The sequence below is a fragment of the Aphis gossypii genome, chromosome 1 (assembly GCF_020184175.1).
Source record: "Aphis gossypii isolate Hap1 chromosome 1, ASM2018417v2, whole genome shotgun sequence".
Lineage (NCBI taxonomy): Eukaryota > Metazoa > Arthropoda > Insecta > Hemiptera > Aphididae > Aphis > Aphis gossypii.
This window is the reverse complement of record NC_065530.1, coordinates 42,711,465-42,829,408: the sequence shown is the minus strand read 5'-3', so window position 1 is coordinate 42,829,408 and position 117,944 is coordinate 42,711,465. Positions and strand designations below refer to the sequence as shown.

General features: G+C 25.8%; 5 protein-coding genes and 1 pseudogene across 11 annotated transcripts; 4 read left to right on the top strand and 2 right to left on the bottom strand.

Annotated features, from left to right (window-relative positions):
* The first annotated feature begins 7,131 nt into the window (after positions 1–7,131).
* LOC114124248 (uncharacterized) lies at positions 7,132–19,025 on the top strand (annotated as a pseudogene).
* Positions 19,026–21,736: 2,711 nt separating this feature from the next.
* On the bottom strand, positions 21,737–27,192 carry LOC114124491 (tetratricopeptide repeat protein 5-like). Its single transcript, XM_050201493.1, has 10 exons — positions 26,975–27,192; positions 26,736–26,891; positions 26,528–26,657; positions 26,249–26,466; positions 24,190–24,429; positions 24,069–24,122; positions 23,821–24,006; positions 23,466–23,635; positions 23,246–23,390; positions 21,737–23,175 (listed from the first exon to the last, which is right to left on the bottom strand). Exons 2-10 carry the CDS (start codon positions 26,877–26,879, stop codon positions 23,062–23,064), a joined length of 1,401 nt encoding a protein of 466 aa, XP_050057450.1. The 5' UTR covers positions 26,880–26,891; positions 26,975–27,192; the 3' UTR covers positions 21,737–23,061.
* Positions 27,193–27,333: 141 nt separating this feature from the next.
* Positions 27,334–30,978, top strand: LOC126550286 (uncharacterized). 3 transcript variants are annotated; one of them, XM_050201499.1, is made up of 5 exons: positions 27,334–28,341; positions 28,456–28,612; positions 28,911–28,988; positions 29,170–29,247; positions 29,613–30,978. In XM_050201499.1, the coding sequence occupies exons 1-5, from the start codon at positions 28,120–28,122 to the stop codon at positions 29,924–29,926; spliced, it is 849 nt and encodes a 282-aa protein (XP_050057456.1). In that variant the 5' UTR covers positions 27,334–28,119; the 3' UTR covers positions 29,927–30,978. The 3 variants fall into 3 exon arrangements, with proteins under 3 accessions (XP_050057456.1, XP_050057459.1, XP_050057461.1); XM_050201502.1 differs by lacking the exon at positions 28,911–28,988 and having other exon boundaries at positions 27,986–28,341; XM_050201504.1 differs by lacking the exons at positions 28,911–28,988; positions 29,170–29,247 and having other exon boundaries at positions 27,986–28,341.
* A 196-nt stretch (positions 30,979–31,174) lies between these two features.
* Positions 31,175–32,224, bottom strand: LOC126551400 (putative nuclease HARBI1). The gene has a single exon (XM_050204582.1). The coding sequence runs from the start codon at positions 32,222–32,224 to the stop codon at positions 31,175–31,177; it is 1,050 nt and encodes a 349-aa protein (XP_050060539.1).
* Positions 32,225–32,582: 358 nt separating this feature from the next.
* LOC114124237 (phosphatidylinositol 4-phosphate 3-kinase C2 domain-containing subunit beta) lies at positions 32,583–51,066 on the top strand. 4 transcript variants are annotated; one of them, XM_050201475.1, is made up of 30 exons: positions 32,583–32,831; positions 37,565–37,775; positions 38,447–38,509; positions 38,587–38,746; positions 39,242–39,753; positions 39,820–39,989; positions 40,061–40,166; positions 40,242–40,388; positions 40,469–40,698; positions 40,765–40,864; positions 40,938–41,143; positions 41,218–41,425; positions 41,508–41,709; positions 41,778–41,939; positions 41,998–42,113; positions 42,186–42,339; positions 42,402–42,590; positions 42,652–42,877; positions 43,017–43,163; positions 43,228–43,476; positions 44,128–44,257; positions 44,340–44,495; positions 44,558–44,708; positions 44,774–44,930; positions 45,010–45,245; positions 45,325–45,525; positions 45,602–45,801; positions 45,929–46,014; positions 46,779–46,934; positions 48,472–51,066. In XM_050201475.1, the coding sequence occupies exons 1-30, from the start codon at positions 32,601–32,603 to the stop codon at positions 48,646–48,648; spliced, it is 5,439 nt and encodes a 1,812-aa protein (XP_050057432.1). In that variant the 5' UTR covers positions 32,583–32,600; the 3' UTR covers positions 48,649–51,066. The 4 variants fall into 4 exon arrangements, with proteins under 4 accessions (XP_050057432.1, XP_027843226.2, XP_050057436.1 ...); XM_027987425.2 differs by lacking the exon at positions 32,583–32,831 and adding an exon at positions 34,775–35,017; XM_050201479.1 differs by lacking the exon at positions 32,583–32,831 and adding an exon at positions 35,056–35,179.
* Positions 51,067–57,567: 6,501 nt separating this feature from the next.
* On the top strand, positions 57,568–111,932 carry LOC114124245 (calcium release-activated calcium channel protein 1-like). 2 transcript variants are annotated; one of them, XM_027987434.2, is made up of 6 exons: positions 57,568–57,893; positions 96,857–97,516; positions 103,014–103,161; positions 104,972–105,117; positions 106,424–106,564; positions 109,706–111,932. In XM_027987434.2, the coding sequence occupies exons 2-6, from the start codon at positions 97,004–97,006 to the stop codon at positions 110,192–110,194; spliced, it is 1,437 nt and encodes a 478-aa protein (XP_027843235.2). In that variant the 5' UTR covers positions 57,568–57,893; positions 96,857–97,003; the 3' UTR covers positions 110,195–111,932. The 2 variants fall into 2 exon arrangements, with proteins under 2 accessions (XP_027843235.2, XP_027843234.2); XM_027987433.2 differs by lacking the exon at positions 57,568–57,893 and adding an exon at positions 66,727–67,134.
* The last annotated feature ends 6,012 nt before the right edge of the window (positions 111,933–117,944 follow it).

Sequence of the window (117,944 nt, the reverse complement as noted above, 5' to 3'; positions counted from 1 at the left end):
TTTTATTTATATAAATTTCACAAATTAAACTACGCACAATCATTAATTACTTAAATAAATGAAGTAAATAAAAAATTTTCTTTTGCAATTTATTTTGAATTTTGTAATAATATTATACAAATAAAATTTTACCATTAGATTCAAATTGTTATGATTCGTGAAGATAACTGACAAAAATCCAATAAAGGTAAAAAGGAAAAAAATCTGCAATTGAATAGTTATCCGCGCTCTAATTATAGTATATAATATATAGATTCTATATCTTAGTCAGTTCTGTAGTCGTACTGATAGCAATCATTTACTCTGCTTCAGTTGTTGATCAAAATGCATTTTCGCAAATAATGGTGTTTAATATTCAATGTGACGAAATTCTATAGTGAAACGAGTTTATTGTGTTCATATTATTTGGAGCCTCGTCACTTCCGGTCCGGCAAAACTGCGAAACGTGTTCTCTGTTAACCGATGAGGATTACGCGCCACTGCGCTAGGGTGGCGCGTGAGGGAATGGTAGCTCATACAAAAGCAGTTATATGTATATTATTTCCCATATAGGCGTTATGTTTACTCCTATACACAGACTTTTATTAAATAAAAGAAACTTTGACAAAAAATGTACAAAAGACAAAAGTGTATTCTTTATTAAAAATAGTTTTATAATCCTAGAATCTTTAATTTATATGATACAACATTATATATTTTTCAAAAAACTATTTAGTTATATAAATAAAAATTATGGAAGACATATGTGCCTTAATGAGGTATAAAAAAAAAGTTGGATTACAAAAAACTAATATAAAAATATATTATATAAAACTAATTTATTAATATTATATTATATGTTTATTTTCATTTATTTTTATGTATATTTTATTTTAACAACTATTAACAATTTTAAATATTTTTAAATAGCTATTTATATAAAATGAATAAAATATTAATTTTGGCACAAAAGAATGATATGTCATTTTTGCATATTTGGCTCTTATATAATATCATACAATCAAATATAAAATAATAATCACTTAGAAAAACCATTGAATACAAATTGTGAAAACGGATTTTTGATGTATTATTTCAAGAACAAGTTGTGAAGATATTTATTTGAATTTAAAGTTATTTACTTGCTAAGAAAATAACATAAACTAAGAAAATTGTTGAAAATTTTAAATGTCTATGAAAAACGTGTACACATAAAAATTGCTGAGTAAAAACTTTAAATTTCAATTCTTTTACTCATACCTATTATTTTTTATAAAATGGACGATCAAATTATAATGTTTATATCAAATATTAATGAAAAATTGACAAAACAAATATTTAATGTGTTTAAAACATCTTCAAAAGTAAATACATATCAAATCTAAGATTTAACTAATAAGAATTATATTTTTTCACTACAGTATGCCAATCATTTTGAGACATATTCTATACTATTATAGTATTATGCTATTGTGTAGTCAAATAGGTATATAGAGGTCAGTGTAGTAGATAACACTATCTTTTATTTTCAGGTAAAAATGTTATTCAAGCATAGGAGATTATATTTAAGGTATATGGCACCTATATAAATTATTTACTGGATCCTTTTGTACAGGAATCGACATTTTTATTGTACGTCCGTTCGATGACCATTGTATTTTAGACTTTATTGTAAGTATACATACTTGGATAATATAATGCGTGTGTACACATTATAATAAAAGGTTTATGAATTTCGAGTAAAATAGGTAGGTGGTACCTATATTGTTAAATTTATCGCATTGCCCATAAATCGGTGTGGTGGACATTTTATTTTTAAATAACTTGGACATTTTCCTCGACAGGTATAGGTACAGTTATTCACATTGAAGATTTTATAACAATCATCGTTTTTAATGATAATATATATTGAATACACCGTGACGGATATAAAGCGTCATGTCACATGGGGTGGTTGAAAAAAATCGAAATTTTTTTTCAGTCTTGTGATAGGTAGGTATATGATATACTTGTGTGTTTTTATGTACTTGTACCATGAGATCGCACCCCCCCCCCCGCTTCCCCTAAAATAAAAATGATCTCTGCAGTCAATAACTGTACGCACGACGCCACAGGTTATACCTACTTGCCGTGATTCAAGGCGACGTTATATCGGTTATGTACGAATATAATACGTATATTATACCTGTAATTTACCAACTACCTGTAGATCAATGCAAAGCCCAACTCATAGTATATTTTTTTGGTGCAGTAAAACTTAAAATCATTGATCATTGTATGTCTACAACCATCCAACAACCCCCCCTGTAGAGATCACTGGACTCAGGAGATCCTCTATTATAAATATTATACTTTCTTGTGATCGTTAAATTTATCTTTCATTGTATGACCCATCATCACTTCATCCATAACATAGTTCTCACATCCGGTACACATCAAAACCACCCACACTTTATAATCTTGTGTGGCAATTGCTATTACTTTCATGAAGTGTACTTTGAGCACTGCAGTTCTATATGCACACGTACACATAATAACAATATAATAATGCATTACAATGTAAGAATACATTGTTATACTATTATTTATTACATCTTGATCAGATATGCCAAACATTAATTATATTTATAGGGACGATTTTTGTTATTGTATATAATATATTCATAGAGATGCAACTCAGACCAAATTTTTGTAATTTTTGTGGGGAAGGGAGGCTGTACCCATCATAATATACATTATTTTCTTTATTAATCTATATTTAAAAATAAAAATTTCCTCCATAATCCTATGTACAAGTTTAAATATTTTTTAAATATACTTTTAAAGCTGAAGTGTTGGTATATGTTTATTTAAACGCACTAATCACAGAAACTACTTAATTGGTTGAAAATATAAGTCAGATATAACCTGACTTATGTATCAATAGTTTTTTTGAGGCGTGGACGGTGTTTTTTAACTTCTTTGTTTTCAACCTCTATAAGGTGGTTTACATATAAATTTCATTTGAATAAGGAAAATCAAATATTATTATAAATCCCGTTGGTTAATAATTACACTATCCGAACCGCAATGCGTTGCTATTTTGCTAATACTTGCTATATGGAATATTTTTATAAATTAAATAAAATAATATTTATTATTTAAGTGTAAGTGTATTAAAAGTTTTAATGACTATTAAGGTATCAGAAAAGTTTAAAGGGCTATAACACGATTCTGCATAATTTTAAATACAACGTTGCTATACAATTAATAACTCTTGTTATTATAAATGGTAATTTTTGAAAAATTTATAATTTTTTCTTGGTTGGCTAGTAAAACGTGCGAGTACTTTCATCTAGACTCTTGAGTCTACTTAATCAATTGCTCAATATAAAGCTTAATGCCATGATATTATGATGCTATATTCAATATTGTATACAATTATATTAAACAGGTAATGAGTAGTAATAAAATTCACAAAAAAATGATCAAACTATTAATCATACAATTTAAAACATTTCATATTATAAAACATATAAAAATATAATTACGACAGTTTTATTCTTTATAATATCGTTAACCTAACCTATGCATATAGAGCGATTTTAACGCTCCGTGAAAATGCACGAGTATCGCCCGAGTACCGCGCGTTACCGGGTGCCCCGTTATATGCTTACCGCGCGCCCAAATCATTCGTGTGACTATCGACTCTTACAATAATATATATTTTGTTTTCGGAATGGCAACGTTGCATTTAAAATTATAGGCGGAATCGTGTATATATATATATGAATTTGCGGAATCGTATATGTATATCAGTGGCTATTAAAATCAACACGATTCCGCAAATTTTTTAGAAAAAATCCATTTGATAATATTCCTATTTATTTTTATTTGTAATTTTTTTATCTTTGTATTCGAAATGTTTCGAACATCTATGGGGTTTTCAGTCTAGTTTCTTATTTACCAGATATTTTTTCTGCCAGTTTATTTTCCAGCTAAAATGTCGACCATGTATTTTTTTTTCACATTCATTACCATGGGCATAGATTTGGGTGTTCAAACACCCCACGAAATTAAAGACAATTAATATATTGTGAATTAAACTTAATGTATATCTAGACCAAAACCCCCTCCAAAAATATTTCCTACCTACGCCCATGGTCACTACACATATTTGGTATAGGTCTTAGTATCCCATCAAGTCACTCAATAATCTGTGCCTACTTGTATACTTACTATGGATCAGGTTTACTATTGCGTTAACGTAAACCAAACTATAAATATATACATTACTCTGCTTAAAATCTAAAATATACACCAAAATGTCTTTTCATGGTTTTCGCCGATTCGATGTAAACAATAGGCCATGATGTCTCAATTAATGTGCTGTAAATAGAAACTCCATAGCCGCTAGACGAGAAATACGTAGTCCTACATGTTATAGGTACCTGACAACACCGTGTCAATAATTATTATAATATTATGGGAGTTAATTATAACGTAGGTATTTATTTGTATTGGGCGGTGTGTCGCGCGGAAGACCGGAGAAACTATTATAATAATATTAAATATAATATACTAATACCATATACCTCCATACAGAGGTTACTGCATACATAGAACCATGTGAACCGGATGCATGTTATATGGTTGTGTATAGAGGTACCTGCTACCACGTTTAACGCAGTAATATCGTGTGTGTGTGTGTGTGTGTGTGTGTGTGTGTGTGTGTGTGTGTGTGTGTGTATTGTATATACATTCCGGTACGCGAGGGCTGAGTTCCGATATATCTATAAATATATATTTATGTTATTTACTGTATAACAATAAACTGCCTTTTGTCGTCGTGTAGTGTGTACAATGTTCATACTGGAAAGAGTGTGTGTAGGCACAGTAATGATAGGTTATGACAATATTCGGCGGTGGACGAAAAAAATATTGTCCCCCCGAAAAATACGAATTTTATGTCATTATCGTTAGATGATCGGATAACGTGTATATTTTGGTGAGTATATATATTTTAATAATACATATAGGTATTGGATAATAATAGAAACACATAATACCATATTATATTACTTAATCGTACCTACATTACGATTGCCCGCGTAGCTGCAATGTATATTTTGTTTATACATAATGGTTCGTAAAAGTGGAGTTTACTCGTGTGAAAATCGATGTGACAACGAATTAATAACCACGGTAGGTATATACGCGTATGTACGTATTTATACTAAATTATATATAGGAACATAGGTACGTGTATCGCGGAGCCCTCTTAAAACTCAATTAAATTATGGGTTTCCGAAAAACAACGTCACGATTCGATGAGTTTAGTTTTTGTAACCTTTTCTTGTGTTTTTTTCCGGGGGGAGTTGAAAATATTTAATATTGTTTTAGGAAAGTACCTCTACATTCGTGCCGAAATTTTACGCGTGACATCCGAATTTTTAGCACAAACATATTGTCATCCCTCAACGACTAAAACTGTATAATGCGGAATTAAAAAGTGTGTGCAGGTAACCGAATCATGTGAATTTGGTATATTTATTACTGCAGTTGATTCACAGCAGTTAATTACCTACTATTGATTATACATTTTTGATTTCTACTATTATTATACTGTATATACTGCATGTTATTCAAACATTCAGTTAATATTTTTATTATGTATAATTTTCTGATATTATTCATTGATTAAATTTACATGTAGAGTTCGTGCTTAATAGATTTCATGAAATATTGAACTGTACCAAAAAAATATGTCACCACAAGTGCCATAAGAAGTTTGTAGAAATGAGGTAAAAATGTAAAAAGATTTAGAACATATGAAGCACGGACTAATACATGTAGTAGCATGTACATGTATGTTTGAAATCAACTATCAAAATAAATAAAAATAAAATCGTAGCACAAAAAAGCGTGCATATAATAGGAGGAAAAAATGTGATAAATTGCAAAAGATAGAAAGAACATGTCATTTTTGCAGACGTACCAAGATCCAAACACCAGCTTATAGTTGTAATGATATTGCAGGTACACTCATGATCTATACAAAATACAAATTATAATAATATGAGAATAATTAAACTAACTCATATTTAAAAATAGAATAATCGTACAAATAATTAGATTTGAATACCATGCAGTAATGTACAGGTACATTGTCTAATACAGAGGTTCTCAAATTTTTGGTCGCAATTACATTAATTTTGGTGAGTCGCACTATATTTTTAAATAATACATAAAGATATAATTATCTTTTACTTTTCATTAATGATCAAAGTTCAAATTCACAGTTGTATCGTCAATCGTTATCTGTGAGGGTGACGATACGAGTTTACAGCGACCGTGTTAAAACAACGCAACCAGATATATCGATAAAGTCTATCTTTTTATAATTTTTCGTAAGCAACAACTGATTCATTAAAAATTTTTTTTAAAAATCCCCAAAATGGATCGTACAATAAAAAGTTTGGGAACCTCTGCACTATAGGTACTATTTAAAAATATCAATACTCCTATTTATGTATTTAAAGTAATAAAAATATTTTATTTTAAATGCACAGTTAATATTGTTACTAGGTAGATACCTATACCTATTATAGTTTATATCCGCAGTCTGCTTGTAGGAATTTTTACAATTTTGAAAATTATTTGTCTTTATTGTATGCGTATGGCGTATCGGGTAAACATAAATAAACATTTTGCTATGTATCTACCTATTAATATTTTTTAAATAGTGTATTGGATTATTGTTAAAAAGACAACACATCTCTATAATATTTTATATGGAATTTTCTTTATGTAACAAGATAAGATTAACCCAATCGTGTTACAACCCCAAAAACATGATCTCAGTAATAGTATAGGTAGGTCGTAGGTATACGCATATCTATTAATTAATAAACTAATATCCGGTTAAATAGTTGTCATTGTTGTCATCTATATTATGTTGATTTTCATAAATATTTAACCAATAAATAACTTGGTTATTATAGTCTATAGATAGGTATAACTGTACTAGGTTGTAAGTACTTAATATTTATAGTTTATACGGGTATAAATACTATAAACAGTAAAAACCATAAACCCGCGGTTAATATACATAATATTATATGAAATTATTTAACACATTCCGGGAAATGATGACAAATGGAAATGATTAGAAGTTTAATGTTGATATAGAAAAATTATTTATTAAATCACCGGGCCGAATTTGAAGCCCAGGGATTAAAAAATTATTACAAGTGTAATAGGTACTTACTTATAGAAAGTTAAGACTAATAATTATTTTGAAACATCACATTTTAACAACCATTAATATCGAACGGAAACGATGAATCATTGGTTACAGGCTACAATAATGAAACTTTGACGACATTGACCGATAATATAATAATATAACTGTTTGTTAGAAAGCGTATGTGTACTGTATAGATGAATAGGTAGTTAACTCTTGTATGGCGAAGGTTTATTCCGTAATTTGAGCTATACTATAACTAGCGATCGTATGATCAGGCATAGCAACAGAACTAAAGAAAAAACGCATATTTCATAATATGACAAATCAATATATTTAAAGTAGCTAAACATTTATATACATTTTATCATCAATTTTAATTATTATACCTATTATTCTCTGTTTTCTTAAATAATTGGACAACAATTTTTCAACTATGTTATGAAAATTCAAAACTACCAATATAATCAACGATCAATCGCGGGGATATTTCAATAGTGGTACCCGCCGGCCACCGATACCGTTTATACCAAGTATCGGCTGTCAGATATCGTATGTTGTATTATTGTGTAAATGATGTTCAGATGTTCTATGAACATTCTAAGTCTAAGTTAGTAAGTACAAGTATAACTGTATAAGTAAAAATATTGGTTTAAACATCAAACTACTACCTATAGTAAAATATAATATAAATTTATATAAATTATATGTAATAGATATTGTAATATACCACATTGTAAGTGTAATGTTATTAATAAATTACCTCAATCATGTCTAACAATATTTATTTTCATCCAAAAAGAGATAGATGATACTGTAATGGACAATTCAACATGTGAATCAAATGATTAGGAGGAAGTTATGGCATTTAAAAGGTGTGAACAAAAAACATATTAAAATAGCTCACATATGGTTGGAGTATTTGAAGTCCTTCAATTTTTAAGCAAGTATGTTGTGAGGAATATTATTTTTAGTTGCTTGTGAAATAACCTTAAGCAACAAATTTTTCTTTTTAGAGATAAAGTTTTGTGCGATATTAGAATAGAAATGGATGATGGTACTGTAATATTTGGACATAAAGTTGTTTTGATATAAGTTAGTGCATATTTCCATGAAATTTTCACTGGTTTTAATGAAAGTAATATAAATCATATTCATATAAGATAATTAGATTCAACTGTTTTACAACTTGATAAATTATACTTATACTGGCGAAATCATAATCACTGAATGCAGTGTAAAGGTATAAAATAAATAAATATTTGATTTTTATGCTCAGTTATAATGATTTAAATGCATTATTGTTGCTTTCTCTAGGTCTTGTTAACAGCTGCCAATCTTTTACAGTTAGACTATGTAAGAAATGTTTGTGCTGAGTTCTTACAAACATAACTAGATGCTTCAAATTGTCTTGAAATCAAAGCATTTGCTGACTTATATGACTGTATTGAATTGTCGAAAAGTTCTCAAACATATATTAAAAATCGGTTTTCGTATGTATACTACTATATTCGATTAAATTTTTAGTAACTTCAATAAATTGTATGAACTAAAAAATAATTAATTTCAGAGAAGTAGTTAACTATGATGAGTTTCTATCTTTATCTTCTGTAGAAGTAATTATACTAATTTTCTGTAATGACATTTTTGTTCAACTAGAAGAAAAAGTAAGCAAACAAAATGAATAATAATAGTATATTAGTGTTTTATACACTTACATAAAATATGTATTAAGTATAAATATAATTTTGTACTATGGTAGTTCAAAAGGATTATAATTCTACATTATAATATCACATTTACTAGTTTACCACAAACAAATAGATATAATAGATGTAGTATTGTTCAAGATTTGAAAAGGAGATTTAGCTAAATATATTTTGTATTTAAAAAAATAAAAAATATTCAATGACAAATTAATTTAGATGCCTGTATTTTTAATGTATACATTGTCCTATTTTAAATAATATTTTATTTAACATTTAATGCCCTTGGCTATTTTTATTTAAAATCGAAGAGACCATGAGGTATATAATGACAATAACTATAAACCATTTAAAAAATATTCTTAAATAGCATCTAACCTTTGGTGAGTGGTTTAACAAATATGTATATGATATGCTAATATTATATGCGGACATATTGAAAATTCATTACACATATATTATGTAATAATAAGCAATAACATTATATTGATTTTTTGTAGATATTTAAATGTGTAATTAATTGGCTAAAATATGGATTGGATAGTAGAAAAGGGATAGGTTAGCTCCAAGGGGGAAGGCACTATGGCCATGCCCCCCTCAGGCTTTCAATAATGTTAAATTTCTTAATACATTTTATTAAATGTGGTAAATGTGGTATAGTAATATGGTTATCAAAGACAATAAAGTAAACAATTCAATTAAATTAAATATATTTTTCATAAATTATAATATCAAGTTAATTGCCTATTTGTTTTTTTCTCCAAAAAAAAAGCATCTGGGAGGATATATCCCCATATCCCTCCTATAATTACGCCACTGCTAACCACATGTATTTTCTATCTCTCCCCAAAAACCGCATATAAATTCAATGTCACTGGACAGAATTATTTAGTGTGACCTTTAAAAGGAAACACATTGTATACTATTATTATATGTATTTAGTGTTTTATTTTGTATTAAGTAAAAAATTTAATTTTGTACCATAGAAGTTCGAAAGGATTATAATTGAATCACATTTACCACAAACAAGTAGGTAGGTATAATAGCTGTTGTGTTGTCCAGGATTTTGAAAGGAGATTTAACTAAATATATTTTGTGTTTAAAAAATTAAAAATATTCAGTGGAATATTAACTTAGAAGCCTGTTATTTTAATGTATACATTGTCCTATTTTAACTAATTTTTGACTTAACATTTAACACCTTTGCCTATTTAAATTTAAAATATAAGAGACCATGTGATATACAATGACAATCAATATAAAGTCCTTTGAAATTTTTCTTAAATTGAATCTAACATTTGGTAAGTAGTTTAACAAATAGTTGTATGATATGCTAATCTTATATGAGTACCTACATATTGAAAATTCATTATATATTATTATGTAATAATAAGCAATATTATTGTATTAATTTTTTTGTAGATATTTGAATGTGTAATTAATTGGTTAAAATATGGATTGGATAGAAGAAAAGATTTTTTGCCTGAATTAATGGAACATGTACGTTTGCCATTAATCTCAAAACAGTATTTATTAGAAAAAGTAGTTGATGAACCTCTCCTTAAAATTAGTCCTAAGTGTATGTTTTTCTAAACTTTAATGTGGCTTTTATTTTAAATGTATAAGTGATATTTCTATAATAAATTTAGGTAAAGACTATATAAACGAAGCATTACAATTTCATCTATTAAAGTATTTACAACCCTTCACAGTCTCACAATCTATTCGCAGTACACCTAGACAGTCTATTGGTTTTCAAAAAGTATAATTCTGTTTTGATTAATAATATATCTCTTTAAACAATTATTTTATTTATTTATTTATTTATTTATTTATTTCAGGTTATTCTAATGTTCTGTAATTCTCAAAAAAAGGCTAGTGTAATATACTGGTATGACAACATTTGGTATCCTGCCCCAACAACGAGTAAATGTTATTCAGAATGTTGCCTAACTGTAATCAAAGATCAATTTGTATTAGCTATGGGTGGTGTTCAATTTGGATCAAATTGTCAATTTGTTGAAATGCTTGATGTTTCTTCACAATCACCTTGTTGGATACCTATGATGGACTTGTTAGTTAATAGGAAAAATTTTGGTGTTGGTACATTAGATAATTGTGTACCTATATGCCGTAAGTCACACTAATACATTAAATATTTTATGTTATAAATATATATGTTAAAATAATTGATAGATTGGTGGACATGATGGAAAAAATCGTTTAAATAGTGTAGAATTTTTTGACATCAATACCAATAAATGGCAAATGGCTACAAGTATGTCTATTAAGAGGAGTCATCATGGTGTTGGAGTACTCAATAACCTCTTGTATGCGGTAAGTAAATGTTTTGTATTTTTCATTTTTTATATATAGTTTAATTAATTTGTATAGGTAGGAGGTTCTGATGATCACAAGAATTTAAAATCTGTTGAATGTTATAATCCCTGCCTTGATACATGGACACCAGTAGCCAAAATGTCTGAATATCGCTATGGGTGTGGTATAGGAGTCATGGAAGGTGTTTTATATGCTATTGGTGGTAAAAATAATTCAAATTGTCTCAAAAGTGTTGAAGCCTTTACACCAAGTTCTGGAGTTTGGACTAAAATTGCTGACATGCATTTCTGCAGAATGTTTTTTGGTGATTTATTTTTGAAGAAATTTATGATTATAATGTTTTTAAATTATTCTTTTTATTATAGGAGTAGTTGTATTAGATGGTTTATTACATGTTATTGGAGGAATGAACAATGAAGATCTTCATTTGAATTCTACTGAGATTTACAATCCCAAAACCAATACCTGGTCATTGAAAACATTGTTAAAGGATGTTGATTGGGTTTATAGTGGAGTTGTTGTTAATAGGCCTCCACATTTTAAAACTTATGATGATTAATTGTTTACTTATCTTTTATATTATATTTGTATTTATGTTTAATTTTTGACAGTGAATAATTTAGTATTTTATATATTTTACATTTCCTGTGTATAAAATTTATGATAAAAATGTTTTCATAAAGTTTAAATATTCTATTGTGAAGTTAAATAAACAATAATAGGTAATAATATATTTAATTTTTTTAGACAGTCTTTATATTAACTTTATATTGTACAAGCGTAAAGTGATTATTTTTACTGGATTGCTGTTTTTTGATAATGTTTTAATTTTCATAATACTTTTATTTTTATTAATATTATTTTTTTGTAGTTTATTTTATTTAGTTGAGTTAGAATAATATAAGTAGATTGTATTGTATTGTGTTGACACACTTAATTAATTTTTAATTGCAAATTCCTATTATTATTATTCTTATTCTTAACATAAATGTTATTGTTAAATTTCACATAGACTTCCTCGTTATACCATACTTTAATTGATTTATGTATATTGTTCTAGTTAAAAAAAAAAAGATTCACTCATTTATGTTTTATTTAATAATATAGTAGTATTAATAAGTCATTGAATAATAACTATCTAAAATAAGTAAAATATAAAAGTAGATTGTAGATTATAATTTATTGTATAAATACTTTTAGTAATAAACTAATAAAGGTTATTTAACATTTTATATATTTTTATATTTATTCTGAAATGTATTCTGCCAGTTTCCATGCTTTACTAACCACATAATTCTATTGTAACTTAAAGTATAAATTCTTTATTTCAAAGAAAGAAAAAAAATATATTCCTTTATGTACAATGTACATTAACTATACCTACCAGACCTAAACTATTAGATTTTCCTTTGCATAGAAACGTAAAATTAATGTACAATCTACAATTACTATCGTAGAGCCGTATTTTTTATTATTTGTGTTCGCAGAGAAATGTTTAGTAATTAAAATGAGAAGATATATAAAGGGAGTGAAAAATATATATTTATAGACTAACATACATTACTGACCACTGCTTGGATATTATGATTATTATTTTTATTCGTTTCTTTAATCTGTACGACTACATTATTAGGTGCTTCGATAGCCTGTATATTTTGTGTTGATTGCAATAGCTACAGTGGATATAATCGGTTTATGGGTAACTAAAATACGATATTATGCGTTCTTGATTCGATTGTGTTGAGATACCGAGAAAATACAGCATCTATCGATGTAACAAAATTCTATTAATTTTATGGAAGTGTCTGATGCAAAATTTATTGAAATCTCAACTACAAAATGATAAATAAACAATATTTTTCAATTGTCATTCAATACAATAATATAACTATTATAAAATTACATTTACAAATATTTACATAAGTAACATCAAGTCAAGTTTAGATTTTGGATTAAGTAAAATAAAAAATGTGTGGCACTCAGGGACTGTCGCGGTAAAGCTATTGCATATTTGCATAGCAATTATGTAGCTATGTATCGTGTATTTATAGCTACCTATTTATTTTTGTAAGATATTAATTCGTTACACGTTTGAAGCGAGGCGATCGAAAAGAAAAAAAACCGGGTAGGTCTTGCTACCTACAGAATAGCTGTGTGTAGATTTTGTAGAACACTGAGTGTTTGGTACTGGGCCGTGAACCATATAATATTAAATATTATATATTTATATATAAATATATATTATACATTACATTACATGCATATGAATTTTGGTGTGATATTAGTGGGCCACACAACTAAAAAGGTTGGGAACCGCTGCCCTATCACATACCTCATACCTACTTCTCTTTTTAATTTTATTTAATTTCTAAGTTATAACAATACAACACAATGGATAAAATCGTCAACTTGCTGAAATGCTTGATGTTTCTTCACTATCACCCTGTTAGATACCTATGATGAACATGATAGTTAGTAGGGGAGATTTGAGTGTTGGTACATTAGATAGTTGTGTATATGGCATATGCTACAAGCACGATATAGAGAAGATATCTTCTCTATATCGTGGCTATAAGCCCTATAAGTCACACTAATACGTTACATATTTTATGTTATAAAATATATATGTGATAATAATTGATAGATTGGTGGATGTAATGGATCAAAATATCAAATCGTTTAATACCTAGTGTTGGAGTTTTTGAATTATTTATATTTTATATTTATATTATTTGATGACAACCAATTATATAAATATTTATATATAGCCGAGGGAAAGTACAGATTTTTTGGTAAAACTGATGTCTATTGTATTTAAGATACATAACACGGCTCGTTCTGACCACACTGATTAGGTTGGTATTGGATATTTTCTACTTTAATATTTTTATTTTTGTATTTTCGTATTTCGTTATTAATTCCGAATTCGTGTGATTTTCATTAGAATTTACTATTTAGTATACGCCATTCGGTTTTATTCTTTATTTTTTTGTATTAGCACTAAACGGAAGTGCGGAAATTCGGAATGACGTATGCGATAAAAAAATATTTCATGTGGTCAATGTTTATTTACACTATTTGATTATTATAATTATTAATTTGTATACGAGCTAACGTCAGTTATACACTTCTAGTTTCTAAAATAATATTTAAGAATCAGATAATTTTAAAACTTTGCCACCTTGGTCTATAGTCTATACTAACAAAAACTGGTAAAGTGGTAAAACAAGTACAACAATAATTGGTAAGAAAATATTCTTCTAAACACAATAATATTTTACTTATTTTATTTAATATTCTTATTTTGATTGTACGTCTATCATGATAAATCTTTAGTTAGTATGTTAATTTTAAAGTGTAGTAAAGTTAATAAATATCAATTTAAAATCCTTGGAAAAAAAATTATTATAATTAAGAAACAAAATTTATAAAATAGATACATGTTAAGAAGTATGTAATCAACAATAAATTAAACAACTAATTTATTTGTTGAGTTGTTCAACTAGGTGTATTTTTATATGCTTAATAATCTGTTATTTATCTAATAATTATTTTTTTTCTGTCTAAAATTGAGAAATTTGAAACAATAATTTATCAATAACATTACACGTATAATGATGTACATTAAAAGTTACCTATATTATATATTGGTTAAAATAATATTAATTATATTATAATGTAGTAATTTCAACCAATATACTAATTATTAGTTATTCTTACTAACTTGTCACATATTCTTGAAAAGTATTTTCATCTAAAAAAAAAGATGGGTGACACAGTAATGGAAAATTCAACATGTGAATCAAATGTTATGACATTTAAAAGGTGTGAACCAAAAACGTATAATAATAGCTCACATATGGTTGGAGTATTTGAAGTTCTTCAATCTTTACGCAAGTATGTTGTGAAGAGTTTAATTTTTAGTTGCTAGTGAAATAACAACAAATTTCCGTTTTTAGAGATAAAGTTTTGTGTGATATCAGAATAGAAACAGACGATGGTACGATAATATTTGGACATAAAGTGGTTTTGATATCAGCTAGTACATATTTCTGTGAAAATTTCACTGGTTTTAATGAAAGCAATATAGATCATATTCATATAAGAGAATTGGATTCAACTGTTTTACAACTATTGATAAATTATATTTATACTGGCGAAATCATAATCACTGAAGGCAATGTAAAGGTAAAAAATAAATAAATATTTGATTTTTATGCACAGCCATAATTAATTTATACCTATGCATTATGGTTTATTTTTCAAGGTCTTGTTAGCAGCTGCAAATTGTTTACAGTTAGACTATGTAAAAAATGTTTGTGCTGAGTTCTTACAAACACGACTAGATGCTTCAAACTGTCTTGGTATCAAAGCATTTGGAGACTTATATGGCTGTATGAAATTATCAACAAGTTCTCAAACTTTTATTAAAAATCGGTTTTTGTATGTATATTTGATTAAAATTTTTAGTTACTTCAATAAGTTGTATAAATTAAAATAACTATTTACAGAGAAGTGGTTAACACTGATGAATTTCTATCTTTATCTTCTGTAGAAGTAATTAAACTTATTTCAAGTAATGACATTTTTGTTCCACTAGAAGAAAGAGTAAGCAAACAAATTTAATAATATATAGTGTGTTTCCTTTTAAAGGTAACACTAAAAATTCTGTCCAGTGACATCGGATTGATATGTGGTTTTTGGAAGGAGACAGGGAATACATAATAGGTACACATTTCTTGATGATTTTTATAATTGTAGAACGTTCTGTGTGCACACTGCACATGCACAATGCAATTTGCATTTTTTAAAATTGCAACTGGTGTTTTGATTACCAAATTCAGATAGACTGAATTTTTCTAAGTAATTTGGTCCTCTGAACCATAACTCTTAAATCAAAATTGACTAAATGACAACAATGTAAAGTTTTGATTAAAATTATTGAATTTTTCAACAATTATGCTAGGATTTTATAAACTTTCATGCAATTTTAAGTATTTTTTTTTGTATTTTTAGGTTTTTAGATATTATCAAATCATTTATATTTAAAAATTTAATAAAAAAAAAAAAAAAAAAAATACTGATGATGGTTGAAAAATTGAATAGTTTTAATCAAAACTTTATCTCATTGTCATTTAGTCAATTTTGGTTTTAGAGCTATGGTTAAGATGACATTTAAAATCATCAAGAAATGTGTATTTATGTATTTTCTATCTCTTCCCAAAAACCGCATATAAATTCAATGTCACTGGACAGAATTATTTAGTGTGATCTTTAAAAGGAAACACATTGTATACTATTATTATATGTATTTAGTGTTTTATTTTGTATTAAGTATAAATATAATTTTGTACCATAGAAGTTCGAAAGGTTTATAGTTGAATCACATTTACAACAAACTAGTAGGTAGGTATAATAGATGTTGTGTTGTCCAGAATTTTGAAAGGAGATTTAACTAAATATATTTTGTGTTTAAAAAATGAAAAATATTCAATGACAAATTAATTTAGATGCCTGTATTTTTAATGTATACATTGTCCTATTTTAAATAATATTTTATTTAACATTTAATGCCCTTGGCTATTTTTATTTAAAATCGAAGAGACCATGTGATATACAATGACAATAACTATAAACCCTTTAAAAAATATTCTTAAATAGCATCTAACCTTTGGTGAGTGGTTTAACAAATAGTTATATGAATTGCTAATCTTATATGAGTACATATTAAAAATGTATTATATATTATGTAATAATAAGCAATATTATTGTATTAATTTTTTTGTAGGTATTTGAATGTGTAATTAATTGGTTAAAATATGGATTGCATAGTAGAAAAGATTTTTTGCCTGAATTAATGGAACATGTACGTTTGCCATTAATTTCAAAACAGTATTTATTAGAAAAAGTAGTTGATGAACCTCTCCTTAAAATTAGTCCTAAGTGTATGTTTTTCTAAACTTTAATGTGGCTTTTATTTTAAATGTATAAGTGATATTTCTATAATAAATTTAGGTAAAGACTATATAAACGAAGCATTACAATTTCATCTATTAAAGTATTTACAACCCTTCACAGTCTCACGATCTATTCGCAGTACACCTAGACAGTCTATTGGTTTTCAAAAAGTATAATTCTGTTTTGATTAATAATATCTCTTTAAACAATTATTTTATTTATTTATTTATTTATTTCAGGTTATTCTAATGTTATGTAATTCTCAAAAAAAGGCTAGTGTTATATACTGGTATGACAACATTTGGTATCCTGCCCCAACAACGAGTAAATGTTATTCAGAAGGTTGCCTAACTGTAATCAAAGATCAATTTGTATTAGCTATGGGTGGTTTTCAATTTGGATCAAATTGTCAATTTGTTGAAATGCTTGATGTTTCTTCACAATCACCTTGTTGGATACCTATGATGGACTTGTTAGTTAATAGGAAAAATTTTGGTGTTGGTACATTAGATAATTGTGTATATGCCGTAAGTCACACTAATACATTACATATTTTATGTTATAAATATATATGTTAAAATAATTGATAGATTGGTGGACGTGATGGAAAAAATTGTTTAAATAGTGTAGAATTTTTTGACACCAATACCAATAAATGGAAAATGGCTGCAAGTATGTCTATTAAGAGGAGTCATCATGGTGTTGGAGTACTCAATAACCTCTTGTATGCGGTAAGTATATGTTGTATTTTTTAGTTTATATGTGTACTTAAATTAATTTGTGTAGGTAGGAGGTTCTGATGGTCACAATAATTTAAAATCTGTTGAATGTTATAATCCCTGCCTTGATACATGGACACCAGTAGCAAAAATGTCTGAATATCGCCGTGGGTGTGGTATAGGAGTCATGGAAGGTGTTTTATATGCTATTGGTGGTAGATTTAAATCAAATTGTCACAAAAGTGTTGAAGCCTTTACACCAAGTTCTGGAGTTTGGACTAAAATTGCTGACATGCATTTCTGCAGAAAGTATTTTGGTGATTTATTTTTGAAGAAATTTATGATTATAATGTTTTTAAATTACTCTTTTTATTATAGGAGTAGTTGTATTAGATGGTTTATTACATGTTATTGGAGGATTGAACAATGAAGGTGTTGTTTTGAATTCTATTGAGATTTACAATCCCAAAACCAATACTTGGTCATTGAAAACATTGTCAAAGGATGTTGGTTTGGTTTATAGTGGAGTTGTTGTTAATAGGCCTCCACATTTTAAAACTTATGATGATTAATTGTTTACTTATCTTTTATATTATATTTGTATTTATGTTTAATTTTTGACAGTAAATAATTTAGTATTTTATATATTTTACATTTCCTGTGTATAAAATTTATGATAAAAATGTTTTCATAAAGTTTAAATATTCTATTGTGAAGTTAAATAAACAATAATAATAATATATTTAATTTTTTTAGACAGTCTTTATATTAACTTTATATTGTACAAGTGTAAAATGATTATTTTTACTGGATTGCTGTTGTTTGATAATGTTTTAATTTACATAATACATACTTTTATTATTATTAATATTATTTTTTTGTAGTTTATTTTATTTAGTTGAGTTAGAATATAAGTATATTGTATTGTATTGTGTTGATACACTTAATTAATTTTTAATAGCAAATTCCTATTATTATTATTCTTATTCTTAACATAAATGTTATTGTTAAATTTCACATAGACTTCCTCGTTATACCATACTTTTATTGATTTATGTATATTGTGCTAGTTAAAAAAAAAAGATTCACTCATTTATGTTTTATTTAATAATATAGTAGTATTAATAAGTCATTGAATAATAACTATCTAAAATAAGTAAAATATAAAAGTAGATTGTAGATTATAATTTATTGTATAAATACTTTTTGTAATAAACTAATAAAGGTTATTTAACATTTTATATTTTTTTATACTTATACTCAAATGTATTCTGCCAGTCACCATGCTTTACTAACCACATAATTCTATTGTAACTTAAAGTATAAATGCTTTATTTCAAAGAAAGAAAAAAGAAGTGGGCATGTGGGTACCGCTCTGCTGTACATTAGGAGGTGGGGTGGACCTCGGACTAGGGTAGGTTACATATGAATGCAATGATAGGTATCATTGTATACGAAAAACGATTCTGAACGGAGATGATTTGTCAGCCTAGGATATAATTTCCAGTGGTTAGTGAAAAAGGTGGTTTATGTTTTAATGGCCTGAATACACCAAAATTTTATAATTATTGTAAGTTAAACTTATGAAAAATCTTGTATTAAATTTTCAACTCTTAGCTACCTATACAAATATTTTTATGAATTATACCTACAAAATAATTTGCAAATATTCATAATTTTGACGAATTTTCGTCAAAATTTGAACTTCAAATGCTAATAAAAAAAATTGTCCCTATGTATTCTTATAATTTTTTAATCACTATAAGAATAACATATGAGGAACTTTGTATAAAATTTTCAAGTATTTTGATAGGGCCAAAAAAATTTTATCGACACTTCAAAAAAAAATTTTCAGCATAATTGAAAATTTCAGTTGTCTATAAATAGCTCAAAAAAACTCAAAATATTTTGAAAATTAAATCATGTAAGGAAAATGCCAATCTAAATAACTGGTAAAATTTTCAAGTATTTACGACATACTATTTGAATAACAACAAATATCAAAAATCGTTTGAGGATAAATCGTTATTTAGCGCGGTTTTGTAAAAATTTAAATTTCAAACACTCATAAAAATTTTTTGTCTGAATCCGGTAGAGTTTTTTTTACAGATATTTGAAGAAAAATGTACGGAGAACCTTGTACCAAATATTCAAAACTTAGTTATAAAAGAAAAAATTTTTACGATTTTCCAACCATAAAATTACTTGCAAATTTTCACGTTTTCGACAGATTTCGTAAAAATTTGAACTATAAACGCTTATAAAAAAAAAATTGTGACTAACGATTTTTAATTTTTTTTAGCTACAATAAAATCAACTCATAAGGAACCTTGTATTAAATTTTCAAAACTTTTTGGTCATCCAAAAATTTTTTATCGACACTTCAAAAAAAAATTTCTCAAAAAAATCGAAAATTTTTGAAAATTTAACTGTATATAGATAACACTGACATTAACATTTGGTGAAAATTTAAAGTATTTTCAGTGATTAGTTTTTGAATTACAACCATAAAAAAAAATCGATTTGGTCGAAAACTGGTTTTGCGTAAAAATTGCCGTTTTTCCGTCATTTTTTTTTTTGTTTTTCTCGATTTTTTGAAAACTGTTGGAAAATGTTAACTTTTTACCTCTATAATGCACCAAGGATATTCACTTTTACATCGGAAACCACCCCCATAGTTTGAAATTGGAGCATTATTTCGACTAGTTATGCTGTACACAGACACAAAAAAAAAAAAAAAAACACACATCATTGTAAAATCAATACATTCATCACTTCGTTCAGAATCTAAAACATACATCATTGTAAAATCAATACATTCATCACTTCGTTCAGAATCTAAAATTTGGGTGTCAAAAAAACTTGAAAATTGAATTTCAAGTTTCTTATGAATTTTTTTCTTATTGTAGTTAAAAAGAATCAAAAATCGTTAGTCACTTTTTATTTTATATAAGCGTTTATAGTTTACATTTTTACAATATATGTCAAAATCGTGAAAATATGCAAGTAATTTTGTCGTTGAAAAATCATAAAAAATTTTAAAGATTAAAAAATTCAACACTAAGTTTTCCTTCAAATAGTTTTAGAGAAAACTCGAAGCATCATCGTAGGAAAAATTTTAGTGTGTTTGAATTTTAAATTTATACGACAACGATATATCCTGCTCAAACGATTTTAAATATTTGTAATTACTTATTATTCTATAAGTATAAGTATTAAATCGTTGGTTCTTGAAAATTTTACTAGTTATTTTTATAGGAATTTTCTTTACATAATTTAATTTTCAAAACATTTCGCTTATTGTAACGCCATTTATAGGCATTTGAAATATTCGTTTTTCTTTTTTTTTTTTTTTAAATATTATATATTTTTTTTATAATATTTTATTATATATTTTTGCCTGAGTCAAAATACTTGAAAATTTAATACTAAGTTCCTCATAAATTAGTCTTATAGTGATTCAAAAATTATAAGAATACATAGGCACAATTTTGGAATTATATCTTATTAAGACTCTAATAGTCAAATACAATTATACATAATATAGAATAAATTGTGAAAAAAAAACTTATTAAATTTAACTTAACCTTCCCAACTTAAATATCAGTTATTAGTTAAACAATTGTTGTAATAAATTTTATAATAACAACTTTAAGGATAATTTATTAAGAAAAAAAGTGGGTACACATTTTAAATCTAGATGTGCCTTTAATGAGTAACCAGTAAATATACTTTTTTTAATTCAATTTAAATTCACAGAAAATATAAACTGTATTTTATTTAAAATCAACAAATATAAATATGTAAAATATTTGCCAAGATATAGTAGTTTTTATTTTTATAAATTGTATTGGTATAAATACATAATTTTATCTTATTTCTCCTATCTAGGTATAAGTCTTAAATATTATCACATAAGTACAATAGTATTTAAATACATTTTGGTGTAACTTTGCTAATTACCATTAAGTTTTATGCATTATATATATAAAAAAAATAATTGTACAGTAGCTATCAGTGGGACCAATCTACTAAAATAATCAGCATAATAGTATATACAGTGACTGACAGGAATCTGAAATTATTCAGGTTTTAACTATGTTCAGGAGAAGGAACATCACCCACCCCATGAAATATTTCAAATGTCATATAATTACCAACAACTTTGAATATTAAATTTCAATTTTACAGTAAAATTTAACTAGATTGTTCATTTCAAAAGTGTCTGGTTCTAGTCTATCACCTTACAGATACATTTTTATCATATATCATAAATGTGTTACATTAAATAAAAAACAAAAAATAATAATAAAAAATTGTATTTTAATTATTGATTATCATATTTTTACAACTAATAATCAATAATAATTAATAAGTAACTACATTTTTACTTTATTTGTTTGGAGTCTAAGCCCATTTTCAATAAATATAAAATGTATATTATACACTATACTATCAATTATTTCAATTGGTGATAGTTAAATATTATTAGACATATTAATTTAAGATTAAAATTGAATCCACAAACACGTGAAATAACAATAACGTTATGGTGGGTTTGTTAGTAAATTGGTAAATATAGCTTTATAAATTTTAAATTTAAATGGCCAGTTTCTAAGTAATTTATAAAAAGTTTATTTATATATTTTTAATCAGCATTTCAATACAACAAATACTAATTTCTTCTGAAATAAAATCTAAGTATATTTTAAATAAACATTGTACATAAGGTATAAAATTTAACGGCTTAAAAAGCTCTAAATGGAAATCTTGATATCACTCATTTGTCAAATTAGCATTTTAGTTGACAAATTAAAAAATGTTTTACCATTGATAATATGTATATATATATTTTTTTTTGTATTAATCACAATTTTTTTTTTTTTTTTAGTGTAAAAAAGTATAAATAAAATATAAAAAAGAAATATTTAAAACTAATAGTACAAAATTAGTGATGGAAGGTCTTCTATAAAATTTAAGTAGTTCACTAATAATTTAAAGTATTTACAACTGTTGTTGACAATGTTAAATTAAGCTTACAAAATTACATTTTATAATAATGAATATTATGATAAAATAACTGATGGACTATACAAAATGTATGGTGTAAAAAAAAAAAAAATAGAAACAACTGTTAAAACTGTTTGGATAAAAACTGTGGTTGAGACACACATTCTGCACTTACATTTTTCTTGTTCACAACCATGGTTAAAGGAAGGTTTACTCTGATACTAGGGTACTGGAACGTCTGAAAATAGAACAAGAAATGAATGAGATTTTTTTTTTATTATTTATTAAATTTGATAAAAAAAATAAACCTGTTTTATATATTTTGCATCAATATTAGTTAAATAAGGTTCGGGAATGGCCACAGCATCTCCTATGATTGGTCCTCTACCTTGAGCTAGGTTGTATACTGATACAACAATACATGATAAATCTTTATCCACCAGACAAAATGTACTAATAAAAATATTTTGACTGTCTTAATACAAAATTGAAAATTACATGAATGGTAATTTTATTAATTGTACTTACTAAGGGACAGGCTCCTGATTGTATACAACACATACTACTCGACCACATACTACTTTGTTAGCATTAAAGCCCGTTTGGAGTTTAGATAATGGAATATGTTCCAACATTACATGGCCTTTCATTGTTTTTATTTTATTGTTGTATAATCCCAAAAAACTAGAGTTTAAAGACTAATTATGGGGATAAAAAAAATAAATTAATTAATTAACACATAATATAATAATATTGTTTAATTAATAGCAAAGTTTTAGGTTGAGTGCTTAGATTAGTTTCAATATTGATTAATATTGATATGGTGCGATTAAATACAATAATAAATATAATTATGCACATTAAATTTATTGTATAATAGTACCTCTGTCATCTGTTGCAGTCGTTTACTTTTTACCTGACCCTTACGTTGATATAATGTTTGTGTTGAGGTCAAATATTTAATGAGATCTTCTAAAGTTTCTTTAGCTGTAGTCCACATTGGATCCAATATTGATGCTTGTTCAAAGCTCAATAAAGCATCTGTATAAATTTCCCCATATTTTAAAGCCTACATAACAAATTATAATCTAACTATTAATTAATCACATTTTATCAACAAGCTTAACTTACAACGCCTCTATTAAAATGAAGATCAGCATTCTTGGAAGCTATAGGGTCTTTAAGCTAAGAACAAATTTCAAAATTTTAAATAATTAATTTAAGTAAAAACACAATTAATGCATTGACTTACAGCTTTCTCAAAAGAGTTGATGGATTGTCTAAGGAGTTTATCTTCTTGTCTCCTAAAAAATAAGGATAGATAAGCATTTCCAAGTATTGCCCAAGATTCTCCATCATTAGTGTCCAATTCAACAGCTTCTTTAGCATACTCAATGCCTGCATTAAGATTTTCCTTAACATTTTCACTAGTTAACAACTGAGCCTCACGCATAATAATCGATAGATTTCTCAAAATGACTTTACATTTACCCTGGAACAGAAAAACAGACATAAAAGTACATTTAAAAAAAGTGTTATCTTATAACAACTATGACATGGATTTAAATACAAATTTTCCTTTTTTCCGAACACTCTGATTTAGCTTTTCAAGTATACAATTTGCTTTATAAATTAAAAAACATAATAATCATTTTTTAATAATTGAGTAAACTGTTTGTATATTTTATAAGAATGGATAAAATTTGCTTAAGATATTATTTTAATTATTTAAGATATTAGCTATACTCTGTTCAGGTAAAGAGTGCCCAAACTTGCACATGCATACTTAGCTACCGACAACTATCGGACCCCACAAGCGAGATCAGATGCTCTGTGATTGATCGGAATTGTACAATATATGCGATACATGCGCAAACAGAACTAGTTTTCGTCTGAGCGACTGAGCACTCTTAACCTTAACAGAGTATACAAACAAAACAAGAAATAATTTTCTTAATAGAGTTTCATTTGATTATGTTTATTACTATTAAATTTTTACCTATGTAATAAACAAGTGATAGTGACTACAATGATCTGACAAACATAACTTTTATCACACGTAGGTACATGGGCTCCAACTATTGGGGTCAGCGGCGGATTGGCCCACCGGGATACTGGGAAAGTTCCCGGTGGGCCAGTGTCGTATTATAACTCTGGGTCGATGTATTTAGATTAAAAATTATTTCATAATAATAATGTATTAAAGTATTCTGTATTTAGAACACTAGAACGCTTGCCTAATGTCTTATTACAGTGGCGTCGTTTTGGGAGTGGCAAAGTGGGTATTTGCTCCTATCCATGGGCTGGTGTCGGTATGTTGCTGTTTAACCATTATTATTATACCAATAAATACAACATTCAGTGTTTAAAAATATAAAAAATTATAAAATAAATGAAGTGGGAATGGAAATTCGATAAAATGTAAGTAAATATTTTTTTGAAGCAATCAGTTTTTTACGTATTTGAGCCGGGTAAAACTTTTGTCCTCCTCTATTGAAAACCGAAATGACACCACTGTTCTATTAGTTATTTGTCCAAAAAATTAATAAATTGCCATGTCTGATAATAAACGAAAAGGAGAGCTCAAAAATTTAGGGGAAAAAAACAACCTATTAGAGGATGGGTCACTATTATTGATTGAGGAAGAGAAATGTATTTAGAAATTACAAAATAGTGATTTATTAAGAAAAGAATTTTTTACTAATTTAATTATTTTATTTATAAAAATTAAGGCTTTTATAGTAATTTTGGCCACAATAGTAAAAGAAGTTAATAGATTAATATATGAGTTAATTTATAATTTACTTTTAACCATCTAATCTAAATTTTTATAAAATTTGTTTTAATATTTATTTATTTTAATTATTAATATTGTTTTATACATGCATAATGCATGGACAAATAGTGCAAAAAGTAAAGGTAGGTGCGTGATATTAAGTTACACCTACTCATAAGTTAAACTTACATATTATATTAAATAAAATATAATAAGTATTATGAAATAAATAAGACAATGACTAGAAAAAAAATTGTTTTTATGGAAAATTATTTTTATTGGATGGTTGGCCAGTCATACGGTAATTTCCCGGGCCAAAATTTTTAGCCAATCTGCCGCTGATTGGGGTGCTGTGATGCTCAAGTACCCTATGGTTAATTTCATAACATTCAAATATTCAATACGTAAATATTATAAATGTATAGAAGTATAAATATAAAAATTATTGCACAATAATGTCATTAAATTAAATTTTTAAAAGCATCTTTTTTTTTAAGGATATTTAAATTCACACTAATAATAACATATTAATTACGTGTTTCAGTGAAGCAAGAAAACAGTATTTGGCTTCAGAAAATCTTTTCAAATGTACTAAACATTCACCAAGTGAATTCCATGCATCTAAGTGTGTTGGATTGAGTTTAACTGCTTTGGATAATACATTAATACATTCTTCATTTACTGGTTGTGTAACACTCCAAGTTTTTCCCAGCAAAAAAAAATACTGTGCTTTGTTTTCAGCAACTGCAGCTTCTAAAAGTTTAAGAAAGACTCATTTATAATTTGCATTATAAAAAAATGCTTATGTTCTTACCTTCATTTGTTTTCATCAATGTCAATACATGTTTAACCTTTTCATTTAGAATTTCTTTGTTGTAAGATACTTTTTCAGTATTGTTTTCGAATGAATTTTTATTAAACAAATACAGTTCCTCAACAATAGACTAAAAAACAATAAAATATGACAAAAAAAAAAAAAAATTGATATCAAGCCAAAAGATATATCCATTTATGGTAGGTACCTGAAGATAATCAAGTGTGGGCGTACATTTGTCCTGTTCAGAAACCTCATTCTCTTCTTGCAAATTTAAGCCATTCAGTTTTTCTAAGTTCTGATCATAATTTGTTTCAGACTTGTCGTCATCTGATAGTCGATTACCGCTCATTTTAAGCAAAACCTATACAATTAATTGATTAGGTATGACAAAATTCGATATTCGATAAAATACATAAAAAACAAATAGTAAGCAAGACTACCTACCAAAATATATTAAGTTTTTTTTTTCAAAGTTTATTGTACTCTTATACAAGAGTAGTCCATAATATTTTGAATTATTTCATCAAATCTTGAGCTTGAACAGTTTATTAACTTCGGCTAAATATACGTTCGTCATTTATGGCAGTAGTAGCGTACTGAAAAACTGTAAAGTGTAGACTGACTCACTGGACTGGAGACTGACTAGACAGTTGTAGAGTGTATATAACACTATACTACTGATATCTCCCGAGTCCCGACGATCACGTATGATCATAGATAATATATATCGTATAATAATATAATAATATCTATGTGTATGTATGTTTGACAATTATCACTTTTTGATAACACGATAACCGCCACAGATGACAGCTTAAAATTGTTATCAGAAGCTAAAGAATGGTTCATGGATGGCAACTTTGTATTATCGCCTATGGAATTCCAACAACTATAATATGTAATACGGATTCAAGACTCAAGTAAAAACAATATTTATTACACCTGTATTTTGCTTATTAAAAAGAAAAACCCAGTCTAGTTACGAACAATTAATTAAAATTTTATTAGAAAAATGCAATGAGAGGGAAATTTATCTTGATCCTCTTATTGTACATGTGGATTTTGAAAAGGCTGTGATTGAAGCATTAAAAAATACAATTGGAAACCATATTTGTATTAAAGGGTGCTTTTATCACCTTACTCAAAGCACACATAGAAAAATACAGAATCTTGGACTTGAAAATATGTATAGAAATAATAATGATTTTAGTATATTTTGTAGAAAACTCGATAGTTTAGCATTTTTACCAGGGTCCTATTCCACCAACACACTTTGCAACTTTTCACTTTTCACTTTTCACTTTTCAAAATTTGCAAAGTGCGAAGTCTTTTCATTCCAAATAAAACTTAAATAGACTTTGCAAACGATGGTAACATTATGAAAATTGTGTTACCACTTTTCATTTTGTTATCATATTGTTATCATATTGTTAAACAGCTGTTATTACTTATCATTTTTTATTCGGCTTAAAAGTTAAAACCAAAAACTTAATTGTTAGTCTGTTGTCTGTGTTTTTAAGTTTCTAATATTTATTACGTTTAAATTAATTGAAGTAAGTATTGTCTGTGAATAATATATACTTGATAACATGATGAAAATTAAAACACAAAATAAACTTATTCTCTTGAATGCTATACGGGAAAGAAAAAGTGTATTGTTTGGCAATTTTAAATCTACATCAAATGATGAAAAGGTGGAATCTTGGAAAAGTGTCCATAACATAGCCCAATCATTACAACTTGCAACTTCTGATCGTTCTTGGCAGTTCACTAGGGACAAGTTGTATGGACTATGGAAATGTCGCACTTTAGTAAGTACCTACCTATAGCTTGTAATTATATATTTATTAGGATTAGTAAAGTTAATAATCTTTAATTGCCCTTGATTAGATATAAGTTAATGGTATATTCACTTTATTCTGTAGGAAAAGAGGGATAATAAGAAAGGTAAGTTCACTGGCAAGGCGGGAGGAAAAAAATGCCAGTATGATGATGTTGATCTAGCCATACTAGATATTTTAGATGAAGATTCGGCAATAGTGCAAGGTTTAGGATTGCCTGGATCATCAACATTTGCTGAAAGTAATTTTGTATTGGTTTTATAGTTTAAGTAGTTATATTTATGCTTGTTGTTTATATGATAAATAGTGAAATGTTGATGTTGTCTAGTTAATTATGGTCTATTAATTATAGAACTGCAAAATTATTTCCTTTGAAAAATAATAAGTAGGTAATATTAATTAATTAATTAATTAATACTAGGTACTTAGTTAACTTTGTATTATGACCTATATACTTACAAATAGCAAAAAGCATTAATAGTATTTTATAAAGTAGTAACTTAGCATCAATCTAATGTCAATCATTTTTAACTATTTAGATAATACTTCTATTGTTAAAGATAACAGTCTCTTACTGGACACAAATATGATACCTTCAACTTCTGACTCAACTATTGGTAATACCTATACAATGTCACTATTTAAAAAAAAATTATTTTTTGTTGACACATTATTTTATGAAATTATGTTATTGATTAATTTACAAATATAAACCATGGCGGCACCAAATGCTAATTCACTCCCCTGATATATATTCCTATTTGTACCATTGTATTAGCATAATATTTTTTTCATTAGATAAGTCCACCATTACAACGTCTGAAACTTCCAGCAGTAACCCACTAGACTGTCAAAAAAATATGAAAAGGAAAAAAGGTATTCACAAACATAATAAAAATGTTTTTACTTTGGCTAAGCTAGTATTTACTGTAAAATCAATTCTTGATAACATATATATGGTAGTTGAAATATAAATATAATATATATTTGTTGTTTGCTACATATTAGAGTCATACATTCATATAATATTATGCAAATTACTGTCAAAAAATTACATTTAAAAGGCTTCTCGACTTGATAAATAATATAATATACACTTATATTATTTTATTATTATTACACATATATTCAAAATTTATTTTTTGTTATCTTGTTTTATATAATTACCAATTAAATAGTAGAAGTAATTATTACAGTGTTCAAACAAAATAAATTGTTTTATGTTATTCCTTTGTTTTCAGCGTTATTGGATTTTTCGAATAAAAAAACAAAGGCTGACAATGAAAATGACCGAGCTGAACTCATTAAAATTGAAATATATATAAGAAAATTGCAAGCTTTGAAATTAGAAAGGGAGTTAGGATTACAGCCATCTATATTTACTAAAGATTTAGTTAAAGAAAGTTTGATTCAAGAGGTTGAATTGGTAAATGTGCCTGTTTTAGATTTAGATGCTTCAAATACTTCAATAGATCTGTTTGGTGAATTTTATTTTAGTGTTTTTGCTTGTGCTTTTAATAATGCTTATGCTGTATGTGTATCATACTATGGGTGAACTCTGTTGTATGTCAAGTCATACTACAGTGTAGGTATCGCATTGTGAATGATTGCTTGAAGTAGATAACAGGTGTAAATGTACGGTTCTTATAGTTATAAAATAATCTTTTTTTTGAAACATACTGGGTGGTTGGTAAACTGTTTTGTATCAAATTCAAAATCACTAATTTGTATGGAGGGCGATTTTTTTATTGTGAACCAGTCAATATCTCGGTGGTAAGTATTTAGAATTTTAAAATAATTTTTTTTTAACTTTCTAGGTTGTATTGTTTTATACTGTGATAATTTTGACAATTTTACCATATTGGTCATAATCGATAAAATATAGATGATAATAATTAATAAGTAATAAGTACAATAGTTATACTAATTATCTAACAGATTAATGATAATTAGATATAATCATATTTTTATTTAATAAATTAAATGTGATTGCATGTAAATTTTGGATAATTCATAAAATAATTGGTTTGTGTATATTTTAGAGCATTTGTGGGCAGTTTTTTTCTTATAAATGCATGCTTATATAACAATTTATTGTGGAAATAATTTTAATAATGATACTTAGGGTGGTGCTATATTTGTTCTGTAAAAATCTTAATATATCTGAACATCTCTAGGAAATGGTCAAAGATTTTTTTCAAAGTATGAATTTCTTCAATAGATATAATTAAACAAAAATGTTGTTAAAACTGAAATTTGTGTAATATTAATATAACATTTTTAAAAGTTCAAACATTGAAAAAGTGCTCTGACGGTTCTCTATGTTCTTATTTTTACAGCATTAAAATTGGACCTTTGTTTTTATATTATGGATTGCATGTATGTTTTAATATATTTTTATTATTTAAAGTACAAATATTAGGTACACTTCTGAAATAAAAATATGAAATATCCTTTATAAATTATAATTAATATGATATGAAGATTGATATTAATACTTATTATCTACATTTCGCTTCTTTAGTATTTACATCAGAAGACTGTTGCAGATTAAAACTTAAAATATATTATATATACATTTATATTTTAATAAAGAAAATTTTATTTTGAAAATTGTGTATTTTATTTAACAATACCTTATTTCTACTATAATTTATTATCTTATTATTGTATTATATTATATTTAAATATTATTATTTATGATTAAAAGTTAAATGCTTTAATATGTTAATTCACCTATGAAATTTTTATATTTACAAAGATTCTTAGTTAATAGTTATATTTTTTACAAATATAACTTGAATTATACCCTACGCCTAAAATAATCTAATAATGAGTTAACCCTATTCATGCCACCAACATTTGGGGCCTCTTCTTGATACTCTTCGTCTATGTTTTGGAAGTTGTCTTCTTCATTATATACATACTCCTCAGTTGGTTCATGGTCAATTAAACATGCAATATTATGAAACACGGCACAAGTCATCACAATCATACCACTTTTGTATGGTTGTGTTCGAAGATGGTTCAAACATGGGAATCTTTCTTTGAGTATTCCATAGCTACATTCTATTAATCGTCGTGTAGATTTATGTTTGCGATTGAACCGTTGTTCAGTTTCATCATTAGGGTTTTGATGACGGGGTGGAATAAGCCACTCTTTTAATGGATATGCGCTATCTCCTAAAAGCACTGCTCCGGGAAATGGTCTCCACCCACTCTCAAATGCAGCAAATACATTAGTATTTCTTAATACTCTGGCATCGTGTACACTTCCTGGCCAGTTAGCGTCTACTGCATAAAATTCATGGTTTGGACCACAAACCATTGTCACATTGATTGAATGGTTGCCATGTCTATCGATATATTGTTCTTCATTTAAATTTGGCGCATCAATATTGATCAATGTACCATCAATGCAGCCAGCTACACTAGGAAACCCACCTTTTTCAAGGAACGTCGTTGGTATTTTAACGGTGTTGTTGGGCCACTTGACAATATTTTGGAACATATGAGTAACAACCGCATTAACGACCCTTTGAATACACCTACTGACAGATGAAGTTGATATTCCATGAGTAGCTCCAATACCATGTTGTTGTGCACCATTGCCGAGCCAGTTCAATGTAGTCAATAGCTGATGTTCTGCTGTGATTGCCTTATTTCGAATACTCGTATGAGTTAGGATATGTTCAATCTTACTTAGAATAAACGCTACTTGATTTTTGTTAAGTCGAAAACATTGACGGTACTGACGGTCACATAAGTCAAAGTATACTCGGTCTCTATATACTCGTAGAGGTCGTTCGTCATCATAGCCATCATCATTTAAGAGCCACTCTAATCTTAACATAATAATTATAATCCTAAACTTTAATAACGGAATTTATATAATATGCACAGATGTACTTTATTATAACTGTTTCAACTAAATTGTTTTGTTAAAAAAAATCACTGAAAATTATTGTAGAGTAAAATTTCTGTTTGCATTTTTTATCAATATTTAATGAAAAGTCGAAAAGCTTTTCATCAAAAAATATAATGGTGGAATGAAAACATAGAAAACATAACGAAAAGTGGTAAACTTTTCAATCCTCACTTTTCACTTTGCATTTTTCATTTTCGATTTTTTGTGGAGCAAAAAAACAAATGAAAAGTGAAAAGTGAAAAGTGAAAAGTTGCAAAGTGTGTTGGTGGAATAGGACCCAGAAAACAAAGTTTTAGAGGGAATGGATTTTTTAAGAACAATTATGCCACCGGAGGCTGTCGATTATTTTGATACCACGTATGTCCATGGGTCTTACAGAAGTGTTCAGCATAATCCGAATAATGGTATCAGACTTCGAAATATTTCACCGCTCTATCCACCATCAATATGGAATGTCTATCAAACTACCCTTGATAATGGACATCGAACTAACAACGTAACACAAGGGTGGAACCATCGTTTTTCAAAATTAGTAGGTCACAATCATCCTTCTACTTGGTCATTAATAAAGAAAATGAGATTAGAGTTATCTTCAGATGAAACAAAGTTAGCCCAACTCGTAATAGGCAATTTAAGTAAAAAAAAACTTATGAAAAAATGCAAGAAAAATTGCATAAAATATGTAGTGATGGCTTAACACAGCGGACAATAGACGAATATTTAACGGCTATTGCTTACACAATACGATTATTTTAATTATTTATTTATTTATATTATATTTTTAAATTGTAAATTTTAACTTTTTTTTAACAATTATATTAATTGTATTCAATTTTAACATAACGGACAACGGATGAATATTTGACAGTTATTGCTTATATCCTCATATGATACTTGATTTAAAATTCGTCTTTTTTATCCGTGGCTTTTTTATTAATGGATTTTTTATCCGTGGCTCTTTTGTCGGTGGCTTTTTTATCCGGTTACCAAAATAACCACTGTCTATAATGAGGGACTAAAATTTATTTTTCAATCCCGAATCCGTAAACTTAGAATTAAAACGGACAAAAAAGAATTGTTCAGATAAGAGGGTGTTAAAGGTTCGACCCCTCCCAGAAATTTCGAATTTATATCATACAAATACATGTTTCTGTACCTATTACTAACAAATTAATGTTTAAAAATACTTAAGTTTTAAATAGTTTCATAATTGAAAATCTGTAAACTTTTTGTTAGGTCAGGTTATGTTAAATTAAATAATTAGGTATGAAAATGTATAACCTAAACCCCCTCAATTTTTTTTTGTGTACGCGCCTGAAAATATTGATGAGCGAGATAATGTACAAGTTCAACCAAAGTCATAATAAAAGTTTTTGAATGTGATGTGTTCCAAATATATTTATCTTCTCGACTTCTCCTAATTAGTGTACCCTATAATATGAAAAAACTAATAATGACTATAATAAATAATATTAAATAATATTAAGTTTATCAAAAATTAAATTAAAAACGTTTAACCGTTTGACATAATTTTAAAAATGGTTATTATATGCTTGTAGACTATAGAATTATTAATTAAAATATGAAGATTAATCAAATTTAATAGCTAGGTATGAAAAAAATTTTAGAAACTTATCAGCCAACTTACTCTTAGTGTTTGCTATTATAGATAATACTATTGTCTATTATAGTCTGAAGATCGGGAGAGTCAACTGTATGCTGATGTGAAATCAATTAATACCTACATAAAATAAGTTTTGGGAAGTTGGGAATCAATTCTCTTCATGGGCAATGGTGATTTTTATATTTCAACAAATTAAAAAAATATATATATTTATGATTTTTAAATAAAAATACATACTTGTTTTGACATTTTTCCTGAAATGAAATTAACATTTCTAATTTAGTTAACATTTCCAACAGGTAAAAATAATAATTAATTCAATACAGTTCAGTTAATTTTAATTTTTGATTTAGCTAAAATTGATATTTAGCTAATTATTAATTGCATATTTTTATAATCCATGAACCTTTGATCATATTAACAAATAACATTAATCATGTTGTATCATTATTGGCGCAGTTCTATAACAATTTTAACCAAACCTCATCTTCAATTAATATATTTATAAAAAATACAAAAAATTGGGGTGGCTTAGTGGATTACAATAATTTTTGAGGGGCCATTGTTGGTAGCGTTGGTACGCAACTGTGTATAATATTATGAATTATGATCCAACTATCCAAGCAAAGTAGAATGAATTTCAAATGATCCATTTTATTTATTTCAATATTTCATCTCTCTTGGACTTAACAATTTAAGTATAAGTGTATAACCATAGAACTGGTATAACTAAATAATAATACCACGGTACCAAGGTTCTTAACAACATTGACAACCGTTACTCACTTCAACAATTTCTACAATGATAACAATTATTCGAGAACTCAGAACATAATAATAAATTAAATTGATAATATAGGTATTTTCGTGTTTAATATTTTTAATGTTGTGATATTTTTTTTCCTTTTTTTTTATTTTTTTTTTATTGTTATTACTGTTATTAGTTATTACAAATTTGCTTCGAAACGCTTATAATTAATTTGCATCGAATTGCTTATTGGACGTTGAGTAATAATGATTTTCAACGTCTTATTGGTCATTTGACCAAACACATATTCATTCGCAGTTAAACTCATATTTTTTGTACAGAAAAAGTAAGTAAAGATCTCATATTGTGTTTACGATTTGATTATTTTTATGCGCATCATTAATTTCGTAGACAATAGAAACGTTGTTATTGGCATTTTTTTAATTTTTCGCGTACATTAACTTATACATTTTCAACATTCTAAAAATGGTGTATTTAATATACTATGGTACGTTATTTGTTTTAATTGCTTTATATGTTTTCTTTATTTTATTTATATCGAATTTAAAATCTTTGAGTTAGCATTATTAATTTATACTAATTGTAAATTAAAAATGATAAATATTTTTACATATTATATTTAATTTGTATTTTTTTATATACCTACATTTTATTTGATAGGAGCTTGTAAAAATATTAGTAGTAGGTTTATAATTTTTGTTTTTGTTCTTTGTTTTTATATATAAAGATTTAATTTAATTTTTAATTTAACAAAAAAAAAAAAAAATTGCAAAACTTTTTTTTATCAATAATAATTTGTAGTTTATGAGTTTTGCTATATTTTATATTAATTATACACATTTAATAAATCCAATTTATTATTACTAAATAATCATCAATGTTGTTAATTGTTCAAATATTTAAATAATGATTTTACTGGTTAGGTACCTATGTGTTATCTTTTTTGTCTCTACTAATATTGACTTTGTTGTTGTGTAGTTAAATTGTAATCAATAGGTAATGAAAAAAAAAAATATATTTTTTTTTAGAATTTTCTCATGTGTATACCTATTTAGTATATGATATATTTGTAACTGTTAAGCACTAAATAGTTAGTAAATTATTTGATGTACTTTGATTATAAATTAATAAAAATAATTATGTTAATCACTAACTCGATCACTAATCAGCTATCCGTTGTGTAATATGATAAAATGTTTAGAACTAAGTCATTACAATAAGTTAAGCAGTTAATGATTAATATTACTTTATTGAAGTCTCTAGATTCTAGATTCTAGAAGAATGTTTCATTTAATTAAGATTGTAGTTATTTATAAGAAATTAGTAGAATTTGTAATACCTAAGAAAGAATTGCACATTTTGATACTCTGTTAATTGTTTTCAGTTTTTTTCTTTTGACATTATAAATTAATTTGGTTTATTATTTCACTTATCTTAAATTTAGCTTAAATTACGTATAAATAATTTTAAATAATAACTATTGATTCAATTTTGTATGTTTGCATTTTACCTCGCATTTTACATATTACATAAATATTTTTAAAAAATAGATTCCATTTAAGATTTAAATTATAAACATCAAAGAAAATATCCTAAAGCTTAAAAAATTAAAATCTATAAAAATATTTTAATGTTAATAATTAAACTATTATTATGGGGTTACCTGTGGTCTAGTGGGTCTGAACCACGGTTATATATAAATAACCGTGGTCTAAACTAATGTTCTGGCACGCATGGTCTTGGGTTCGATTCTGAAGTAGCTACTTGGCAATTTTGTGTGTGGTAGCTGCAGGACTCTGAAGCAAGCAGGCTAGTAATTACCGACTCCCTGCCCAACCTCTTGGGTAACTAGACTTGTTTAGTTTACCAAGAATCATCTTTGACACCTTGACATGTAAAATTGGGCCAGTACCCATAAAGTAGCATGTCACTTAGAAGGTAAAAAGAGGATGTAAAACCGTTGATTTATTTTGATTAATTTAATTAAACTATTATTATAATTATTTTTCTATAATTTGATCGTTTATTTATTCATATTTGGTGCTTTAGTAGGATGCAGTTAATTATTTTGGCATTGGTTTAAAATTTACATGATAAAAAGTGCTCACTCAATTTATTACATTTAATAATTTAAATTCTGCTTTAAACCGCAGAGTACCTTCTATCATACTTTCATGATCATGAGTATGGTGATTATAAATTGTTAGGGAAAAACTATTTGAATAACCAAATATAAAATGGATTATTTGTATATTTTAGGTTTGTTAGATTTTAGTATGTAATAAAAATATGTCGATAAAATTATATTTCATAGCCTACAAATTATATACCTAAGTAAAAGTTATAAGTCTTAAAAAATTTGCCTTAATGTCTAATTTGTACAATTTTGCCACCATCTATTCAAATATGGTAAAGGTATTCCTTAGAGTTATTTGTACCATATTTCATAAATTACATACAACATGTCTGTATTCACAGCTGTGTTAATAAACATTATACATTTTTCTGCTGGGACCTAATTTTTAATGATATATTTTAAATAAATTAAAAATGTGTAGCTTGTATACTGATAATCATAAACAATTTTTGTTTGTCTGTATTACTTGTGTTAATTTTATTAAATTGTTTAATAAATTTATATTGCTCAAATTGTATATTTTGTTTTGAAAGTTATTGTTTCATAAAGTTGAGATTAAAATTATAATTCAATCTGTTCTTGTCTGTATTTATTAGTACTGCCAAGCATTTTTGAGAAAATTTTTGAAATCATTTGCATAGTACTATGTAATTACAGTTTAAATGTTTATTGTATAAAGTATTTTATTAAATACTTGTCTTCTTTATTTTGTACATTTTTTTTTTTGTATTTTAGTGTTTTAAATGCCACAACATGAAGTCTACAGCAAAACCAGATTATGACAGAAGATTCCAAGAAGATCTTGAAAAAGCCCAAGCTTTAAGTTTGGAAACCTTGGCTCTTGAAGAGTTTCGAAACCAAAAGTTAAAATCTGAATCTTCAACATGCAGTGAAAAAGCTGTAGTATCGACATCTACATTTCAGACACGTTCAATGTCTATTACAGGTTTGTATAAAAGTATTGAAAATAGAAATCATTAGCTAAATAGTTTCTATATCATTATTAATGTTCTTCCTATTAAATATTTATTAAAATTTGATATATTAGACAGGCTGAGTTTGTTGTGCATATATTAATTAGTAATTTCTAATTACTATAATAATCAATTTTAATATGTTCAAATAAAAGTTTTTTTTGAAGTTTGATGTAGGACTACCAATTATATTATTACAAACAAATCTATATTTATACTAATATTAATAATTAGGTTATTTTAAAAATTTGTCAAATTATATTTAGTACATTAAATTAAAAAAGCAAAAAAAATTGTAGTAAAAAAAAAAAAAACTACTGGTTATTTTAAAATACATCCAACTAGTTAAATTAGTATCAAGTTATCAGAGTAATTATTATTATTAATATTATTGATAATGACATTTATTTTGTTTATATTACATAGATTAGAGTAATTATTTTTAATAAGCTATTAATTTTATAGTGCTAACTGTTATAACTTTTAAACAGTTTAAAATAAATATGAGTTTAGAAAAGAAACAATTATAATATCATATGACACTGTTCTCATTAATATTTTTCACAAACAATCTCTATTTTAATGATGCATTGAAAATTAATTTATAAATTGTAATTTGTGTTTTAATTAATTTTATTTTTAGAAAAAACAGTTAACTGTAATGACTTATCTAGATCACGGCCTAGACCGGGATCGTTTAACACAGGTACTATAATTTGTTATGACTCAATTGTTTTATATTTTTGCAAGTTATTAAAGTATAATTAACTTTTAATTCTCTAGGTGAACCATTATTACCACGTATAAAACCACCACCACGCCGTAATACTACAGTCATTCCAAAAAGTTGTACTAATGATTCAATCAAAGATTTATTTAGCCTTGACTCACCACCAATCAATGATCTCATGAACAATTTGGAACCATTTAATTTTTTAGATGGGTAAAAAATTACTAATTATTAAAATATTTTTTATAGTCATCTATGTACACATTTTTATCTGAATATGATGAGTATAATATTAAAAATGTATTAGTTCGGCTTGAGAAATCACAAAACATCTACACCTCGTTATTCTATGCTATTAAAATTTATTAATTTCTGATTACTTATGTTTGGTTTTGAACATCATAAACATCCTGTTTTAGTATTAATTTTTCCAACTAATCTCTAGATAAAATCCTTTTGTATATCCTAATTTTAATTTAGTTTTCATTTTTTCTTCTCTATATAATCCTTTGTTGTTCAAACAATACAAAAAATGATGAATTACTGGACAGATATTTGAGAATAGCTTGAGGTGTGATAAAGTGGTATGAATCTCGCTGCTACTATGCAATAAATACATTCTGATTTAGTGTATAATAAAGTAATTATAAACCATAGTGGGTTATAAAAGAATTCTGTTTATTGAAGACTAACTCTTTTGTGTTATAGGAATAAAAAGCCTCATACCAGTAGTAGTAACTCAGCATTCCAGAATCTAAGTGTTAATACAAACACGCCAAATGTTAGTTCAAACCAAAATCAATTTAGTGGGTCACATGATCTTAAACAAAACTTAGATGAATTGTACCAAGGTTATTTCTCTCCAAACAATTTTACTGGATATCCTACTGGTTACCAAATGACAGTTCCTCCTCAAACCTTCTGGCAAGGGCAGACCATCAGTAGCTGGTCTTCAAATAATGTTACTCATACTCAACAATTTACAAGCAGTGCAAATAATATGCAAACACAGACTTCACTAGTTGGGATGAAACCAGAAATTTTTGCTCCAAATCTCATAAAAAAACAAAACAACAATAATCTCATTGATTTGAACTTTTTTGATAGTAAAGAAAATCCCAAGGAAAAATTTTCAAATGTTAGGACTAGTGTTCTTGAAGATTTTGACCCACTTCTCCATGGACAATCACACATAAGTTCTACTGAAGAGGAAGACCAAAGTATGTTTATCTAAATATTTCAAACATATGCAATTATTATTTATGTTAATAATTTAAATTTTATAGTCGATAAAAGCGAGTCTTTATATGCTACATATGACCCGTTTGATTATATGTATTCTCCATCGGTCTCTTCTCAATCATCAGATCCAATTTATGCTGCTGTTATAAAAACACCAATCAATTCACCTCCACCATTACCACCTAGAAGTTCTTTGACTCCAAAAGAATCAAAAGTAAATAATTATTAATATTAATTTTATTAAAATAATTGATTAAATTAAATTTTACTTTAAATGTATTTTAGGCATGCAAGAGTTTAACATATGAAAATGTTGGTCTAGTAAAACGACCTTCTGTGTTTTATGATCCTGACATGGAAGCATTTCATAAGATGGTCAAGGAAGTTAGAAGTGCGTACATTTTACTATTTATTTGTGATTAAGCATTGATATAATTTGTAAATAATTTTACACTTTCAATTTAAGGAAAATTTATTTATACTGATCCAAGCACAAATGAAGGTATAGTAGTGTGTTCAAAATTTGAAAACAACCTGCATCAGAACACCAGTACTAAATTTATAGTTCACTGTGAACCAATCAAGAAAACACCAATTATATTTACTTGTGATGGTATGTTTATTATATTTTTAGTTTTTATAAATGCATATTTTACCTATACTGTGGATAACTTTGTATTGGTTTTTAATTAGTCGGAAGTAGTGTTGAACACGTCATATCACATGTAATTTGTGAATTAGATTTGGAAGATGCGCATCCTAGTGATTATTTTCTTAAAGTAAAACAATTTTCGGAATATATGCTGCCCATGAATACTCCAGTCATTAATTTTGAATTTGTTCATGAATGTATTAAACTTGATAAAGATGTCGAACTCGCACTTTTTCATAAGAACGATGTTGTTCATATTTATGCTAGACAGGTAAAACTATTAAAATTGTTTATTAAAGAGTATTCTATAAATTATATTATATTTAATTATGTTTAGGCTCAAGACGATATTCATGATAATGAATTGGGGTTGAGTGATTTGTGTCCTAACGAACCATCTCAGCCGATCACACATGATACTTTGAAAATCCTTCTTGGTAAATACTATTATACTGAAATAAAATACTAAAAATTAATTTACATTAAATTTAATTATATATTGCATTTTAGATACACTTGATGGCGAAATCCTTAAAATTCAAGATCATGCTGTATCTCTTTTTAAAAAGCGAACTAAAACACCATTACAGCCTACCGGTGTTCAACAAGCAGTGAAAGCGTTAATTGCTTTCTTAGGCAATATTGAACCATTAGACATCACTTTGACATTAAATAATTTTGTTTTGTCGTGTAATGAAATTTCAAATGTTATACAGGTATTTGATACTAAAGAAAAATTATAGTTTATTGATATTTTTTTATAAAATGCATTGATTTTATTTTTTAATAGGATGTGTATGGTTCGCGAACTGAAGTGATTTCAGATGATGGCTCAGATTATTCTGTTGTTAGGTTGAAATTCAATGAGACTGAAAAAGTAGATCATATTACTGATGTGTGTTTAAAAATAAAAGAAAATGTGCAAACATTAATTGAAAATTATTGTAAAGCTTTCAAAGTTGATTTCCAGTTAAATTTTAACTCTTCACAATTAACAGGTATAACTTAAATCTAACCTGATGATTTGGTAGTCATTCTGAGATGATAACAATTATTATTTATTACATTTATATTTTATAGGGACTAAATTGTCTTCAAAAATACCAGATAATGTTGTGATATACGTAAGTTGTTTGCATCGATTATTTTCTTCATGGAGTCATGATGAATATTTAATTGCTGCTCAAATTTATCACGGTACAAGACCGATTGGCAATACAGTGCTTTCCAAAGCTGTTACAGCTGAGCATTCAATTTACAAGCGTGTTGTTTTTGAGTCTTGGTAAATTTTACTAGCAAATAATAAAAATTGTTTTGTTTTTAGAAACTGTTAGTATAATCATGTTTTAGGTTGGAGTTTGAAAATATGAGTTTATGTTTGTTACCAAGAGAGAGCCGTTTGGTTTTAGTTGTGTATGGCAGAACATTTAACACAGAAGGTCAAGATACTTCAGCCACTGTTTCTCAAACAGAACTTGGATGGGGTTCTATACAGTTTTTTAATGTTGAAGGGTTTGTGATTTAATTATATAAAAAGTATTCAAATATGTAATTTATAATTTTATTTTAGAGAATTTTCTCAAGGTAAACATTTGTTATCACTTTGGCCTCCATGTGCCGATAAACGCCTTGGTCCAGCACCATCACCTGGTACACACCCATATAGCCATTCACACCCTGTTCTTAGTATGTATACCAACTTCCAAAAACTGTATTATTACCAATTAGATTTCAGTGACACAAATGTTCTTTTTTCAGGTATTGAAATCCAAGAGTTTGATTTTAAAATATTTTTTCCTCCTGAGTTTCAAGATAATCATATAATTAAAAGTGAAAGTTATGATTTTACAAGTTTAGACTTAAATACTCAAGAACAGTTATTACATATCATTTATCAAGATACTTTCACTAGGTAATATTTTGAAATTAATATGGCTTAAAAAATAATAATTTATGTAACACGATTATGTACAGACCATTGTCAGAAGATAGAGAAGTTTTGTGGGAAAAGAGATACTATCTTTTATCAAAGCCTATTGCCTTACCTAAGGTATTATTAGCCGCTCATAGTTGGGATTATGCATGTTTGGCTGATCTGCATTCAATGCTCAACTCTTGGTCACCCATTGAACCTTTAGATGCATTACAGTTATTCTTACCATGGTAAGAATTAAACAAAAATAATAAAAAAAATATTATCTTATTAAATTTTTTTTTTGTTCAGCTTCCCTGATAATGAAGTGCGCCGTTTGGCTGTCAAACGAATAAGATTATTAAGTAATGATCAATTAATTGATTTTCTTCCTGAACTGGTTCAGGCCATAAAGCATGAAACTTATGACAATTCTCCTTTGGCTGAGTTTTTATTAGAGAAAGCTCTGTCATCACCTACTATTGCTCACAATCTTTATTGGTTTCTCATTCAGCCACTTCCAGGACAATCGCCTCAGGTTTGTTTTAAATGGACATTATATTCTTGTTCTATGTACATTTCATCTAAAATTGTTTTTAAGTGTACTACAAATTTAAATTTTAAATAAAATGTATTTGAAAATAAAAATAATACATATTGTAATTTTGAAAACTTAGAATTCTTATGACATTCATAGTCCTGATGATAAAACAGTGAGTGAGTCTCGGTATTATAGAAGATTGCAGTTATTGTTGAGGGCATTGATAGCAACTTGTGGTGAAGCTCTTAGAAAGTGTTTTTTGTCTCAACAGCTTTTAATGAAGGTACGTTGGAAATAAAAAGTAATTTGTATGATAAATATTTTAAATATTTTAATTTTATTTACAGGAATTATATGATACTGCAGAAAATGTTAAAGCCAGCAAAGAATCTCATAGACTTAAAGTTCTGATCCAGGATTTAACTAATATTGACCAAAGTTTAAAGGATATTCCCACTTGTTTACCCCTCAGTCCAAGTATGCAAATTTGTGGCATACAAATTAAGTCATGTTATTATTTCCCTTCAAATACTTTACCATTGAAAATAAATTTTAATTGCTTGGAACCAAATGTCTCAATTCCAGCTATTTTTAAGGTAAGAAAAGTATCTGTGATATTAATAAAATCATGTATCAATATTATATAGATAGTATTTAATATAGGTAAAGAATATAATTAAGATCAAAATATAGCAATTTTCAAACATTTTGTAAATTATCATATAATAATATACATAATATATGAGTTGATTGGTTAATAGAATCCTGGAATAAAGTTCTGATTTGTAAAAAGTACAAGTAAAAAGTGTGTAAAAATTACAATTATTGAGTCAAACTATAAATTCAAAAATACAAATTATTCGATTTATTTTTTAAAAAATAATTAAAACATTTTTATTTTTATAATACCATATTGCAGTGTTTCTCAACCTTTTTAGTGTCACAACCCTCAAAAGAGATATAAAATTTGCTCAATCACTTTGTGACCCCCTATTTATACAAAGTAAAAGTTTATAAATACCATGTGTAGTACCTAATTTAAACTTGTCACAGATATAAGTATTTTTTTGTTCGTAATTTTGTAATTTCTTTTTAAATATTTCATGTTTTTTAATACATATTTTGCCAAAAATAAGAACACAAATATTTACATATTTTGACTTTTTTCTTACTAATCCGAGTCCTAGTTATATTATTTATCTGATAAATTGTGTTACCTAATATTAATTACTTTTTTTTCTGTACAGGTAGGTGATGATTTACAACAAGATATGTTAACTATTCAGATTATTAGATTAATGGATAAATTATGGCTAAAAGAAGGACTAGACCTAAAAATGGTAACATTCGCTTGTGTTCCAACGGGTGAAAAGAGAGGTATTACAATTATTATGCTTGTCATGTTAAAAAAATAATTTTTGCGTTGTCTTATCACTATAACAATTTTCTATAATTAAAGGTATAATTGAAATGGTTACAAATGCAGAAACTTTAAGAAAAATACAAATTGAATTAGGATTAACTGGTTCATTTAAAGATAGGCCTATAGCCGAATGGTTGGCAAAACATAATCCATCTGCTCTGGAATATGAGAGAGCAGTTGCAAATTTTACAGGTAAAAATTATCATAATAATGGGTTATTATTTGAAATGTATTAATATTTTAATATATCTTAGCATCATGTGCTGGATACAGTGTTGCTACATATATTCTCGGAATATGTGATCGTCACAACGATAACATAATGATGAAGACTACTGGACATCTGTTTCACATTGATTTTGGAAAATTTTTAGGAGATGCACAAACATTTGGGAACTTTAAAAGGTATTTGTATACCTTTACACATGTATATATTAGTATTTTTTTTTCTAATTTTTGTTTTTATTCAGAGATCGAACTCCATTTGTTTTGACTTCTGATATGGTATATGTGATAAATGGTGGTGATAAACCATCTACAAAGTTTCAGCATTTTGTTGACACATGTGTTCAGGCATTTAATATTGTCCGCAAACATGGGAATTTGTTATTGAATTTATTTGGACTGGTAATATAATATTCTTTTGTGTTTTGATAAAATAAATATTAAAGTAATAAATTTAATTTAATTATTATATATTTTATAGATGGCGTCATCTGGAATACCTGGTGTTACAATGGATGCCGTGAATTATGTACAAAAAGCTCTTCTCCCAGAATTGTCTAATCCAGAAGCAGCCGCTTCTTTTGCTCGCATGATTGAAAATTCAATAAAATCTCGTTTTACCCAATTTAATTTCTTCTTACATAACTTGGCACAAATGCGATTCAATAATGAGCAAAATGGAACTGAATTATTAAGTTTTGTTCCAAAAGTATACACGTAAGTAATCTTATTGGTTAATATTTAAAATATTAAATGTTTATTTTATTAACTTTTATAATTTGATTATTTGTCATAGTATGGCACAAGAAGGAAAAATTGTTTGTGTTGAAGTGTATGGATGTCAAAAGCGATATGATCCTGAAAAATATTATGTGTACATTTTAAAAGTTTTTCGAGAAAATCAAAGGGATCCTTCATATCTGTTTAGGTCCTATAAAGAATTATCAGAATTCCAACAAAAATTACTACTATTATTTCCTTTAGCAAAATTTTTAAGGTGATTATATTTGTTATAACATTGAATTTTAAATATTCAATGTTACATAATATTATAAATCAATGATCTTTTACAGTTTATTGAATACTAGTATTCATATGGGACGATCACATATTAAACAAGTAGCCGAAAAAAGACGTGTGGAAATACAAAATTTTTTAAACACATTATTTCAAATGGCTCCTGAAGTTAGCCATTCGGATTTGGTATACACTTTTTTCCATCCACTCTTAAGAGATCAACAAGAGGCCAGTATTGAAGATACTAAACTCAAAGGTTAATACTTTAATTTTCTTATAATTATATAGACTGTAAGAAGTTAATGATTTTGAATAAAGTGTATTTTATTAAATTGGGTTGTTAGCAGTAAGTTATATGATTACAATTTATATTGTATTTACAGAACCAAAGCAACAAGGTTATGTCAGAGAAAATCGTATATTAGGTCAATTAAAATTGACATTACATTATCAGCGTGGTGCATTTATGGTAAGTAATATATATATTATGTGAGTTTTAGAACAGATGTTGTTTTATCTTACACCTAAATCAAGAGAAATTTAAGAAAAATATAATGAGATTTTTATTTCTAGGTCAGATCAGGTTAAATAAATTTAAACATGTAGTTAAATACTATCTATTTTTTTCTAATTTTATTTTCTTGGTTTTGAAAAAGCTGGGAAAATTTAAGTTTCAATTGTTTATAAAAATGATACTTATGCATTTTTATTATTTATTAATTGCTATTAAAAATATTCTGCGTAAAATTCAAAGCTATAGCTTTTAATTTTGAGTTAAAATAAAAAATAAAATCAATTTTAATCAAAAACTGGTTTTGTATTAGAATTCCCAGTTTTCTGTTTAATCTTAGTTTTGTTTTTAGATGTTTTTACCGATTTCTTGGAATAGCAATCTGAATTTTTTACTTTTACTCTCCTAAGGACCAACAATTTTCTAGCAGGGATCAATCTCTCTCTAAGATGAAAATCATTATTTATCATATAATATATATTATAGTCTTATAATGTAAACAGATATTTTAAAACAGTAATTTTTTTGTTTTGTAAAATTACGATTTTACATATATTAGACATTTTAGGTTAATTGAAGATAAATTATTATTCTGTAAATTTGATAATTTTTATCAAAAATCTTAACATAAATCTACACTCTTTAAGTTAATTGATATTTATAACAGAACAATTATTTTAATACTAATTTTTAACCAAAAATAATGAATTGCTTTTACTTAGATCATGGTACACCATGCAAAAGACTTGCCGCGCATTGCAGGAAATCAGGAACCATCAACATATGTCAAAGTGTATTTGTTACCTGATCATAACAAAGCAACTAAACGTAAAACAAAAGTTGTTAAAAAAAATTGTTATCCATCGTTTATGGAAATGGTAAGGTGTTTCAACGTTTTCAGTCTCCAAAGGGTATAGTAGAACAATAATCTCTCTGTTTTTTCTTTAAATTTAGATTAAGACAAAAATTGAAGTAAAGTATCAAGTTAAAAATATAAGAAATAATAATATGTAAATTATTAATTATAATCAAGGCTCATAAGATCATGCACTTGCATATCAATCTGGCTAAGTCATATTTAATGCTAGATAGATGATATAGAAATTCATTTAGAGATACCATAATTAAATATTTAAAGTTTTATTTTGCATATTTTTGCATTTAAATTTGCATTTTTACACTTTTTCCTATTTTATTGGGCATATTTAGTGTATTTTTGATCAACATTTCATAAAATATTTGTGAATTATCAATTACTACATCATACAATTATTAAAAAAAATGCAGTAGTCATCATTTTATTCTGTTAAACAGTGTATCGTGCCTACATAAGAAATTATTAGTGAAAAACATGTTATATGAAATAGTATTATTTTCTTGATATTTTTACAATGGTTTCTTCTCGAGTTTCATCTATTTCGGTTGTTATTGTGATGTGTGTGCACACTGCACGTGTATTGTTCAATTCATGAATATCGATTAAAAATCTTCAAATATTACTAATAATTTCTTCTTTTATTAAACTGCATATTTTAAGATTTTTAGTTCGTAAAATTCACATTTCAATGCATATTTTGTCAGTTTTTAGTGCATAACTACATACTTATTTAGTCATTTTTTAGGACATGAACTTATGAGTCCTAGTTATCATCAAGTTGAAATATAGCTTTTTCTATGACTATATTATACCAATTTTTGATATTTTAATCCTAAGATAAAAGAAAATAATTAAAAAAATTAATTAAGAGGACACTAACCAACATAGTTGTATGTATTGTCTCTGTCTTACAAACATACAAAATAGCAAAGTTGCGTTCAGTAGAAGTTATTTTTATGTCGTTAATTTTAATATTATAGTGAATTGTCTTATTAATTAAGTTAAATGTAACAACATTATATTTATATTATATTACTATATTTTTATTATATTTACATCATATTATATTATAATTAGCATTAGCTTTTTTTGATATTTTAATTCTTAAAAGTTTAAAGCAAGTTATGAGTATTGTAAATATAATAAGTTAAAAATGCTCATATCTAGTATAAAAATTAAAAAACTTGATAATCAGACAATTTATTTTAATATTAAAGCTAGACCAAAATTGGTGCTACTGAATGTTAATTTGTGGTTGTAGTATCCTCTTAACAAAAATTGGTTTACAGTAAAAAAATTAATCCTCATTTGAGATAATTATTATTTATTATGATATAAATATAAATTTGTTTTACTCTAATTTTTGCTTAATATTCAACAAAATAATTATATAATTAAATCATAGAGTATGTTTTTCTAAATTTCCCACTGGAGGCTATTTTGTAGTTTATTAATTTGTTTTATAAATGTTTGGTTTCCTTTTTATTTTATAACAGTAATTATTAAAAATTAAAAATTGAGTTTTATGTTTTTTTTAGTTGGAGTACAGAATGCCATTAGATGTGGTCAAGTATAAAATTTTGCAAGCCACTGTTTGGAGTCACGACTCATTACAAGAAAATGAATTTTTGGGTGGCATTATCATAGAACTCCATAACATTGATTTAAATTCGGAGACAACATCCTGGTACAATTTGTCAAATGTTCACAGGTGACAGTATGGTGTTTTTTAATAGTTCGACAAGTTTCGGCCATTGTGATGAGTTTTTGTTATTTTTTATCTTTTACAAAATATAATTGTTTTTTGGTACTAAAACAATAATATTTTTAAAAATTCCGTAGTTAATTTGTTATTCAGATGTTTAATCTTAACATTGATAATGTATTACTTCTTAATATGCAAATTATTTGTTGGTACTAAAATTGCATTTTGGTGTTGGGTTCAACTTCACTTCCTGTTCTTATTTTATGTTATCGTGTATTGAGCAATATTAAATTTTATAATTATAACTTCCACTGTTGATCATATTTTTTTTTTGTAATTATGGTTAATAAGTAATTGTCTAATTATATATTTGAATTTTAAAGTATATCGAGCTTTGAATTTGAGGTATATTGTTAAATAAGACATACCTTCTATTCATCATTATTGTTATTTTATTCTCAAAAATTATTGTACCGCTATAATAGAAGAAAAACATTTCGTAGTATGTAATATTTATTTTTCCACTAACCTAATTGAATAATTTTGAGTTTTGACTGGTTTAAAGTGGTAGACTTAGTAAATTTTTTATTTTTTTGTACATACTCTTATGATTTTCATCACAGCATTTATCATACTAAGATATTTTTATCACTGTGTATCAGCTTTATCATCCTCTTATCGGCTGTTGTTTTTTTTTTTTAAAAGTTGACTAATAATTTGTCTAATCTTCTTGTGATTGTTTTTAGTTTATTTGTCATTATCAAATTTATTTGTTTTGTATTTGTATGGTTTATGTTTATATTAATTTATATTTTTACTTTTATTATTATACATACTCATGCATGGTTAATTATTTATCTTTTATCTTATAGTAAAATTAAAGTGTTTCGTAAAATAAGCAATTTTAACAAAACAAATTCCATACATACTTATTTATACATATATACATATTATATGGTATGTGCAGTCGAATTTAATATATTAACACAGTAACTTGTGTTAAAATATGCATGGTTCATCATATAGTTGGCAAGAATAATTATTTCGGTATCTTATTTTGTTATTTTTTATAATAAATAATGATTAAACTACTCATATGATCATAAATCAACTATTGAGATTATTCAATTATTATTCAATCATTCTTACTATTTTTGACGAATATTAATAATGTCTGTGGCTGAAATCATAAAGTAATGTGAGAAAATGAATTTTATTTTTTTAAATTTTAATCATTAATTAAATATATTAAAATATATTAAATTAACATTATTTTAAACTCTTTATCATTGATTTCACACTTTTCCGTTTGTAAACATTATATTTTCTTGTTTTTGTTTTATCGTTGTGTTATTCTATTAATTTATTAAAATTATGTTTCAGCAAAATCCTTATTTAAAATTGTAACATACTATTTTTTTTTTTTTTTTATTTTGTTATCATATGTATAACATCTTAGGCAATATATTTTACATCTTTATCATTGACCATTCTACCAAATTGAGTGTTTGACTTACAGGCAACATTAAAACAAAATAAGACTGATAATATGTTAATACATTTTGATCATTTTTTTTTTTATACTTTTTAAATTTTATCTAAAACCAGTGATTTAATCTAATTATTTTACTATTGAGTTATGTTAATGTTTGAACTGTTTATCATTACGTGTAATGTGTATATCATTGCAAGTTATTATTGATACATTTGCTAGATTTTTAGCAGCAGCTGTTTAAAAGCAATCTCTTTTTTGTTTTTGTATTAATATTTACTTTAATAATGTACAATTCAGGTTATATTGTAACAATGGAGACCGATCATTTTATTATTCAGGGTGTGTGTATTTTATTTCATTGCTACTTTTTGTGTAAAAATAAAAAACATAATAATATGATATAAATATATTTTTATAAAAAATAAAATTAAGATCTAAATATTCAGTTTAGAGATAACATTCATATAATATTATTTATTAATTTATTATCCAATATCAATTTCACTATTATCATATCGTAATGGACATTTTTATATACTTTTTTATTTTTTAATAATTTTTATTATTGATTACGTATTTTTTTTTTGTTTGTTTATTTGGTATGTTTATGTTGTAAAGAAATAAGAATTTTATTGTTGCTTGTATAATTTAAGACTTAAATGTTTTTTTTTTTTAAATTGTTTGTGTGGCTGTAATAGCTTTTTAGATTTAAATTTAAATGTAATCTAAAATATTATATTTGTATAATAAACTAATTAATTGTTTATTCTCATTTTAAACACTTTTGAATATTTGATGTATTGTTTTGTAAATAATTATTAAAAAATTAAAAATAAAGAATTGTGAATGATGATTAGGTTGAGATATTACTATGTACTATGAATGGAAAAGATTCTAAAAATATTTTAATAAAATATTCACTATGGCATTATACTTACTGCTAAGTTAATTTTGGAAAATTAAAAAAATATTTATTTTTATTAAGCTATGTAAATATATATCAGTTATCAACGATTGATCTATCATCAAACTTATATAGGTATCTAACAATGTATTCTATGGTTATTGTTAAAAGTTTTTTTTGATGTCTTAATTTTTAATTTTGTAATGAGTTATGAGCATTTTTAAACTAATATTTTATATACACACGGCTATGACTAGCTTAAAAATTGAAATATCGTAAAAAACCCATGATAAAACACAAATTATTCTCCAGTATATGATCTAATATTCGAACTGTAAAAGTCGATGTTGACATAAAAATTAATATATATATATAATATATACCTATACACACAGAATGATTCAAAATTTGTGTTACGGCTATTTTATCATATAAGTATTAAAAATAGAGAAAAATGTGTACCTAACACAAAACTTTTTTATTTAGACTATCTTATTAGATATTTTTATCTTATACGATTGTACATTTTTTTTATTTAATACCATATTTTAGAATTTAGGGTGAGTTTTAAGGGTTAACTTAAGAAATTTAAATGGGAACTTATATATTTTTTTTTTGTAATCCTATTGTGGAGAATTTTTTTTCGGAGCATTTCGATGTATACAAATTGAAATTTGGACAAGTACCTAGTTAATAGGTTATAAATATTTACAATTTAAACGAGCGTAGTGGAATGGAACGGGAGTACCCGCAAATTTGTTCTCTACTATGAATAATAAATATAATATATTTATATGAGATATAAAAATATATATATTATTAACAAAATAATAAATGCAATGATTTTCATCAACACGATGTACCTGTTATAACTAAGTTTCACTATATATGCAGATTTGGTTTTCTATTTTGACATTTTCATATGCGTACCTATGAAATAAATTCATTATATAAGTTTATTATTTTTAAATAGTATAAAAAGCTATAGCCTATATTAAAACTACAATTATGTATGTGCAACTATCATATATTATTCTATACTTTACGGGGTAAAACACAGCTTGCAATCCAGAACAATTTGTATCAACTTGAATATACTAATACGCAAATAGGCGTATGCAGACATTTTAGACGCGGTCTATAATCGCTGAATATGAATGGTTGTGCGTTTGTTTGTACACTCGTTAATCTTTGAAACCTCAAAAGCTATCGAAGCCATATTCATATCATAATATTAAGTTCGATTGGTGTTCCTCGTCGGTTTTTTTGTTTTTATTGGGTGCCACCAAAAAAAAAAAAAAAAAAATAATAATATATATAAGTAAATATTTAATATACAATACTTTATGCAAATAATATCTTTTAGTTAAACGTTAAACCCTCATGAAAGCATAACAATTATTTACTCGTAATACAAATATATGTTTACCGGGTCAGTTGATTTATCATACTCTATTAATAATCATAAATTATAATTTCCCTGTATGTACACACTCTAGATAGTAGGTATAAGTAAATTAACGGCGGATTAAGCAGTCTGAGCATCATAATTTTTTTTTTGTTTATTCAGTTTATTGGAAAATAGCTATGGTTAACTCTGAACAAAGTTATGTGTATTAGATATTATAGAGTGTATAATAATATATTACGTATTAATATAGACTTAAGTTTTAAAATGAAAAGGGGGAAATGCAGGTAATCTTTTTACTGTACATTAGGTGTCGAGTACTTGAATGTAGGTACGTACCTCGTTATTGAGCAAGTCACTGTAATGGTCCCTATGTGTTAAATTCTTAGATTTGAATTCAATAATTATCAAATCATTGCACACGAAAAACGAGATTTTAAGCGAAGACGGTCTTTCAATCTATATTAGGTGGGTTACTAAGTAGATTTATTAATGTATTTTTTTTTATGCGGTAGGTTGAATTAATATTTTTACCGAATGTATTGCAGTTGTTATAATATTATGTTATTGTTAAGTTTGAGCCAATACTATGACTTGCCATAGAATGGTATGAATAGGTTTGTGGTAAAATAGGCAATACCTATGTAGTATAAAATTAATTTAAATATGTTGAAAATTCCATTGTGATATTGTGTATATAAAAGGTAATAAAATATTTTGATATACATAAACATATTATTTATTTTTGAGTTACAATAAAATAATCAAAAATGTCTATATTAATTTTATTTTATTAAATTAAATTTATATTTAATCATTATATTAATGATTGACAATATTATTAACGAATAATAATAAAGTCATGTTATTTAAGAATAAAGAAAAATTATTTTATTTCTTTACCTATTAATTTTATTCTATATTTTTAGTTTAAATGTCGTAGGCCATATAGAAATTAGTCCATATATGAGGTGGGACATTAACATTTTATTAACTGACAAACTAATCGTTATTAGGTATAATAATATTTTTATAAATATTATTCTCCAAGTAATTATTAATAGTAAAAAATGGGAGTTTACATTCGGAAAACAGAAATTTGTATACGCCAGAGGAGTTCAGACAGTTTAAGTAGGTAGTTGAATTTCAAAATATTACCTAGTACTTAGCAATATATTTAAAAATATTAAAGATCAGAATTTGAATAAGTTTATTATTAAAGGAAAAACAGAGGTAAGCAAGCTTAGTGAAATAGTGAGTCACACCGTATAGTGTATACAGTATTAATGTGTGTTGCTTTAAGTTTCATGCGATATTATGTGATAATTTATAGCTACCATTTCACTTATGTCGGGTTGTGCTTTATTATATGTTTATGTGCTTAGAGTTGTTCGTATAGTAGGTAGGTACATTGTACATAATATAAACATGTACCTACCTACATATTTTGTGGAAATGTTGTGAATTTGTGATTCAAAAAAGTTGTGGGTCTGTGAATTTTGCGAAGTTGTGTCTTATTCGTTTTTTGAAGGCGTCAGGAAACGTTTTCATTTTTTTCGGTGATAGACAACAATAGTATGTATATTTATTGTACAATATGTATTTTATTTACCAATATCCAAGTGCTCTTATGGCTTTCGTACATCCTATTGTGCAGATACTTAAGTAATTGTAATAATTTTAAAATGATGGTAGATTGGTAGACGGTAGATGTGTAGTAAAAAAAAAAAATAAATAATGTTGATATTGATATAATATTATAAAATACGTCGAATGTCTATGATGTGATAATATATTATGTATATTATAATTGATGATTTGTATAATATCTTATAATGATTTACTTCCTGGTCTATTTTTCTACATTTTTAAATTTTTTTAATTTGTGTCTAATATCTACACAATATATTGTAATGTTGTATTTCATCAAGGCCATATAAAATAAGGCCATAACTGAAAACTAATTTCTCGGGGGAGGGGGATTCATGGTTGTGGTATTATTTTAATACATTATTATTATTTCTTTACTTAAAAGCTCGTTTAAGACAAAATTAATAGCATTCGTTTAACGGTTAAAACATTAATATTAATTGAAAATAAAATTTTACACCTAAAATGTAAAATAAAAGGTTTTAATACGACAATATTTTAATTTTTACATAAAAATATAGTAATTTTCCTGTTTAATAATGATATATATATATATATACGTGTTATAGTTATGTTGTACCTAATAATCTTATAAGATATAATGGTACGTAATTTACCTAAATATCTATATAATATAAACTTTATGACTTGTGTAATTACTCCTTGGTTATAATACGTACTCGGTACTCGTATAACATGGCCTATAGCTATTTTAAATTTGGTTTTCATAATTATTACATAATTAATTACGCTACATAAAAATAAATTATTGTAAGTATTGTATTGTTAAATTTTACAAATTAAAATTTGATTGTGTAAGAACCATAAGAATTTTTATTTATACTGTTAGTGTTTTTAATTTATAAAAATAATAACTAAATAATAATTAAGTGAATATTATTCGTTTATATTTGTTACCAAAATGTTTTTTTAAGAATTTTATTGTATAGATAAAATATTTAAATATTTATTTTAATATTTTGAAAAAGTTGACACAGTGTACGTCATTTATAAAAAGTCAATAAAAATAAAATGTATTTCTTTTTATTTAATCTATCCAAAAAATGAACAAAAATAAATTGTATTTTATACGTTTAATATTATTCACTTTTTGTTATTTAATCGTATAAGCTGCCTTTATCGTTTAAACATTTGCCCGATGATTAATTAACAATATGCGTCAAACTCGTCAAAGACATTTCATTTTATTTATACATATTGTAGTCTGTAAGTATATAAAGGTAGTGATAAATAATACGATTTTGAAGTTATTGTTTATATAATATAAGATATGTAATGCCATACAGGCTGATTTACTAAGCATTTCAATATTATATAATATAACATGGCGATCGTTACAAAACTTAAATTGTTGACTACCATACATGTGTATCTATAAACGTATTATATTATATTACTATAAAAATGATGTTTGAAATGTAAATTTACATTAATTGGTATATCGTTTTTACTTCTTTAATTTACACGCATTATTAATTATTATTATAGTTTTTTTCTTTTTCAACCTAACCATCATGCATTACAACAATTTTTAACATATTTAACATTTTGGATTACGTATCGTTCATATATAATATCATAATTTATAAATATAAAAATGAATGTTTATTTGTCCTTTATGGACTCAAAAATGTATTGGTTCAATAAAAGTACCTATTATATCAATAGTTTTCTTGAGACTCAAAGGGCGTTTATAGTTAATTTTCTTAACCTCTATAGGTTTCTATTGGCTGAGAAATGAATTTAATTGTGAGTAAAAAATGTAATACATTTTTGTTTATTTAAATGGTTATTACATTGGTTACAGATTATATTAGAATTACAATTATTGTAGAAATATGGTGTATATATATTAAATATATTTAAAAAATTAAAACAAATTTTATAAAATCAAAATATTTATGAACACGTAATTTGGTTTTTTAATTCTGAACATATTTTGTAAGCACACATAAGGGCGAATACCAATTTTAACGATGGTATAGTCGATATTATTGGATTTGTGTATTAGCTTACAAGCGTCGTTGAACCTGTTTCTAGTATTTTGTGTTATAAATTGGAACATTATAAAATTAAATATTGTAATTAATTTGTATTATATATTTTAATAGAATCAAATCGGAAAACAATAGAAAGATAAATCGATTTTAAAACGGGTGAAATAGAAGATACTAACTTATATTATATATATTATATTTATTTAATACCTCATATACTATAGTTATACTATAGTTGGGTCGCGACTATATTTTTATATTAAAAATAAGTAGGTATATATTTTTTGTTGTAAGCAACTTATTCACTAAAAAAAAGTCATGAATTGATATTGTGGGTCACCAAATTTTAAAAAATCCCAAAAATGGGTCGTACAATAAAAAATTTGGGAACATCTGTACTATAGTTATAGTACCTATATAATTTATATAATATATACCTTACTTGTTGTATCATACGATTCGTGTGCAAATGATACAATTTGAATTTTTTTATTTAGGGTTGTTCGGATAAACGTATGACAAACAGAATTCGACCCCACGATTGGCTCCTCCTCTCGGCTTATTTGTATCGTTTTTTTTTTAAATCTTACTAAACATTAAATTATATATTATTAATACATTATGATTATTACTCAAGCCAGGTCCAGATAAAACGTATATAGGTATTGTCATACTACACGTGTAGTTCTTATAGTATACACTCAATCACGACATTACGACAAAATAAATAACACTATATCACATTTTTAAACAACCAAAACGACAAAATTAATACCTACCTACATTTTTATTTCTAAAAAGAGATCGTTTCTTTTTGGAAATTAATTTAAAATACATTCTGTACAAATATTATTAAAGATATTCTTATCTTTATGCTTCAGATAATGATTCTGTCTTAAAACATACAAGTTCTAAGTAACATAAACGTAAAACGACAAGGAATGTTGATAGTACGAAATAATAATAATAATAATACGATAGAATTGTAATAATCAATTTTAAGGATGAATGTAAATAATCAATAGCCGACGTATTATAATAACCAATGAATTTATCTTAATAGGGAAGGAGGAGGGGGGGGGGTGGCTAAAATGCCCTTCTCCGTAGATTTAAGCATATATAATAGGTATAACATATATGCTCGTACGCTAAAAATCAAAATGGTTTTGACCAACTATCGCGAGACGCGTGTCGCGGTACTAAGACATAATATATAATAATAATAATAATAATAGGCAAGCCATAATATTTTATAATTATGTTATTATTATTTTATTACTATTGTATTCTGCACATGCATATTACCTACACCTGCGAAGCGTGAATGTGCGATGGTCGTGTCTTCGTCGCGGCGTGATACAGACACATGGTGTTAATATGTATGTATATAAATAGTATGAACATAGAGTAATATGGGTACCTATATTATGTTTTTAGCCAGGTGCGCTCCCACAACCGGTCCAGTGTTGGCCACGGCGCCAGTCAGTGAACAACGCTGCGAATCTCGTGATTTTCGCGCGGCAAAACGTATACTTATATAATATACGCGGTATACATATATAATGTTGTACTTGTGTGCGTGCAGTGCGAGTGCAGCGATCGAGCGTTTAAATTGTTCAGAAATATTTCCGTCGTATCCACTGTTATGTAGAGGTAGGTAGGTGCCCGGCATTCCGATTCCGCTCAAGTATACTTACGCACTTATCGTTACTACGACAAACCAACAAACAAACAAACAAAAAAAAAAAATAAATAATATACCTATATCTACAATAAAAACGTGAGTACAAATCTATGATGTATTTCGTACAAATTTATTATGTATTTTACCCAGTGGAATGTTTAAGGAAAGGGCATAAGCGCACGCGGACATTGCATGGCGCAAAGAGTATACCTATACCTATACCTATTATATAGCCACGTATTTATTTATTTATTTACGTATAATATGTATATGTGTATATGTAAAGTGTACACACGCTAAACTTTATCCCAGTTACGTTTTTCTTTCCCTACAGAGATGTACCTACAGGAAATTTGAAAATCAGTATCGTGTATCGGGTATTTACATTTTTTAATATTTAGATACTCTATAGATACTCTATAGATAGGTATATAAAAATAAAATAAGTAGGTAACGGAATTTTTTAAAATTTATATTTGTATATGTACATATATAGATATGTTTATATTTTTAAATTGACAAATATAGACTAGTAATTTATTTACAGTCAATAACTAAATAAATATAATAATAAATAATGATTCATAAATCAATTAATAACAATGTACTATATAGGTATTAAATTATTTTAATCAAAATTATTGAGGTATGTTATTAATATTTGATGTTGATAATAATAGTCAGGACAGTCAGGGTTATTAATTTATTATACGTCTATAATACGTCAATATAATATGTACAGACATCTAATATACCTGCATTAAATTTCTGTTCGATGTGCGTGTGTAGAAGACTCGAAAAGCACGACGATTGACGAATATTCGCTGAGTAAAATATTAATTGTGTAGGCCGGCATCAATAATTTAACAATTTATTATAAGAAAGATTAAAAATTTATAAAAATGATATATTTTTATTCCTAAATCGGAAATCTTACTAATAAAAGTTGTTAGACTTAATAAAAAAAATTATTATTTTAATGTTTTGAATGTATAATGTAACTTTTATTGGAATTTTTTTACAAAATACTTGGTACAAAGACAAAACATGTATCGCAATATTATATACTCGATTATTTCTGTATCAAGATACAATTTTATCGAGGATATTTTGTAATCTCTTGTAAGTAAAAAGTCAGCTTGAATAATCTTTACTAGATTCTATCTTAAAAAAACAAAAAGGTACACAATTAAATAAATAATTATTAAAGCCGCTATATTATATTATATTTATTATTATTATTTATGTAAAATAAGTTGATAATCGAAGACCACGTGTAATATAATATAAATTTAAATAATATAATAATAAATAATATATTTTACGATATAAATATCACATAAGACATAATATATAATATTATCTTGTAATAAATTACCAAGATAGATAACAATTAGGTACTATTAAAATACAGTATACAATAATGGTGTAAATTATTATTATGTACTAGATGATTATCAGTGTTAAATTAAATAATGCCAGTAGAATTACTTTGTTTTAAACTCTGTTAAAATCTATACACATATTTTTAACACATTTATTTGAGTGCTTTTGACCAAATATAAAATACAGAGTTAAAACTATATACAATTATAATAACTATTTTATTTTATGTACCTAATCAATAGCACCTTTATAAAAATGAAAAAATATTCGTTTTTTTGTGAGTCACCAAATCCCTATGCAAGCCCTCATTTAAACTGCAAAATTTAATAAATTGGTTTTTATATACATATCCTTAGATAAAGAATAACTTATTCCCCAAAATTATAAAATCATAAGTGATATAGATTTGGTTGTGGATCACTTACATTTTTTATAATATACTATAGTTAACATTTATCTCGGGATATGTATTTTTTTTCCAATTAAAATGTTAAATTGTTTATCGTCTATAATATTGAGATATGTATTAAATACAAAGGCTAGTAGATTATAGTCAATAACTACCTATACCCATTACCCCCGTGTACATGACTATTGGAAATGGTATAAAAGGGGGTAGTCTTTTTTTGTTTTGCTGAGTTAATATTTGTTATTATCAAAGGATAAATATTAACTTATGATATTATATATATTTTATTTTTTAGCTTATTTATTATTTTACCACTAGAATTATTTATTTTGTTATATATATATATTGTAATTACTTATTTTTTATAAAGTAATTGACTAACTAATATTAATGTTTTGTTGGTGACCCCATTTCTTTATTAAACATAACTATTTACAGTCCTGGTCCATACCCAAAGTCCCAAAATGTTGTATGTTTTAGCTTTAGACTTTCGTACAGTTTCATACCAACCGTACCAAATTATTATATATATACTATACCAAGTGATCCATTTAACGTGAGACATTGGTTAATTTAAAAACTTTATAATATCGTCTTTTAAAATGTTTTCTTTACATGATAAAACAGTAAAATAATATTTTCCAAAATATATATAATATATATATTATATATATTAGTATATTACTATTTTTTTCATCGTTATCACTTATCATTTTTAATTTCATAAATGACAACATGTATTTTAAATGTATTATTCAAAAGTAAAATATTTTTTGGAGTTTTTCGATACCCCCCCCCCCCCATGTAACCTATATATTAACGTGTGTTTACGACTATTCACCATAAAAGAATTGTTATATATATACGCAGAGCTTTTACGCGCACTCGCCGCAAGAGCTTTTATAATGATTAAAATATTTACCACTCATTCATACGTTTCCTCCTTCAAGCCAGAGGAACCCTGCGGCCATAGTAATGGTATCCGTCTCGAAATATAGCGGATCTAACGGCGGCGGCGTTAATCTACTCTCCATTGCAGAGAATGGATAAAACGTAAAAACCCCAGTTGTCCGACAATAATAAATAATAACGCATACTTTCAAATACATTATATCATAATAGTGCCGTTAAACAATTTTATAGTGACTCGATATGATATATAAATACCTACCTATATTACATTGTGTTGTTCGAAAATCCTTAATACATATACTTAGCAAATTTATTGCTGTAGGTGCTGTTGTGCTTTAAATTGAATGGAAGCATCTGTATAAATTGTAAATAGTATTATAGTTATATGTTTTCGGGTGTATTCACACTTAAAAAACTTTCTTTATTTATTCTAATTTTCGTATACAGTGTGATTCTTTTAAGTCTCCATTATCTCAATAAACATTAAAGTTTTTGAAAATATTCTTTTACATCATACGAAATAATAACGACATAAAAAAAGTGTTTATTATACTATTTTTTATTGTTATTTTTTTTTTTTTTGAACGATTTAAACATTTTTAATTTCCTATAACAAAGCGAGATATATTCCTGTGATTTTTTTTTTTTATATACTTAAATCAAACTTCTGACTAATAATAGTAGTTAATTAATTACAACTTATAAGTAGGTAGGTATATCTATTTTAATATTCATTGGAGTGAAATGAAGTCACAGACAGTAGAATCTGTAAAACATTGGTACACTACCCGCCAATATAAATTTTAAACACTTATAGTTTATAATATGGTATACAATTTTTACATTTTTCGTCAAACAAAATTATCCATGAAAATAAAATTACTTATATAGTTATATATATAGATATAGATGATACAACGTGGCATTTTTATATTGCTACCGTTTAAATAAATCACAAAACATACAATTTTCGTGTTTATAAATAAATTATGCAATAATATAATATTATGAGGTATTTTTAAAATATGCAAAATAAAAAATAGATCATTTGTATCAACATATTATGTAGACATTACTAATCATTCATTTTGTAAAAAGGAACTACAAAAAAAAAGACCAATATGCACATGCATATCATTATATCAATTTTATCGCTAGTCACAATTAATTGAAAATTCATTTGAAATTCAATTTTATTTTACATAAAAGTTTTAGGAAATATATTCCGTTTTGGAGTATTAAATTAAAAATCCAGGGAAGTCGCTTTTATATTGTTATAGGTGTTCAATATTTCGTCTCAAATAATATGGTGACTATACTAAATTTGTTTGTTTAAAATTCAATGATAAATCACTGTAGAAATATGATGAAAAACGATTCTAAGCAGAGACGATCTGTCAGTTTATACGTACACAATTATTCGCGATTTTGACACTTAAAATTTAAACGCTCATATGAAAAATGAATATAGATTTATACAAACCTTTCTTTTTAATAGTTTTTGTAAGAACAAGTTTTAAGGAATTTTTTGATTAATTTTTAAGCCTGAAGTATTGTAAAAATAATATGAATTTTAGAGTATTATATATTGTGACGCTTTATTTTTTATATTTTTTGATATATTATAATACAAATGTATAATATATAGAGAACCTTGTATTAAATTATTAAATCTAAAAGTAAATAAAGTGACAAAATATTATGTGCTAAAAAATGTTTATATTAATACTAGGGAAAATTTTAGGTAGGTAAATGTGGTTATTTATTTTTGATTTAATATTGTACCCATAACAAAAAAAAAAAAAATCTATTATTTTGTGAATTACTGCAAATTTTAGATTTATAGCGGATCAAAAAATATAATTATAATTTTAATATATTATTTGTATGGTCTTATTGGGATTTGTATGTAAACTTCGTTTTTGACAAAAAAGATTTTGTTTTTTGGTGTAACTATTGATAATAAATAATCGTAGATACTTGGAATTTTCACTACTTATTTTCATGTTGTTTTTTACATTTTCTATAAATAAAATCTCTCAAATAATTTGTAGTTTTTTAAAATTAAAATCTTACGATATTGCATATTTACTTGTAAAATATAGGTAACCATTATTCCTTAAACGATTTTTGAAATCATTTTTTTTTTTTGATTGAAAAATTTATTTGAAAATTTCACTTAATATTTATAGGATTGTTTTATGCATGATAAAATTTTCAAAATATTTTGTCTGTTTTTTTAGTTATTATTATATAATATAAACGTTTTCAATTTTTAATTTTCACTGATTTTAATAGATATATAAAAACATTTAAACACTCATTTATTAATAAGTTACTCAAAGCAAAAAATACAGTCATCGATAGATTAGATACGTATTTTACATAATAAATAAAATAATTAATTTTTTTTTCTTTTTATAGTAGATATAAAACCATTCGCTTATTAGAAACATTATTGGTTAATTGACACATTTAATCTTAGTCCAAAAATATACATAATAAGCGACTTCTACTATATGTATAGACAGTAAGAACTTCATTAATGACATAATAAATCTTAAAAAGTTTTATATTGAAGTCGTTTTTTAAAATAAAATTACCTATGTAAAAAGTATAAAAACCTTAAACCGAACTTTCTATTGAATATCTAGCTTATAAAAAAGTTAAATATAATTTTGGTAGTCGAACTTACTTTGTTGATATTATGAGTTTGAATATAATTGCAAACATTATACTTTTATTTTTACTAAACACAATAGGATATACAGGATGTTTCTGAAATGAATGAGATCACTAGTACCTATATGCATACACACTGTGATGACCCAATAAACATTTTTTTAACTTAAAAATCTGGGTTTTTTCAAGTTGTTTTTAGAATAGTATCGTAAATGTAAAAACTAAAAATAAATGTTCTAGTTGTAGTTTTTGCAAAATTCTCATACGAATGTAACACAATGTGTTACTTAATCAATAATCATACATGTTAAATAATAACAAATAACTATTACGACCGTTAATCTTGCAATTTTCTCATATAAATCGATGTGTCGCACCATTTTTTTTTTAAGTCAAAAACGCGCGACAAATTTTATTCAAAAACGATGTGACGTCTCGATTCGTATGATAATTTTACAAAAAATACAACTTAAAAGTTTATTTTTACATTTAAGATAATATTCTAAAATAAAATGAAGAAACCCAGATATTGAAGATAGAACATTTTTTCAAAAAAATCTTCATTGGGTCATCACAGTGAGTACGCTTATACTAGTGACCTCATTCATTTCAGAAATACCCTGTATAATAATTATATTTTTGACATTGACATCTATCAATAAATTCAAACCAAAAATACGCACCCATCAATGTATTTTTAGGAGAGATTATTTTGTATTCTATGTATTGAGTGTTGATCCAAAATCATCACATTTTCTAGGAACATAATGCAGGTATATAACATATTTTGGTTACTTTAATATACCAATAGGTACGATACAAAATCATTGTAAATGGTTGACGGAACTATGAAAAAAGTATAGAATTTCGCAAACAATGTATTAATGTACTATTATATACTAATATATTGTAGTATTGTAGGTATAATAGTATAAACTATAAACTATATATAGTTCATATATATGACGTATACATTATACTGACTACACTACTATCAAACATCACATATATTTTGTTATGTTTATAATAATATTATATGAATACTTTCATAAGCGATAAGCGACTCTAAAGTTAAAATTCTCGGGGAGAGTTGGGGATCATTTTAGACCAAAGGATATTTTCATCTTAAAACTATCGGAAAATTTTCGGTGCAGGTCAAAAATAAAATGGTATTTAGAACTGTTATAAATATAATAATGTTCAATATTTTAACAAATTAAATTTAAAAAATATGTATATTATATAAAAATAACAATCAAGTTAAGTGTTGTTAATAAATGGCTTCTTAATCAACCTATACAACTATATCTAATCTTATTATATAAGCTTATTGTGAATTTTATGTACAGAATTTATTTATTTTTTAAAATAATAATATAATGATAATGATAATATTTAGTTATTTTTATTATGTATGTATGATATCAGATAATAATAATAATAATAATAAGCAAACATCTATAATTGCAGTTTGACACTTTTAAACGTCTTTTTATTGCCACTACCCTAGTTACAACTGACTACTTAATATACTCGAATAAACTCATTCAAATAGGTAGAAAAAAAAAATTATTAATTTCATACTGTCCATTCTCCTACCGGAAAATATTATAAAATGTTTTTTTGGTACTTATGTATTTTGTTAACTAATTTATTATTTGTTAAAATAGTATCCTGATAACATATTTTACTTTCAACATTATAATTCAAAAAATATTATTTTAAGCCATATAAGTACCTATATATATTACATAGTAATTTAAAAATATTAAAAATAATGAACGAGTAAAAAAATAAAGACGCAATAAGTAATATCTTATTAATACTTATCTAATTTGGAATCGCTGAAATTTGTGACACATTTTTAATTGATTAAGTTTCTAATTTGAAGATGTGAAAAATAATAAGTTTGATTTAATTTTATGGCTGCTTGTAAAACATGACTTTAAATACGATTTAGATATTTTCATAAATACTATAATTAAATTTGTCTGTATGAAATAATTACGATTAAATCACATTGGTTATCGTGAAGTGTAATTATTGGATTTGGGTTGAACAATTACTCGGATCAAGTATCGCCGGGGGATAGTTTTTTTTTTTATTGGCAGTAGTTCATCTATCATACTATTTAACCGTTCAAGGTTCATTAAAAAAAAAAAAAAAAAACAATTCCGTCATATCAAAGTATTAACATTTTCAAAATTAACAAATAAATTAATGTTTAAAAACTATTATAGAAATAACTGTATTATATATGAGCTTGTTTAAAAATTAATTTAAAAATCGTGTATATTTAAGTAATGATTTAATCATTGGTAGGAAATTTACAAAACGATTTATTCAGTAAAATCGATAATCGGTTGGTTATCACTTATCACAAACGTTTGTATTAGGTATAATATTATTTACGATAGGTAATAACATTAAACAATAATGTATGTTGATGTATACAGAGTGGTTAATCAAACATGATCTCCTCCATTTTTTCCATTAATAATGAATTTATTCAAATTTTATTTTTTGGAATTTTTATTTATATTTCATGATCATATTCTGTTTTTTTCAATTAAAACTCATTTTTTTATTATAGCAAATTATTTATAGTAGATAATTTTTTGAAAATTGTTATTTACCTATAATTCAAAATTTGAAACATTGATATATTTATATTAATTACTAAAATTTTCAAATTCCCATAGTCCTTATAAAGTTTATAGTTCCTATCTTTCAAGCCTATTATCATATACTTAATATTCATAGTGCACAAAGTTTAATATATTAGAGACTGCTTATTATAATTTTGATTTTGATAGATTAAATTAAAAAAAAATTTCCATTGCACATTTATTTACTATAAAAAAAAAAACTAAGTGAATATTTTATTTCCATAAGAAACTCTTTAAGTAGTAAAAATCTCAAAAATTTGAAGTATGGTTTTCAAGTATAAATATTTAAAAAAATCATCTTTTGAATAATTAAATTATTGAAGAAAATAAAGAGAATAAATTATCCTATATTATCTTTTCCGCTGCCAGTATAATTACCATCATTTAATTTTCAATATGTGCTCTGTAAACTCTGTTTTTCTTAGGTCACAAACAAAATATGATTTCGAGCTCATACGCAAAAAGATAATTTCTCTTTAAGGTAGACTTGTGTTAAAATATTAAAAAATAAAATAAACGTATTATATAATGAATGCCAATCATTTTAACTGGTGCTGCAGACGTTTCATGAGTCTATGTATACTGTACATCTATTCGGGTTATAAAATTTAGTGTAAAATGTATTATTAACGACGGACCCATGAATTAAAGTCAATTGGCGGTGACAAGAGGTCATGGTCCTGCTGCAGGTGCTGACCGTTTTGACGCCTATATAATATAATATCATTATTATTTATTGCTACCTACCTATATATAAATACTTAGATGAAGATCGTTTAAATTATTCACCAATTGGTTTTCATTTAACGAAAATTTCCCACTCGAATGTCATGCTTGTATTTTGCTTCTCGTCGTCATCATCATCATCGTCACCTACATCCCACGTTTACAATAAAATATATATCGATAGTGTATCGGAAATCTCAGACGCACGTCGCATAGATCCATATTAAAATTGAAGTCTGCCAGCTGCTGTGCTGCAATACTCGTGCGCGTAACAGATAATAATATATTGTACACGACCAATATTGTATACGAGTGCTGACGTACTTTTGCGGACGATAATACTATTAACTTTTATTGTAGTGTAGTCGTGTGCGAATTTGTATTGATTTCGTCGTGACGGAAACACGGCGGATCAATTATTATACGAAGTAATGTTTCATAATATGATCAATTTCACAACTTTGATTCTGCTTGGTAATATCACAATACACACATGAAAGTGTCTATCATCAAACACCGTGGTTTAAAGCCTGCAGCAGACGCCGAATAATAAGTGAGTTTTTTTGCAGTTTTATGTATGTTAAAATGTCTAAGAGAGTTGACGACGACTGATGAGACTTGCATATTATATATAACCGTAAGGTTGCTATTTATTTAAAATTATTATTCAGGAAATTTTAATGACTCCTCTTTTCTGCCAAAAAAATCACAAGACTAATGGAAGTGCCTAAATTATTTAAAGCATTATATTATTTTGAACTCTTAATACCGAACAAACGTGTAATATTATATAATAAATAATGGATATTTACAACGTATCATAATTTCAGCTTATGATTTGAATTTAATACCTGCTCTACAGTAACGCCCAGACACACACATGCACACACGCATAGATACAAACACACACATAAATAATATGTATAATATACACGAGTATACATATTATAATATACCTGCCAATTACATATAACTTTCAACATCGAATGTGTTATACCTCTATACATTATATATAGGTACTCTATATATTATTCACGGTCAAACCGCGTAGAGAACGTCTTTCGGAGCACACATGGTGGGTCGATTATTAATCACAAAAACACAGAAAAATGTATAGGAGAAGGCACTTTCCGGATTTCATGGTAAATATACTCATTATGTGTATGTACTAATGTACTATGTATACATAGATTATCCAATATTAAAATGTTGACCAATAATTAACCAATTTTATATAATAAAGATAATTGGTATTTTAAAATTGTAAGCAACAGTTATTAATTATATTTTACTTAATGCAATAAAGGTAAAAAAAGTAATAAAGCTAATAAATAATAATACATCTAAATCAAATTTATTTTTTATTCGGTACTTACAGCTATTTATATGTTTATGTGTTTGTGTAAATTATAGACATTTGTATAAGAATAAAATAATTTTTACTTACATTTTCTTATTATAATATATTATTTTACATAATATTATTAATTTCTAAACAATATTGTTTTTGAACTATTTCTACAACGTGTTCTTTTAAGTATTATATTAAATTTTACCGTCCCATACGTTGAGGATTGCTAAATGCTAAGATGAGTAGAAGTAGAGTAACTACTAATGCGGCTTTCAGAAATATCACTCAACTGTAAAAACTGCCTACCCATAGGCCATAATAGATCAAATAATAATTGAAAAGTGGTATGAATACTGGCAGAATATATGACAAAAATTTATAGATTTTAAAAAACCTATGATAGTGTCCATAGAGTGTGTCTTTGTAATATAATGTGTAAGTTTGTTTTATCGAAAAAATAATTGTTTTAACTAAATAGTGTGTAGAAAACACGAAATATAGTGTGAGAATGCAAAAATTACCGTCAAGGTCTTTAGACCTCTAGTAGTTTTCAATATTTTCCTGGAGACGGTAGTAAGGATACTATAGGATAATGAAAGTGGTTTATTAATTAATCAGAATAAGATACGGCTTTTCGGGTTCTCTAACGATGTTGACTTATAAAAGAAGAATCATTTAAAACATACATCTAACGTGGCAAAAGTGTTAAAAGAAAATAGGTTTAAAAATGAGTACTGAGAAAACAAAGATAATGGAACTCACCAAGAGATATAAGATATTTTGGAACAACATAAAGTCGAAGGAAATAAGTATTTGAATATTTAAGTACAAAATGAATTTTATTAACTGATAAAGTTATTAAGATTTCAAACTATATAGGTAGGTATAGAAAAACAAGAATAGATTGTATGTGGCTATTATTAGATAAACTTCCACCTCTCATATATGTTTGCGAAGTCTGGACGACAATCAAGAAGATAGGGAAACTTAATAACGTTTAAAACAAAGTATGAATGAAAAATGTGTAACTATCATCAATAAAATAATGGGAAACTGGTATATAATAGGTATATAAAAAAAAGAGCTGTACAGTATGATGAAATTAGCACGTGTAACAAACTTTGTTAGGGGCCAAAGCCAAAGGATAAAATGATTAAGTCATGTAATAAGAAGAAAAGAGAATTAATCAGTTAAAATAGTATTGAAATGGGAACCAGAAGGAAGAAGACCAAGACCTAATTCTAATCTAAGATCCAGGGAGAAATTTATTGCCGTGGTAAGAGATCTAAAAAGTCTAGGAGTTGAAGACTGGAGAGTGTGGTTTAAGATAGAGACAGGTTGCACAATGAATTTATGATAGAAAAAAGTCATAATTTATTGATATTAGGATACTAATAGCTATTTATTATTATAAAATACTTGGGAAAAAACGAAAATTGTCTTTTTTTTTAGTAAAGATATAATATTATCCTCACTTATATTTCCAATCATACGAATTCAGTAATAATAGAGAAACTCCCGCTTAAAAATATTTTTTTGCATCTCAATTATTTTAATTATTTAAAGTTTATTACAAAGTTTAATGATGTTATAAATTTATAACTTTATTCTTAGATGGTTAGTTTCAAAAATTGTGTTAAGTAAATATAAGTGAAAAAAAAATATAGTTTTGAATCTATACTAACTTATGATAGGACAAAAAAACAAACACCTTGTAAATAACATACGACTGTGATTGAAATGAATAGAATAAATGTCGAAATTATGATGAGAGATACTATATTAATTGTCGGATAATAATCATAGGCATAACAAAATTAGTTGATTTTGAGAGGGAAACTTTGTAGAAATGGTTATATATTGTTACATATTATGTACGGGATTTCATCTTATTTTTGCGAGAAAGCTCCACTCATAGATTTATCCATTTCCACGTCAAGTTCAACTTGTAAAACCATTCACTTTGTGCAGCAAATGTTTACTTATAATACTTGGGTATTATAATCATTATATTATATTGCTACCGCTGTTTAAAGTAATTTTAAAACGACTAGTATTTTATTTTACGCATGTCTATAGTATTATAACCACATAGCTAACCTAACCTACATATTACGGTACCTATAGTTTATAATATTATAGTGTCTAGTAGCTGATAAAATACACGCAGTCCAATTATTATAATATGTATTGATTTTCAAACTACGCGCACTGTTAAAAAGCAGTTGTAAAATAAAGTAGTATAATATTTAGAGCTGAGAATGTAATCCTCAAAATATTTTTACACCTTAAAAATTGTTTTTATTTAAAACATGAAAAAAATGTTTTAAAATTAAATTTGAAAACAATTCTGCAGAAAATACCAAAAATGAACTATCTCAAACCTGAGAAAATATAGCGATGACATGCATTGAAATTGATTTCAGTTTCTATATTCCATTATTGATGAAAGGAAAATTATATATATAGTGATTCTAAATATGCATTACTATTTACCACTCGTTAAATCAATTTTTACGTCATATGGATACATTTATAATAAATACTATCATTCAGTAATAAATAATATTAAATACAACGTTTTTATGATGTTAAACGACCAATAAACCATTTTTTTTAATTTTCTAGAAATGAAAAATGACTATAAATTTAAAAATGTAAAATAAAAACTTCTTATTTCATTTGAAAATAAACGAGACATAAACATAAAACGTTATGTAATGAAACGATCACTGCGTAGGGAAACAATACATTAAGTAAATCAAAATCCTAACCTGAACTTACCGTACATTTAATAATATTATGTGATAATTTAATAATTTTAAACGGTTTTTTAGTGAACGCCAGCATACGACGTGTGGTACTTAAATAATATATAAATAAAGATATAATTTAAATTATAATATAATACATTATGTCTATCCACCGCACTGTTTATGATTTGGAGATGACTTAAACCGGTATACAGTATGTCCCATAAGTCCCGTATAGTTAATATCTCCATGGAAAATCAATATATTTAAACGCGTTTTTTTTTACAATACTAAGTATGGAAATTCTGATTGAATGGCATGAAATTCAATTTTTTTTTTTTTACAAAATTCAAAAATTCAAAAAAAAATTTTTTATGCATTTAAGAATTTTCAATTTTTAAGAAAACCATTTTGTTGAACATATTTTTTAAAACAGTTCAAAAAAAAAAAAATTAAAATTGACCAAGTTAGATTAAGTTATGTTTTTGAATAATTGTAATGAAAAAATCAATTATTTCACATTTTTTTGTAAAAAAAATTGCGTTTAAATATATTGAGTTCCCGTGGAGATATAAGGGTGATACGGGGCTTATGGGACATACTGTATACGACAACAATGCGCATATTATACTTTAATTATATTAAATTTAAATCATTTATTAGTAAATCTTATACTATTCGTTTAATCTACAGTACAATATATTATATACCGTATTATAATTTATATAATACTAATATTAAATGCTGTATTTCATATTTCATAATACCGAATGATTTATTTTACGTAGTATTTTTTATTTCAAAAACTATTAATATTTAGACAATACTTGCAATGTAACTTTTATTAGTTAAAAATTAAATTTTTTTTAAATATCTGCTTCAGAATATGAAATTAAAAATGCATGTTATTATTTTTTAGTGCAGGCTTAAAATTAATTAAGAGAAATATTTTCAAAAACGTTGGTATTTTTCAAAATATTAATATTTATAATAATTTATAATAATTCTGGATTTAATATAATATGATTAACAATTTATTTGGATTGTATGTACCTATACATAATATACGAATAACATAATTCTACAGGTGATATCAATTTTAAAATTTCGTCAAATTTTATGCTGAACGTTGTGTGATAGGTACTTTATATTGCTTAGTTAGTTATCTAAATATTTATTTTTTCAACAATCATATATCTAATAGTTTATGCTATATTTACGGGAAACTTAAATATTTATGATACAAATAAGTTTAAAAATAATTTTCAATTTCATATAGGTTAGGGATATACATAATATACGTAATATAATTTAAAACTATAGAGTATTTAATTGTATATAACCGTAGGTAAAGTGTTTAACAGCCGATAGGGCGATAGTAAGTCATTAATATAGGTGATTAATTTACATTATTGATTAATGTATTATTTATACGCCAACCAACTGTAATTTGGTTTCTTGATTAAATCTGGAATTCAATTAAATCTAATATAACACAGTGTAGGTATATAGGAAAAGATAGATATAGGTATTTTGTAATTATTTTTTTAATTTGACAATGAATAATAAAACTATGTTTAAATATGCAAGACTTTATTTGTAATTGAAATAATATTTTCTATAAAATAATAAGTAGGTATATTATTATAAAGGGTTATGCATAACTAGATAATATTATTCTCTATTATTTTGAGTACATAGGTCATTTTTTTTTCTTAAAACCTTAGTATCTATAATATTTTTAGAAACTTAAGTTTTTCAATTTTTTTCTTGTTAGTAGTTACATAATTTATCTAAGTGAATGCGCACAATAATTATACTAATATTAATTATATTGAAGTTGTTTTCACGATGTAGTCATTAATCATTAATCAAATAAATAAACAACTTTAATTTAATGTTTTATTTTTAATAAATGTTTACTGTTGTTACTTTTATTATCTAATAAAATTCATTGTATGAATACGAAAATATTCAATATTATACTTAGTATAATACTTTTGTCCCTACTGCGGTATACTTGCTAATGAGAAACCTTTTATAAATACATAAATGAAAATGGTGGTTTTGTTTATTATAAGTAATTTAAATTAACGTTGTGGTTATTTTTATGGTTTTAATGCAACGACAAAATAACATTTATTTTATTATTTACTTACTTATTACATTCTTGTGCTTTAAGATCATAATTATAAACAACTAAGCAAGATATAACAATAATATTAGGTAATTAACTATTATACTAATGTATTTTTCGTGACAATAATATTTAGTAAAAATTCAGCAATAGATTCATTTATAGATTCATTATTTATATAATATTATATACATAATAGTATGTTTAGTAATTATATTAAATAAATACATAATACACATTTATACATTTATACAACTTACATTGTTTGACGGCTTAAAGTGTTCTAATTTCAACTTAAGCTTGAATGGTAGCTTAATTTAATACTTTGTTCGGATTATTATTAGCTTTTAATTTAATTGCATCCGTTTTACTACACTACTGGCACTTGTTTACTGATATTTTACCAAGTTGAAACGTAATGTAATTATAAAATTATCATTGAACGTATATTTATATTATACGCACAATAAACCCGGGGTTAGCAAATAATTTCTATTGAAGTCCGTAAGATTAAAATAGGTAATAAATAAATGAGGCCCAGAAAATATATTTTTGTCAAATCTTTATAATGAATTAATTACATAATCTAATTGAGATATTTTGACGATCCAGTTTACCGCGTTCTGTCAGTTGCCAACTGTTGCTATCAATAAAACATATTTTGGCTACCGCTACTCAGTTACTGGTTCCTCGATGTTTTTTTTTTAAACATTCTTGGAATAAAAAATATGAATTTATTAAAAAGAATAAATTATTGTTAAAACGTTTTCGTTTATTACAAAAAAAAAAAAAAGGTTGACTTATTAACTGTTATTAAATTATTTATTTATGTTACTCACAAAACCATTATTAAACACATTTTGTCAATGGATATTGGATTATAATTCATTTGTTGAGTTGTAACTCGTAAGTATTATTATTTTTGAGTACCTATTTCAATAAAAACGATATATTTTATTTTATTTTTTGTATACATCATCTTAATTAATGCTTTATGCCTTTATTTGTTTTAAAATATATCTAAAATTGTGTAACACTTATAATTTTAAATCTTTGGACATAATCATGTCCATATTTAAAAAAAAATATTTATGATTTATTTAAACCAATAACTATATATATATATATAATATAAATATACATTCATGATTAGTATTAGTGCATTTCTCGTATTGTACCGATAATTTTATTTTTAGATAGATATATATATATATTATATATATTAATATATTATTAATGAAGGGTTAAGGACTTATACCTAATATATTAATCAATAATCATATACATTTTGGGTGAAGTAATAACAGATTAATATAAGAATAGGTACAGTTTAATGTTTATTGAGTATGTTTAATATTGCTTGTATATTTTGAAAATTTTTTACTTCAAATTATATTTAAATAATTATAAGTATTGCTAGCTGGACTAAGTTTTAGTATAAAAATCGGGGTTCATGTTGTGAAATTTTTTGAAAACTTTTTTTAAATTCTATTTTTATAACGTCTTGTTGCAATTAGTTTCTAGGAAAAATGAAAGTTTTTCGTATCCAAATAATACAAATTTCTTAGTATGATGTTTAATTTGTATTTTTACAAATATTTTTAAAATGTGGTATCTTAGACTATTAATATTTTTATTTCTTTATTTTTAATGCATGTTATGTGATATGTACCTACTGTAAATAATTACAATGCATTTTTAAAGAATATCCCATATAAGTGCATATTTTAACGTTTAATTAATGCTGTACAGAATTCTGAATTGGTTAAGTACAAATCTATACATGGCTATAGTAATAGTAATAGTAATAGTACCTACCATAATTTACTCAATATAAATGAATATTAAGATGTGGTAACTAGCACAGGTAATTTGTTTGTTGTTAACTTTGCTGGATTTAGATTTAATGACCACTTATAGATTTATTAGATACATTAAAAATATTGGACAATTTAATTATTATATAGGTAATATAATGTATTATATATAAATTAAATTTTCCATATTACCTATGGTTCTGCTAGATTTTAAATACAACGTCTTCGTTTTGGTTGATTGTATTTGATATTCTGACTTGAGCTTATGATTTATTTCCTTATGATTAGATATGTAATCATTGTAATTTTTAAATAATAGCAGATTTTGCAGGACATTTTATAAGCTTATTGTTTATATTTTTTGACAAGTATTAAAAAATCATCTTTTTTTATATGACGACAGCTTAATCAATTATTATCATTATAATTGTCAATATTTATACATTTTATATTTAATAGATATTCAATTTATCAAAAAATATATTTTAATCATACTATAGCAATTTCCTATTATTTCCTATTCATTTAATATTATAATAAATAAACTCGACACTATATAGTTCTCATGATTTTCAGTACTTTTTACTTTTAAATATTATAATATGTATATAAATAAAATATAACAATAAAAGAAAACAAAATACAAAACGACAACATTATATAAAAATTCATGGCCGAATTATTCGGCTGTATACTAGTTGGATCCCAAAGATATGTAGGAAAAAAGGTCTAATACGAATTTGCTGCCCGAGATTTTTTTCGTTTTATTCGAGTTACGGCTCGATTAATTTTTGCCCACATCCTAATATTGTTATCGTTTCCTGTTCGATAATATCGATAGTCAGCAGTTATAATATAGGTTTATAACGTTATATGGAGATAATTTTTTATTTTAGCAGATAACTTGTTGATTGTTTAATAATGACAGTGCAACGTGGATACCTAAAATACCCAAAACACCTTATAGTCATCGCTTTTCTACTGCTAAGGACGTTTCACCTTTTATGGATTTCGATTTTAATTTTGTTAGCGTTTTACTTTTATTCCAATGGCTAATGAAATAAAAATTATATGGAGTGAAATAAGTTAAGATTATACCATAATTTTATATTAAAAAAATTTTTAATTATTACAATTTGGGCCGAAATGTGTATGCACGCTAAAAAAAACCTGGGCCATAATTTGGAAGAAATTTTTACTGTGGGACGCAACTATATAGTTGTCACCTAATCATTCTCTATCAATTAGTTGGAGCTTAGTGGGCTTGATACAGGAAAACCCCACACGATAGATAAATACCGTTCAAACTTTAAGTATATAGGTACACGTACATTTAATAGGCATTTACCTATATAATTAAATAACAACAATTAATAACATATGCATCGTTACTGTATTGTCTCTATATGCATCTCCAGACATATTATAGTCGTGTGTCTTAACAAAACACAAACGCTATACTATGTATATAGTATATTACATTACCTGTATATGTTATTTATGACAGGTTCAATGTTCGCCAGGATCCGTCGACAAATAACATATTGAGAACTCTGTTTTCTTTATTTATAGACATTTTTTTCTCTCTCTCTCTTTCACTCTGCTTGTTTGTCTGTCTGTCTGTCTATCTCTCTTTTATTCCATGTCTTCTTCACGCACTCGCATACAAGCTTACCCGGGTGCATGCACTCTCTCTGTATTTATAATAAATATATATTATGCGTGTGTGTATGTGTGTATGAGTGTATGTATAATCGAATTGTCGAAGGCCGCTTTGCCACCCATAAGTCGTTCAAGACTACTTGCGCGAGCTCTCTACTTGGCGTGCATGCCAAAAACCGGATTCTTTCGTAAGTTCCATTACGCGATATTTATATGTTCGGTCGTACATATTATATTATAGTAATGTGTATGTATGTGTGTGTGTGTGTGTGTGTGTGTGTATAAATACAGGGTGATTAACCAAGCATGCTTACCCTTATTTTATAATTTAATAATGAATTAGTATACTTTAAGTTAAAAATATATTTTCCCACTTATCGATGTTTTGTATTATTTCAAAAAGTACTGTTATTCTATATAAACTTCTAGTTTAAAAATAATAAACCCTCTTTTACTATAAATTATTTAGTGAATAATTACTTTTTTAATGTAAATATACCTAATTAATAATATAAAAGTTTCCTAAAAATAGATTTTTAACTGGTAATTAAATTATTGAAAAATAAAAAGAGGGTTAGCACTTAGCATACATGTTGAATCACTCTGTATTAAATATGAATGTACGTTTGCGTTGGAGGCGCGACTGACCATCACTAGTCGAAGTGAAATATTATATTAATTCACATGCAGTTTTGCATACCTTATATTATACCTATTCAATAACAGCATTATATTAATTATTATATTGTAAAGGTTGAAATAAATGTGAAATTGATGTGCGTAGCAAAGTTTGAGATTTGAGACTGAATTACACCAAATCGTGGTTATTGTAATAATATATTATGTATTATGGGTGTATCATAGGTGGAATTAGACTACAATATTAGAGTGTGCTCTTATAATCGTGTAACAGAAAATTTATTTTAAATAGGTATTGGTTTGGTTGTTAAGATTAGCAATTAATACAATCTTCACAAATTTTAAAATGTACTTCTTTCAAGTTAATTTTATAATATAATTAGTTTGTATACTTGTCGTAAATTAGTTTTAATAGTCTGTGCTTCTTTCAACAAAAACTAAGGCCAATCATAAATGATTACGTGTCGTTATCTATGTAGAGTAAAGAATTAAATGAATTAACTGGTTCTAAATTTATTTTTGTAAACGAGAAAGGATATTATTATGATATAGTATAATAAACAATAATAATTAAAATAACTATATCAAAAATGTAAAAATATTGATTTTTTTAAAAAATAAAATAAAAAATAAACGATTAAGATATGTATATATTTATAATTACTATTATTACATAAAAATAACTGAATTTTACCAATCACATAATTACTTGAATTGTGATTAGTTAAGTTTTAGATAAGTTGTTGCATATTTTTCTGTTCATTCAAAAAATAGCTAATTTATACCAAAATGAGTTTCATGGTCTTTAATGAATTTAAATATAAAAATTGTATTACACATATTTCTAGGGTTTCTTTCATTTGTATGAAATTATTATAGATTTATTTAAATGTATTTTTATTGATGGATTAGACATTAATTTAATTAGATAAAATAAAAATAAATTTTCTTCGATCTTAAAAATATATGGATACTATATAATATATTATCATTATTTCGTTGACCGCGTAATTGTGATTCCAATCCCTGTAGTTCCTGTGCGTTTTAATCAACGACAAAAATGCAATTGTTCTGTATACGCGCATTGTCTCATATTATCATACTGTGCATTAGCCATTAGGTGTAATGTGTAAGTATCGAAATTTGTAAGTTTTTATCAGACCCTTTTCAAGGATATGTTTCTTTTTTTCGGAACTTATTGTATAATAATATTATATGGTGTTCACGGCGCGATCGGTCTTGGAGTAATTCAGTCCAAGAACACGAAGCATTTACTCATCACATTCAAACGCGTTCGGAGGACATTATATTATAATTATTAATAATAATATTATATTATTATTGTTACATGATTTTTGTTATAGTGATAATTATTATTGTAACTGCATTTAATGTCTTATTAATTATTATCAATTAAAGCTTTTCGTTATAAATTGTACGATAGTACAATAGTAAAATCGTATTTGATTAATATTGGTTATGATTGTAATTCGTTCATTTGTGTGTTTGTTTATTTGTTAGTTCATAGTAAGCTTCAAAAATATTTATTTGTTAACATGTAGAGTAATTTTTATCATGAAGTGTCATATGCAGTATAAATTGTATATTTTGTCTAATTTTTTCCGACATACAGATTGTAATAACATGTCATGTTCCTAAGTGCGGTAGAAGAACTTAACCTACTACAACATCTTAAACTTGAGATATTCATTTCCTCCATGTTTTTGCACAGTGATTTATATTGTTTACCAATTTACCTTCCTATTTGCTTTAATTTTTATACACCAAAAAAATCATACAAATGACCTATATCGTTATATTTGGAAAATATTGTATTATTACATAGTATTATAATATTATCAGTTGTTATAGGTACTTGAACAATAATTAATAATAAAAATGTACAAAATCATTAAGTAATGTAGAACTCAATAGAAGTATTCATGTGAATGTCTATATTATGTAAAATTTTGTGTGATTGTTGTTGTTAGTTTGCTACATTCAACTTGAGGGGGTAGACATATAAAAATATAACTATAATAACTAATAATCACTTTTTTGCCGGTGAAAATGTTATTTTAAAAATATCATTATGTCAATTGTTTATATTTTAGGTACTATATAATCTGACTCCACTTCGTTGCCAATTCAATAATATGATTCAAATATTGTTTAATTTGTCATTTAATAATCGATTTAATGGTGTTCAAAACTTAAACATCTTCATTGACCGCTTTGAATCTTAAAAAACTTGTGTAGGCACCACTTTAAAATGTTTTCTTATTGCACACTAAATTTGTGATACTAATTTACTGTGTAAATTGCAAGTATCGATCTATCATTTTTCAGGCTATACGTTTATCAGTCACCGAGTTAGTCAGGTTAAATTATAGCCATTCAGCTTGACGTTGTCGTGAAAAACTCTCTTATGATTATGCGAGCAGTATTTAGTGGTTTTTGGACTTAAGCATTGACACATTTACCACTTAATTATTACAACTTATTATTATTAAAAACTAATAGCAATTATAGCAACCATTTATAAACAAAAACTTCCATCATAAATCTCAAAATCCCTGTTTTAGCATCTATAAAAATTGGGTTTTCCTAAAATTTTCTTTCGTAAAAACTTTCTCCTAGTAATTAGGAATAACTGAAAAAAAAAATTAAGCCAAATCTGCCCAGCCGTTCTCAATTGATGAATTACTATACATTTTCCATACCATGTATTGTATATTATTTATTATTGTATTATAAGTTTAAAAATATATTATAGATAGCTAATATTTAATACATAAAATATGATATTATGCTTTGAATGTTTATACTGGGTGTCTATACCCTATACTTCAGTCAGAAATACCTATATATTATCTACAAATAGGAATATGATGTGTAATTATGATAATGAAAATTTTAATTTATTTATTCATATACATACTATTATAATTATAGTGCTTCAAAGTATTTACGATTTCATATTATTTTTCTTAAGGTTTAAGCGTTCTAATTATTATTGTTCCAACAATGATAAACATATTTTATGTGTCCTTGGTTGAAATATCACAACTATCAAAAATTAAAATTTTCAGAGTTACTCTTATATACTATATAATTGTTTTTTTTTCATTGTATAACAAACTTTTTTGTTTACAAAAAAAAATAAATGATCCATTTTTACTTATGCAAGTTGTATTTATTTATATTTTGAGAGAAAAAATTCATTTTTAAATATCTATGGCAATTCAGAGCTAAGCATTTTATATTATGGTGTCTATAATAGTTTATACTTGTATAATCTAAGTAAAATGTATGTCTAAATAAACACTGATATTATCAATAACTACAATCTAAAACTTTACGTAAATTAATTTCTTAATTGTGTTATTTTTATTATGTGTACCTATTATGTATAATGTATATCTTATACGAGTGCTTAAAAAAATACGTAAATGGACTTTGACTTCGATAACTGCAGATGGGCTTAGTAATTATAAAATGTATTATTTAAAACAAGTTGTCATTACAAAATTAGGTAACTATTAAAATAAGAATAATGAAATAGTTAACGAAAGTACTGTTATTTATTACTTAATTATAATAAGAATATGATTTATAATATTAAAACTAGATAAGTAGTCGTATAAAATAAATATTGTAAACATTATATATTATATTGTAATATTTAAATATTTTATTTTCCATTTTCCTATGCTGTTGAATAATAATAGGTATACCTATATTTTAAGTAATTTAATATATTTGACTCATTTAAGTAATGTTTTCTAATAGATATAATATTATATATTTGTTTTTAATTTATTTTCAAAATTAATAAACAATTATGCAAATCATATATATATATATATATAAATATATAATAGAAAATTAAGATTCATGCTAAAATTATTTTATGTTTGAATGTTTGAGCGAATTGTTATTTTACTCGCGTAAAAATGTCAATGCGTTTGGTTGAAGATTTTAATAGATACAATAGATTTGAATAAGAAATATTTACGGTAGATTTGTAAAAATGTACAAGTGCTTACTCTATATTATATTTATATTTTGAGAAAGTGCTTCAAAACTCTGTAGTCAAGGTTAGTTAATATTGATGATTAACTACGTATTATATTTTGAGTGTACACTGTACAGTAACTATATTAAAACAATTTGAACTTCCTCCGGAATTTGTTTTCAGTTACGGATTTGACTATTAATTAATTTAGAACAATGCTAGTTTAAGCTAATCTTAAAGAGTTATTTTTTTAAAAATAACATAGCAGTAATTCTGGACTTAATAATTAGTTTAAATTTGTAGATCTATTTACCACCCAATGAAATAAGTATAGGTGCAATTGAGGGTTGGGAGAAGCGCTTAGGTGTGCTTTGACCTCCCATTTTTCAAATAAGTACCCTTAATCAATAGGGACTTGATATAAAGGAACTTGACTCAGTTTTTTTTTTAGAAAAGTTTTAAATTTCTTCAAGCCTCTCCATTATTTGTATAAATAAAATTATTAAAAAAAAAATCTAAATTCTAAAAAAAAAAAAAAATGTTCTTAATGTATTATATATATATTATATTATAGCTATTCATTGTTTGTATATTTTATGAATATATCTATACGAATGTGTTAAAAACGATTACAGAATAATATGATTTTATAGAGTAATAATATATAAAAAATGGGTATATGAGTTATCTAACTTAATGTACCTACTAATTATAATGCGTTTATGATAATGTGCATAAAAGATATGGAAGTTGTAATGATTTGAAAATTTTAGTAATTAATCAATGAACATTTTTAATTTATAAAAATAGTAGAAGTATAATAAATACTAGATCCAATATTTTATATATTTTTATAAAACTATTTTTAAAGCTATTATCTTTAGCAAAATCGTTTTAATAACTACTCGTTTAAATTTTGAATAAGATACACCAAACACCAATATTTCAAAAAACAAATATCCAATAAATAATTTACAAAAAAAGAGGATTTTCATTTATAAATATAAATTCATATTATCACTAAACACTTCTTAAATATTTCGAAATATTTCAAAAATTAGAAAATATGATCTTTAAATATATTTAAGAATTTAAATAAATTCATTATTAAATTAAAAATAGGGGTGAACGTGATTAGTGAATCACCCTGTATTCTATATACTATATAGGTTGCTGGTACATAATATCGAAAATATTAATTTTCTAATAAATGAACGATAACGACCTGAAGGTTAAAGTAGGAGGGAAACAATGCAATTAAATTATTTTATGAGGATATAATACAAGAAAGGATAACGTGCGCGAGAGTGGCGGATACGTTTTTATATTGTACTGGGATGACTTGCACGGAGAATTTTTTTTTGTTCTAACCGTATTGTTCTCGTAAAGTGTAACCTATACACATCTTCTGTGGCTACGTCAGAGCTGTATTGGCCGTTGCTTAAAATAATGACACAAGGTTAGATTATATTTTAACATTTAACAGTCATTTTCTTGGTTAATTTACCTATAAGTTTTTGAAAACAATTTTTTCTTACATAATTTTAAGTCATTATAATATTGTTTACAGTTATCATCTTTCAAGTTTTATTTATTTAAATGAAAACTCATACCTATTATTTTAAATTTCATATATTCCGGAGCAAAGTATTTTTCTAAAAATTTAAAATGAACAAAATTCAAATTCAAACCATTACCAAATAAGTTATGAGTTATAAGAATTTTATAAGGGGAGTAGTGCTCCACAGTTTTGCACGGTTCACCGGGCTCTACTCAATAATATTTTAAGTGATTTTAAATAATAATTTAGTTATTTAATATTCGATTTTTCGGCATTGAAATTTTAAGAAAAAATGTTATTCTCAAGAATATTAAGTTGAAAATGTATGTATTGTCACTTTAAGAAGTTGAAAACATAATATGTTTTTATATAATTTATGAGTATATGATATCATTTTTTATAAAACTGTAGTTGTTTTATAGTAATAAAACTTCAAATTGTGTGGAAATAAAATGTTACCAAAAATGTATATGTTTAAAAAACACATAAGCTCATAAAGGTATCTACATACCTACTATTTGAGTTGTTGGTAATTATAGGTTACTAATGTGACTCGCGCGCACACTCGGAAATTATTTCTTTATTACACGATTTACGTACGCAAGCATACGTCATGCAATAGATAATATTTGTTGAAACATTGTAAAATCAACTATCATTACCTATATTATTATGATTATATATTTATTTTATATTTTTATTTAAATTTATTAAAAAAAAAGGTTATTTTAGGTTCCAGAAATATATAGTATAAATTAAGCATTGTATTATAAATATTATAATATAATCATCTAATTTGAAGATTTTACCGGCTAAATCGTGATATTACTTGGCAAAAGTTTATATCCGTGCTACGTTCAATTATACGTACACCAACATGCAATTAATAAATAATATAATATATTGTTATATACGATTATTGTTTAATATGCACAAATATAAGTTAATTTAGATAATTCCATTTAAATTCATAATTTTTTTATATTAAGTACTGCCAATTAGTTAATTGAATAATCATTGTATAAAACATATTTTCAATCGATGAATTACAATAGTAATTACGAATACAAGTACCTCCTCACTCATTATAAACGACAAAAATAATTATCGATGATATTAAATTATGGTGACTAAGTTTTAATAGTATAGGTACTACCTAAAAATATTTAATAACGTATAATTATCAAGCACAGTACCTATGCAAATGATAATTATAATCACCATATTAATTCTGGTATGAAATTAAATATTTTTTTAAGCGTTTCCAAACCGAGATAACTCAGATACCTACCTAATTGTAATTAACAATTAAAAAACTACAAAATGTTTGACGTAGTAGGTAATATGAGATAAGGATAACTGATAAAAAAAACTTAAATATATTTATAAATAGCTCAGTATAATTATTTAGAATTTGAATTGTATTTATATTTACTTTTGTCACCGGTTTTAATATTTTATGTAAGTAATGTTATACAAAACAATAAAAATAAAAAAATTATACTTCCGATTACAATGCGTATTATTATAACTGCAAAATATCATTTAAAAAAAAAATATGGAAGGACTTATTATTTTTATTAATGTAATCAAGTTATAAATTATAGTAATTTTGGACAGAATTTATTAGTATAGTGTGGAGACCAGAAGATAAGATAACCTTCTTGAGTAAAAAAAAAATTGTATAGTAGCAATGTAGTATATCAGATTATTTCATTTTGAATTTTCATGCTTTTTTCAGATAAATATTTTTTGTTTACATCATATTTTCCATCCGATTTTATTGTAGGTATTGAATTTTTCTTTAAATGTTTATTATTAAAAAAATAAGTAATGGATTTGAAACCGAGACGATAATCGGAATAATTATAAGAAAGGCCAAGTACAAAACTTATCCATGAGTTGTGACAAAGTTCACAAGCTTGAAAAATCCTTTTGCTGTAATTTTGGCGGGCCCAAAAATAAAACAATGGCTGCATTGGAATTTGTTAACTATAACTGCTGTTAAATCTACCATTATTTATTTTAATATACTACCTATTTATGAACATTTTTTTTTTTTTTGAAAATCAACTTAATTATTATTAAATTAGATTAAAGATATTTTATTAATTTAATTTTAAACTTAAAAACTAATGTATTCAAATTACCTATTATGTTATTGAAAAAAAAACATACTTAACTGCGAACTATAAAATATCATTGTCTTTTCCATCCTTGATGTATATTTTATCAATCAAAATAATTATTGATTTAATTTTAATATACAACACTTAACACTACCCGGTAAAATATTAAAACTTTATAAGTAATAATTCACATTTTATTTTTATTCTTGAACATAATAAAATGTGGAATATATTATCAATGTCGTGTTATAGTTCACTGCTGCAGTGTTCATACACAGTACATAATCATGTATAATATACACTATATAGGGTAATCTCATTCAACACAACATTCATTGTTTTAAAAAAACAACGTTTTTGAAAAAATATCTTTTACATAATTTTAAGTCATTAATAAATTTTTTTTTTTTAAAAAATATATATTATCAGTTGTATCGTATTTTTTTTTTGCTTTTTCGAATGACAATATAAATTTTAAATTTATTACTTCGAAGCAGATTATTCTTTGGTGAAAATGTTGGATAAATCATTTATTAGTTATAACTTATAAGAACCTACCTATTTTAAGTGTAGATGAGTGGAGCTGTACCACAATCTTTTATGGAATATCACTGTACTATTCCATTTCTTTAATCTAAGCCATAAATACATATAATAAACCATTTGGTAAACATTTGATTTTATGTAACAAAAAATTAAAAAATATGTTGGTTTAAAGACTTCAAATTCAATAAAAAAATGTTTTCAAAAATTACTATAGTTTTTGAGATGATAAGTGTCTTATCTTAAATGGTCCACCCAGTATATATATCAAAATAAGTTAAGAGTAGGTTTGGAATTTCTAACCAAGAACGATTTAATGGAAAAATTACGTCATTTTTCTATTCTTAGATAGTATAGTAAAACAATTTTTTTCGTCGTTCATGAATTGAAATTTGCACAGCGTCTGCGCAGTTATATGCATGTATAGCAGGTAATTAAAGTGTAATAAATACGTACTGTACTTATTCAACTCATTTAGATTCTATAAGCGGCGCGAGGAATTTATATTTGGTATTACAAGGATAAGTGTTCTTTTTGTTTGGTCTGTTATCAATTTTTCGAATAGAGGAGTGCTCGACCATGACAGTACGTCATTATCTATTTATTATATTGACTGGAAATTAAATACAGAATCGCTATGGAGAGAAAACGTTTACCTAGTAGTTTTAGAAAAAATATCGAAAAAATAACTAACAAATTGCTAATTTTACGGTACGCGGATTTTTTGTTATAAAATAAAATATAAATATTAAATATATATAATATATTCATTTTATTATAGATATGTAATTCTAGACATTTCTAATTGGATAGTTTAATTTTTATAGTTGTATTTTAAGTTATAATACTTGTCAATTCACCTATAATTTTCAGATATATTAATTTGAAATTTAAAGAATTATGAACAATACTTTTAGTTTAAAATTCAAAATTACATTATATTAATATTCAAGTTTATAAATATCAACGTACCTATATCTTATTAATATATAAGTTGCTCTAAATATTTTGAATTTATATTTTTTTAACATTAAAATTATTTTTATTCACTGTATTTATGATTTTATGTTGATATATCGTTTTGAAATATAATTTTATAACACTATATATTTATGGTTGGGTTATTTTTCTTTTAATGTTTACAATTATTTGTATTTTTTAGTATTTACACTTGACATTTTAATACAAAGTTTGTGGTTACTATTATACCATGTTCAATTCCAGTTTATTTTATTTTATGGGTATTATAATATTATTATTAATATTTTTTGTAAATATTCAATAATTCTCTTATTTTTTGTAGTGATCTTTATGACATATAATAATCACAAAGAATTTGATTTTTAATTTATCATCGATGTAATATTATACATTATAAATTATTTTTTACTTCAATAGAATTTGTAGTTTTGAATATCGAAAATTGAAATGTTATTATAATTATAGGTAAGTACCAAATAAAATTGGTTTTCGTCGGTAATTCGTTAAAGAGAGTGTATTCCACTATGTATTTACTATACTTCAGAACTTTCTAGTAATAATTTCCCCATAAATATGATAGAGAGTAATAAAATATTATTAACATTTTTTTTAAATGTTATACACAGTCATCGGGTTTTTATAATGCACATTATATATTTTAAGCGATTTTAAGACTTGCAAATTGTTGAGGGCATAATATACAGTCCCTATAGTCTTTGTAATAACTGATAGCTACACATTTACTTTATAGTCTATACATATCTACCATATTATTATATTTATTTATTTTTAAGATACAAAATATTAACATTTAAATAACGTCGTCTTCGATATCGAATTATTAAATTTTACGCATTTATATAACATATATGTCAAGTGACTACATATGTACAATGTACATATACGTACATATAAATTATAATATATACGCACAGCCGGTGTACCGATACATTAGTCATAAGATAAATTTGATTTATTAACTTTCTAAATGAATGTTCTTATTACCATCACGATAGTTCTCGAGTTGGTATTTAAAGTTTGTTATTCTTTTGATACTATGATATTTGTAATAATATAAACGTGATAATAACTACTAGCTTTACTGAAAACACATTGTATAATTTTGCATTGAAATTATGTTTGTTTCAATACGTTTTAGTAATATAAATTATTCTGACATGCGTATATGTACCTATGTGTAAGGATACATTGACGAGCAGTCTTTTAAAACAATGTTTAAATATTTTAAGTATAGTTACAATAAATACATGTATTTGGAAAGTATTAAAAAAGCATTTCAAATAGTTTTAAAAATAAATAAAATAATTGATATGCATATTTAAATACTTCTTTAGTTATTGTATAAGTAATACGACAATTAATTTGAAATTATTAATTACTTATTTAACATTAAATTGTTATATTTAAGATCATTATAGTTTTGTACTACTTAATTTTGTACTGAAAAAATAAAAAAATACAAATGTGTTATATTTTAATATTATGAAGTGCTTAAATACTTTCAAATACAAATATGTGTGAAGACAGTAGTTAAAATACTTTTCACATGTTTAAAGCAATTAAATACAAAATACAAATACTAAATATTCTACTACTCCAGAAGACTGTTTATCAGTGAGCTGAGTATACTGGTCGTAGAACATCGCGTATATAATATGTAAAATGTATTACTTACGGTTATTAATTGCCTTTCTCTGCGCGATGTCCAAATAAAAAAAATGACGGATGAGTGAAATTCTCCAGCCTCTAGGCACTTTAATAGATATCAAACGACAATATGTTTATACATAGGGCGTTTCACCAAATATACTGTATAGGTACCGTTAATTCCTCCAACACTGCATTTATTTAAATTAGGATTTTTGGTATATTTAAGTACACCCGGAGACTATATTTTCCAATAAATTGATTTTTCTATAAGTACCTATTATCAAAGGAGCGTAAAGATATATATACACTTTTTTTAAAATAAAAACGATACGCTTCTTCTGTAAATTGATATGCAGACGTCTTTCAAAGCTTTTGCATACCTTTCATCCTATAATAATTTTTCGCATCGGTGTCCACAAAACGTAGTCATAGAATTTGGGGTGAGATTGCATTAAGTATGATAATTATTAAATAATGTATAATTAAACATTGTTAAAATTAAATATTTTTTTAATTGCTATTAATAATTTTATATAAATGTAAATATGAATGTGACTTTGTTTTGATAATGAATATATTTAATTTTTTCTATATTAATTAAGTTCAAAATTTATAATTTTAATTTAATTTTTCCCCTCCATGAATCTTGTTAATATAATTGTATAATTTAAATAAAGTATACAATAAATTATTTCTAACTAATTAAATTATAAAAATAGTAATAAACAAAAATTGTAATTAAAATAATGCCAGTAGTGAAGTTCATTATAGTATTAGGTAAAGGTTATAGGTTTATATACTACAGTTTTTATTAATCTAACGATTTCATCAATTATAAAGACTAATATTCTTTTAAATCGATACGTTGTGTTGGTGATAATAATATTAACTAAATTGGTTTATTATTTTATTTTTAAAGATAAGTACAAATATACATTTGTACCTTATAGTTAATTTCACACAATATCATTGATTTAAATATGAATAAAATAATTAATTATAGTAGTTTTTATCATAATTTTATGGTAAATTATCATTCTCTTATGAAAAAAATATTTATAAATAAATGAGTAGGTAGTTAATTTAATTAATTTTCAAGATTCTATGTTCATAACTTAATGAATGAAGTTTATATATAGGTCCCTATGAGTTTTTCATTAATAATAAAACAATTATTCGAGTGTGGCTTGGTGATTCACCTTGTATTACAGTTATTACACCATAGTGGTACCTATGGCGATAGGATATTTTGCACGTACATCTACGGTTTGTCGATCGACCCTGTTCACTTTAATAAAATATTATACTTTTGTGCGTGTGCGTGCATGCTCCCATGACATTATATTTCCCTCGCTGTCTTGCACTTATTATATACGAGTATAATACGTGTGTATTGTTGTGTTCGATGTTTCAGTGTAGTTAAACCACATTATAGTGCAAAAACTTGGGTTGATTTTATGGCTAGGTATCATACAAACAACATAATATGCATTTTATACTAATTTTTCCGAGATGAACAATCAGACCGTAGCGGGTTGGATATAGCGCTTGGTATATTTTCGGACGTGGTTCAAATTATTCTCTTAACTTTCCTACGATAGGTATCTCTATAAGAATAATCTCTGAAACTTTTGCCAAGATCGGTTTATTGTTTGTTGAGTCCATAAGCTACAAACTTACGAACATTGCTTTTTATTGTGCATTTGAATAACAAACAATTAATTAAATATTATTTTCTTTTATTCAAAAAACATTAATAGCAACGCGGTTAATTATATAATTTTTTTTTGTATCCAATGTCAACCGTTTATATAAGTAAATAAAGTTATTCAATTTTTGTGAATCAAAAGAAAATTCTTGTTGTTGTTAAAAATTCATAAATTTTTTGTTTTTATATCTAAGGTTAAAAAATTCAACACTACATTTTCCATAAGTTTTCCTAAGTTGTGCCTAAATACTTGCAAATTTCACTAGTTATTTAGATTGGCATTTTTTTTTACATTATTAAATTTTCAAAATATTTCACCTATAACATTTTTTTGCCTAAATAAAAATACTTAAAAATAAAATACAAAGTTCCTCATAAGTTAGTCTTATAGTGATTCAAAAGTTATAAGAACACATTTTTTTTTTATTAAAATCATAAATATTTTCAAATTATTTTTCAGTTATACTCATAATTCAAAAATATTTTTGAAGTAGCTAAGAGTTGAAAATTTAATACAAGATTTTTGATAAGTTTGACTTACAATAATTATAAAAGAACTTAAATAATTGTCAGGTCATTAAAACATAAACAACCTTTTTCACCACCCTAGAAAATATATCTTAGGCTGACAAAATGACCAATCATCTCCGTTCAGAATCGTTTTTCTTATACAATGATATACCTATCATTGGATTCAAATTTAACACAGAAATAGTAGTGACCAAACTGTATAGCAGAGCGGTACCCACTTGACCAAGCTTTTACGACAAATCAATTATCAGAACAAAATGATTTGGTTTCTCTTCATTATTCTGATTTCAGATTATATGATAGTGTACGCGTGTCGATATATCAAAGTTTGTACTTGAGAGCGATACGCCATGTGCGCGGGGTAATCGAATTGAATTGTGGCGCACTGCGCATTTGTTATTATTACAACAATATATTTTATCGCTCATATTGGATAGGCACAGTGTACGCAATTCATGTATTGTTATTAGTAATATGTATTATATAAAATAAATTTCGTTATCGAAAACCGCTATAATGGAACGAATATCGTACCGACATGTGTCCGTACTGCGGGTCAACACCCAACTGAATAACACTAACTGAACTGATAACACTATACCTATAATTATTTTATATATTTTTTAAAAAAACAATGTTTTTCTGATTAAAAAATCTATCCAATTTTCGATATGAGCTTAACAATATAGAATTATATTTATTATTTATTATTAAAACAAGAAGAATTAGATAAACTATTCAAAAAATTAAATTATTATTTACTATAAAATGGTAATGGACATTATTGCACTAATATACTATTAATTAAGCAGTTAACGACACCACTATCTCTTTAGTTTTTTTATCCAGAATTATCTTCTGATAATATTTTTTGATGCAAATCCTTTAGTTATAGAATTTATGTTAGTTTGGAAAATTATTTTGAATCGTTTGTGATACGTTTTAGTCACTTCTTATTATGAAATGGAGTGATTGTAAAGGCATTAGTGTTTTGTTCATAGTTCGATAAGTTTTAGATTGAAAGTCTTAAAAAAAGTCATTAAAAAAATTATAGAATCATTTGAGTATTGTTGAGTTTTAAATTTACAGTTAAAAAAAATTCAATTGATTTAAATGTAGATTTTTAAAAACAATTATTATTTTGGTATAAATAATAAACATTTTAATTTTTTCAATTTATTACAAAATATATTTTGAATATCACAGAAAAAAATAATTCATTTTCATATTACTTTGGATTTATCAGAAAAATTTCAACAAATTGCTCAATTGCATCAATATTGAAATCGATTTCAAGTCTTATAATTAAAGTCCGCGCCTACAACACGGTGTTGCAGCATACAGTAAAATAAGATAATAATTTATTATCTATCGATGCACAATATAGAGATTTATTGGATATTGTTGAGTTATAATTTCTAATTGTTAATGGATTTGTGTAAGTATAAATATTATACAAAATATAAAACTATTATTATGTTGATTTAAATTATGGGTTGTATATATATATTTTTAATTTCAATATACGTTTTGAGTGTTATCAAATATTAAAAATGTTTATTGTTAATGATTTATGTTACATTTGATTTATTAGAAGATTTTTAATGATTTTTTTATCTTTAATTAAAATCGATTTCAATTCCTGTGTATTGCTTAACTATTATTTGGTAGTAACACGGCGTTCCGTGTAGGCAATTATGATGTAGATCTACATTTTTTTAAATTTTACGAAAAATACAACAATAACCATATATTTTATTTTGTTATGTAGGTACTAGGTATATATAGTATAATAATACTCAAATGTTGCAATTAACTAGTTAAAAACGTTATGTTAAGTGAAATAGTTAATCTTTTAACTTAAATAGTTAGTTAATTTTCTAATTAATTTAAAAACTTAACTACTTAATTTATTTGCAGTTGATGTATATTAAGTTTTTATTAGTTAATTTAAACGTTTTCTATTAAGTTATAGTTAAAAATGATTTTAAAATATTTAGTTTTAGTGGTTTTATACATTAAACATAAATCATTTGTATTTTTTTAATTGAGAAATAATAGCAAACTAGAAGAGTTAATTAACTAATTATTTTACTAAAAAAATTCAAACACAATAGAATTTCTACCATATTGGTGCCTTTTTGGAATTAAAATATAGAATTATTATTAATAATGGAACAATAAATAAATTATATATTATCTTCTACGAGTATAACTTATGTAGCATTCTAACACTGAAGGTTACGATTTTTTAATGACTTGAAAAATATATAAATATACATTTATAGTTTAATATAGCTACTTGAATAATTATGCAAATTTTATTACAACAATAAGTGTTTAATTGATCTTTTTTTTGTGTGAATTGATTAAATAATTTCATAAAAATTGAATAATTATGAAAATTAACCAATTTGTGATACTTTGTTATCACAAAATCAGAATTTGTAACCTATATTATTAACCGTTAAATAAATGTTTTCTTATAAGTGGTGCTCAGCAAAGTTTTTGTTAATTCTTGTGAAACTTGTTTATCCTGTCATCTCAACGTTTAAAAAATATATAATTTATTATTATTTGTTATCATTTTAACGTATGTTCTAGTGTCGTTAAAATGAGATTTGTCATCTTGACATCGTTTGTGATTTTGCAATACTCAACTTAAAGACAGAACTTTTGAAGTCACCTCAGTCGTGAAAAAAATATTGATTTTCAGTCATGTTGTAAATTTCTCTATAGAAGACTTCCGTTGTATTTTTGTCACGAAATTAAACGCAAATATTTACGGTTAGTATGATATATCTTAAGAGTTTCATGCAGAAGACAAAATACGAAATATGATCGAGATAAAATAATATTATAAAAAGATTAACGTTACAGTGTACAGATCATACACATCACTGTTTCTTGTAAAGTAATGGATGGCTCAATGGTATATTTTGATGTAAATATATTTACGGGTGACATTTAATTTGGGGGGCGTTCCTAATGTTTGAGTATAATATATTACCTATCGATTTAAATTTGTATTTGATATAAAATATACAGTTAAGTGCAAACGGAATTATGTTTAAAATTTTTATAATTTTCTTAGTAAATATATTTCAAAAATAAAATGTTGTTTTCAACTGTCTTACATTGGTAAACTGATATAATAATACCATCCGACATAATTCAGATACATTGTAGACATTCATCGATAATTGATAGGTGTTACCGATATAAAAGGTAAAGCACTTAATAAGTGTCGTATTTATTGGTGATGGTGATAATACGCCGTATTTTTTATATGATAAAGCAAAAATGAATTAGAAATAGTACCATTATTGTAATAGAAATTATTAATAAATGCTTTTATAAAAATATTATTTTTTACTATAGAATTTTTTTGAGCTATTATTTTATTTTATTTTTTTTTTTTATTAAAATATTCAACTTTAATTGATTATTTTTATACTAATATACATAGTTTTATAGTAATATACATTATATAGTAGGTTTATTATCAGTGACGTATTTATGGGGGGGGGGGGTCCAGCCGGTCCAGGGGTACTGCTCCCCCCAGAGGAAAAAACCGATAGATATTTCTGCAGTATATAAGTATAGAAATTAGTATTCTGTGTATTATGACGACGGTTTTCAAGTTACGACTAAAGATAATGTATTAATGTGTAATAAAGGTAATAGGTATATAGTAAAGTTATCAAAGTTATCATAGTTTATATAAATTATTTAGTTTGTATAAACTATGGCTCTCCAGAAAAATTTTGAAAATACGCTACTATTTATTAGAATTCCGCTTTATAAAATTATTGTTACGATATAGCTCCACCTTATTCACTTTTAAAAACTAAAAAAACTACCTAAAGGTCTATTTATATGTGTGTACAAGGTGATCCCTTTTAAATCTGTACATTTATTATTTCAAAAAATTCTAATTTTTTATTAATAATATTTTTCACATAATTTGGTGTCATTGTAAACAATATTTTTGAAAAAAAAATTATAATTTAAGTTTTTATTATTTTTTTTTAATAAAAACAATACTTATTTTTTAATTTTATACTCCGAAACAAAGTATTTTTTCATAGTATTTATTTACTTTACTTACTAATACGTGCGCATAAAGATCAAAGTACAAATGGGTATTCCTCATTAGTAATAGGAATGTATGTATTCATTTATATTATAATGATAATAAAAATTGAAAAAGAATAATGTTAAAATGAAATGAAATCATGTGAAAAAAAATATTTTAAAGTATCTAAGTCAAGTTTAAACATTTCGAATTAATGAGTGTAGATACTTAAATGTATCACCTTGTATTTATGTGTATATAGGCACTTCCCATATGTGTGATTCGACGAGACAAACCATTGATTCAGTGCCAAAAATGTGAGTCCGTGAATCCGACGCATTTAAATTGTAAGCATGATATAATACATTGTTATGCAGTGTTTTGCACCGCACATTTACAGCTTCGTTGTGTGTTGATTTTTGAGGTAAAATGTTGTCTTTATTTTTAAGTTTTTCGAAATCTATAAAATAAGACCACGGTGTTATGTGTAAATATTATATATTATATATTATATGAAATTATGTTGTTATAAATGCGATCATAATACACACACACCTATGTGGTTATGTATGTAGAGCCACATATTATATGCGATTCTCTCTAGCGTGTTTGTGTCAGTCAATATATTTTTTGAATGACTTTTATTCTTTTTGAAATGTAATTTATAAGCTTATAGATTTCAGGAGGCAGGTAGAGAATATAGAGAATAATATTCATACTGAGTGATTCACTAAGCTTTCTCACCCCCCCCCCCCCCCACACACACACACACAACATATCTTTTATAATATAATATAATTCTGACTTTTGAACATTGTTCAATTGTTCATGTTTATATTAAATTTGAAATTAAAACGTATAGCTTCTTAGTTATTAAACTATATCATGTACAAAGTATAATAATACTTACATCCAACAATTTTTTATAAAATATAAAATACATGCATTTTTTTAATTTATTAGTTATTACATATTTTACTAGGGCAATTTTTACAAATTACAAAATCATTATTGTGAAAAAATATCAATTAACACTATAATTTTAAAATCATAAATGTCCTCGTTTTTACTAAATCTATTATCATATATTTTTATTTATAGTACTATACGCTTATTATAGTATTATTATTATAATAATTCAGAAAATAATACAGTTCGACTTTAAATGGCATTCATATAATTTTTTTGAAAAAAAATATCCTCAACAATTTATAAATTAAAAACAATGATTAGTTCATAAATGAAAAAAAAAAGTTTGCCATAGGCCCACAGGAAACTTCTTATAAAGGTTCTTTAGAAGTGGTAGTCCTAATTACCTATTATAATATATTATTTTAAACTGTTATGTCTTCGTACTATAGCGTTATAATAAAAATAATAATACCGGGTTAGCAACCGAGCGCGATACCTATCTATACGACCAAGTTATTAATAATTTAGTGGGATCTAACACTTAACGCATAAGCGTTTCACGTTTTAGGTATATCTACTCAACGCATGTATCGTTGTAGACTTGTAAGCCTGAAACATATTACTATATTAGTACGATTATACATGTACAGTGTGATTCATAAACCATACGTACTATTTGCTTGGATAAAAAAGAAACTTTAAAAAATCATGAAGATTATACGATGATGTAACCGGTGATCGTTTTACTCATTTTGTATTTACAGTAATACAGCCGAGATGTACTACCCGATAGCATGGAGTGTAAAATGTTTGTATTATATTCATATTATAAAATGCAAATTTGGTATATAATAACGGCGTCACAAAACTCTATAACTATTATATATTGTTATATTATACAAAAAAATATATTATATACGCAGTTTTAGTAGTCGTTTTGGTCTCAACCCAATTGCGATTATCGATCTTTGTCTGATAACGTTTATTTTTTCTCTGTTGTGATTTGCTTTATTTTTCTATCCTTCTCTCTATTGTATATTTGTGTTTTGCTCGTCGTATATTACAAGTCAGCGACTATTTTTTAAGGACCCTAGCCTAACAATTTTTACTAGAAAAAAGTGGGTGAGTAGATAAACACTCTACTATACAAAATATGTCAAGTGTACCACTTAGTTTTGTTAAAATTCATAGTTTAAATTTCTTATAAAAAAAATTGTGTCTATGTAATTTTGATATATAGGTATATATAATATGTATTATGTGGTAAAAACAACTTAAAAAGAACTTCATTGCGTTAAATGCTTAAATGTTCAAGGTTTTTACCTAAAAACAAACATTTTATCATATTTATTTAGAAAAAAAACTAAAATTTTTATCATGTCTACTGTTATCTAGTAAATACTTAAGTGAATGTTTGGTGCAACTTTCATGACTTTTAGAGAGTAGTTTATTTTCGAATTACAACAAAAAATAAAATTGGTTTTGTCGAATACTGGTTGGTAAAAGATTTCCCTTTTTGCTATTTTTAAAGAACTGAGTATTTTTATTTATGACCTTCTAAAACTACAAACTAGATCCAATTTATGATCTATTTGCAGATAGACGACGTGAGGTATACAAATATAAAAATAAAAAAACTCATCATTGTAAATCCGCTCGGAATTTAAAAAATAACAGGTTACAAATTGTGATAATTTATGGTGCTTGATCCCTAATACCTACCTATATATTAATTTTAATTGTCGAAGCTTAATTAAAAAATATATTAATATGTTTGTTTGCAGATGATCGCTTACACTATTAACCGTGGATAACATTATACATATATAATCACCGGTGGTGTAAAGCTATAGTGCTTGAAGGACGTTTTTGGAAACGACAACGACGACGACAAATCATATCGGCTGCAGAAGCTGCAGTTTCTGCCGGATATGTCCACACCGGCGGTCACCACTCCGGTGGAAGTCACCACTACGGCGAACACCGTACCCACCGTTGCGGTCGTCGCGGCTTTGGTTGACCCAGCGAACAATCGTCGATCACCACCAGAAAAGGTCGCCGGGAACGTAAGGCATGCGAGCATGCCACATATAGATTCTAGGCCCCGTCGTCTGCAGGAAACGACGATGACTGTGCCGAAGTCCGGTAAAGAGCAAACAGCGCAACAGCAGCGTCAACAGTACGGCAGGTCGAATAGTACAACAGCAGCGACGGCGGCCGAAAGGAGCGTGCATCGTGTCGGTGGTGGTGGTGGTGCTGGTGCTGGTGGTGGTGTTGGAACGGGGTTCAAGAGCAAATTGCGCAACTCGTTCAGGTCGACCGCCAAGAGGATCCGGCAACAGCAATCGGCTATCGACGCGCTGGCTAAGAACAGCCAAATGCTTGGACTTCACAACCTCCAGGACAGTCCCAGGACGATGCAGGCGCAACGAACTATTGGCCGGGTAAGCGCAATAAAGATACGTTTTGGCTTTAAAATTTTGATCCACACAGGCTTACGCAGTTTCAGAGTTATTACCATGTAAGGGATTTGGGAGGGTGGGTGAGCTTTAGAATAGCTATAAGTTTTTCGAACAACCGATGTAGAAATTAATTACTACGATAGTTAAAAAAAAATGCTCTATATTGATAGATATTGAACTATTAAAGTAGTGATGACTAAATTAATAATTATTTATTTACATGTTTCAATTTTAATTTCAAGTTAAATATTTTAAAACTAACATCAAACAATATTTATATAAGTTAATTGGTTAAAGCCGTCCAGCCATTTAAGTTCATGGTAACTTGATAATAGGTTCCCGAGTAGTTTTGATAGTTGGATGACCTTAATGGAACTTAAATTATTATAAATTTGGGACCAATTTATAATATCCAATATTATAATAGAGTTCCTTTATTATAAGAAGTTACGATGTATAAAATATTTAAAGTTTATTTTTACCGATGAATTTAAAAATGCCTGCGTCTACTTTTTAGAGATATTGAATGATAGTGGTTTTATTGTAAATATTTCCACAAATAGACAGTGTAATTGAACTTTTCATGAAATAGATATCCATTTTATAAACTTTGATGAACTGTGAAAAACATTTTTATATTCTTATAGCGGGCAAACAAATTGTATCAAATTCACGAAATAGAAACCATCGTTTATTATTTAATGGAATTACATTTTAATTTAAAACATATAATATACGACAAACTTTTTATGAAAATGTTCATCGAAAAATAGCATTTTATACCTGATTTTGATTTATAAAAAAATAATGTACTAATAATATCAATAGACATAAAATGATTACTTGTTTTTATTAAGTATAAACTACAAAACTAGGTATAAAATATAAATACTTGAATAGGTATACAAATGAGGGAATAGTGTTATATATAAATACATAGCATAAAATAAATTTCTACAGCAATGGTATTTAAACATGTGTATTTTTATTAATGTTACAAATAATAATACGTAACAATCGACTTAAAATAAGTACCTATGCCATATAACTATGTTATATTATTTTATACGTCACAGAATACTTATTTCCTAATATTAGTATATTATTTTGTATAATAATATTACAAATAATATTTTGAATTTTTTGATAACTATTTCATTAAAATTTAATTAAAAAAATATATTCCTATAGTAGTATAGTGTAAAATAATAGTTATCGTTTTAAGGAATGGATAGATACAATTTGTATACATTACTTATATCTAAAAATGGCTTGATCAGTCGATTGAAATTCATGAAATTGATATTCGTTTTTTAAAAAGTTCGATTACATTATGTGGATGCGATATTATACATATAATTTATAGACTATATATATTGTACAATACTATACAAATTCAATTTATTGCAACTAATGCAACTGCAGTTTTATATTACTATGCAAGTGTATTAAAAATAATATATTTGACAGGCGACAAGCTTCTCGGTCTATTATTATTATTTTATAGCCTTTTTTTTATATCTCAAATTCTCAACAGAACAGAGAAGGGAATATATTATTGAATATTAAGTTAGCGTGGACTTTTTTTTTTTGGGGGGGGGGGGAAGTAAGTAAATGTATTATATATTTTAAAACTTTCAAATATACCATTATATTATTAATTTAGTTATTTTATAAAAGTTAACTATATATTAATTTAAAACTCATACAATATTGTATAAACACGCATATATAATTATGGTTTATCACTTTTCAATACAACGAAGTCTTGACAACCTCATACTAGCACACTCCTAATTTTTTCATTTCTTTACCCACCCCTAAGGTCTATAAGCACGTAAATATAAATACGATTTCGGGTCGATCTTCATATTACCGCAGTGCATTGAAGGATACTCATTCCGGAAATGGTATCCATTTGTCTGATTAATGAAAGTGAAGTTAAAACCTAAAAAACCAACTAGCGATCGTTGGAAAGACGCGTAAATAGTTACCGTGGAGGCTACTTCCTACTTCCTTTTTTTTTTTAAAAGACCTAAGAGGAATCGTGTTAACGGGTATAATATGCGGATATATATATAGTAGTACCTTGACTGTTTTCATTGTTGGAAACGTCACGTAACTTGCAAAATCGGCTGCCAAAAATAAAAAGATAAAGAGAGAGGGTAGAAAAAATACTTTACAGTTCAACTACTATGTTTAATCTTTCAAACGCACAAGCGCTAGTGTTCTTTTAACTATTATAAACAATAGAATATTTAGTTTTAATTTTTCGGGACCAGTGATCAACAAAAATATCAGAAACTAGGTAAACGCCTTTTATGGGGTATATGGACTATACATTTTCATCTACCCTGAAGATTGAGTATGCATATTTGTAATCAAAAGTAAAATCAAGAAAATACTTTCAGAAGTTATATTCCTTAGATTTTCTATATTATACTATATTATCTTCTACATATATCAATGTTTATGTGCATTACAATTTAAATTTGTGTGGTTGGTTTCCCAGCTTGTTACTTGTTCAAATTTTAAAAATAAGAGGAGTTTGTATCGCTATTAAACAAATTTCTTAAATGGTATAAAAAATCTAAGAGTTTTAAAATAGGTCTTAAAAAGTATACTTAATAATTTTGGAAATCATAATTTAAATAATGCATATTATTAAAGGAAAAACGGGAGTGATCATGCTTGGATAATCACTTTGTAGAATTCAGTATGTCCTGAAGCTCGCAGTTATTGTTCACGTTAAACACAGTTCGGTTTTGTTCTATATATATGTATATATATATTATATATATATACATACATATTAAACCTTATAGGTACATACTTAATTAGTTGTAAATATCATCCTTACGTTTCTATCATTTAAAATTTAAATAAATAATGAATATACACAAATTTTTAATATCAAGGGTTAAGTTGAAGCCAATATATTACAATAATTGGGTTCGCAACGTTATTTTTTTACTGATATTTTTATTCATAAAACTTAATATATAATATAATTATTAACTATATAATATATAATTTAATATATTACAATATATAGGTACTTTATATATAACTTAATTTGAATTTTAAGTATAAATAGTTATCCATTATCTAAATATTATATTATATTGCTGCTTATTATTTTGAGAATGAACAGTTTTTATAATAATTTGTTTATCGTTTTGAACTCCATTATTTCGTTTCGTTTTTTAACACATTATGATTATGACGATTAAAATTGTATAAACATTTTATAGATATGAAAATTTTTTTGCGGACAAAAAGCTATTATTATTTATTACTTTATTTCGTGATTTTTAGTTTTATTGTTCTTAGTTGTCACGTTTTTCTAAATAAGCTTACATAATGATGTGTCATATAGTGTTAACGAAAATATAACATATACTTGTAGAACACCTCTTTTTATATGCTTTTAATTGACAATTATAATGAAAATGTTTATCAGATATTATAACTTTCCATCTCAATAAGCATAGAACACATAATTTCCTAAAATTCAAATACTCATCATGGATTTTCCCACGTTCCACCAGGAAACAAAAACAGCAATCCTTTTTTTGTATACATAGAGACAATAATCATTTATTATTATGTTTTCGCAAAAGAACAAACTATATAATTACTATAAAACAAAATAAAAATATTATTGCTTTTCCTTATTCTTATTTGCCACGAATTATTTACGACTCGAGTGCATAGAGTTAGTGTCAATATGTATTCTGTTAATGAAAAGATAAAAACCATCCATAGATTAGAATATATAAATCAATTGTATATATGTATTATTTATAGAACTATGTATGATAATGACAATATTTTTTTTATAGAAGTTCGTAAAACAAAATAAAGTTGTTAAAAAAATACAGTTTTTTAAATTAATATTATATTTTACAACTTTCAAAGAGAAATAAACGCAATTAATATTCAAGCGATATTCAAAATACAATAAAATAATATGTATACATACCTATTACTCATTTACACGCATTAGTGAAGTGTTGACACAGGTTTTATTAGATTCTGAACGGAGTGATGAATGTATTTTTCATTTAACCTTCTTTTCTTTTTTTTTGTGATAAAAGCCTACATGCGGTTTGTGATAAACAACAATATTATTTTAAACAAAGCACTTTTATTTTGCCATTGCAGCCTTACAATTTTATCAAATTGTTGACTCGGTACTATTATTATAATAAGTTGCATATACTTTACTGTTTTAATATCCCATTATAATATACCGGAAATTGTATTGAAAATAATAATAATTATATTACACCATAACTCGGCCATGTATAATATAATATAGTAGTTATATTATATGAAATGTTATAAAAACCCATTAAAACGTTTACTTTATGGGTGTCGTAACGTTTTTGTGGTAAGAAATGATATGCATATCGGTATAGCTAGCTCTATTGGCACGTGGAGTCGAGTAAAAGGATGAGTGCTTCACTGATGTTATGTTTAGAGATGTAGAGACGACGTCTTAAAATATGTGTCTTCGATCCCGGCACAGGTATCGTAATAAACACGCGATAAAATATCTAACAGATTTAATTTTGGTTTGACAGTTCAATAGCAGGTCGTCCTTCTACTCCACCTCCTCGTCATCATCCGGCTACAGTATAATATGTAATATTATTACCACGATCAGTGAGCGTATACATATCTAATATTAATTATTGTTAATAACAACGCCCGACACCGTTGTGATATTAAATCGTCATTAACATTATATAGGTACCTACTTATGGGTAATTTTTATTTATAATAACATCGTTAATATATTTATTGTATATTATTTTCGAGTACCACCTATCTGTATACTGACTGTAAGAATAATAACAAAATAATTATTACATTATTTTATGGACGAAATCCAACATTCGTCGGCGATGAACGACGAGCCGAGGAGAACTAGTCGCGATGGTATTCGAATTTCCGTCAAAATATCATTTTGTCGCACAGCTCACGGTCGCATTTATACCTACTACCAACGTATAGTTCACCTTAAGACTATATGAAATATTTCCAAGCATTTTACGATCCAGGAAGTCTTATTACGACGTGGTCCTATGTTATTATAACGATACATTGCGACCAGAGTGGACAGTAGTCTATCCATAGTTAACCATGGTATATGTGAGCTGCTATACAAGTCAAACCACGAGAGTTTAATTTTCATTGCAAACTATGCAGAAAACTATAAAAATATAATATACCCGACACGTCGCGTCATTCGTCTTATTGCCGTTGAATGTTATTCACGATCTCGTAGATCGGCTTACTTAACGACAATATGTAAAGAAATAATAATCATAATAATACCTATATAAAAATTAACGAATAAGCCAACAACATGCCCGGGTCATTGTCTTTGGTAAATGTCATGTCGACCGTTATACTATAACTGGATTAAAAAATGCATGCCGTTTAATTGTGCTCTTTTTTTCATACACAGGAGGTTGCAGGTCAGACGTCCAAACATCGACCACAAAATCAACAGGGCGTGGTGTTGTATTCGTCGTCGGGAAGTGACCACAGTCTCGGAAGAGAAAGGTCACCGACCATTAGCAGCTACCCAAAAGGATCTCCTTCACTATGGACAGGTGAGTGACATTAAAAAAGCTTTTAAAAATCCATATCCTAGTTTTTTTTTGTTTAACACATTATTAAGTGTATAATATTATACGAGTAATAATTGCAATAATATTTAATATGAGTTTAAACGTAAAATCATTTTTTACATGCACATATCATGGGTAAAAAAAAAATAAAAGAAAAAAATTGCAATCGAAATTAAATTATTTAGACACTCCCCTCTAATAAAAATATAAATAATAAAATCCTGACTACATGAGTGATTGTTTATAAATTATATGGTTATTTTAATAAAATATATTAGATATTATATAGAATGCTGAGTAGAAATATTTTTTGAGTATTATACAGGTACGTTTTTATATACTATACAATTATATAATTATGGCTGTTATTATTTCACCTGATTTTATTTATTAATTAAGCTTAATCTTATGAGGACGCTAAACCGCATCTTAAATACATAAAACATACCAAATCTATGTTTATCAGTTCCAATTTAGTTTAGTACATTTATTAATAGAGAAAATTAACCTATTATTAAACTTAAAGATAAAAATATTATTTATGTTTTATTTAGATTTGTTATGATATTTTAATTTATAAGCGAATCATGAGAATTTTTAAATTATACCTAATATATTACATAATATCATATCCTATTTAAAAGTTAAAATATCGTAAAATCCATGACCCATGTAAAACATAAATAATGTTTTATCTTTAAGTTGAATAATAGTCAATAGATCAATTCACTCTTATTAAAAGGGACTAGGTACGCAAATTTGGAACTGCTGAGCACAAATTTGCTATGTCATACGACTCGTGCATTTCTAATAGAACACATCTGAAAAATAGGTTATAATATAAAATATATAGGATAACAATATTACTATTATATTATATATTAGCTATTAACATATATATATACATAAAATATTAAATATCATTCTCTATAAATGAAAAATATAAATATGTATATTAAAATTAAAAATAGTAGCTATATGGACTGGAGTGTAATTAAATGCAAGAGTAAAATATATCAATTACAAAAATGTAATGTACTTCGTGAATTGAATTATTTTGATAGTCGATGGCAATCAAGGCCAGAACCGGGGGAGAGGGTTCAGGGGTCCGAACTCAACGAAATTTTTAAAAGTAGAAATATTTAACGTAAATTATAGATAAAAATGATAAGTGTTCAGTATCTATATATTTAAAAAAATGTTGGACCCCCCCTCGAATTTTTTTTCCAGTTACGGCCTTGATAGCATTACCCATTTTTCATTAATACCTAGTACCTATATTAATCCAAATTAATTGTACACATAAATATAATGACATACTAAATTCAAATATTAACAATACTATCCGTAACAATTATTATTAAGTTTTTAATGTTATTGTTATATTTTACAATTATATGAATTTGTATTTTTACTATATTTTATTTCATGCATATATCTATGACATTTTAGTTAAAGATTAAAAATAAACCAAACAAATACCAAAGGATATTATATTGTCGTTTATTCTAAACACTTTTATTGTCAATTGTTATATGGACTGCCGCGTGTGGTTTCCATTAAGTGTAAATTAAAAACTCGTTCACTTTCACACCAATACCACATTCAACAAAAAGCTATATAGAATAAATTGCTTTTCTAGAATTAAATAAAAAATAAAATTTTTGGAATAAAAGAAAAAAATCATGTAATAAATACACGATGAAGATGATATTAATTTGAAATAATAACTCAACAATCGAGTGCGCTAGTTCATTTAAAATCAATTGATTGCATTTTTTTTAACCAACAGGCACTTGCAGCCCATTAGGTGGTTCGCAATTTTCGTTGGCCACTCAAAACACATGCTGTTGTCAGCATGTGATCAACAATTGCAAAATGATGATAGAAAACAACAACAACAATATGTGGCAACAAAATTCGTTCAAACACAATAGGGTAAGAATTTATATAATAAGGTATTGACATACGTAGATACAAAAACATAATATTATAGAGACGCGTTTTTAAATAGTCATTCAACATTGGCTTAAGTTTGGAAAAAAAAGGATAACAATCTAATGGGCAGGGAGTAAAATTCAAGTGTGTGCAATTTTGTCTTTTCTATATTGTTTCCAATACTGATACATATGAGAAGGTGTGCTATTGGTAAAACATAAATTAATCAATTACATTAATCATTTGGCTTTCAATTTAATATTAAATATTTAGAAGATCGATGCATAGGTATAATTTGATACTGTCAAAGTCTGATCACTATAGGTAAAGCTATGATATACTAGTTAATTTTCGAATTTACTATATAATATAAAGTTGAAAATAGTTATTTGTAAAATGTTATACATATTATCCTAGGATGCTAATTGTGTTAGTAATAACACTGTAGAATGTAGATTTATACAAAAAAAAAATAACATTATTTTTTTGAATATGTTGTTTTTTATTTAATAATTATTATTTTAAATAAAATTTATAAAAAAAAAACATTAATAATTAAACTAAGTTACATGTACGTTGAACTGAATTGTATAAATGTGTTTGCTAAAATACAATTTTTTTAAAATTATGATTATAGGTTTATAGGATTATAGGTTGTTAAAACAAATTACTTATATTTATTTAAATTATAGTTTATACAAAAGATCAATATCTAGTTTATATTAAAAATCTTTGACCGCCTAAATGAGAGTTGAACATTACAGTCTGATGTAGGTATCTAGGTATATCGTATATGCTTATTGTTGTAATTTAATTTTTAACACAAAATATTGAAATAAATTTCTCAAAGTTTTCTGGCGTGAATTGACCAGATTTTACTATAATATATTAAGATACGATACAAGCAACGTTTTTAGTAAAATCATGGATAAAATTATGATTTTTAGTTTTTATTGAGTACAAAATATAATAAATTTCAACATTTACTATTAAAATTAACCTTTATATTTTAAGTGATCGGATTTTGACAGTATTTTTACTATCCAAATCAAAGAACATTGATTTATTCAGAACGCCAATTAGAAAAAAATTACACAATAAGTTAATAAATGTGAACCTATTATTATAATATTAAAAAGTTATTCATTAATCATATTCATACGTAATCTAGCAAATAATGTGTCTGTAGTATCCTACTGCATTTGTATTTATTGATATATGGTTTTAAATTTTCATAATACACACTCATACAACTTATTTAATCATATAGTGACGTTTTACTTTATGTATTTTTACTCTTTCACAGGGCAATAATTCTGGGCCAAAAAATTCAAATGGGGAACCATATGAAGACAGTGATGGACTAACGTGGAGGAGGTTACACATGAGTAGAGCAAAACTCAAAGCTACAGCTACCACATCAGAACTATTATCTGGATTTGCGATGGTAATAATGGTTTATAACATTTTTAACTTGTTTATGTCTTAAACAAAACACTTACAATTGTTACATTTAAACATAAAATATAATGTTTATACACGCAGGTATTAAGCTATATAGTTCATTTTTATATTTTTAAACACTATAGAAAATTCTAAAATATTTAAACAAATAAAAGGTATTGTACATAAAATGAAGCTCGGTTAATTGTTTTTATCGTTCATAAAATCGAGTAAGCCCTAATTTAATTTTTTCTGTGCAAATGATAATATTATTAAGATAATAATATGTATATTATTAATATTAATGTTCCAATATGTTAATGTTTTTGACTCTAACTCTATACATTTTAATATAAAAAAATCGACGTTGAAAATCTAATTATGTACAATTCCATTTAATTGTTCAACCCATATGGTTGTTATATATATATAATTAATATAATATTATAACGCTTTGAGATTAAATTTAAATAGTAGTTCTTTGAAAAAAAAATAATAACAAACATTAAAACAAGAACAAGTACTCATTTATATTTTCTATTAAATTACATTTTATTTTATTTTGAAATAGAACTCTCTAAATTAGAAAATTACGTACATGTTAATGTTTGTATATATATATGACCTATCTAATGTATTCTTGCAAGTAGACGTATCGCCTGATACGTATGCCAACCAACACGCATTGCTCGAGTTCATTTGCGTCTCTTTTAATGATACTCGAGTATTATAGTCGAATAAATGTGGAACACACCCTTATTCCTACATTACACTGTTTTTACAAAATTTTCATTTGGTCATAAATGTAAAGTATCATTTCATTTTATTTTTCACTACAAACAAATTCATAATATAATTATATGTTTTGAACCACTGAACACTGTTGCTACTACCTACAACCTACTGAAGTAATATATAAACACGAATTGAATAAAAAAAATAATTATCGGTTTAAAAACAACCCATTTAGGTGCATACGTAGGTGTGTAAAGTGTTGTCAAGTAAATGTTTATTGTATAGGTTGAATAATAATTTTAAAACAACACATTTAATATGAAATTTATATTTATTTTATAATAAAATGAAATAATAATACATTTTTCTCTGATCATCAGACGAGGTTCGTTTTGAATGTAGTTCGATTTTAATATTAATGTTTATTTTTACATGTCTGCTCTTGTGCTTTCTGAATATATATATTGTTAAACCTTTGATAAAGAGAAAATAGGTTTTGTGATTTTTGAAATTAAAATGGTTTTAGTTCGTATGAATTTTAAATTATTAGGTCACTGTTATAATAAAGGACTTGCAGCGAGCTGTTGAGTGGATGTTTTTTTAGATTGTGTATTGAAACAAATAATTTCTAAATTATGAATTTTATATTTTTATGTAATATAAATAATATAGGATCTAATGAATATTTGAATAAATTAAAAAATAATTTAAATAGAAACAAAAAACATAAAATGTTAATCTTTAATATTCATATGATAGTAATATCTAACATTATAAAAACAGATTTTTACGTACCTATGCTAATCGTGGATAAGGTATAGTCTGATCAATAGTTTTGATCATTATCACTTCTTTATTTTATTATATTACTAAAATATAAATAAAAAATTCAGAATCTGCTGGTAAACATTTCTATTCAATACATTTAAATTTATAAAACCATCAACGATTTGTAGTAAAATAGTAAAGTTTTCATTGAAAAATAAAAATTTGTATTGCTCCACATATGAGTATACTCGTACTTACTAATAATATATAGTCCATAAAGTCATAGAAATACCTAATATAAATGTTGTTATACGTATTTAAATATTCCAAGTATCAAAATTTAAATAAATACATAATTTAATCGTAAAACTATGATTAAAAGATAATTGATGATTGAATATATGTAATTATTCTAGGCCTATAGATTACAACAATACTAGAATTAATTATGTATATTATTATTATACATGCATTAAACACGCTAAATGATTTAAAATTATAACAATGTAATTTTTAGACTTTATTTTTGACGTTTTGGTAAAAAAATATCAATTTTGGAAATTTTTTTATTAATTCAATGAAGACTTTCAGATCATGTCGCAGGAAGTAGTAATTATTTGTATTAATAAGGAGTAAGGACATTACCATGTAAAAATTATCTTATTATTATTATTTTCTCTATATAATATGATATATTACTGTTATAAATTATCTCTTGGCAGTTAAGTTAATCATCGTAAGACCAAACAAAAAATGTATTTAAATATTTAAAAAAGTACGAAATTCAAGATGCAACCGAATGTACTTTTTACTCACTGCTTCCACTATCTATCCTATGTCAATAAAACTTTTGTTTTTCAAACGAGAACCATTCTTTTTTACTATACATTATTTAGCAAAATATTTTTTGGAAATTTTGATTTATCTAATTTGAAATATGAACGAGTAATTTCCGAGTTATTAAACATTACTCGTTAAAGATAATATAGTCCATGATATGTTTAAACGAAAATTAATGACTTTAATAATAATATGACAACAAATAAGCCTCCTCCACCCCACGGAACTATGTCAAATAATTTTTCAGTTATTGAATCGCAAATTTTAAATCATTAGATCAATGTAATCCCCCATTTAATTTTTCCCTATTTGAGTATCAATTATAGAGCTGATCTATATTTGACATTTATTATTTCAGAAGACATATTAGGTTATGTATATACCTACATTATACATACATTTTTTATTTCGTACTTCAAAGAATAATATTATTTGATCATTAGTACTTCGATCTATAAAAATCAAAAATCAGATTTAACATTTTATTACCTAGTTATTGTTTGCTAAATAAGTGATAAGCGAAATGGTGGACAAACATTATGCTAGAGCACTCTTGTACCATTCCACTCCGCTCATCTAAACTTTGATACTCATAACTCAAAAACTACTCGTCAAAAATTCTATTTTCATACTTCGAAGTTCTCCCAAAAATATTGAAAAAAAATAATAATAATAATAAAAATTTAAGAATTTATTAATCGTTAATCGTTTTTTTTTTAATAATGAGTGTCTTATGCGTCATAATACGAGTCTTTCGATATAATTACGCCTTACCTATACCCCGCCGTTTTGCGCAATGCAGGTGGCGATGGTGGAGCTACAGATCAACGAGCCGACCATGGTGCCCGAATGGCTGTTCATCATGTTCGCGGTGTGCACCACCGTGCTGGTGGCCGTGCACATATTCGCGCTGATGATCAGCACGTACCTGCTGCCCAACGTGGACGCCATCAGCAAGTTGCAGAGCACCAAGCTGATCCAGGAGTCGCCGCACGAGCGCATGCGCGGATTCGTCGAGCTGGCCTGGGCGTTCTCCACCGTGCTCGGGCTGTTCCTGTTCCTGGTCGAGGTGGCCATACTGTGCTGGGTCAAGTTCTGGGACCACTCGGTCCGGGCCGCCATGGCCGCCACCATAATCGTCATACCAGTGCTGGTCATATTCGTGTTCTTCGTGTTCCATTTCTATCGGAACCTGGTCGTGTACAAGTGCAAGTCCACCGTGTCCGACATCAAGGAACTGGAGGCCATGAAGAAGAAACTTGACGCGGCCGGTACCACAAAAGTCGTCTGATCCGCACGGCGGCGGCCGATCGGTAGTTTTACGTAACACGTTTTTGAATTTTGAATTTTGAAATAACAAGGAATATCCATTCGTTTCTAAAAGTAACTGTTAGTAATTAGTAACTATTAAAACCCATATAGGAATAAAAATAAATCTAAACGATTATTGAAATGAAATTATTATATGAAATACCTAATTTTATGCAAAGACTCCTGTAAAAAAATCTATTATGAAAATAATGTTCCATATAATATGCTAAAACAACCAAAATATGCACTACATATTAACATTTATATTTGTATTACTGCTGTTATGAAACGGATATTTTACCTCACTTAGCATGTTTATCTATACCTATGTGTCAAAAAAAGAAAAACATGGAAATGCACGAACTTAAAAATCCTGGTTATAATATTATAATATATTAATAATCCAATAATAATTTATTTTATTGTCATCGTCGAATTATCATAATATTATAATCGTTATTATTATTATTATTACTATTTATCACCACTATTATTATTGTTATTATTATACACATCATTCCGCGCAATGTATAATATATATTTATATATTATAAACGAATAATATCGTACCTATTTTTGTTATATGTTATAATACACGCGCACGTCTAGTTGAAAACCTTACATTTTATGTTATATATTATAATAACATTCGGCAATGAAGCAATACCTGGTAAGTCAAGAAATATGATTTCGGGTACAAGTATACAACAACATCAAAATGTTTAAATCATAGCTATCATATTTTTCAAAGAGAATGGGTATAAATTTAAAAGTATAATTCCACTTAAATCAGTTGTTAACGTTTGATAGAAATGTTACGTATATTATCTATTACTATTACTTAGTGATAATTTTAACTTGAATTATATCTTCTATCTATTTTAAATTTTTATTGTATGCTCTACTTACATTCTTATGAATGATACATATGTGTCTCCTAAAAAACTAACTTTTTTTTACTTATGAAGTATTGCTTCTCTATTGACCAATTTATTTTAGGCCAGCACTATACCCCTATATATTATGTTATATTATGTTGCTGACCATGGAAGCAAGTCCGCTGTATAAAGCGTCGGTTATATATTTTTACTTAATATACAATACGCAAATAGTGGCGGCTACGTGTCAAAATTGAAAAATAATCAAACAATATTATCCCCGTAGCTATGTTATGTCAACCAATATGATTGTATTTAGATTTTAGACATATAGACAGAATAATATACTCATTGCCACAAGTCGATAAGAGAAACAAACTATCTAATTTATTGCGTTTACTATCGTTATACTATTTACATAAAACATAATAAGTACAATGAAACTTCAAAGTACCGAGTACTCTTGGTTTCTGAAATTGGGTCCACTATTTAGAAGTATCTGTTAGGGGAAGTTTCGCATTATATATTATTAATAACCTAACGGTCCTAACTTATTGACTTGATCGCTTTATAGCCGCCACTGTGCATATTGCGGACCCATAAAACGTAGTACCTTAATGGTTAACGAAATGTTGTACAACAAATGTTTATTGAAGTAGTTTGATAAAAAAAAAACAGTATTATATGATTAAATAATTAAATATTATTAATAATATTATGCTCTAACTGTAAGAATATATATATATTTTTTTTTTGTATTTTTTTCAGAAAATGTACTCAAATATTTTTTCATCACTATTTCGATTTTTGTTTCAAATATAAACTTTATACAAAATACAATATTTTCATTCAGGTAACAGTTAAATTTCAAAATCCTTCTTGTGCCACGGTTCTCCTTCCATAGCAAATATTTATATATCCATACTGCATCACAAAATGCAGACGGAATATTAGAAAAATTCAGAGTAATTTTTATCAACAATTATAGTTAAACAATTTTCGGGGAATTTAATCTATTTTAATATAAGTTAATAGATAATAATGTTATTGTTTTATCTAAATATATAAATAAAATGAGTCAAATTCAAGTGCTTACCGTAACATTCGAACAACCTCACTTTTTTATATAACAATTCCAAATATACAAAATAAATGTCTATGATTGAATGCTATAAATGGATTATTTTTCATTAAATTATTTAGAAACATCAGAGTTATCTGATACTGAATTGAGGGTAACAAATAAATAGCTCCTTATAATATTTCAATTTTTAAATACAATAAAACGTAAATATAATTTAATTTAATTTTTATAGTTCGAATTAAACCAAAAAAATATGGGTAAGTGAACGCCTCTTCGCTGTACATTATAAGTTTATTGAATTTGTATCCAATGACTTATAATTGTATATGAAAAATGGTTTTAAAATGAAATGGTTTATCAACCTATATCACCAAGTAATATTTATTTTTGTTATATCTATTAAGGTCATTTATTTTACTTTTGTACTATAATAGTAGATTGGCATAATTTTTTTCTGAAAATATTGCATTTATTGTATTTCTAGTTTTAATTATTATACTCGTAAAAATATATATTAATATCATATTATATCAATTTATATAATTTAAAATGTATAATAACATACTTCTGTAAATTCTATAAAACAATCAAATTATAGATTCATAGAACTTATAAACTGATAATATTTTAAAATAAATCAAAAAATGTTATCGCATAATATACAATTTTACTATATTATAATAAATTTATATAGTTATATAAAATATACAGGGTGTCCCGTGAGGATTTACCCATTGCGATATCTCCTGAAATAATGGACATATCATAATTCTGATTTTTTAATAAGACTCACAGGAATAAGAACTACAAATATTTTATGTTTTAATTTATTTTAATGTTTTGGTAAAAAAGTTAAAAAATATATTTTTTTATTTAATTATTTTCAAAAAAATCGAAGATAGCCATTTTGTAGAGTTAATTTTTCTGAAAATATTGACGTTTCAACATTTTGATTTCATTAATTTCCTGATTTTTAATATTTTTTCTAGTTTCTAGAAAAACAGTGAATTATTTAATACCATAGTGGTAACAAATACAGATAACGAGATATCGCAATGGGTAAATCCTCACGGGACACCCTGTATATGTCGTAGGCCATATGGAAAATTAGTTTTTTTGCGAAAAGACTATAAGCTCTTTAGTCTTTGCAATGGCGTAGCCCGCTTGCGAACTACTTATTATTTTTTCAAACAGCCTGTTGTTTTTCAAGCTCATTGCATACAGACAATAGCAGTTAGGCCTTTTGGTTTTTAAGAACTACAATCATTTTATGGTAATAACCACATGTAACAATAAGACAATAAGTAAATATTTTACACATTTAATTTTGTAATGTAATATTTTAATTAAATGTTTTACATATATATATATTTTTTTGTTTATAATATAAAATAAAACTTATAATACAGTAGTAAACAACTGTATTAGTAATAAATCAATAAGTAATAAGTAATAAATATTACCGTAATATAATAAATTATTCGGTTTACATGTTACATAATATAATGAACTGTGTTGTTATAAATAACGCTTAAAACAAAATAATTAAGATGATTATTACCATAAAATGATTGAAGTTCTTAAAATTCCTAACTGTTGTTAGTCTGTATGTATCAGTATGCAATGAGTCAGAAAAACAGCAGCAGGCTGTTTGGAAAAATAATAAGTAGTTCACCAACGAGCTACGCCGTTGCAATGAGCGTAGTCTTTTCGCAAAAAAACTTATTTTCCATATGGCCTACGACACATAAAAGTTAAAATTAAAAAGTTTCAACGAATAATATTTTTTAACTATAACAAAATACTGTTACCATATCATGATTTATTATTTAAATAAGTAATATCAATCAAATATGATATCTAAGATGAATAGGAAAATCACTTAAAATGTTTATAGGTACCTAATAAAAAAATAGAAGATATAAAAAAGCGGGTATGTAATAGATACCGCTCTGCTGTATATTAGGTGCCGCGTAGATCACTATTATATATTATATCAGCCTAGAATATAATTTCCACTGGTTGGTGAAAAAGGTGGTTTATGTTTTAATGACCTGAATACACTAAAATTTAAGTTCTTTTATAATTATTGTAAGCTTAACTTATGGAAAATCTTGTATTAAATTTTCAACTCTTAGCTACTTATACAAACATTTTTATGAATTATACCCACAAAATAATTTGCAAATGTTCATGATTTTGACGAATTTTTGTCAATAATTGAACTTCAAATATTAATAAAAAAAAATGTGCCTATGTAATCTTATAATTTTTAAATCACTCTAAGACTAACTTATGAGGAAGTTTGTATTCAATTTTCTAGTATTTTCACTGGGCCAAAATTTTTTTAACTAATACAAATACATATAAAAAAAAAATTGTCCCCGTGTATTTTTAATATTTTTGTACAACTATAAAAATAATTTTTATTGGATCTTCCATTCAATTTTCAAGCATCTCAACTCAGAAAAACAATTTTCAAACAATATTTCTAAAAGAAAATTGTATTTTGATTATAATAGGTCAAACATAGAAATTTCAAATTTTCGTAAATTTAAAACTATAATATAAAAATTCGGAGAAAATTTAAAGTTTTTACAGTTATTCGTTATAAAATTAAATAAAAAATAAATAAATTGATTTTGTTGAAATTGGATTTGCTTCAGTGGAAATTCCCAACTGTCCTTAATTTTTGTTTTGTTTTCCTGATTATAAAAATAAGTGCTAGACATTTTTAAATTTGACCTGTTAAAGAAAAACTAGATCCAATTTGATATTTAAAATCATTGCCGTTTTTGAAAATCGAAGAATTTTATTGACAAAATATCGTCTACTTATAGGTACATAAAAAAAAAATAATAATACACAATTGTATAATCAATACATTCATTGCTCTACTCAGAATCTTAAGTATATTATATTGAAAATGATGTAACAACCAAAATGTTCAAGAAGTTATTCACTTAAGGAAAATTTAATAATTTCAGTAGTTGGAAACACAATATAAGGTCTTATCTTTATTTATTACTTTATTAGCATTTTTTTATCATGCATATAAATTTAATATTCTATATTAACAAACTTTGTAAGTAAAATGTGAACAACTTTTAATTTTTCTATAAAATATACAAAAATGGAACTATCCCGTTGTTATAGACAGGCTTTTCAATTAGAGATACTATTTATATATGTATTTAATGTTTATATTATATAGGTACAAATTACTAAATCATATACATCCACGTCAATGGTGATATACTTATAATGTGGTCCGATTGGTACAGAGTAAAGTTATTTAATAACAAAATAGGTAGTTATTTATAATCTACGGAATATGAAGATGAATAGCAGCAATCATCTTCGACAACACGTATTTTCACAATAGAAAATGAAATCGATGGACGCGACATACATTATAGGAACTTTGTGTCATTCTATACAAGTACAGTGGATAATCATGCATATCCCTTTTTTTTCAACAATAGAGTTATTAAAAATCTGATCTTTACTGATAATGATTCAACAGGTTATTAATAACTGAATATTTTGAGATATTAAAGATCGAATTCATTACAATATTTTTATGATCGTATTTGTGAGTTAAAATTATTCTATATATTCCATGATATTATGATACAATCTCAGAAATTTGTGATTTCATTATAATATAAATAATATTTATTAATTCTCCAACAAACAATATATACAAGTTGAATTTCTAAATACAATTTTTTTATGGATCACCTCCAAAGCCAAAAGCTATGCTGGAGGTGAGAGTTTATGCAATTACAATATTAATTAAATATAAAAAGAAGATAACATAAGAGAAAAGAGAAAAAAAATAATAACAAAAAATTATTAAGAAAGTCATAGTGAGATTACTTTACAATTATTCAAAATAAATTATAAGCTATGAACAATTCAAGTTACTATTAAGTATTTAAATCTAAAGACATAAGTTTTCTTTTTAATTGTATAAAATTATCAAAGTCATAAATACAAATTTTATGTTTAGTACAAAATATGGTCCCGATTGACAAAAACCAGTTCTTAATTTAGGCAAAGTTATATTAATATCTTTTACAAAACGTGTGTTATAATTATGTGTAGGAGTATTAATTGTGGTAATGTACCTATTTAAAAACAACCGCAAAAACATGCATTATATGAAAAGACTTAATATTTAAGATTTTACATTCATTATATAATAAAGTTGTTTGGTAGATTCCCATGCTCCACAGGCGTATAGTACAATTGGTCTAACGAGGGTCTTATAAAGTCTTATTTTCGTTCTTCTTGATAGTTTTTTAGATTTAAATAATTGGATTAGTGAGTAGTAGCATAATGTACCGAATATTAATCCTTGATGATGCGTTAGAAATACACGGGAACTATGAAAATTTGAAAATTTTGTTAGAATAATCAAGGATAACCTAACCAAGGATAAAAATATCATTATTTGTAAAACAACTTATAAAGACTATTAGTTTTGGTAAAACGTTTTAATAACTGAGAAACACCACTTCGAATTTTGAACAAGTTATAGTTCACTTGATCATAAAGTTCAACTAAATAATAATATACAGTAAAAAAAGATCAATTCTCCTCTGCAAAACATGAAACATGTTTATCATTACAATACACAGTAATAACTAATAGGTATTAAAAAATAAAGTAAAGGTGTAAAAATATTTTAATAGTATTTAAAAATTAGCCCTTATAATATAATACATAAAAATTACTACAATGAAGAATTTAAATTAATTAATTATTAAATTAAAAATGAGGGTGAACGTGTTTGGAAGAATTTTACTATATATTTAGTTGACTGACAAAACATAATATTTATAAGTACGACATTGGTATACTGCAGGGTACTCACTTTTTTGGAAACTACCACCTCCTATAGAACCACCAAGTTGCACGCTATACCACTAAATATATGATATAAGAACAGAGTTACCTATCGTGTACAGTATTACAGTTTTTCACTTTTCCCGTTCAATTTCATGCGTAATAAAATTTAGTGGAAAACACTGTATAATACTCTGTACATATATACATATAGAACAATAATGCATGTATTGCGTACTAAGAAATACTGTCGACTTAAGAGTATCATATTATTTACACCCTAATTACACGAGACAATAATAATTGTAAAAGTTTTTAGATTACCGAAGGAAATGACGTCGTTTATACCCAAGTCTTAAAAATAATTATAATAATTTGTCTGCCAACAAACTGTGCAGGACGATTCGTCTAAGCACACTTGCCCCTGTTTTTATTAGGTAATTAATTTTTTTATACATGTAAGGGTTGTATTTTAAAAAATTTGTATTTTTTAAACCTTTTATGTAGTATTGTTTTTTGTATGCATGTATTATTTTTTAAGAAGATGATTTTAGAAAAAAAATAATATGTATTGGCATTGAAATACCATGAAATAGTAAAATGTTTGAGTTATTAAAATGTATGTGGGTACCTACCAATTTGAAATAATAAGTGTCTTGTATTCTTTTATTAAATTGATCATCCGGTACTCTATATTGAGATAGGATAATAATAATTGTATTTTTTCGTAAATGTTAGACTACGCAGCTATTGAAAGTATAAATGTATAATACACACGAATTTTAATATTTTTTAGAATACATACTGTCTTTATTAATTTCCCAATATAATAAACAATAATGTAAATATGGATAAAAGGTTAAGTAAGCCTATTTAAAAAATCGGTAAAAAATGATTGCATAGTACATAACTAC

Bases quoted from the DNA above. Each gene is read 5' to 3' on its own strand.
- LOC114124491 (XM_050201493.1), bottom strand. From the start codon at position 26,879: ATGAGCGGTAATCGACTATCAGATGACGACAAGTCTGAAACAAATTAT. The intron at 26,658-26,735 runs GTACCTACCATA...ATTGTTTTTTAG, and splicing joins CCACACTTGATTATCTTCAG to TCTATTGTTGAGGAACTGTA. The intron at 23,391-23,465 runs GTAAGTACAATT...TATTTTTATTAG, and splicing joins AATCAGGAGCCTGTCCCTTA to TACATTTTGTCTGGTGGATA.
- LOC126550286 (XM_050201499.1), top strand. From the start codon at position 28,120: ATGATGAAAATTAAAACACAAAATAAACTTATTCTCTTGAATGCTATA. The intron at 28,989-29,169 runs GTAATACCTATA...TTTTTTCATTAG, and splicing joins AACTTCTGACTCAACTATTG to ATAAGTCCACCATTACAACG. The intron at 29,248-29,612 runs GTATTCACAAAC...CTTTGTTTTCAG, and splicing joins AAATATGAAAAGGAAAAAAG to CGTTATTGGATTTTTCGAAT.
- LOC126551400 (XM_050204582.1), bottom strand. From the start codon at position 32,224: ATGTTAAGATTAGAGTGGCTCTTAAATGATGATGGCTATGATGACGAA.
- LOC114124237 (XM_050201475.1), top strand. From the start codon at position 32,601: ATGGATTTTTTAAGAACAATTATGCCACCGGAGGCTGTCGATTATTTT. The intron at 42,114-42,185 runs GTATGTATACCA...TTCTTTTTTCAG, and splicing joins CCATTCACACCCTGTTCTTA to GTATTGAAATCCAAGAGTTT. The intron at 42,591-42,651 runs GTAAGAATTAAA...TTTTTTGTTCAG, and splicing joins TTACAGTTATTCTTACCATG to CTTCCCTGATAATGAAGTGC.
- LOC114124245 (XM_027987434.2), top strand. From the start codon at position 97,004: ATGTCCACACCGGCGGTCACCACTCCGGTGGAAGTCACCACTACGGCG. The intron at 97,517-103,013 runs GTAAGCGCAATA...TTTCATACACAG, and splicing joins CGCAACGAACTATTGGCCGG to GAGGTTGCAGGTCAGACGTC. The intron at 103,162-104,971 runs GTGAGTGACATT...TTTAACCAACAG, and splicing joins ATCTCCTTCACTATGGACAG to GCACTTGCAGCCCATTAGGT.